This window comes from Aptenodytes patagonicus, chromosome 10 (genome assembly GCF_965638725.1).
Source record: "Aptenodytes patagonicus chromosome 10, bAptPat1.pri.cur, whole genome shotgun sequence".
In the NCBI taxonomy this organism is placed as follows: Eukaryota; Metazoa; Chordata; class Aves; order Sphenisciformes; family Spheniscidae; genus Aptenodytes; species Aptenodytes patagonicus.
In genome coordinates, this window is record NC_134958.1 from 13,366,574 (window position 1) to 13,510,752 (window position 144,179).

Here is a 144,179-nt window from a genome sequence, read left to right on the forward strand (position 1 = left end):
AGACAACCCGAAGAGATAATCATCACATGCTGACAATCACTTGCCATCAATTATCCACACGCCACTGCTGTCAATGAATCACAGCCCCTACCTGGTGGGAGAGTCACTGCTGGTGCCACTGAGGCATTTCGCCAATAATGTATAACGGGGGAGGATATTAGACGCTATTTTCAGACAGGCTCAGAGATTGATATGCAAGCCAAAGGGAAATGCATTAAACTATTTAACTGCCTGGAAATTCAGCATAATGAACATCCAAAGGTATCTTATTACTAGTTCACTGTAGCTTGCCTTTATTTATTTGTTAGCATTTAAATTTTGTTCAAATTAGTTCTTGTGTTGGAAACACTCTTGCTGCCAGTGTAGGTCCTGCTCTTGCTCTGCTGAAGGCCATGGCTGAAGACCCTCAAATCTGTATTTGCTCAAGTCACTGCAACACGGGATGGAAAGGGAGTGGGATGTGGGGTGGCAGACCCTGGGCACAGGCAGGTCAAGGATCGTGACAGCACTTGCGTGGACCCAGGGTCATGGCATTTGGGTGGGCATGGGTGAGCATGTCCATCCTTCTGAGTGTGGTTGCCCCTTGAAGTCATGCTGCCCAAGATGCTGCACTTTGCTGCTGGGGCAGTGTCCGCTGTGCTGCAGGTCAGGGCATAGAGCAGAGACTTGCTAGGCACCGTGATCCTCATGCCCAGGTAATATTTCTTATTGCTGCTCGGGGATGGGGGAGGAAAGCAAGTGTCCTGTTTCCCCATGCCATCATATCCCCACCAAAGGCCCTATGAGCTGGGCTAGGGCTCATCACCACCTTCACTCCCCTTTCCCAAGTCAATGCTGAATTTGTTTTGCTGGTGCTGCTTGTTGTCACCTCCAGCATCGTGCCTGTTAGATGTTTTTTAGAAAGAAAACCAAAAACTTCCTCCCACAGCCAGCCAGGGCTGTGCATCAGCTCAGCCAGGCGAGCGGACGCTGGAGATGTGTGGTGGCCTCCTGCTCTCCCCGAACTTCCCACAGCTGGGAAGAGTGAGGCACCGGCGAGCAAAGTTTTTGTGAAACCGGACCAATGTGCTCAGCAATGTCTGAGCTTCTTAAACATGCCAGAAGGACGTTAAATTGAATGTATTCAGTGCTAAGAATTATGGTATCTTTAGAACCAAAAGTGTATAATTAAATTATAGCATCTGAAATTGGAATTGCTTTTTCACTTGTAGGGGGAAAAAAATAAGACATTTTAATAACATGTCATAAGTTTTACAGTTATTGGATTTTCAAATTGTTTACAAAAGCAATATTGTTAAATTGCATAGTTGGTTTTTTTTCTTAAGTCTTTTGATAAAAAGAATAAACTAACAATAATGTTCCCAGGAGGTAAAACGAAATTGCATTTCACTTTTGTTATTTGTTTAATTATCCATTCAGCCAGTCAGTATATAAAACTCATTTTCAGCAGATTCGTTCTGAAAGTCTCCAGCTCCAGCTGTAACTGCAAAGAGCATTCAACTTTTATTTAACATTAATAAGCCAAGGAAAAGCTTGGAGGTTAAGGTACTACCAGCACCTTGTCTGCAATTCCAGCAGCCTTTAAAAGGGACGTGGGTAGGAGGGGACATCAGGCTGGTAATTCCCAATTTTTAGGACTGGGGAGGAACTCTGGGTCATAGTGTACCATTTATTTTCAATAGGGAACCACTGGGGACCCCTTCCTAAAAATCAACAGTCCCCAATGGCCTAATATCAGCACGGTTTTGCAAAACGTAATGTCAATTAAACTGGGTAAATCTTGAGCAGTTTGAGAGGGTTTGTGAACTCTTCAGCTATTGTTGTTTGTTGGGATTTTTTCCTGGCTGTTTCTCCCCATGATTGGTAGGAGAAGGGAGCCTGTGCTGCAGGAGGCGGATTCCCTGTGCCATAAACTGGACGAGGTCCACGTTTGAAAGGTGGCTTGGCTCAATATAGAGACAGAAGCTGTTCCCACGGCTGGTTTGGTTGGTTGTGTCTTGGTTTTGAGGAGATTTAATCAATGGATTTAATCAATAGATTTTTGCCTCCATCAAAATTCTGGTATTTTTATGCAACCATCCCTAGTTAAGCGTGTATTTTTAGCAAAGGTGGTTTCAATAGCCTTTAAAACCATGATTTTTTTGACAAGTTTTGCATAGCTGGAAACCTACGGAAGCACTCAGTAATCGCTCTCTGTATAGATGCTACAGGATTAGTACACACTGCATGATACTTCTGTAGATGTTTTCCCTCTTCTTTCAGCATCTTATCCCAGAGGCTGATTTCCGCCATGCTTGAAGCACAGATGCTGATACACAATATCATCTTCCAACCTCATACAATACCAGAGAGCTGTTTTCAGGCAGCAGCAGGAGCCTACCTGTTCCTGGCAGTTTTGCAGGACACCCCATTGAAATGAGCTTGATCTTTTGGACTTACTGCCACATAACCCCGCAGAGCAGCACCTGAGCTGGGGCCGTGGGGGAAACAAGCAGAAACAAGTTATAAAGAGGCATAAAACCGAGCCACCTTCTTTCACTGCCTACAGTCTAGTAGGCAAAAGAAGTGAAAGAAGTATTTCATCCTTCTGGATGACCAGCCTGCCCCTCATGACAAAGTGTATCAGCTGTTAAATGCTTACCCAACAGTGGGAGGGAGGTTATTAAAAACAGTGAATTCCTTCGATAAGCTCTCAAGTCATAAAGATGTTTGTCTCCTCATTTGCACATTTCTCTTGGAATCAATCAAAGCAGAAAAGCTTGAGGATAAAAATCGATAAGGGAAAACAAGCCTGTGCAAGGCATGGTAAGACATATAGATACACATGCGTAGGTGTGGCGCAATCATTTAGTGTGCTAATAGATGGGAAGATGATAATTCAGAATTGACCAGATGCTGCCTAAGCCGATGCGATTCAGCAGCTCCAGAAGTCCTGGTCTGGAAGATCTCAAAAAGGGATGCTTGGATTAGCTACACAGTTCCCAACCCGCTTAGCTGCAGGTATTGGCAGGTATATTTATAGCACAGGGGAAAAGCAAAATGAGACTTGCTCTGGGTTAAATACCTAATAAAGCAGGACTTTGCTAATGAGTGCTCTCACTACTCCAGTAGATATTCATTGCCTGCTCCATCTTGCACAGTATGGATTCAGAGGCTGTCACTGCACCCGCATGTGACCCACAGCTGCTCCTCCTCTAAAAACTGCACTATCAGCTTTTAGCAAGTTTTGCCTTCCACCAAAGCATCACAGGACATTGGGGGGATTAATTAATCCTCCCAACACCCTTGTGGGCTGGAATTGGCTCTGTCCAAAAGTCCCAGTAGGGAAACTGAGGCACAGGGGAAAATGAAGCATCTCAGTCTCATTTAGAGGATGGAGAAGACCTGTTTGCTCTTGAGACCCACCATGGGAGGAGATCAGAAATGTGCACCATAGCTGTTCTCTGTAGGTTGCACATTTTTTGCAGGGCGGTGCCGGGCACGAAGCACTGCTGTTGTAGGATGAGACAGGAGTCTTCCTGCCTGAGGCTGCCCTTGAGGGCACAGATTTGACATTCCGAATAAGTATTTCTGGACAAAACTTAGCTTGAACACATGAGGGAAGCCTATGGACCCTTTTTTTTGGAAGGCATGCAATAAGATAAACCAGACACATACTACCTGCGTGTACCCTCCAGGGAGGGGAATTTCATGGCAAGGCTGTGGGCCAAACTGTGCCCTGATTCCCTTCCAGGTAACTCTGCTGTTGGATGGCACCATCCATACAGTTCATTGAAACAAATTACGCTTTGGGGATAATTTCTGGAAGATCTGCCCTTAACCTGAATGGGAAATGGTTTTAGCACCCAGAAGCCCATGGAAACCCACTTCTGCTGCATGGCTCCAGCAGTGACCCCACAACTAGAGCATTGGTGCCAGACATCTTCCATCGCTGGAAATTTTGAAGACCAGGTCAGGAAAACATGTCCAGGAGAGTTTAGACGGAGCTGAGTCCCAGGGCAAGGAGGTGGTAGGTGACCAGACAAGGTCCTCTCGTGCCTGTGCCCCTTCCTTGTCTGCAGGGTGCTGCCCAGAAAGGGGCTTTGCAGGTGCCCAGGTACCTTGGGCTTTTTCTCTGCCCTGCAGCCAAAAAAAGGAAAGGAAAAACAAATTTCTTGGTAACAGCTGTGTTTCCTTAACAAACAAATGTTCCCTTAAAACATCCAGGATGATGAGTTGACAGGAATGAAGTAACATCTGTCCAATCGGTGCACTTTTTGGCAGCTCTGGAGCCTCCAAGTGAACGTTCCCTAATGTTCACCAGACACTCGCAGCACCTGCTCTTCACCCCCAGCCTCTTACCGCTGCCTCCAAATGCAGAACAGATGTGAGGGCTGAGATAAAAAGCTTCCCCAAACAATCTATCAGTTTAATAGCATTGATCAAACAAAACAATCTTGGAACATCACTTGTTTTCCTCCGGGCACCTTCTGCCTTGCTGGGGCATGAACCGTGTCATTAACCCTTGCAGGGATGCCAGAAGGGAGGACTGGGGTTCTCGGGACCTGGCAGGGTGCTTGAACGGTGCCTATTATGGACTATCAATAGTGCTGGGACTGCAGCACTTACTTAGGGACATATAATAATTGCTGCAAGCGCCTGCTGGGAGTAATAGGGAGACAGAAAGACCATCCATGTAGGCATCAGCTCCAGGGTGGCTCTGAGCCTGCCTATGGCTGAGAAAATGCAAAGCAAGGACACACCAAGAGAGGTATTTTCCATGGAGGCAGGGGAATGTTGTTGGCATTGCACATGACGCTGGGGAGACCTGGCATATCCAGTGCAATTCTGGTTGCTCGTGCCCAAGACCAATGAAACCAGCCTGGAAGGGCAGCTTGGACACTTGGGCAGCTGAGAAGTTCATCTCCTGAGAGGCAGTTTGTCCTGTCTGGCCCAGTGCAGGTAAGAGCAGCGCTTTGCAGATCTGGAGGGAGGGAGCTACTTACAGTATGAGACTGGTACTGTCTTGCTGTCTGCATCACCCCCAGCTCCCTGGCACTGCGTGAGGTGCTGTACGGGCAGAGCAAAGCGATCGCCCTGTCTGTGTTAAGCTTCTTGGCTCATGCCTGCTCTACTTAACTCTGCAACAACAGTGTTTAACACCCAAATTCAATCAATGAGCATACACCGAGAGCGTACGAGCCATGAAGCTGCAGCCCAGGGGGTTATCCTCCCTGTGGTCAGCCATGCATGGCATCGGCACCGACCCTGTGTCTCCTGATGTCTGGTCCCATTTCCTGGCACATGAGGCAGCGTGGGCCATTCTCTGCGAGGGTAGCCAGCCTGCCGCGGGCAAGTGGCACTTCAGGACTGTTTATCTTCTATTTCATTAGTTCATCTCCAGTCTGCAGCTCAGGGGTCAGCAGGTCCCAGCCCTGAGAGGTGCTGCCATTGCTGGTTTGTTGCTATTCATTTCTCAACAGCCTCTTTCATCCCCTTGGCTCAGCACACTAACACCCCCTCCCCAAGAGGGGTCCCTCCGGGCTGTCCTCATCCCTAATGGGAGCATGTTTATAGGCCTGCAGAGTGACAAAAAGAACAGCTAGTCTCCTTGCTTCTTCCTCTGTTCTTGTCTTGAAAGGAAAGATCAAACCTCTGCACCCCTTCTGAACAGGGACGTGTGAAAAAGCCTCGAGCGTGCTGCTGAGAAGGTCCCAGGGACACCCCATGGGACACCCCATCCCTGGAATGGATGCTGCTCCCACATGCCCAAACCCCACGGCATGGCACAGCACCACCACTGTGGAGCATCAGGGAGGGGGACTGAGCAGGACATGGTCAGTGCTGGTATGAAAACTTGTCCCACGCTGATTGCAGCGCAGGTTAAGTAAATGGAAGCCTTATTAGTCATAAAAGATGTGATATGGAAACACTTAAGGCAACCACTCAGATAGAAAGAGCCAATTTAGAAATCTATTAGGTGCAAAACGCACAGCATATGTGGTGCAATAAGGGAGAGCGATGCAATCACCAAAGCATATGGACACCTTCCCGTGCCTAAACATATCTATTAGCTTGGCGTATCAGTTCCTGCAAGCACTGTCACTCAGGATTATTAATGTGCTGTCTGAGCACTTGCAGGGAACGGCCACCGGGTCTCAGCCACAGCTTGCATCTGTAACCAGCCTGGCCCCAAAATCCAGACGGGTGGCTGAACTCAGAGTAGTCTTGGGCGCTGCTTGCTGCTGGCTGGCACAGGGTGATTTCCCCACCACGCATGCAGAGAGTGACCCAGCCACATGTACATACTAAACAGCGTCTGCTTGCTTCGGGAGCCATGCCCTAGGCAGCTGCAGGTGGGGAAGGCTGAGTTGCTCTGCGTGGTTTTCCATAGATTTGCCTGCAAAATGGTAACGGCAGCTGTAGACAGTAGGTCGTTGTACCCACCAGCCACTCACACTGTGTTATTAGGCCTCTTTTATTTGCTGGGCTGTGAGAAGTAGAGATTGACACAGATACCTGGAGATACCAGCTGTGTTTGGCAATTAGATGGGATCCTTTCCTGCCATCCTGGTGCCAGGAGGCAGCAGGATGGCGCTGTCTTTGGGGGGGCCGTGTGCTCCAAAGTCTTTCCAATACCATAATCTCCTGCCTGTGGTCGGACTTGGCAGCGCAGCAGAACACAAAAACATCCAAGACAATGAAAATAGCAAGGACCACAGCCACAGCACATCAGTCCATGACACCATTTTGTGCAGTTAATGGCCCCGGCTGCCTAGAAGGGCACTAATCTGGAAAGAAACTGCCGCTGCCCACTGCAGCAGACACTGGGAAGTGCTGTAAGCAAGAATTCATCCGCACTAGGGCCAGAAGCCCCACACCTCTGCCCTGCCCGAGGGCTGCATCCACAGCGGCATCTCAGCCCCTCTTGCTTTCCGGGCAGGTGGGGCTGTGGGTGCAGCCCAGGAGGTACCCAGCTGCGGGGGCCCCCTCTGCCCACTCCTCCCCAGGCCACCAAGCAACGCTCCTGATAGTCCTGCCCTGCAGGTCTGTGCGGGATCAGTGAGCAGCATCAGCTGTGGGTGCTGGAGAAGCACCCAACTTGACTCACAGCCAGGAGGGACAGGAGCCCCTGTTAAAGCGGGGAGCAAGAGAGGCTGCCTTTCATCTTACAGGGGCTCGTGCTGAGGCAGCTGCAGGGGGAAAATATCAAAACACAAGGTACTGAAGCATGCACAGACCTGCCAGAGACCCAACATCATGGCCTTGGGGTCAGGGACATGCCCAGCAGGGCTGTGCACCGTGCGCTGTGCACCGTGCACCATGTGCTGTACACTGTGCAGCGTGCACCGAGCACTGTGCACCGTGTGCTGCGTGCAGACAGCCACAAGAGAGAGCCCGTACACCGAGAACGGTACCGGCGCGGGCAGTGCAAGGGCAGAAACCATCCCGGCTGCTGCAGGCTCTGAAGCACTGCCAGCTGCATTTACTTTGCTGGTTTTGTTGTGTTTGGGGGCTCGGGGATTTTTTGGCTGTTACCATAAGGGTGATCTGAGTATATGGAGTGATGCAGTGACTTGAAAGCATTTGGGTGTGAGTCTGTGTTGTGAATTCACAAAGTTCACAGAGTTTCTGACCTCCCATTCTCTGGTGCAGAGGCTGGTTTTAGAGCCGAAGTTGTCCTGTTTTGTTGGCTCCTCTCTAACCATCATCTTCCTGCTCACATTTCCTTGTAACATAACAAGTTATCTAAACCTGGGCCACTCGTAAAAGCGAAATACATGAATTAGTAAGAATTAATGAATACAACTGTCCTTTAAAAGTCATTGGAGCCACACTGATTTATTCCAGCTAAAGTTCTGGCTCAGAGCACATGTGTGGACAGACTATGGTATCTTTTGAGCTGGAAGGAAATTTAATATCAAAGTAAAATATCCTGCCAAAACTTGCTGAGCTTTTGGGATAGAGATTGCCCTCCCGGGCTGACCGTAGAGCATGGCAGGGTGCCGTGCCTCTCCCATGCCTGCAATGATTAGATCTATTCTTGAGACCCAAAGCTGAATTTGTTGTCCCATTAACACAAAGTGAAGATGAATTAGCGAAGGTGGAAGGTGAAAGGTCTGTCTGCAGGCTCGCCCAGAGTCAAATAGAGGGGTCTCAGCTCATTTTGCATGAAGCGCAGCGAAGTAAAGCCTCAGCCTTGGGGCTTATGGCCACTGAGTTTATGTATATTGATTTCACACTTTCATTCATTTGGCTCAGCTTTCTGTAGTGCTTTCATGCGGACAAATTTAAGGCCCAGCAGAGAAGGAACATCCTTAGCTGGAAAAATCAACTGTGGCAAATTCGTGATAAAAGTCAATCTTCCATGCACTTTTGTTTTACTATGTGTTGTAAGAGGTTAGACATTTATTTTATCCAGCTGGATTTTCACCCTGAGCATGCTGAGCTTTCCTTGCTATGGATCAAACGGGAGGGAGGTTGCTGTGCTTCACTCTCCTGAGAGCCCAGCCCAGCTGGCAGCCTCCCGAGAGCACTCCAGTTACCTGAAAATACAGACCCTTATAAGAGGATGCTGGGAGGGTTATTGCTTTTTAGGCAAATTCCAAGCGACTGTGATTTCTGATTGACTTTAGTTTTAGGAAAATCTAATTAGCTGTGTAGGCACATTTTGCTGAAGTGGGTGATATCAGTCCAATGTTGCAGCAATGAAGGGGTGACCTCCCCCCTCCCCATTTCTGGTGCTTTTTTCGGAGCTGTGGCCCCTTTCCTTTCTGGTTCAGTTTGATCTGAGCGTCCCTGGGGCTCTCCACTGCAAACACTGGCTTACAGCTAGTTTATTCTTTCTTCCTGCCTTATGCTGCAACCTGAAACAAGTTGTTGCTCTTAACACAGGACAAAATAAAGTCTGTATTGTTTCCTGCATCCTCTTCAGTCTCCATCCTCTTTCTCCACTCCAAAGCAGCTAAATCCAGCTTATAAATTTGGCAAATGCAACTTCAAGGCACTTCTAACCTCAAAACCAACATGGTTTTATTGGCACCAGTGCGATCCTGGGTATGTTTTACAAGAAGCATCTCTCAGCACTGAAAGCTGAGGGTCCAAAGGTAGGTGCTGCCGGTGCGAGCTGGGTCCTATCCTTGGGTAAAAGCTTTACCTGTCCTTGCAGAGGGACCCGCCCCTTCTTCAGGAGAGTTATGGGCCACCCTTGGATTTGCTGAGTATTTATCCCACTGAATGAGTGCAGCTCCAGCTTGCAAGCCATGAAGCTCGAGCTGGCTGAGGCATCTCCATCCAGCACTGTTTTGTTTGGATTAAGCAGCACCGCTCCCAGCTGCAGTGTGTTTGATCTTTTCCCAGGACTCGAGGAGATAAGAGCAAGATCATCACTGAGTTAGGAAATCCTCCCTGCTCGCCGGAGCTGGGGGTGAGGCAAGCACTGTGTGCAGGGCTGTGACCCTCTGAAGGACAGGTTTGTTTTCTCACAGTCCTGTAAATCAGGACTACAGCCTGCTCTGTCACTGGTGCAAAGTAGGGGAGCATCAGCAGAGCAGGTTTTAATCCCGGATCTCTTCCAAGAGACAGGAGTGTGCACTGGAGAGGCAGAGCTCAGTCCAGGTCTGGGGCTGTGTGTGCCAGCATGGGAGCTGGGCCGCTCTGCCGTGTGCTTTCATTTATAATTGGCAATTAAGAACAGAGAAGGTCAAGGAAAAATGCCTACAAAGTCATCATGCCTTCGTCCAGAAGAAATACAACTGGGTAGAAAGGGAGAAGAAAGAGGAGGAAGAGGTGACTAAGGAGAGGGAAGGAGGTTGGTTAATCTGGATTAAGGAATGACCAGGTTGGCACTGCTGTTGAGCCCTGTAGGGGACGCAGTGGAGCATCCTCCTCATTCACAAGCATCAGCACTGGGGACAGCTATAGGAAAAGAGTGACCAAAACTCCTTCTCCAGACATTACATGGGCTTCATTACATGTATCCCACAAAAATGTGCTTTAATCCTGGAGTAATGGGGGAGAAAGTCTGTGGTTTCGTCCCTAGCATCTAAGCAAGGGATAAAAACCCCCCTATCTCCACATACCCTTAAATGGCTAATTTCATTAGGCAGGGCTGTGAAAGCAGGGTGACCTGGTTAGGGGTGATTCATGTGTGCCGGGGCAGTAGGCATTCCTTGCTAAAGGTGTCTTTCCCTCAATCTGCTTTGTTGCTGTGTGAGTAACAGGGAACCTCGGCTCTCTGTTATTAATATGCCATCGGACCATATGTTCTCAGCCTCAGCCCATATGTATTTTTGAAAAGAACCACCTGTGAGTAATTCTGCCTCCTCAGAGTAGTGAGTAAAATCTGCTTCGGTGTATGTGTGTGCCGCGAAGGGAAGGAGGGCTTCAGGCTTTTACTGAATTTGTAGGAATGTCGCTGTCTTTGGGTCCCCCCTGTTGTGGCTCAGGGGTTATCCGGGTCCCTGTGCCATCAGTTGTGCCACCTCAGCCACGTCACTTCTGCAGGAAACCAGCCCCGAAGAAGAGGCTATTGTTTTTCAGGCAATTGATGGGTCTGTTCATCTCAGGTTATTTTAACAGCTGTCATGAGCAGTTCAGTTAGGAGCTGGTATTTCAGCCGGTACTGAGGCACTGCCGGTGAGTCACCTCCGCTGCCAAGGACAAAACACAGACCTGCTCGGGGATGCCAAGGATGAAAGGCTGACCTGCTCAGGGATGCTGGCAGTGCTCAGTTACCCCAAATAGGTAGAGGTGTGTGCCTGACCCTGGCCATAGGCTCCCTTTTATTTTCCTCTACTTCATTTTTAAAGGATCTCGGAGGGACCAAGGCCCTTTTCAGAGCTCTCAGAGCCTCTCATCCACTGCAGCCCTGGGATGCGCTGCCAAAGGATGTCCCAAAGACAGTTGTGACTTTCCCATTTTCTGAGGGCATCAAGACAGAGGGTTAAATCTCAGCCTCTCCAAGATGGTGGGGATGGCCACACTCCCAGCCAGGAAGCAGGAGAAAGGCAGAGCCATTTGGAGGGGTGGCTGTCACTCAGAAAGAAACTTCACCTTTTTGGTTTTGGGGAGGCTAACGCATTTAACAGCAGCAATCATGGGCCAGTGAAAGTCTGGAAGTAGCTATTGTTTGCAGATGCAGGAGAAAATGTTTGCTAAACACGTTATGAATCAGTGTTTTAATGGATTGAAACCACATGCTTGTGTGGCTGGTGTGTATATTTTTTCACAGTAAAATGTTAATGAAAAACTTTTGGGCAAGCCAGTTCCAGTAAGCCATATAGCCCATGTCTGTGCAATGCTGGGAATGCATGAGAAAGAGGGGCAGATTTACTGCTCCATCACAGTGAAAAAAAATGTGCTGTATAGGAAAGGGTGAATATAACAGAGGAGTTGTTTCGCATCCCCTCCGTGCCCTGCCCATGCTATCCTCACTCGCCCGGCACACACGTGGCAGAGGGCAGCTCCAGCACCTGGGATTATTAATGTTGCTTCCAGGGTATTGCGGAGGGAAGTCTGCACACGTGGAAACCTGGCACCTTGGATCACTCCCCTCTGTCTGAGCAGGCTGGCTGGAACTCACAGAGACTTTTTTTCCCTTGCAGACGGAAAATATTCCTCAGTAGAGCCCCAGTATTTGACTGACAAAACAATAATATTTCCTTTAAGCATGTCAGGCAGTCAGGTAAACAGAGGCTTTGCTGGCATCACCAGGGATGCGCTGACACCGACTTCTGGCCCTTACTAAGGGCTTCAAAGCACAGCACAATGCTTTCCAACGCAAGCCCTTAGCAAGCAGGGTGGTACCTGAAGATTTACACCTTGCCCAGACTGGAAGGAGCGAGCAGGATGACAGTGCCTTGCTGAAACTGCGCTGCAGCCAGTGCCCAGGTATTTTTCCATCACAGTGTGCCTGTGGGGGGGTTAAAACCACCTGAACTTTACACCCCAGCTTTTACCAGTGCCGGAAAGTTGGGTCTAGGAATAAACCCATGCTTTTGAGCAAGTTGTTAGATTTCAATGCTCACTGCAGCTGGTCAATGGAGCCATTCAGAAACACTCGCAGCAAAGCCCCGTGCCTTGGGAGAGAGGGGGCTCAGATCTGCTTCTCTCCCCCCAGCTCCCAGCACATAGTCCCGGTGCAACGGAGAAGCGCGTTCCCAAGGAGGTCACCTTCGGCGTATGGACAGCAGCATCACCAGCAGGCAGCGAGCTCCCAGGCACCAACCAAATGCCATTTTGGACAGGAATAAGGCCAATTGCTGCTTCTCTGTGTCATCCAGGGCACTGAGTCAGCAAAGGCCTTCAGTGTATGCTTAACATCAAACCCATTCAAGATTCAGTTAAGCACATTTACTTTAGTGCCTAGATGTGGCTCAGATACCAGATACGTTTGCTGTATGTGCTTATTCCCTTTCCGGACTGCTTTTCTTTCTGTATCGTTTGAGCAGCAAGTGCTTGCTCATCCCCGGTCTGCTCTGACTGCAAAGTTTCACTCTTACTTTGAAGAAAAATTAGGAAGTTGTAAATTCTGCGAATGGAGTGTGCATGTGTGGTCTGAGAGGTTCGTTCATTTAAAAGAAAGAAATAAAAAGCAAAAGAGCCCAGCGCAACTCAGAAAACAGAAGGGGGAAATAGAGTGAAAATGCATTTCAGGCCCACCAGTGCTGTGGGCATGTGACAGATGACATCATCATATGTCAGGGTCTGGAAGGGGAATGGGTTTAACAGCTCCTTCACCTTGCTCTTATCTCCCTGCATCACAGTGGCGTGTGTTCACAAGGGAACTCACTTCACCAGTTAGTAGCACCTTTTTCCACTCCTGGTATTATACTTCTGGTCTCAAACAAAGCTTCAAACTGACTGAGGTCTTGTCCTCCATAGCAGTGGCTTCCAGTGTGTAGTACCAACAAACTGTCTTGTTATGGAAAGTTTGTACTGGTGAAGGAAATGTTTCCTTATATGAGAATACCATAAGGTATGGCAGCAAAAGTCTTTCTTGGCCTGGTGGCAAGAGTACGTGTCCAGAAATGTGCTGAAAACCCATACTCCTAAACAGGGAAGCTGTGCAAGGGAAAGTTTCCAGAGCAGACCTGGCCTTTGTTTATGAATCATTTGAATCATCCCTTTAATGTCATGCAGAACGTTTAACCCACTACAGATTTTTGAAAGGAAGCTTTAGGAAGATCACTCTCGTACATTGTAGGGTTTTTTTTAGAGCAATGACTCAATTTAATCTTTCTGGAAGCTATTGTTTAAGCCTGTTAAATTCCATAGGATTTCTCATGGGATTGAGGATGAGCGAGAGGTAGACAGACAGGTGATGACCAACACTGACTATTCCAGCTGCTGTTTTCTGTTCAAGGACTCTCTTTAGTGGGGGCAATCTTAAATGTCATGCCTTGAACAAGAAACAGAGATATTTCAAGGTCCCTTTTCCTGGTGATCTCATGTCTTCGCCAGGGAAACCTTAATTATAAATCATAGTAACACCAACGAGGATGTATCATACCCATCCCTGCAGCCCCTCCTTGCAGCAGGACCTCCATTCCCAGCTCATCCTCCCTATCTGCTCCCTCCTCAGACACTATTTACAGCAGCCTCCCAGCACTGGCGGTCAGAGCAAAGGGAGGAGCGGGGTTTTGGCTTTAGGGATTAGGACCAAAAATAAAACCCTCTGCTGAAAGTCACGCAGCACTGGGAATCTTGAGAAACGCTCCCGCCCAAACACACAGACGGGCTTCCTTGGGTGGAAAATTAGAGATGGGTATTGGAGCAGGCGTGGGCGGCAGGTCACTTATATAGAAATTGCAGAAACCAATGCTGCCTTGACATAGATGTCTCCAGGGCTCAGATCACCAGTGGCTTACACTGGTGTAAGCAAGAACAGATCCTGATGGGCTGTCCAAGGCCAGGTAGTTCAGGAGGAAGCCCTGAAGTCACCAGGGATAACCACATGGGTGAGGAAGCTGGGCCAGTGCTGCCCAGTTTAAGATTCCTACCAGCATTTGATTTTCAAACTAAGTTAGCTCAGATGTCTTAAAAATATAATGTTTGATTCTGCTCTTTCTTGAAGTGGTCTAAGAAAAGAAAGAGTCCCCTGAAGTTAATGATTAGCTGGTGCAGATCATGCCTCCTTTGTGGTACTACTTGGTGCACTCACCACATCCAAGATAAGACCCAAGCCACAACCCCCACCTCAGCAGAGGTCCAATTTTGTGAAAAGGCTTAAAATGCCGGATCGCTGCCAAGCACAGATGTCACTACCAGGTTGGTTAGTCACAACTTCGTCCTGGCACCATCACAACAAAGCATGTGACACAACAGCCCTTCAGCAGTACCACTTCTTACCACCCCAGAGCACATGTGTTTAACGGGTCTGGTCTAAGTCAGAGGAGGTTCAGCTGATGGTAACTGTGGCTTGGTAAAAGCAAGGAAGGAATCAATTCTGGGCAGTTATCTGTTTATTCCCTCTCACAGTGTGACTTAAAACATCCTGTCTGGATAGTTTTGCATAAAATTAATCCAATTTCATTCCATACTGCTGAATACATTGAATTAATTCTTTAACCTTAATTATTAATCCTAGTTCATTGACCTGTTCCTATACAAAATGCAGCTGGAGTTTTAGAAGATTGAGTGGGAGATCAAGGAGCAAACTAGAGGTGTGTTTGTACAGATTAAGATTGAAACGGTGGAAGAAAGGCTTCTCAGCTAGGACCAGCAGGCAGGCAGCTGTCTGCCGGTGCAGGAACCCTTATGCCAGAAACTCTAAGCCCCACAGATCTAAAAATCTCCTGATTTTGCAAAACTACTCTAAAATTAGTGAATTACTTGCATTCACCATGCATGAGCAGCATGGCCATTCCCCTCATCGGGGCAGCTCCAGCACAGCCAGACAGTGGTTTTTCCACCCGTGATTCGGTTACACACCTGTGACAAGGATGGGTGTACCATGTGCTGAACAACTACTGTATCTCCAGGCAGGTACTGATCCCAAGGCCACCACCACTGTGTTGGCTGATCTGCTTTTTAATATTTTGAGGTCTTTCCTAGAGACAATCTTCCGGCAACTGCAAAGCCCCGTTCTGCCTGCTGCACCAAACATCTCCCATAGCCTCAGGTAGGCACGTGCAGTGTGTAGCCCAACTAGGGCCAACCTCTTTTCCTCAAAGATAGTTTCCACATTACTGATATTGATACATATTGTTTTGGCTTTGGCTTCTGGCCTTTGTCACCTATTGTTGTGGTTTAACCTCAGTCGGCAACTGAGCACCACACAGCTGCTCGCTCACTCCCCCCACCCGGTGGGATGGGGGAGAGAATTGGAAGAGCACAAGTGAGAAAAACTTGTGGGTTGAGATAAAAACAGTTTAATAATTGAAATAAAATGATAATAATAATAATAATATGATAATGATAATAATAATAATACACAAAGCAAGTGATGCACAGTACAATTGCTCACCACCTGCTGACTGATGCCCAGCCAGTCTCCGAGCAGCGGCCCCCCCGGCCAGCTTTCCCCAGTTTATGTACTGAGCATGACGTCACATGGTATGGAATGTCCCTTTGGCCAGTTTGGCTGTGCCCCCTCCCAGCTTCTTGTGCACCTCCAGCCTTCTCAGTCGGTAGAGCATGGAAAACTAAAAAGTCCTTGGCTAGTGTAAGCATTACCTAGCAACAACTAAAACATCGGTGCGTTATCAACTTTGTTCTCATCCTAAATCCAAAACACAGCACTGTACCAGCTACTAGGAAGGAAATTAACTCTATCCCTGCCGAAACCAGGATGCCTATGCTTGAAAATGTCTGGTGCTACAAGACCATTTTGTGTCACCAGCTTGATAGGTAACACCAGGCTCTGGTGTGTCTCTCTGTCCAGATGTGTCCCCAAGACTTTGTCCCTCCATCTGCCTCTTCTGATGCACCAAAAAATACCTACAGCTTTTGAAAGCCCATAGAGTCAATCTCCAAATTCATATTTGCAGAAAAACATTAATGTTTGCATGTGGTGTCAGAACAAGATAAGTGTCTATGCAATTAAGAAACAGCTGTTCCTGGCAGTCTGCCCTGACCAGTCTCAACAAGGAGCAAGACAGGTAGCCTGCTTTCATCAGACCCTGGAATCCCTTTCAAACCACCCCAGCATATTCACACCAAGAAAATAAAATAAGCATTTCTATTAGCCTGTAGGAATAGCACGTTGGTTTGGGTCCAAAACACAAGATTAAGTTGTTCTAAGACATAATGCGCTGTGGCGAGGACAGCATGTTTCCACAAACAACACCTGGCAGAAGGAATTAAAAACAATGCTGAAATCGCGCCAATCTAAAGATTTTCTGAAGTTGATAGCGATGCAAAACGAGGACAGGTGTGGCCATATTTTCAAAATCGCCCAGGGCCAGTGTTTCAGGAACTTGGCAGCAACTGGAAGGGCCAGATTTTCTAAGGAGGTCAGCATCCAAGATGCAGAGCTTGCTTGAAAACCTGTCCCATAATATCTAGCAGAGAAATACATACCTTGAGGGTGTCACAAATGTTTCCCCATTGCACCAAATGCAAGGAGACCTAAGACCCTTCTCCAGACCCCTGGACACAGCCTGGCAGTGCTAACTACCTCCCCTACTGCCATTCAGAGGCGAATGAGGAATCCCTTTGGGTTATCTGGCAGCTTGTGGCTTGAAAGCAACTACTGTCGTTTCTCAAATAAAACCTGTGCAATTCTGTTCCTTTTGCTTTCTCTCCTTACCTCTTTTCTTTCGCTCTTGATTTTTTCTGTAGTTGGCTTGAATTTCCAAAGCATTATGATTTGCAATTGTGATTCGTTAATTGTATTATAGCGGGAGGGTTCCCAGCGTGATGCTGGGAGCTGTACAGACACCTCCGTCTGTCCTGCTTTCCCTACCCAGGGCTCGGGCAGGGTGGAAGCAAGCCAGCTCCTCTGAGCCAGAGTGGGATGCTCGGCCCGCCTGCCAGGGCTGACGCTCTATATGAAGAGGTGCCTCCAAACCATCTCTGTCCAGCCTCAAGAGAGGTGGGAGTTGGATCTCGGCACTTGGCATGCTTCCTACTGGGCTGAACCAAACCCAGACAGGGACACCCATAAATTCTGGGAAAGTCTGGTTCTGAACTCTGTGGCTTGGACTCCTCTTTAATTACAGGTCACTGGTAAAGCTGGTTGGAAAATGTTATATATATTCTCTGCAAAAATGGTTGTTCAGTTAAAAAATTTTCACAGATTTCATTCCTTGGTTATTGTATCTTTTTACTGAGGCCTCACATATATTTAGTTGTCCATTTTTTTCACTTAGCTTCTGTTTTTCCAATGGAGGAGCAGATTAAGTGACAGAAAATCAAAGCCCTCGTGTGCATTTTTGTCCAAAAACTTGGAAAATTCCAACCAAAACAAAGAAGTATCTTAGCCAAGAGCCATTTTTGTCAATGGAGTGCTCTGTGCAAAAGAAAATTGAAACCAGCCCTGGTCACAAAGCTAAACTGACTGCCACCGCATCTACAAAGTGCTGTGGGAAGAAGTTACCCCAGCACCCGCCCACCCGCTGCTCCCTAACCCTCTACCCAGGGCTGTTGTCCTCTGCCGAGAAACCCTACCACACAGCTGGAGGTGGTGCAGGCTCTGCCGACCTCCTGCCAGCTTGTGCCCCTGGGTGGTATCTCCACTTCTTCCTTGTCTTCAGAGCTGGAGAAAGTCATAGCCGCTGCAAATACAGTGTCTGTGCACAGTGTGCAAGTGGTGCCGTGCGCGGGAGGATGATCCAAGCAGGCAGATGTTCCCGGGAAGTGAAGGGTGTAGAAAGAGAATTTCTGCAGTACGTCAGTGGAAAAAAAAAAGGCGGCCAAGTGTCTTAAGCAATGGTGCTTCCTGCAGAGCCAAACAACAGTGAGGACAACCACCTTTGGGAATTGATGATGTAGAAGTGCTCTTCTACCGGAGGAGGAAGCAAGGAAGTGGGAGGAAGCAAGTCAGCAAGAAAGGCCAACGTTTCTGAGCAGCTTGACCCACACCCCATTGAAGTCTGCATTTTATTATTAGAATCATTATTATTTGTATTGTGGTAGCATCAAGTGGCCCCAACTGGAAGAAAGCCTCATTGTACTAGGCACTAAACAAACACAGAATAAGAGACACTCCCTTCTCCATGGGATTTGCTGGCAGAGGAGACACAGAGAGGGCTGCAGAGGACAGGAAATTATCATTTACTGACATTCATTATAAGAATAACGACACTTCTGTGCTAATGAGACTGTCTCCCACTACCCTCATTCCCATCTAGGGCCTGATCCAAAACCTGGTGGAGTCAGTGGAAATGTGGACTTGAGCACAGCACAAACCAACACATTTATTATGCTCCCTTCCTGCGTGTCTGTCCACACAGCTCCTAAATATGCAAGAATTCTGGTTTCCAGTCACCACTGGCTGTATAAAGATGCAGCCTCAAGACAGAGGAGAGACAGGGAGATATGCTCACACTCCTCCCAGAGCTGGTAAATCTAATTTTAGGTTTATCAGCCTTGATTAAGTCCTTTTAAAGACTGACCCAGGAGGGAAAAGCTAATTATGCAGCTGTGCAAGGGCCACGCACAAGGATCACAAGTCTCTCTGATTCCCCCAGCCTTCAGCTTTATAAGCTGGAGATTACTACAGCAGCCTCAGAAGGGAAACTTGAGATAGATCCAAGGTTGACAGGTCTCCCTGGATTAAGGTCACTTGTTTTAAAAATTATTTATGTCCACATTCAACGTTTTATATCTAAGTGGCTGGGAGTCACTCTATACATCTCCAGGGAAAGTGGGTCAGGAAAGCATATTCTCCAGGGACCTGAATCCCAAAAGACAGCCCTTGTGCTGCCAGATATGTGACAAATAATAGTTCCAATTTACGTCATTTTTCATCCTTCTATTTTATTCAACTGACTAGTACCAGAAGTCCAAGTCTGGCAGGTGACAAGCACTTTGAAATCCATTCAAAATTATGGGAGCTGCAGAAGAAAATTAGCGTCACAGAGTTGCAGTGGACAGTGCTCTAAGGGAGGCATCACTCTGCTTCAAAGGCAAGGTCCAAAACCTTACAGTGGGTCATAGTAGGAGATTCCTTGCATAACCATATGCAGTGTGCTCGTAGACTGACAGATAAGACTATATATTCCCAATGCTCTTGCTGAGCCTGACAAAAAGTCTCTACACAACCCAGCTGAAAAAAAAGCTAGTGCTCCAACACTGTTCCCTCTGCAATGTGTGGGAGTTCTGCCATTTGCCATGGGCATGATCAAGGCTGTTGTTGATGGAGGTGGAACAGAGCTACTCAAATCTCAAGCAGAAAAAATCAAATGTGCTGCTAGTGAACTCCAACCTGTATTGCTGCATTGCTGATAAAGAAGCCGTGGGTCTTTTCTCTCATTCATATGTCTGGCAAACGTTCAGTGGGCAATGTTGTGCTACTTGGGGCTGGCTGACATGGTAGAGCAAGGGCTCCAGCCTTAGCCTGCGGCCAAAGGCCATCCTAGGGTTATGCTGAGTGCGGATGCACATTCCCACTGTCCATGCAAGGCCGCTATTCATCTTCTGCTTGTGAACCCTGTGCCAGCCACAACCAACCCACCACCTGCTCTCCCCGGCATACAGGAGCATGGCACAGCAGGAAAACCCCAGCACCACACTGCAAAGCCTGAGCCACAGCCATGTGGTCTGTGATGGAAGAGATCAGTGAACGGTATTTAGCAGGTTGCTGGGAGAGCTGCATCATCTGGCAGACGCTCTCCTAAGACTTACAGGCATGTTCTAGCAAGGGCTGAGACCGAGCAGCTCCCCGCAGCCTTCCCCAAAGCACTGCGGGGGTCTACCTGCTGGTGTCCCAGGAAAGGTGACATGAGCGCAGACAAACACAACAGCTTCTGCCCAGGTCTGTGGCAGCTCTGAGAACAGGAAACTCTCTAGACAATTGTTCGGAGAGGTGTGGGCAGGGAACCATTTGTGGGCAGAGACCGAAAAGAAAGAAATCTTTTCCAGCCCAAAGTGACCTCTAACCCTTTTCATTGCGCACAAGGTATCTACCTTCCCTCTGACTTGAACTATGCTTCTTTTTCACAGGAAGACTTATTTTGGTACTCAAGTGTCAAAATCAAGTACTCAAATGGTGACGAAGTCAAGTATTCAAAAGGTAGGAATTGCCACTAAGAAAGAAGGATGCTCACTGAGTCTATTTGAATGTATACGTGCCCTTGTGTTACGATGTTATCTTCTATGATATGACTATGCACAATTTTCCTCGTAGGGCTCCTGTCTCTTTCCATGTACAGACTTGCTTAGTGAACCATTATTCAACCTCTTGTTCTTCTTTGTTGTGCAATGTGTGGCCCCATGCCTTATTTACTGCACACTATTCAAAACCTGCTATGAAGACAGAATTATTCATTTCCTTATGAGCTCTCTTAGGGCACTGATGACAAGCATTAGTGAATTTATTTTTCATCATTCCCCTGTGAGATGTGGGGGTGGTATTATGCCTGGTTTATAGATGACATTTGAGGCAGAGAGAAATCAAGTTCAAAAGTATTCACCAATTCTGGGTTTGGACGCGATGCGTTTGCTATCATAGTCCCATGCAGTGCTGCAGCTTCTCAAAGCCCAGCTGCCTTCAGATCCAGTCGGGAATCACGAACTCAGCGAATGAAGAATGTATATTTAGTGACCATCTGGGAATATTTTAAGTGACTTCCCTAATTCTGCTCAACAATTCTGTGGCAGAGGCAAGGATTTTACAGACATTTTTCCAGGTTGGTTTTCAGCTGCATTAACTGGTTCTCTTACTAATTTCCTCCTTAATTCACTACATTCTTCCCACCTTCTGCAACAAATGGAGTAGAGGCCCATCAGGCTATAGCCTCCATCACCTTGCAGTCCTAATTCACCCCTTAATAGGCTCTTGCCTACACGCTGATAGAAACTGAGGGGAAAACAAGGACGTAGTTATATAATTTGTGATAAATGGGTTTGTGGGGGCCACAGTAGGATGACACAGACAGGTCATCAGGTCTGTGTCTTCTCTGGTTCCTTCCACAACTCCTACTCATTTCCAGTTCTAGTCTTTCTCCCCACTCCCCTTCTGCACATATCTTCTGTTCCATCCTCTAACGCATATCCAAGATTTCTGCCCTCTCTTCTCTCCTGCACTGGCATCCATTTCCAGTTTCGTTGCCCAAACTTTATTCTACAAGATTGCCACAGCTTCCAGCTCCTCTCCATGTGTAGTACATGAGGCCATCGGACCCACACTGCCTGGAGCACCCATGAGCTGCAGTGACAAAGCCAGCTCTGCTCAGCCTCCCTGGGTGCTGGGCTGATGCCTGCTCTGCCAGACCAGGCCATCCATGGAGGACAAGTGAGCATCCAGCAGGTTCCCTCTGAGCACTTCCAAACTGCAGTTCTTCATAGGTTTGTAACTTGGACAAACTTGAGTGTTTTTTTTTTTTCCAAAAATACTCTGCTTCCCTTGCCAAATTTCACGTTGCTCTTCTGGAGAGTAAGGATGTTTCTCAGAGGAAAAGTCAACAGAGGTATTGTAAAAAAGGCAAAATAACCTATTTTACTCTGTCCTCATTTCAGAAATGGCTGAATGGTTTCACTTGATTTAATTTAAATCAAAAGAGCAAATAAAACCTCAAGGCAAACCAGACCGTGGCAGGCCTTTGACATGAAAAGTTTCGACCCAAGTGGTGAAAGTTTGCCAAAGTTTTCAGCAAGATTTAGCATCGAGGCGAGCTATAGCATCAACTGTAATAGTTGTGTTTTACTCAAGAAGAGTATAGTGACCTCATACTGTTTTGCAACTAAAGAAAGTGAGACGAGACAGTGATATTAAAGGTATTAAATCATTAAAGATTGCAGAGGTGGTAATCTTTGGTTCAAAGAGTTTGCACACTCTTGTGCTGCCAGGTAGAGATGGCTGAGGATAGGGCTGAGCGCTGCATCCATCAGCAGGAACACCACCACGCCTGGAGCTCTGTCCCGTACAGTGGCTGTGCCGAGATTCCCAGAGAGAAAGTTAGACTAAGTCTTTGTAGCTCTTCCTTTTATTTCTGGATTTCTGGGTGTGGAAGTAGTTTATAACAAAACTGAATCACTCCCATGTATCTTTTAAAACTAAACAGGCTTTAAAGGGGAAAGCTCTTCTTTTGCAAAAGCAGGGCTGACTTGAGTCAGGGACCCATGTGATGTGATCACCGAAGTGAGAGGTTAGCAAAGGAAATGTAGAACAAGTTCTGTCTTGAAAAGGCAACAGAAGTCAGGGAAGAGGGTACATTTTATCTAAAGTTTTAACCTGGTGGATGGAGCCATGGCAAGGAGAACATTCCAATAAAGTAGGATCTATCTAGCTTATCCAGGAGACCCTTTCTGAAACCAGTCTCAGACGTCAGAAGGGGAGGGGTGCTTGCCTTCCTTAAAACTCTCATAGTGACCTACTTACTGTTTAACAGATGGCTGGCGATACACTTTGGCTGTGTGAACCTACAAAAACCAGAGATCAATTGGGACACAAAATTCAGACGTGATAAGCAGGCAAACGGTCTCTAGCTTCAGGATTTATCAGCGTGGGTCTAAATTCATTACCAAGGCCCAAAGCAATGGAACCTTGATCCTGCAGGTCCAAAAAAATGGAATAAAGCCTTCAAGGCTATTCTGTACTCTCCTCTTGATGTTAATACATGCTGCTTAGTTCAGTTTTGCATCAGCACACCTCTTCCCCATGTACGTGCTTTGGGACAGGTAGCATTAGCGCCCAGCAATTGTTTTTAATTGCTGTGCGGTTAAGGAAATTTTCACAAGAGGATATATATTGCTCATAAACTTTTCCTCTAAAAAGTCTTCTGTTTAGAGAACAGAGTAACAACCATCCCTTAATATAATATATTTAAACATCATGATAAAAATCCTCTCTGGAGAATCTGACAACACACTATTCCACCAACATTATAATGGATGGTTTTCTTCTTTTAAATGCCTTGCCATTAAAGTTTAATGAGCAATACTTACTTTCATTCTAAACTTATTTTTCTCCTTGACAGATTGGATACTTAGTTTGGATTTGTTAACATAGCTAGTCATAAAAATGTCTGCTTCAAAGAAACTGATAGATACTGTCTTTAGGAAATTGGGCTTTGATGTCTTATTTGATTTCCATGGTAAAATAAGTTTATATTTTCTTATTTGGAAGAAAGGAACATGAAGTGCTATACAGAGCAAGCTAATAAGCTCGTGCTCCTTTTTATTTGCCTGGAATTTAAGTTTATATCAAGCATAACAGATTGTGTAGCTCAGAAATGTCCTAACTTAGGACTGTACTTTTTAACGACAAAGGGGTTAATTTGTGGAATTTCTGATCTACCTTTAGATGTTTGCAGGACTTTCCACCTTCTAATCCTTTACTTTAAAAATATGTAGTGGTACAAGGAGTAACCAGAAATGAAATTGCAGCTAAGGCTCACATGTTTATGTAGAGGTTATTTATGTCATCACACATCTTAACCAAGTGTCTGGTGAATGTCCTTTGCAGTGTTTCCAGTTCTCACAGTTTTACTTTGAATCTCACAATATTAATATTTCTCTTAACCTTTCAATTTCCTTCCAAAAATTATTTCTATCCTTAAATTTGGAAAGGAAAGACTGAACTTGTGAATTCTTATGCTTTAAGACAAGTATACATTTTTTTGAACCATAAATAAAAAGAAGCTGCAAGGAAGGAGGGATGAGCCTGACTCATGATTTTCCTTACATTTAATTTGTCCTTCCTCTGATATACTCAGACTCCCTTAGAATAGTCTCCGTGATCTTGCCAAGCTTTGTGCTTCAAGAACAAACATTTGAGGAAAATCTCCTTGACCCACTTAGTGCTGTGGTGCCTAATGGGTTAGTATGTTGTTAAGAGTTACAGTGGAGAAACAAAGCGAGCGATTCAAAGATTTGCTAGAAATATTCACAGGAAAAAAATGCTGAGCAAGGACATTCAGAATTTCTTTAGCATCATTTCCTTACAACAGCTGCCATCGTTACCCTCCTCCTCAAAGCTGAGCTACAGTACCTACTGATGAGCCTTTTCCTAGCTCAGACGAGGGCAACAGGCAACCGCTTGATATTTGAAGACACTAAAATCCACTGGAAAAGAAAAAAGCAGACCACAAATAGACGGTAGAAACCCATAAAACATCGCAGCAAACATTTCCTAATTTACTGCAATGCCAGAAGATGATTCACCCCAGTGTTCCTGTTGCATAATCTTCCCCACAGCTCAGGAGAGTGAAACTAGAAAACCAAAGGTCTCGCTGGGCTTTCAGTGACATTTATGTTTAGACTGAACTTTCAGTTAGGAAAGTGTGAGTTTTTCTCTGATGACAAAGGAGGGGGAACTGATATAGTAAGGTGTTGTTTCAGAAATGAAACAACTGAGTATACCAGATTGTCATCTCCCTTGGCCCAGCGTAAACCCCGAGCCAGACCACAAGCTTCATTTGCCCTTCCTGACTTTCACACAGGTCCCGTCACAATGACAATCCAGCCCATTCAGCCTGCCTGGTCCCTGGGACATCACAGCTGGAGCCTGAGAGCCGTAAAGCCCCTCCAGCTAAACCATGCCAGGGTCCCCCCAAGGCCTGATGATCAGGGTGGAGGGTACTGTGGGGGCTGGCCCCCCACAGACCTTTCAGCAGCAGCAGAAGGTCTGGAAACTCCAAGCACATGTCTGCTCTGCCTGAGCATTGTGCACATGGTAGGTCCAATGCTTTCCAAAAGCACCAGGTTTGCTGCATGCCTGCAGGATCTCCCAGGCTTTCAGGGAGCCCCGGGCGTAAGCACAGCTGCCAAACTGCCTGTGTAGTCACCCGGGAAATTCCACCTAGGCAGCCACTTGCTGGAGAGAGCAGGGAGAAGGGAGCAAGAAAGCAGCAGGCAGCAAGGAACACTACTTCAGAGCCTCTGAGAGGTGTCATATATATACAGCTACATGTTTTAGGGGCCCAATCTACTATTTTATTCCTTGAAATCAAGTCAAGTGAATTAGTGAATGCTGCACATCTTCAAAGGAATGCCAGAGTGAAGACTCTACATTCTTGTTAGGCTAAGTTATCTTGGGTTAGTGACTGGGTGCCAGGCATTTTTCTGTGCTGATTTGGTGAATACTGTTTCAGAAGAGCCAGTGTGAGCAGCACATGAGTCCTCCACACCTCAGCAACGTTCTGTTCTCTGTTACACCAGAGTGAACCAGGTTAGTTCCTCCTTCAGGGCAGCATTACTACAGGCAAAGTAATTTCTCCCCCTATCTGTTGAGAGTAGAAAAAATTTCCTTTATTCAGAGAAGAAAAAAAAATAAGCTAAGTATTCTGAGGGTGGCTTTGTTTTTCTCAGTGTCTCTGTTTCTGTGGGATTTCCAGTGTTGCTGTATTCCACGTTCCCTCCTTCCAGCTGATATGCGGCATGGTCTAAATGAGCTGCCACTTAGCAATTTGCGGGGCAGATAAGACATTTGCTGAGCACTTGTCTTGAACAAATGCCCTTTTCGGTAGGGATGGGTGCTCTTCAGCACAGCCTTGGCTCTGCAGGTGCATGGCCCTGACTCAGGAGGCAGAGCTGTCTCTTTCCTGCAGCAGGGAAATTCTCCTGCTGGCTCTCTGCCCCATGCTCTGCCCTCTCGCCAGGTCTGGACATGCTGTCTGCATCTGAGGCTGAATATAAAGCATCCATGAGCCCGACCTCAAGGAGGAAAGTGGGTGATTCCCAGGTGATCAGCAACAGCTGCTGTCAAAAGTGATGGGGAATCCCAAAACTAAAAAAGCTTTAGGGTTTGAAAACAAAAGGACGGACTGAGGGCAACCTCAGTCAAATGGAGAACACTGTAAGCCTTGTGTTAAGGTTAGTGAAATGAAGGTTCCTCGCATTTTGCTGGCGGAGACCACAAACCCAACAGGCAGCTGCCTGTGGGTGAGAAAGGGCTGCCTGACTCACCGCTTCTGAACACTTCTTCATGCCACCATGGCATGAGAGCAGAGAGCTGAAGTAGAGCTTTATCCCTACGAGCTAGGGTGAAGCTGAAGTAGGAGCATTTGCCAAAAAGGGAACAAAAACTCATCAACTCAACCACAGCTGTGGCTAGAGAAGGGAAGATGGGGTTTCACAACCTCTCTCCTCTCACATCAGGACTGCATGCCATAGGGAAGGAGGGGTAACCCGCATTGCTCCAACCCAGGCATCGCCTCTCTGTTGTTGGGAGATAGTGCGCTGCAGCACGATTCCCCCATCCTGCTACAATCACTGCCCTCGGCAGCAATGTAGCCAAACAGTTGTGTCATTTGGGTGAGAGTTGGGATGAAGAGCCCTGGCAGCAAGGTGTAGGTGCCTCCTGCATCCCTAAAACCATTACATTAAATGGAAATCATCCATGAGTGGTAAGCAGAAAAAGAACAAACTTGGTGCATTGGTGGAAATGTCTTAGCAGATAGCCTGAACAGAGAGACAAAAAGCTAGGCCTATGTTGCTAAAGATGGGGCTAAGAGAGCACACAGGGCTTACAGATCACTCTGAGGTCCTCAGCTGCATGATATACAAATACACCTGTAATTAGAAGCTACCTGAGAGGCCGTAATTCATACCATAAATGATTTGTATGTCATGTTCTGTACACTGAAGATTTCAACTAAAGAATGCAGCTTTCCCTTGCTCTGATGAGCAAGATGGTGTCACAGTTCCCTCAGAGAGATGAAGTAGTTTTGAAATGATGGAAATACCTACCCGAAAACAAACTTTATAAATCATAGATAATCTGCATTAAAATACTTGTGGAACATTCAAGACTTGGGAGGAGGGAAATGTCTTCAGAATTGCTGAAGGACTGATAATTTTTGATGCCAAGTCTCAGTTTGAAGCAAGTATTTATGGCCAAGTTATTAAATGGTGTCTATAATGTTTCTAATGGGAAGGCTGGCACCACCTTAACTGTAGTAACTCTGGCAGGGGCTGCTATGACTCCGATACTAACATCAGCCGGGGCTGCAGAAATAGGAAACAGCCTCTTGTTTGTTCCTCATTCTGAAGCAGGGAGGGCATATGTGCCTCCCGTGGAGAACCCCTTTTCTTTCTCTTGTATCCTCTAATTTGTAATCTTTAATATCCTGTTTTAACTGGAAGTTAAGATTTTAGCTTCATAATGCTGCCCACATATTAGGAGTATGAAACTGAAGCACAGCATTGACTGCACATTAAGTTCAAAGTCCTGCAAAACAAATACATGTTTAAGTAATCACTCAAATGCATTCTAACTCAGGAAAAAAATATAAGGATGTTTCAGTGTTTTGATGAACAAAGGCAGATTTAAGCATACACTTAATTTATTTGCAAAATTTGGGCCCAGGGCCTGCTCCAGAAGTGTTACAAAATGTTCCCTTTTATGGAAGATCTTTTAGAGAATTCTCTTTCCAGAGTCTAATGTTATTATTCTATCTTAATTCGTTACAAGCTAGACTTTGCCATTTCCATTAATGCAAAACCATCCCTTCACGTTGAGATGAAAATAGCTAAAAGTAAATATCTAATTTAACTCTTAAAATGAAAAGACTGTTTGGAAGCTTATGTTACCAGAGAGTGTAGGTTCTGCAGTGTTTGTTTTCTATTTTATCTGTGTTAACTGCTGTAGCATTCAGGCCTTTGACATGCATTGTTCACTGGAAATGAAATTGCACAGTCATAACAGGCTATTAACAGCACTGAATTTCTGCAGAACTTTACCTCTTTTCTAGAAGATAACATCTCTCTTTCCTTCCAAGGATAAAATAGCTTCCTTTCTTGCAGCAGTACATATAATGGTGCTATTGCTTGATGAAGATGTCAAGTTCCCTTGACTATTAAGGAGAGGGGAAATGCCTTTGTTACACATTTCTGTTCTCCTTTTATCCTCTTCAGAGAGGCCCCCAGCTCAATCTAAACAAAATAAAGCCAGGGTATCATTTAAAAACAAAACCATTTTGAAAACTCTTTGATCTCCCTGACTTCCTGTTAAATATACAATCGACTGTTTCTCTACATCCTCAATCACTACAGATCTGATTTTCTCTACCGTTTATATTGTCTTTGGCACTACACAAAATTAACATAGCATCGGCTATAAAATCTCTTAAGGACAAAGACACTCAACCCCTCCTCAGCTTCACCTTTGACTTTCTGTGTCCTTTTCAGCCCTGCAACCTTTCTTTTTGTGTCAGAGAATTGTGAGGTTGGTCTGTCTGTTTTGTTGAACTCCTGTTTTCCAACTCTTCTGTCATTCCATCCTCCCCTTTCCCCAGTCCAGTGAAGATCCCTTATACATGTTAGCCCTGGAAAAACCTCAAGGCCTCTTCACTCAGCAACTCTTTTCCTTTTGTATCTACACACTGTTCTGTTTTGTTTTGTTTTTTTCCCTGAGAAGCTTCTCCTGCCCTTCTCCACCAGCACTGCTACCAGGTCACTCAGTTGACTTTGGTCTTCTCCTCCACCATGGTGACTTTCTCCTCCACTCCTGCCCGAGGCTTGCACCATCCTCTGGGTGGGGAAGAGCATCGTTTACCCCTCCCCATGCCTCACCACCGGCCCTGCATGGTCGGGCCTTGACTTCCCTTGTCCTTGTCCTTCCCTTTCTCTTCATCTCTGACTCTTCACATAGCTCAGCACTCAGCTGCATCTCAGCCCTGCCATTCTCCCTTTTCAGAATGTAAAGTTTTCCACTCTATTCGTAATGCCATTTCTTCTCTCTCAAATGGCTTTATGCCTTCATCCTCACTCCATTGTAATTTGAACAATTGCCTTTTTTCTTTTTTTTTTCCTTTTTTTGTTTTTTGAGGGAGTGAGAATGGGTGAATAAGAATGAGACAGTTCGCTGTCAACTTTCTACTCCTTAAGCTTATCTCTTAGCTGTCCAGTGTTCATCAGTTCTGGTGCGTTAATGACTCAGGCAATATATATTAATTATTTAGGGTGAGAAGGGAGTTATATCTGATATAGATGAATAGATGGTAAGGTATTTAGGTCTTACTGTATTTGTGCAAAGCACTGCACATAATCTATTGAGCTATACAAGTAGCAACAGGAAGTCTAATCCTCTATACTGGCAAACTGTTGACTCTTCCAGATTTAATGACATTGAAGAAAAACAAAACATTGTAGCTTTAAGGACTAACTGCTCCATTAAGTGTAACATTTTAAGCAAGAGAAATGTTCGCACACAATGGAAAGACACATAATGTTGCTCCATGCACAAATCAGATAAATTGTTCTCTAGCTTTAGTGACAGCAGAGACAAAAGGCTCTGTCTCCCACATTGCGGCAGCAACATCTGGGTGGCTGCCTTCAAACTTCTCCCCCTACTTGAGGCCTCTCTGTGTTCAAATAGCAGGAGAAAGAACATTGTTTCACATACCTCAGGTAGTACAAAAATCGGCCAAGGCCTGAAGCAGGCTGTGAGAGCGTGATGGATGCAAGTTTTGACATGACAGTGCAAAAGTGGGAATTGAGTTTGCATGCATCATGGAGAGATTTGCTGTCAGAATAATAGATCTCATGGGGCTTGAAGAGGCTGATCAGAGAATTATTTTGCAACTTGCCTGGTTTCCCTTCTTGCCTCGGAGGTATTTTATAAAATGAAGCCAATATTTCATAAAATAAAGGACCCAGAATATCAAAACAAATTGCTACGTAGCACAGTCACTCAGGTTACCAAGTACTAACCAAATGCAGAGCAAAGGCCAAATTCTCAGCTTACCTAAATCCATTCAAATGCTGCCTTGCACTGCGGCAGCTTTGTGTTCATCCTGCCTTGCACAGCTCTCATAACCCCAGTAGCAATGGCCCTTTTCAGGATTCTCCTCCCATAGAAGCAAAAACCGATGATGAAGAAATGACATTGATATTGGATCACCTTCTTCCCTGCTCACAGCCTCCTCCCCTTTGCTCCCCAGCCCCCATTTTAATAGCCAGTGGGAACTATTTACAACTGGGCAGTGTGTAAAAGCCACCCTCCACATGATGCCAGGCTCCAGACCCAAGAGATCCTCAGGTTACAACTCAATAATCTTTGAGGAAAGCTTGTAACTCTCAGAATTGTCAGAAGAAATAAAAAATGAGCTGACTAATTTCACGTGCCTCAATCTCCACCTCAGCAAGCTTCACTGAGTTTTTAAAAAACAAGCCAGAAAACACAAGCAAAACCAAAACCAGAAATCAGAGTAGAAAAAGACCATCTTTGTACCCTTTCATTGCAAATTTAGTTTCTAGCCTGGATTCCTTTCTTTTAGGAATAGTGCATCTCTTTGGAAACGATCAGTTGTGTGAACCTTTGTACCTCTGGTTTGTCATTACCGCATCTGGTCAGAAAGAGTGATGGTACAGGAGACGAGCTAACCATTTCTCATTTACTGAGTCAGCTTCACTAAAAGAAAGGTCAGCCAGGAGGTCAGCCCCTATAGACCAGAGCAGATATATGGGCCCATTTACTAAATGTATGCTTTATCTAGCAGCATATTCAATATCCTGTAAGTATATAGCATAGTGAAATTTCTGCCTAAAGTGATTGTTACTAATATTTTCAGTACCGTCTTGTTATAAAAATACTCTTACTTTCAGCAGTTTGTCTACATGACTAACGGTCAAGTGTTCTGGGCTTAGGCCATAACAATTTATGCAGTATTACAAGTGATGCTGAAATATATGTATTTTATGTGAATGTATATGAGAAAGCAAGGAATCAATGGATATTTAATAACTGAGTTATAGCATTATGTGTTTTTTAACCCAGGGATCTTCAAACTCTTTACAAACCCTGATTTGTTGCCTGTAATGGGTTTTGGATCAGGCCCCCCAAGATACAGAAGCCAGTTCTCTTTTAGCCAGCTCCTTCTTTGCACTGTAGGCGTAAATTACATTTTACTTTCTCTAAGTGGGGAGCTGCAAACAACTCTGGTGCCTTTGGGGTAGGCGGGGAAAAGAAGTATGGCTGATTCTAAATAAAAGTTACTTGTCAGATCAACCTTGATAGCAGAGATAATGAGGGTGATCACATGGGAATATAGATTCAGGGTTTAGTTTAATCATCATTCCATATCAGCTGCACTGATCCAGTTCTGTGTGACTAAGTCAAATAAATGTTAGGTAACTGAAATTATCTCTAGCCTCCTTACTTTTCACTCCCCCCTCCAGTACCCACAGCATTTGTTTCAGTGACTTTAAAATAGGTAAATCTATAAAGGACATCTATAAGTGCTAATAAGTAAACAGAGGACAGAGTTCTCCTGAAGAGGTATCTGAAGTTAAGCTATGAAAGAGATTTCTAAAGGCCAAAAATCGTGTGTCTTTGAAAATTTCTATCAAGACTGTACCCAGGTGCCTAAATTGGCTTCCATTAACTTCACAGGGACTCTCTGAGTGCTGAAGCACATGATTTTCAATTCTACTCCCAACTCCATGGGGGGGGGAAAGACCACCAATACTGAAAAAATTGCTCTTTGATACATTACAAAAAGCCTTATAACCAATGACGTGGCATTATCATTAAAAAAATTCCCAAAACCTCATATCAAAACCAACAACAAGCCTTAGTAGGCAGCTTTGAGCTTTGGTTTGAAATCTTGATACAGGTCCAAATTTTGCTGGTTAGTTCATCCTAAAAGAAAGAATAAACAGTGTAGGATCCCAACATGTTACAATAAAGCAGTGTTTGAGGTTTCCTTAATTTATTCAGTATCTCCGGTAAATTTATAATTAATTGCATTTTCTCCACAGCTCTGGTTTCTTTTGCGCTGTTTCCACCTCTCACAAGTTTACTGCCAGCCTCACACAGGTGATGTTTCTTAAAGCCCTTAGCTCCCGGAAACATATAATTGCATCAGAACCTCAGCCTTCATTTCATTTCACCTCATCTCTTATGTGGGCCAAGACAAGGTAGGAAACATGAACTCTTTGAGATGCAAAAAGAGCAGGAAAAAAAGGAAACAGCATTATTATTTGAATTTAATTGCTACAATTTTAAGCCCATTTGATGATATGCTGGGGTCTTGACTCAGGAGTTTTTAATGCTTGGGTTGGTAATTCTGCTTTTAGCCTCCATATCAAGTATTACGCTATGTGCTTGAATTGAATTTGATTTGAGTTTAGTTTTAATTTAGGGCAGTCTGCCCAGATTGCTGTCCCCTCTCCTGCCAGACTTAGCAATGCTTTAGCAGGGCCCTGAGAGTGTTTCAGCCTCACTAGCAAAAAGCCCTCACACAAAGCACTTTATTTCCCCCCAGAACAAATAAACAAGGAGTAAACATCCCTCCTCTCACACACACAGAGCAGGAGCATTTCTTTGTGATTCTCTTCCCCTTCTGTGCTATTCCTATAGCCCAAGTAGGACTTGAGTTTTATGAAAATTTTACGGAAAAGCAAAGCTGCATTTTTGCAATATTATAGCACCCAGAAGAAGACTAAAGAAAAAAGTAAATCCAAGGCTTTTGTATATGTACAGGCACAGCTTGTGGACTCTCTCCAGTTCAGCTGTGTTTGAGGATCCCCATATTAATGTGACTGTGCTTTCTTCAAAATGTAGTGAAATCCCCAGCAGAAAAGAAGAGCAGGCAGATTGTAGTGGTTTGATTTTTCCTTTTTTACACTTTTTTTTTTTTTATTCTGAAAAATGCACTTTCTTGGGTTACACATTAAACTGTAAGGAGGCAAAATCAACACTTGGGATTCTACATGGAGCTTGAAAAGTTGCTTCACAAAGCATGGCCATGCAGAGCTTCTCCCATAAATCTTCAAGTTGTTCTTCTTATCTAAGCAAGCTATGTATAAATATTAACATATTATTCATGGGCAAATAATTCCGCGCCACTCCTTACTGCTGCTGCCTTAAAGATGATTCTTGGTTCAGATGAGAATGACAGTCCCCTTGTGGGGCCTCAACTGCATTTCAGGTTAAAAGAATTAAAACAAAAAAGAGGGTAATGGCACTTCTTAATTAAGTAAACCTCAAAAATGAAAAAGTAAGCAGCCTTTAACTGTTGGTTTTAATGTAGAGGAGCCACCACATAAAAACTACTGGCTAAATTCTACAGTAATTGAAATTAGTAAACTCCCACTTGACTTTGGTGAGGCAGGGCTGAGATCCAAAGCATTTGTTCTCTGGTGTGCGTGTGCATGGATGTATGTTACAAGCAGCCTCAAGCTCTGCCCAGGTTCAGCACAAATGCTATAGCAAGCAGACCGTGTCTGAGCCACACACTTCGAATCTGGATCAGGTGGCCAGGGTGGTTTCTGCTACCCAAGACTGCAGCACAATAGTGGGATTTTCCCCTGCAGCACGGGTGAATTTTTTCATTAAAATGTTCTTTGAGAATCTCCCTTGTGCACCACAAGGAAAAGTGTATTCCTCCAGAAGTGTATTCTTCCCATAGAGGGTTTGACATGCCAGCAGTTGTGGACAAGAGGCCATTGCAAGTGGAACATGTGAAAACAGGGGCCTATTCATAAAAATAATATATTTATATTTACTTGTTAAAGGCCTTTGCTCAGGATCTTTTTTAAAGTTCAGCTGGATTTAAAATGCCTACTTCAAAAGCCAAAATGAAGACTTTAACAGATGTGTCCTGGCAAAGAAAAGGGTGTAGACACAGCAAGGAATTCAGAAGGGACAGTCACATATGGACATAGGAAAAGAATCTCAAATAAAATGCTTGTGGCTGGGAGCTGGAGTTTTTGTGTTACCTGTAACGACCCTCTGTGTTTGGGGCCTGGCCTATTCCTTTCTTTTTTCTGGTTGCAGCTTTTTTACTGGTGCTTTTTGTACCACAAGAGACTATCTGTGTAATTTTACATGGACCCTGGTCACTCCAGCAACGAGAGGGGGGAAATGTCTTATAAGGAGAAACTTTGCTATAACTCAGAATTTGGATCTTATTTGAACCACATGGCATACTTCTAAAAAAATACAAAATTTCAAGTTGCAAGACTTTGACCAGGCAAGTGTTTGTGTGTGTGTATGCAATCACACTGAGGAACAGCCTGACAGCAGCGACTTGTATGCAAAGTCTCAGCAGTGCTGAGCATTTGCAGGTGCTGCCACCTCGCAGAGCCGGGTGTTGAAAATACTCCACTCCATGCCGTCAAGATATCTGCACAGCCTAGTGGATGTCTATACTAGTAGACAGTTTTATCTCCAGGTTAATTGGAAGCATATTAATTTCAGGCTGTTAACACATTTGTAAAGATTAGATCAGGCCTTATCCAAGTGATTGTGGTTCAACCGAGGGCTCAGCCTCAGGAGGCTTTTGTGTCCCTGCATGTACCTCTCCTGTCCTCCGAGAGCTGTGCAGGGGAAGATGCCGCGGTGTCCCCAGCAAGATGCTTTACTGTCCTCCATGAAACAAACAAACAAACAAAAAAATCAAAGAACTATCCTCCATGCTATTGACTGTCATCTCCTGTCACTTACTGGACACATGTAAACCATGTTAAGAGTTACCATATAAGGTATATTAAGATTTCAAACCCAAGCCTTCAATGACCAGGGAAACCCAGAATTAGGATTGCCATTTTCAAAACTCTGCTACATCTGTGTTTTTAAGGAGGTCCTTAAGGACCCTGACCACCAGGACGTCCCGCTTTACTGAAGCAGAGCTCTCAGCAGCTTCCCGTGCAGCTGTGTGTGCCCTGCTGCAGACCTGACCCCAGGGGAGCAGCCAGACCTCCTGAGAGTGAGGTGCACACAATAAACACGCACCATTTTGGCTGGAGTTGCCTCGTATCACTTGGGAGCAGTGACAGAGAGGGGAGAACTCCAGTTTCCCAGGAGAGCACTCACCTGCCCTAACACAACACTGCCCTTTCTCTTCCTGTATGGTCACCAAGTACTGTCCAGTTTGTAAAATAAGTAATGAGGGAATCTTACAGGCAATGTATTTTCATTGGACAACTTCAGTTCATCTTTAGAGTAGCTCTATTCTGTGTCCCAGATGGGACACGGGGGTCTAGTGGAGGCCACTCGTACACGTAAGTCAGAAACAGAAAGGTCTTGGTAGGAATGGCCTATCTGTGGCTCTCTGGGGAGATCAACTCCAGTTCAGGAGTGCCTACACAAATAATTACCAAAAATTGGGAGAGCATATTAGAAGAAGGATCACCTGGACATGCTGCTGCCTTGTATTTTTTCCTTAGGCAAGAGGTACTGCCATGGTCCCAGACAGGATTCTGGCTTAAGTAGACCTTTGGTCATAGGTGGCTGTGTTCCAAGGAGCCTCTTGGAACATCCAGGTGAATTAGCTTGTGTGTATTAAGTATTATAAATTTTCAACAAAGCAACTTTTTATTGTATACGTTTTCTCATATGTGGAGAAAAGAAAAATTGCTGTACCCTGAAAGGATTTGTCTGAGCTGTGTGTTTCACAGCATTGAAGTTTTAACTCTGAAGACATTCACTTAGAATGACCTTGCTTTTTTCATGACTCACCCCAAAAGTTATTTTCCTGTAGGTTTGTTCTGAGTGATTAAGATAGGTTTGCTTGCATATAAATGCTGTTCTACATATATATATATTACCTTAACCAAGGAAAGCTCCCACACTTTCCCTTGTTTATGCATATTATATGTGACATAGATTCAAAGTTAAATGTCATAGCCCTTATTTACAAGTTAACATATGAATACAACCCATTTTAAAACTATCTCCTCATTTTCACTGCTGCCTATCTCACCCTTCAGTGTGGCTGCTACTTACGTAACATGGAGCAAATGGAGTTGAGGAGATCACAGCCCTCTTAGCTGCTCTAGTAAATCCCTCTCTGCTGTGAACTTCACAGGTTGTTCACCTGCTTCTCAGCTGTCTTGGTCAGTGCCACTGTAAAATTCCCTTCTGCATATGGGTAATGCCCACACAGGAAATTATACTTAATATTTCGGTGAGTGAAAGAGAGATGGGGGCAGTACATTAGAAGCTGGTTCTCAACCACTCCCTGATTTTCAAACTAGCCACAATTGCATGTTAAGACACCCTGGGAGCTGTTTCAGCAGGCACCAGGCTCCCCTAAGAACCGTCTGTTGGCTGAGCGTAGCCAGAGAACAGTGTGCTCTGGCCACGCTTCCTCCAGCCTGCCCATTCCCGTATGCCCCTGCACAAGGGGTGTCGGGGAGAGTGGTGGGAGCTGATGGAGCCAGCTTCGTGTCTGCCTGAAAATTCCTTGCTCCCTTCTCACTGCTTGAAGGATACAAAGGCAACATAGAGCAAAGCACAGAAGCTATTCTTCAGTCTCAAAAGCTGTTAAAAATATTTCTAATAAAGGTACATATGCGCATGTGTGAGCTTCAGAGGACACCTTCTTGTTTCTCATGCTAATTTTATATTGTTCCTGAATCAAAGCCCGATTTTTCTCTTTGTGAAAGTAGTTTAAATTCTGTTCCTGTTCATTGATTGATCCTTTTAATAAACAAGGTATGTAGAGATTATTTTTTAGTAATTGTTAAGGTGCTAGTGTATTAGTAAAAAGTTAAGAAATGCAAGATAGCCATAAAGGGTATTGTTTTTTTCTTCAAGTATATGAACCAAGTATATGGTTTTCTCACATTATTACAGACTATATATATCTTTATTTTTCAGTAAGCAAACTGCAATAAGTGAAGTCCCTGAACCTGTACTATGCCACAAACATACAAAGATAATGATTTTTAAAATACAAAGAAAAAATATATCACAAATAAATGCATAAACTTATCCTGCCTCGTGGTGGCTTCCAAGATGTCAGACATCTTGTAAACCAGCGAACAGATCCAGACCATGCAAAATTGGGACAGTCCTGTCTTTTCCTGTCTGTTAATTTTTCCACTATGAGAGTGTCCAAAACTCTCTGAAATAAAGGATTACTGTCTAGGGGTTCAGAAAGTCATATTTTCATAGAACAGTTCATTCTGACAGGTAACCCCAGCAGGCACATGAGCTGTTCCATAAAATGTAATGTCCCTAATCTTAAAAATTAATTCTACATCCCAAAACCAAATGTTTATTTGTTTTTGGTAGTATTCACAGTGCTGCTGCGGCCCAGAGTTTAGATCAGTGATTTAGCTGCCTACACCTCATTTACGATACTGTAAGCAAGTGAGACCCAGTTTGGTTTAGCATTTAGCAAATTCTGTTCACCCTTTTGCCACCAAATCACTGTACAAGTGTGAGCAAACCACTCAGCTCTTCCTCTCCTTCCCCTTATTCAAATTTACCCGGTTGATCACTTGCGATATGACTGTAACGGAGTGAAGATTAGCCCATGAATATGCACAGAAAATTCTGGAAGCCCTGCTGAACTGAGGTCACAGCGTGAATTCCGAGTGTAGAGGTGAGGTATAACTATTATTGCAAACTTTCTGGATGAAAAAAGTATGGAATGGTCCCCATGATTTCCTAGCCAGAACAGCTAGAAAGAAACAGATATGGTCCCCAGCAGAAATCTGCACTGAAATCACCCTGATGTAGCGTTGACTTGCCAGGTCTGAGACAGGTCCTTCACACTCAGTCTTCTTCTGGGCTTCTTTTAGTTGCAAAATGTGCTGGGCCAAGAACTAGGAAAATAGAAAAAGATTACTTTAAACTTCACCACGTTTAAAATTGTAATAAGTACTTACTTCTACATAAAAATTGTATTTAACTTCACCATCTGTGTTTCACTTGGTTCACATATTCAGGTTATTCTCTAAAGTTGGGAAATTTTTTTTTTAAAATGAAAGTTCAGATTCTTAACTAATCACCAGCTATCAGGAACTAGGCCTTTTCAGAAAAACACAAATATGCAGCAAGTCAATGGCACTAGCGACAGTTAGTAATTTAGGCATCCTGCTTTTAGTGTAATTAGTGTCAAAATTTTTTTGCATTGTTTTAGAGGTATTGAGGAACTATTTCCTCAAATGATGTTGGGATCATCTACAGGGGTTCCACATCTCTGTACTTCAGGCATCTCAACTGAGGCAGCCAAAAACTGGGTCAGGGCAACGTTCCAAAATTTTAGTGGTGAGTCTCCAAAATTCAAGACACTCAGGGAATGCATGTTGGGGAATAATATGAGAATGCTGGTGAAAAAAAAAAAAACAGAGAGAAGGGAGAATTTAATTTGTACCCAATATTGCTATTTCAAAATTTGGTACTGTCAATTTGGAACAGAACACGCTGTTTGTTTTAAACCCCTGTGAAAGCCAAGCCAGTTGCCTCTGAGCCTCAGACGCTGTCTGAACCCATAGGTTCCTAACTTGCCACAAAGCAATCTGTACGGCTGGCCGCTTCAAATCTGCAGGCACGGGAAGTTTTTGGATGCTGGCTTTCGAGGAGTCTCCCCACTGGGTTGCACTGGAACCTGGAATATGAGAATGTGGGTTGGCAAGAACCTGCAATGTCTGAGAGCTGCCGAGCAGCCCCGGAGGCTTCCCAAATTCAGGCTCACCATCATCCCTTCTGATAGGATGGAGAAAACGGGGAAGCATACCTCAGCTCGCAACCTCAGAATTTGGGAGCCAGGTCCCCTGAAACTTTTACCCCTTTGTTCCTGGGCAGCTGTTGCAAGGAGCTGTGAAGCAGCTGGAGTTCAGAAACATGAACCAGCCTCAGCGGAAGCACCTGGTGACTCTTGCAGGTGGCCCCCAGCCTCCTTGCTGCTTGCCAGGCTACCATGCATGCCGCTTGGCACCATTTCGGGGTGGTTTATCAGAGAACTGGAGCCCTGAGGAGCTATGGTTTGTATTCACGTGGTTTTTAGGGCCTGGGCTCCCTTTTGGCATGGAGGGGGCGATGCTAGAGACTGGGGAGTGTAACAGCCCAGTCTGTCCAGCAATGGAAAGTGAGAAACTGGAAATTTACCTGGATGGCACCCTGAGTCAGCCAAAACCGAAGCATCTCTACAAAATACCTAGATCTGAACGAACTGCTGTCCTCTGACAAAAATATTCCGTCTGAGAATTTCTGACCAGGTCTGGTAGTAAACATCTCCAGGGTGTCATTTGTGCCTGATACAGGGCAAAAATTATTTGGGTACCTGGTGCTTGGGGTGGAAAGATGAGGGAATGGAATAGTAAATTAAAGGGGTTGAAACAAAAAGTGCTGATTGTCTGGGCACGACTGACCAAGTTGTGTTCAGCTATCTCTGTGTGGAAACACACCTTTCCACAGAGGAAACAGCTGTGGTGGGGGCCGCATCCATCCCACCCTGCCCGAGGACCTTCTGTCCCTTCCCCTCACCGAAGGGGACTTTGTCGCCTCTGTTTATTTTTGCTGCCTCGCCCTCGATGGGATTTGTCCCTGGCACTGCTCCTTAGCTCGCTTCTGGGCTTTTACGGCCGCGCTGACCCTGCCTGTGAGCCCACGGCCCTGGCGGCCCTGAGGAGGGCGAACCCGCACCGCGGGCCTCCCTCGGGGGAGCCGCCGCCTCGGCGGGTCTCCGCGCTGTGGGGAGGCCGAAGGGACGCGGCTCGCGCGGGCAGAGCCCCCGCGGGTGTCCCAGCGCAGGGTGAGGACACTCCTTCCCGCCGCGGCGGCCCTGAGGGGAGCTTCCCGCCCTGCGCTCTGAGGGGGATCGCGGCGGGAAGGCCGCGGGTGCGCGACGCCGCTCAGGGTGCGCCGTGCTGGAGCGGGGCTGAGGGAGGGAGAGCCCCGTCCCGCCGGGGAAGCGGGGGCCTCTGCCGGGAGCGCGGGGGCTGCCGCCGGCGGCGGGGAGGGGGGGAGCGGAGTTCCCGGCGGGCCGGCCGCCTCCCCGCCCTCCCTCGGCGGCGTGAGTGAGCGTGTTTGGGAGGGAAGGAGGGGGTGGAAGCCGGGCCGGGGCGGCCAGCAGGCAATTTGCATGAGAGACAGACTGGGAATGAGCTGGAGTGGGCGCCTCTCCGCGCACACAGAGTGGGGCAGGAGGGGGAGGAGGGAGCTGCCGCCGCCGCCGGGGAGAGGCGGCGAACTCCGGGCAAAGTTTGGTGTCGCGGGCCCGAGGCGCTGAGGCACCGGCGGGGCGGGCAAGCGGAGCGGCGCCGGGCCAGGCCAGGCCAGGCCACCGCCGCCCGGGGCCGGGCTTTGTGCTGCCCGCGGCGCGGCGGGGCCTGCGCGGAGCGGAGCGGAGCGGCGCGGGGGGCGGCGGGGCGAGCGTGGAGCGAGCGGCGGGGCGCTGCCGGCCCTGCCGGGCGAGCCAGCATGTCCTCCATCCTGCCTTTCACTCCTCCCATCGTCAAGCGGCTCCTGGGCTGGAAGAAAGGGGAGCAGAACGGGCAGGAGGAGAAATGGTGCGAGAAGGCGGTGAAGAGCCTGGTGAAGAAGCTGAAGAAGACGGGGCAGCTGGACGAGCTGGAGAAGGCGATCACCACGCAGAACATCAACACCAAGTGCATCACCATCCCCAGGTAGGGGGGGGTGCGCGGCGGCGGCGGTGGTGAGCACATAAAACGAGGGTCACCCCCGCCCGGGCATAGCAGCCCCCCGCACGGTTACCCCTGCCGGAGGGGCCGGCGGGGCGGGCGCAGCCGCGGGTCCCCCCGAGGCGGGCACGGTGGTGCTCGGAGGCCCTTCGGTAGCAGCTTTTTCCCGAGGGACTCGGCATGCTCTGGCATAGCCTGGTAGAGGGCTTGTTTTGCTTTCCAGCCCCGCTGCGTTTCGGTGCGGTGTTAGTCCTCTCCTGCATGCTCTATCCCGGCTCTATATATAGTTTAAAAAAAAAAAAAAACTGGCTACAGAATTGGATTACTGTCTAGTAACGAGAGAGGCAGAAAGTAAGAGGGGAATGTAGGGGAGAAAATATGTCTCCAGCCGAGATTTAAAAAAAAAAAAAGTTGGAAGCGCTCTGGATTAGTTATACTTATTGTGGATACTCTCATTGTCAAAAGTTTCAGCGTATTCTCTAGTACTGTTACATTAAGATTTTCTTTTGATTAATGTATCAGGAAAATGGTTTTGTTTGGGTTGCTTGGTTTCTTCCATATTAGCTAGACAGATATTACTCCGAAGAGGTGATTTAGAACCCTGCTGTGCATATGTTTTCAAATTACTTTTTAAATCGGGAATGCAAATGACATAGCTGAAGGGGATTGTTTGGAGTGCAAAGAAAAAAGCACGTGAGGGTGAATATAACTGGGTTTTTTTCCCATTTTTTGAATTAACATAGATTTTATTTTTAGCCTCCATTCTGAGATCAATCCATAAGATCATTATAAATCATAAAGGACATGTGTATAAGTACCCCATCTAAGAAAAATTTTCCAAGTAACTTTCAAATAGCTGGCCACAAGTTGTGTTTTATTGCTGAAGATTTGTTGATTTCTGTAAGCTCAGCCAGACGACTGCTGATTCTGTTACTGATTGTTGTTTGAGGGTACTTTTTTTTTTTAAACAAAGGCCAAAGTTCATCCCAAATATTTGAATGCTGCATAATTGTATGCTTCTGCGTGAGAAGATATCTCTCTGTGTGTGTATTCATGCTTCTCTCTCTCGCAAACAAATGTATGCTTTCTTGGTTGTCAGAATGATTTAATATGCAGTAGCTAATACAAAGCAGCATCTGTTGCATGAGAAAGTGAAGCAAGTAGCTTAGACATGTGGATATTTGGAACTCCTAAAATTTTCTTCCAACAACTATAGTGTTTTTTAAAGGAAACATAAAGTGTCCTTATCTTTTTGGTGGTGAATGACTGTGGCTAAGATTTTGGCCAGTAATGCAAACAGACCTCTCAGCCTTTGTTAGAGTTACCCTGGCTTCGCCTAGCTGAAGCAGAAATCAAAACCGGTAGAGCTACCACCCAATACAAATGCCTTAAAACCTATATTTTCTTAATTCTTGGTAAGCGATGTGCTTTCCATATAGATAATAACCTATTTAAACCACTTCCCTGAAATACTTAGCATTTCAAAAGAAGACAATGACTTGAGCAGCCTTGCTGATGTGACCTGGGTATTGTGTCTAGCTGATGCTGACCTGTTAGGGAGCAGAGTGTGAAGCCTCCTGGTACTTCTTTTACTAGTAGCAAGGTGGTTTAGATAAGGGAGGAAGGTTTTGATATTTTATGATTCAAGGAAGCAGAGAGAAGGGTGGAGTATGATGCTTTAATTCAGAAAAATAATTTTAAAGCTTGAAAATAAGTAACAACACAAGTCATAAATATTATCACCTCCAGAGATTGTCCTGCCTGTTCCTACTGTGCAGAAGTGAATGTCTGTTTCTCCTAGACCTTGCTCTGTTAAAGGAAATCTGTACAGAAATTAAAACATTTCATGTTCACTTATGACACAGAGCCTGGATCCTGCAGATCTTAAACGTTGGTATGGGGGAAGTGTCAGCATATTTTGATGGTAGCTCCTTATGCCTTGGCACTAGTTTTTAAACACAACATTTCATATGTACTCTTATTATTGTTTAGTATGTATATTACAGAGATCCAAATGAGTGTGGTTAGGTTAGTCTGTGCTGGACCCTCTGCAGCAGCATACTGAGAGGTTAGTATCTATATATCAGAGATTGGGGAATGGTGTGGAAATGTAAAACAGCTTGTCTAGAAGTCAGTGGCAAAGTTGGAACTATAACCAGGCCTTGTGACTTTAAGAGCTGTGTCTTCTCCTCTGGACTGCGCTGTTTGTCCTAATGTATCTGTGAATCAGATTATCATGTCACTTGAAATTAGCATTTACAAGACAATTTTAGTGTGGTTTTAGTTTGTTTTTTTGTTTTTTTTTTTTTAAATAATTCTACATATGTCCTTTTACTATGGAGTCAAATAAGTATGTTGGGGGGAAAAAGGGGGAAAAAGACATCATTAACGATTAGATCATGTTGTGCATTGTCTGTAATGCATCAGTAGACTGAATTACAGTGGAGCTATGCCAGTGATGACTTTGGCCCAGCAGGAGTAGGGTAAGTCCAAAATTAGCTATTGTATCCATGAGACGAAGCAAGTTTCAGATGTAAAAGTGCTTGAGCTTTGCAGAAACATTGCTCACGGGAATAAGGGCTACACAGCAAATTCCTGTAGTGATCAGGTGGGATTGGTTTAAGAAAGAACAAGAAAAAAATTAATTTTTGTTGTAGGGCTAAGGAGTTAGAATACCAAATTTATTCCTGCTGTCATTTTTATCTACTTGGAACTGGAAATATACATACTACATTCTATCTCCTGTGGGATTATTAGACAATGAATAGTTTATTTGCTTGTGTATTTGTTCAGCATGTATTACTTTTCCAAGTGCTCCATTTGTAAGATGATGTGACGGACACCTCAGGTCCCAGGTTTTTCTCTTGGAAGGACCTGTGGCAGACAGCAAAAGGCTGGAGAGACCTTCAAGGATTTCAGTGTAATACTCTGCTGGCAGGATTTTTCTTTCTTGTTTTTTCTGCTGGAGCAGGAAGTAATTTCCACCTGAAAAACCTACCAGTCTCAGACCATTTGATTGTTTCTTGTGCTGCAGTTACTGGTGCTCGACAGAATGGCTGGTTTAGAGGACCTTCCTCCCTCCGTTCTCTGGCGCACTGCTGCCAAAGCCCATCCTTCTCCAGAAGGGAGCTGCCTTTAAACCTCTATGCACTAAGCTGATGGGCTTTGGTGTCAGGAGCTGACCTAGTGAATTGTAGCAAGCTGGGTCTGCATAGCAGTAAGACATTTTTTCATTCTGTATTGGGTGATAAAGTTGAAAACACACATTCTTTTGCCCATTAAAATATGTCCTCTGTAGAAGTTGCGTTAATCTTGAAAGCTCGGCTTTCAGGATGGACATTTTTATCACTTTTCAGACAAGTTTGAGGATAGTGTGCCATTAGCACATACCCCAGCAACAGCCAGGTGTTTGAGTTTGCGGCCTCTCTAATTTGCTCTGTGAGCAAGCTTAGGTCTATTCCAGCTGCTATCAGATTTTTTGAATTTTTGATGGCTCTATTTGCTTCCGAGACCAAAGAGTACGGTAAGCATGGAATCTGATGGCGGCAAAGTCTACAGCTGACATTACTACGTACTGGCAGAACCCTATGGACTTCATCCTTGGGAGAAGAGCAATGAGTTTCTATTTCTATAATACTATTAGTGATCTGAAGAGAGGCCATGCAGTGCACCTGGCAAATTGTCAGCATTTTGCCCTAGAAATAAACTGCGTTAGGCTGAGCTGTGATGAGTGTTTAACTCTTAACCTATATAGGGGTCCGAATTGCAGAAGCCAGGAACATGTGATGAGCACTTAGTAATTTCTAAAAGCCGTGCAGTATATATAGTCTTGCTGATATGGGATGAGATAGTAAACTCTTTGTTTCAAAAGCTTTAGTGGTACTACATGTATTAAGACGTAAATCTCATGACATTTTGTGATATATTTTCATATGCATATTTTTCTTTTGAACCTGTTACTGTATTTATTTTTTGTATATCACCAGTGGTTTTAGGGGAGCCAGGATTCTTGCATGTAAGGAACACCTTCTTTTAAGTGGTGGTTTTTTTTAATTTAGAAAATAGTTTTGAAGAGAGGTGGGTGTTATTTCTTGTGGAACTCATCTGATAAGGATAGAATGTACCAACTGAAATGGAAACATGACATGCTTTTAAAAGCAGCTGAACAAGGTGTTCCTTAAATGATTTACATTTTGGTGGGGAAAACCAGGGATAATACATGAGTGATTTTAGGAACATCTTGGGTGTGAGCATACCTTCTGTTGTGTTGGTAGTTGACCGCACAATATTTACAAGAATTGACCATGTTCTTAGGATTGTCTTGATACCAGGAAAATATGAAAACTGTAGATATAGTAAGTGGCAGAGGCTGTCTGCAAGACCGTGAAGTATGTTCTTCTTTTGAGTCTGGTGCCCATCTGGTTTCAGTACTAAGCAAAGGGCCAGTCATAGTTTTGTGTGTCCACGTGCAAATTTGTATTTTTTTTAATGCCAATTTTAAACTACCTTGTTTTCAATTTGGCCTGTCCCTGTATGTAAGGAGCTTTAACATTGCATAGAGTTTTTTAAGAGTGTCTGCACTTAAGATTAGATTGTCTTAACGGTGGTGCACTGGAGATCATTACAGTACAGTCCCTGTGTGCAAACACAGTCTAGCTGCCATTATACTTGTTAGCTTTTTGTTGCCGGTAATTTTACTGCTACAAAACTGTGTGCACTAACCTATGTACTGCCCTGGCTTTATGGGCAGGTTTTTACAGCCCTGTCCTAACCTTTGTGCTACTACAACTGTGCTGCTAGCAGTACCCACACGAGCTAGTTTAGCTGTGGCACAGATAGCTGTAGGGAAGACACTGCTTTACGAATCTGTTTGTAACTAGCTTTTGTGGCATTAGTGTGACTTTGCAGATCAGGTCTAAAGGTGAAAATACGGCACACAAGCGGACACAGGCCTTTAGTCAGGTGTGCTTTCTGCCTGCAGTCCCGTTTGTCCATCAGTACCTTTCTTTTCTGCCTCCTTGTCATGTCCCCAGAGGTCAAACCGCCCTCTGGGCACAGAGGTTTCTGCTCCCTGCAGCCCCTCCAACTTCTTCTCCCCACCCTTGCATCAGAGTTACTGCCTCTTCTATTAGCCTGGATAATAGTGTGTGTAGTTGACTTCTAGTCCACACTATGCCATTTAAAAAAAAAAAATGCTACCGTAAAGCTAAAGCAGTAATGTTGATACAGCCAGTTAGGGAGCAGCTACGCATTCAGTTATGTTGGCAGAGACGAAGGAACTGAGGAAAGGAGGGAGGTCAGGGGACAAAGCATTGTCCGGTGTTGCAGCCCCTTCCTCAAAGTAGTTGCATGTCAGACCCAGCCCTTAGTAAGATGTCTTAAATTTGTAATCTCTCTGTCAGCAGCCAATACAATTCAAAACCTTTTGTCAATATTTTTTTTTTTTTCTTGAGATGTGCAGGCCAGCTAACATTTTGCATTAAAACTGGTGGTAAAACTCCTCTTGACTTGAAAGACAACACAGCAATGTTTATATAGATCACTGATAGGCTAAGGGGAAAAAATGTATTTTACTATTTGTTGAGATGTTTTCAAATATTCATATCTCTACCTTTTTTTTCTTCCCCCCTTTCTCAAGAGACTAAATATTTAAAATAGCTTCTGAAAGGACTCATAAGATTCTCATTATATTGTATAGTAAGTGTTGAATCTTTGTGAAATAAAATGCTTAAAATGGTTGCTTAACTTTTATAGTATTAGGAAAAGACCCTGAATATTGCAGTCATTTAAATATAATGAGAAATAAATGCAAAAAATGGATGAAATCAAGAAATACACACTGTACGGGATTATCACATCAGGGATCCAATTAAAATGAGCTCTTCTAATAAATATTGGTTTAATAATGTAAACTTGTGATCGCTATATTATTGCAACAAAAATAAAATTAACAAGATTTAATGGACTGAGCAGCCATTAATTTTCACTTGTTAATTTATTAGGAGCTTCTAATGCTGTTAGATGCACAATAATGCCATTATCCTGCATGAACTACTTTATGAAATAAATAGGACCAAACAGTGCTTGAATTAAATTGAAATCAGATTTTATTCCCGAATTATCTTTTTCTGTTTTTTATTTTTTTATTATTATTATTTTTTCTAGCTTTCCTCTATTGAGTGCAATTAAATTTTCAGGGATGGGAAGCAGCACTCTCTTCCAGTAAGGCTTATGAATAGTCCTAATTAACTTTTGTCCTTGTCTGCCTTGATGGGCTGTGTAAAAAGCTTTTTCCAGTCCAAAGCTGATTGTGTTGATTGGCAGTGAAGAGAGCAGACAGGAGCGAGGGGAATAAAGACAGGGCAGAGGTTCTTGTCCAGACACTCTAGTTCTAGTAGGCTGACTCCACCAAGCTTAGCAAATGTTTGCTAATTACATTTTGTTACATGCGACTTGAGTCCCAACATAAAGACAAGGAAGTTGTTAATAATTGGGCACTTGTACTTGTCACTGGTAGCACAACTTTCTGTGTAACTGAAGAGACAATAATGTGTCAATTGTTTCAGTTAATACTGCTTTTAAAGATGTTTTGAAGCCTTTTAGACCTGATCCTCATTTGCTCACGCATCTCTCCACCATCACCGTCAGAATGGTGGGACTTGCCCTTAAGCAAGCAGGGAAGTTTGATTGCTACTGGTACTGTGGCTCTGTAGAAACAGAATAAAAAGCCAGAGCTTGCTCTTTCTGTATTAAAGGCTTGATCCTTCAGAAGCATAGGTCACAAATGTGAGCAGGAATAAACTACTTGTGCATAGTAGTAGGAGCCTTACAAAAAAAAAAGGTAACCCTTATCTTCTGAAGACCCCAGCCAGGTAAGAAATAATAACGCCTTGCTTTTTAGAGGCTCACCCAGGAATTGTGTGAGCTCCAGAATAGGAAATCTTCATTGTCAACTAAGAAGCCTGTTAAACCTAAGCTGCTGCAGCTACACCATTTCGGGTATCCAAATTTGCTCATTTAGCAACAAGGTAGGTTTCTCTATCCTACATGGCTGTGGTACAGACAGACTTTAGGCTATTGAAAATGAGTAGGTCAGGAAATCTGTGGGATTGTGTGCCCCAGCAATTGCTCCAAGTATTGAACCATCATTCCTTTCTCTACAGTGGAGAATCTCCACGTGAGCAGGCATTACTCAGTGTGAGCAATGATTGCTGATACCGACCTTGCTTACATCAGGAGTGCACTTCTGAAGTAGCAGATGTCAGAGGATAGGAGCAGCACTGGGGAAAGGGCACCGGGAAACATGGGGAGAAAATGGTATTTGTTCCTTGTGAGTTTGATTCTTCAGCCTGCTTGCGTTCAGAATCGTGCTATTCCACGAGGAGTCAATTTGATTGCATTTTTAAAGTATTAGGAGCTGCTGTTGATGTGGAAGACGTGATGAAATTATAAATCTCATTGGTGAGCCCCATGAAAGAACATGCTTAAAAAATCCAGTAAAACCTACCTGTTAGAAGTGTAACCTGTGTAAGTCTAGGAAAGGTGAATAGGTGATCTTGATAACTTTTATTTGTCCCTAGAAATACCTTTACAGCTCACTTGCTGTTAGCACTGAGGTTATGAGGGCAAAGAAGTTGCACGTTTCAGGTAGTCGTGTGACTGGGTCTGTGCGTGCTTACCTTGTCCTAGGGTACCTGCACACTCACCACAGATTTGCAGTGTGCCTGACCCCATGAATGGGAGCATCTGCTTTTCGATCTCTGGAGGAATATGCATCAGTTTACAAAACGTGAGGTCTGTGAAGCATGGAGAGAAGATTGCAGGGGACAAGATGTCAGGAGAGTCGGTCTATCTGCCTGGGACCCTTGCTTCCTTCAGGCTTCGGGGTCCTCAGGAAGGAGAGTCTCAGGGTCGAGGTATTAGGTGGACTATCCTTAGCTCACTTCATAATTTGTAGTTATCTAATCTGAAAATTTCATTCAACTTTTGCTTACAAATTGTGTCATAGGAAAAGTTGGAGAGTATCTTTGAATTGGTGACGTTCATTAACCGTAACACAATCTTTTTAAAAAAGGAAGTCAAAACAGAAATTTCTTCCTTTGTGGTGAAGTTGCAGCCAGCAATGGTTGCATGATGGATGCTGATACTGACTCTCCTTTTTCACGATAAAAGAGGAAAAACTTTGTCCTTCCTGTTCTTGTTGCTTGAACATGAAAAGAGAAATTCATTTACTCTTCACAGGTGTAGAACAGTTAAAGTTCACAAAAATACTGAGCTTAGTAGGAGACATCTGTGGAACATGAGCGTGCCTCTATTTTTGTGTTGAATGTGCAACTGTTGTTGCTTTGTCTACTTAACAGCCAGAGAACACTTTTTCCCCCAAATTTTCTTTCCCTCCATAACTGGATTTTAAGTGTTGCTGTGTGGGAAGACCCAACTACAAGAACCTTTAATTTTGTTATACTCGGAGAGACCAGTGGTGTGGTTTTTTTCATAGAGATACAAAGTCTGTGGTTTCCATACATGTGGAACTGTGCAGAAAGGTCCCTTTCTTCTTATTATTTGTTGAACAAATTGTTGTTCCCCTTGAGTCAGATGCATAGCTAATTTGTAGCACACATGTAATAGTATCTGAAAAATTATATCAGTGTTTAAAAAGCACTCTTTGCCTAAAAGAAAGGCTAATAAGGGGCTTTCCCCAGTGCTGCTCCTATCCTCTGACATCTGCTACTTCAGAAGTGCACTCCTGATGTAAGCAAGGTCGGTATCAGCAATCATTGCTCACACTGAGTAATGCCTGCTCACGTGGAGATTCTCCACTGTAGAGAAAGGAATGATGGTTCAATACTTGGAGCAATTGCTGGGGCACACAATCCCACAGATTTCCTGACCTACTCATTTTCAATAGCCTAAAGTCTGTCTGTACCACAGCCATGTAGGATAGAGAAACCTACCTTGTCTGAGTCTTTTCCTACTCTTTTTGTGTTTGTGTAATTACATGGATTTCAGTAAATTTACTTCTGATTTACACGCAAGTGAAAGGAGAGTCAGGCCAGTACAAGAAAGCAGTGAACTGAAAACAGAGGATAGAGATGTTTGTAGGTTGAATATTATCCAGTTTTCTCTTTTAAATTCAGGGCTTTTGGGGCTTCTGTGGGTTCTTTGCAGGACTTGAAGCCTGTCCAGCAGAGCCTGTGAGACCTGAGGGCTCGGTGCTGGGCAACCTGCGTGGCTGCAGCACATAGCAGTCCCATGAAGACTGGACTTGTCAGCCCTGGGCTGGAAATCTGGCAGGAAGCCAGGCAGGATTTAGCTGGAAGTTTGTTGAAAATGATACTTCTCTGCAAAGCACTTCATTTTCAGAGGAGTTCTCGCTCATGTTTCATTGAGGGTTTTCTGATGGGCACTAGTGTGGCTTGGCAGAGACCCTCCGCATTTTGTAGCTGAGATACCACTGGCAGTGGGTTTGGCATTGGCAGTGGCTCCTGAATCCTGTGCCTGTGCAGAAGGCGGCATTTGGCTGTTCTCACTGTAGGTTTTTTTTTTTTCTTTTTTTTTAAAACCATTTTTAACTAGCTTGCATACCAATGGTGAAGCCCTTGTAATGTGCTTCTCCCTGAGCCCCATTCCCACCTCCCCTGCTACACAGCTATACAAATACAGGAAAGAGTAAGGGTTTCCTCTTCCATGGCCTAGATAAAGCCCACCCACAATTATAGGCCTTGAACTCAGAAGAGCACGAGGTCTGCTAGTTACATCTATTCTTTCTTTCTTCTCCCATGGTCAGCAGCCTGTTGGAGGAAAGGTCTAGAATAGTTACTGATGTTGGCCTGGAACCTTCAAGCGAAACTTGAAGGAGACCCTGGATTAATTACCTTGTAAGAGTTTCACGAGCCTGGAATGATGAAACTTGCATATGATTTGCCTAATCTTTCTCCGTATCTGCTTCTTGGGCCTAAATTTACCTGACTTACTGAACATAGTCAAAACTATCTTTTTGACCTGTTTAATGTTATTGTTTTCTCTTCAAAATTTTGTGGCCTTTTTTTTTTTTTTATGGCCAGTGGAGTTTTTGCAGAAGATGACTGTTAGAATGGTGGAAAGTAAAAACCAGCTGATTTGAAACCACTCCGTTAGAAACAAGCTTTACAAAATAACTAAATGTAATTTTTTTAAAAAGTAGATAATCATTGTCTGATTATCAAAGCTAATACTACTTCATAGCTGATTTCTGTTTCCACTAAAAGTCTGCTGGCAGTCAGCAAACTTGTTTTGAGCTTTGCTCTGAATTAGATGCCATAAATAACTTGTGTGTAGGTAGACAGCTGATCATTGAAGCTTTTTCCCAAATCTGGTTTTGCTTGTTTGGTAGAACTACAGGCTGAAAGTTCATGTATAGAGTTGCAATTGCATATTTGTTTTTCCCAGTCATAACTGAATTAAGATAGGTTTTCAGTTGTGGATTACTGTGTAATGAATGTACATTGTGGTTAGGGAAGACCAAAAACATCAGGTTTTGTTCCATACCACTGTGTAACATTGAGCAAAAAGTTTAACCTGCTTGTACCTTACTCTTAACTACCTAGCAAATACAGTACTTGCCTCACAAGGATGTCAGAGAATTTAATAACAGTTGTGAAAAGCTCTTAAAATCTCAAGAGGTAGACTCTGTTGCGAAACCCAATACCTTGCTACTTTAAAAAGCTTTCTGTTGCTGTTCAGCATTTCATTTGTACTAAGAAAGCAGTTTTAATTTTTGCTGGAAACTCTTTGAAAATATGTAGATGCTATGTCAGTGAGAATATTAGAATTCCGTAGATGTTTAGTGGTAAACCTTAACTGAGTTTGCATAATATTTATCTATTCATCTCTGTGCTGGTGCCTCCTGTACACAGGGAATATTTTGACTGGTTGATACACATCATACCACAGTGGTCTGCTACTGAGCTTAAGTTTGAAGTCTGTTAGCACAAGTCCAGGGGAAACACTATACATGTAGCTTCATGTTTTCATTTAAGTAATATTATATAACCATATGTGAATTTAACGCCATCCAAATACAAAAAGTTAAATGAAATAAATGTGTGTCTGTCAAGTGATTGTGCTGTTGTTGGTGGACTTTTACGACCATGACCCACAGCAACATGAGTTGGAAAAACTAAACATTTCTATACCTATAGCTGTGTCTTTTACTGAACGTTTTGGCAGCCACTGAGAGTGCTGGGCAGTCACATCTATTGGCTTTATAACGCCTTTGCATCTGAAGACTTCTGGTGAATAGTTCTGAAAGAGGTGCTTGAAAACTAATAGCTGGCCATCTGGCTAGAAACAACATTATTAATTAAGCTTTCTCTTTCAAATCATTTACAAGTCTGAAATAAATGCTCTTTTCGAAGGTATTGAAGCAAGTTGAATTTGAATTCTTGGTGTGGGAAACAGTGTGTTTAATGTATCTCTTCACTAAAATTAAGGATCGAGAAGTAAAGCTTGACATCATGGTTACTTAGATTTCCTAAGAGCAAAACAACCTCTGGATTAGTCCTTGTGTGTTTTAAATGGTTATTTTCTACAAAAGACAACAATTGAGCTCAGATGCTGTCAGCTACTCCCATTTAAAAATAAAAAAATCTTTACTACGCAATATTCATTAAGTCCTTTTAAAGACCTTTTCATTATGGTCATTCCACAACCTGTTGAAGTGTGTGTGTTTGTGACTTCTCATTTTATACCATAGATGTTAAAGTCCTTTATAGCAAAAGGATTTTTACCTCTTGCTGATGGGGAGAGTGAAGTCCTGAAAACTTGGTTCACTTACCTGAGGTTCATGGGGGGGCAAAGGCAAAGAAACATTTAGGGTGCAGACATCCTAAGGCCTGCTACAGTGTTCGATATACAAGATAGAAGTGACATTACTCTTGAGAGTGCATCTTCCCATGCTCAGGATGGAAAACAGGTCAGTTTGAAAGCTGTTCTTTCTGTGTTATACCGATAATTCATAACATTCATAATGTAGCATTGATAATTATATTCATAAAACTGATTTTCAGTTAAATACAGGAAGAGGTCTCTAGCATTTTAGAACTGTGGAATCACAGAATGGTTTGGATTGGAAGGGACCTTCAGAGATCATCTAGTCCAGCCCCCTGCCATGGCCAGGGACATCTTTTACTAGACCAGGTTACTCAAAGCTCCGTCCAACCTGACTTTGAACACTTCCAATGATGGGGCATTCACAACTTCTCTGGGCAGCCTGCACACAAAGAAAGTATGAAAGTGCTGAGGATACACCTCCTTGGATACTTGAGAGATGGTATTTTGTTATGCGTGCATGTTTTCCAGAGTTAAGATGGGTACAGCTCCCTCTTGTCTTGATTTTTCAGTACCTTAAGCGTACCTAGCAATTCTTATTGATATGTTTGAGGGCCAGAAGAACAAGCTTTAATTAAATCTATTTGTAAGTATTGCAGTTCCTGATGATTGCACTTGGAGAATATATATCTTAGGATATCGGAAGAACTATATAGCTGTTTAGATACGTGGAATGGTGTACGGGCATGAAGGGAGAACCCTTAAATAGTGTTCTGGGTTAAAAGAATAGTTTCATGTAAACATCCCCTCATTTTCCTCCCTTTAGTTCTCCATTTTTTGCTAACAGTGTCTGTGCTGTAAAATATTGGTGTGCCAGACACAAATTAACCCATACAAGCAAGTGAAGGCCTTGGAAATTATGGCTTGAAATTGAGTTTTGTAAGTCACTGCTTTGCATGCCAGGCTCTACTGGTTTGAAAGCCCTGTTGAGATAGCTGCTTCTAAACAGGAATAAAAATAGACATTTGAGTGTTCTGATTTTAGAGAAAAAAAAAAAGGCATTTATTGGATTATGATTGGCTGATGACTTTGAAGCTGGAGACAGTTTTATATTACAGAGCTTCTCACTCTGCTTATTCTCTCAGTTCCTGTTCTCCCCCCATCTTTTTTTTTTTTTTTTCTCTCTTTTCTTGCTTTCTATTTTTAGGATGGCATTTCAGAGTTTCTGCTGTACTGGCAGGCCAGCTATTCCATAAGAAAAAGAAAGAGGGAAGGTGGGAGGTAGAGCTAATGAGCACTAATAGTCTGTTATTAATTTGGCTTTTGAGTGCTTACATTCAAAGTTTATATGTTTCCAATTTATCTGATAGTTGATGAAAGATCTGCTTGCACTTGAAGCCATTGATTACATGCATTTTGACAGTCTTTGTGCACTTCAATAGAAGAGAGGAAAAGTAGGAAATTTAGGACTGGAGAGAGGCCATTAGAAGTTTTAGGACAATTCTTTGTGCATTTTATTTTTTTTTATATGTGTGTATATATATTATTTTTTAAATATGTGTATATAAATAAATAAAAACTTGTGTCCAGTGGAATTAGCTTCAAGTGAAAATTAGTATTTTAATTAACCATTCTATGGAGAAAAAAAAAGAAAGTATTGTAACTTCGTTAAAAACAATATTAATGCTCTATTAATATTTGAACGAAATATGAATAGCCCTTGTTTAGTATGTACATGTGCCTATACAAATGAAATAATGGGATAATGGTTTTCCAGTCAGCTCGAATGCTGATGAGAGATTTGAGTTGCTTCAAGGGCATAAAAGCAGGGAGAGGGAATTCCACAGGGATGGAGTAGTTAGTGCATATGGATGTGAAATTCCTCCATCCCTCCTAGTGAAGGGGCCTGATGCTGTGTGGCCCTGCTAAAACTGTTTGGTGAGATGCAGCTGACCATAGTCTCTTTGCGAATTTGTGCTTTTGTGACTTGCATTCTCCTCTGTGTGTGTATGTGTTTTTCTTTGTTTAGGGATTGGGGTGGGTTTTTGTGTTTAAATATTATTTTCCTTCCTTGTGCTGTGTCTGAGAACCTTAAACAACAGGGAAAGATGGTTACTTGGAGGGCAAGGAAATGAACAAAAATGTTCTTTGTTATGAAAGCAAAAGGCATTACTTAGTGTGACAATGCCTAAAACAATCCAGGCATAGGTGTTCTTGTTTTTGAAGCCTGAGTGGGATTTGATTTTTGTTAGTAGTTCAGTAAGTCACATATTTTTTCATGTGTGACTTCAGGGCTGTCATTTTTGCACATGCAGAGCAGCTCTGAATTTACATCACTATGAGAGAATAACTGGGGAAGCGTAAAAGACTTTGTTGCACTTTTGCTTTAGAATCACATCTTGATTTTACAAATCATACCGTATTCCATCCTTAATTTTGTTTTGCAGTCACTGTGCTACTTGGAGCTATGAAGAATATTTTTCTAGGTTCATTTGAGGGTTAAGTGTTGTTAAAAGCTGGCTGAAAGTTGGTGCAGTGTAACTGCATATGTAATGTATTGCTATAAGTTAAATCACTGAAGAATTATTTTTAGAAGACAAGGATATTTCAAAACACAGGCCGTAACTTTTCTAACAGTGATTCAGTAACTTACTCCTGTCAGTTAAAAATTGCACCTCACGCTGAGTTGAATCCATGCTAGCTTGCAGGATTTTTTTTAATTCTTATTTTATTACAGCAGGTGAGGTGGTTACTGCAAGGTACTTAGCCTCTTTAGAATAAATGTGTCTTTAGAATAAACAGGAGACAAACACGTCTTTTGGTTCACAAAAACTGCTATGCGTAGTTTGTTTTGTAGCTGTCATGGGGACCGAGGTCTGCTTCTTAATCTGAAGTTGGCAATCCTTTGGGAATGCAGTGTACAGGTTTGCTCATAGGATAACCTTTCTCCGGTTTTGTTTTCTGGCGTTACCTCCTGGCACAAAAGACTGGAGGAGGAGTAAGCAAGTGAAGTGTTTAAAATTTGTATATGTTTATATCTACTGCAGTAGTTTTCAGGGACTGAAGAAGAGGTGACTAAGGAAACTATGTTTGTGTGTGTTGTGCAGCAGTCTACCTGAATGAAACTGCTCATGTGGTCTTTTCTTTTGGGAAATTTAAAAAAAGTTTTCCACAGGCTGAAGAAGTTGAAAGCCACTGTGAATGCATGCAGTTGGCTGGCAGATGCATCCAAGCCAGCTTGTCATAGCAAGTGGCATTATGTTAGTGGAAGTTGTGATAGCAATAACCCCCGCTTTTATTTGTCAATAATTTTTTGTCTTGTACTTTAACCCCAAATACTTCGATATGCCAATAAATGGCAGAGTGGATTTGGACAGAGTAGGCATCTTGGGCTGCACTTCTGGGAGTTGAACTCAATGATCCTTATGGGTCCCTTCCAGCTTGAGATGCTCTATGATTCTGTGTCTCATTAATGTTGTTTGGAAGCCAAGTTCATTTTAACAGAAATGACAACTCCGAATTATCTTATTTCCATGTACTTTTATGCTGTCATATCTCTACATACTATGATAATGATACATCAGTAACATAATGTTATTTATGGTTTCCACTTCTACAAGCATAGTTCTTGTTACCTGCAAACCACTGCAGGAATATTACTCGCTGAGCAAACCGCTTGACTTTGAAGAATGTAACTATGATGAAGTGTTTTGTTTTCTCACATCCTACACCAGTGACTGGTAGTTTCTTGTCAGTGTTGCTACCAGGGGCTGTTCAAGACAAGTTTGTGGCTTTACTAGCAAATAGGTATGTCGTGATTCCTTGGTGAACAGACATCTAACCACATGCAAAGCCATTACAGTTGGCCATTTGGTAACTGTCCTTACAAGGTGCCTCTGAAGTGACTAGCACTGAAGATGCAGACTCCCTTATGCCTTTTGATGTCCCCTTCAAAGAAAAGACTAAATGATGTCTCATTGTGTAAGGTAAGTAGCCTGTTAGTGGTCATGTCCTCTAATGAAGGACTTGAGCTCTTGAGATATCCTTAGTCTAGCACTTTTCATGAGGGTTGAAAGCATTTTGCATGCTGGAGCAGGGTGTTACAACAAAGCAAAATGTGGGTGCAAAACTGTCTGGGCGTTGCTGGACTCTGCAGGGATTTGGTGTTCCTCGTGTGGAAGGTAAGTAGCCGTGTGATCCTTGAGCAACAAGTAAATGAGCAGCCTTTGAAATATTCCTCCATCTTCTTAACCAAGTCTGGCTCTCTGCAATTCGAGCATTTGTTAGCACACAGATAAGCGAATTGTACAAGAGGCAACATTACCTAGCAATTGCCTAATCTTCCCATGTGCAATAATCTGCTACCCAGATATGTTGGATAATGCAGATGTGAAGTGTTATAACTTTATGGGACTCTTTTCTTCATTGAAAATTAGCTAGATCACCATAGTGCATTTTGTCAGAGATGAGAGTATTTCAGAACATGGATGTGTAACTGTCACTGACAGGAATTGTGCCTGGAGCGTACTGAATGAAAATATGCTTCTTAAAATCTTTTTCCTTTAATTTACATCAAAAGAATCTTGTATAATTTAAACATACTGTTACCATCAGGTGGTGATGTTCATATGCATCTCTAATCAATGTAGCATTACTTTCCTCGTCTTTTTGCGTTAGTTGAAGCCCTTCATGAGATTATTTCAGCTAAAACCTCTCATTCTCTGGCATTTGGTCTCTTTCTCTGCAGTGCACTAGCAATACTTAAAGTGATGGATCAGCACCTAATAAAAGGGGGATTATCTCTAAGCTGAAAATAAGTAGAAAGAGCCTCCTGTGGAAATTACAGGGTTTGGTTGTCATTACTGATTCATTTTGTGATACTTGTAGTAACTTTCAGTGCAATAATCAGCAAGGTGAGGGTCTTCGGAGGACTTTGTCACTAACTGTTTTTTACTACTTGCAAACTATTTAGACTTTGGCTGTTCAAACTGTTCAGATGATCTCTCCCCAGTCATGCAAATATCACAAGCTGTTCCACTTGTTCATTTATTCTGTTGGAAAGGCAGAGGGGAAAAACAGCCTTGACTTGCACCCTGGAGGGATGCTATGCAAAACCAGTCTAAGGTTCCTGGGGGGGGGGGAGCTGTGGAGTTTTCTATTCTTTTGTTTATTATACTTTGCTTTCTGTCATCTCTTAGCAAATAATGAATAACAGCAATAGTATGCTGCGAGACATGAAATCTGGAAGTGTTTATTACAATATGTGTGTGAACTATAGTCATCACCAGAACTTATTTTCTCACAGACTGGTTAGTAACTGCCTGGGGGAAGAAGCTTACAGTTATCTTTGTAATAAGGTCTCAGGGACTCTGGTATTTCTGCTTCCCAGGTTCCCTGTGCATAGCAATTACTGTCCATTCTGCAGTCAACACCTGTCTCTAATTTCCATTAGTAACAAAGGACTCTGCCTGCTGTATAAACCCTTTGCTGTGTGTGTATAGAGTACTTTGCTTTTACAGTCGAGGGCTAGGAAACACCACAAAAGCAGATAAAAGCTAAGTAAAGCAGTTGCTGCAGTAGGCCTAAAACAAACATAAAATTTGGTGAGGTTTTTCCTTCCTTCCCTTCGTGGTTTATTTTTGTCTTTATTTTTGATATGGGGAGGGGTGTGAGTGGGGAAGATTTATCTCTAAGCGTGAACACTGAAATTTTGATGGGGTTTGTGCACACTGTTTGTTGGGGTTGTTTTTATCACCTTCCCCTCCTTTAAGAACTGCTTTCTTTAAATTAAGATTTCCATGATCTCAGTCCTACGGTGAGCTTCCTATGGCCAGGCCTGTGTCCATGCAGAGCTGTAGGAAACCCTTTTGCCCTGTGAACGCTTAGGATGAGTAATAGCGGTCCCACCAAATTCACACGCGCTTGAAGTCAGACATGTTCTGAAGAGTCTTGCCAGACTGAGTCTCATGTAGGTCAGTGGGACTAATCACGTGTCTAAGTCTAACCATATGATTCCCTTCCTAAAATCTGCAGCTGCTCGTGCATGGCTATGGTATTGCCTGAGGTGTTATCAGATGCATGTGTTTCTGAGGGAGCTGCTTTGCCTGCAGTAATATTTCTTTAATTTTATTTTTTACTTTTCATAGCAGATCTGTTTAACAGTGGGGTTGCTGCTACTTTGGACTCTAAAAGCATTTTGGAGAGGATTGCTTGTAAAGTGATTTTTCAGCTTGCAATGACTGTAGTCTGCTTACTAAATATATATTTAATATTATTCTTTGGGTTTTTAAAGAAAATGGAACATCAGATAATTAGTTTAGCTCCTTGTTTCTAGAAATTGCATCTCTACTGGCAAGCAAATGTAAAACAAAAGGAAGCATTCTGGGACTGAGTAAGGCTGCAGCTTCATGTTAGACCTCTGATTTAGTCTAATAGTAGATTGCCATTAAAGGCATAATCCCATTTCTGTCTCTCTCTGTGTGAGTCTGCTGCCCGTGCAGAGTTTACTGTAGTTCTCAGAGTGTCTTTTTATCTTTATGGCAACAAGATCACCCAGCCTGATATCTTGCAAATCGTGCACTTTTAAATCAGACTTGTGGGTAGAGTTTTAACCTCTGTATTGAAATTAGTAACCTGTACAAGTGTGTCTTCTAGAAATGCATCCTGTCTTCATTTAAAGATACCAAGACAGAGATTCCATTATGTTCTCCATTTTTTTCAACAGCTAATAATCTCCTCACATTTTAAAAAAAAAAAAAAAAAAGTACCATATTTCAGCTGCAATTGGCCTGGTGTCAGCTTACAGCATTGCTTCATTATACCTCTCTTGGCTAGACTGAAGAGTCCTTCAGTATTCACTTTTTCCCCTCCAATAAGCATACTCTTACACTGCTGTGATTCAGTTGTCGTTCAGTCATTGTCTTAAAAAACCCAATGGATTGAAATTCTTATATCTCTTGTTTTAATACATTTTCTGCAGTCCTAAACTGTTTTTGTGGGTATATTTTTACCAAGCTGTACACAGCCAATTACCTTACAAAAGTCTAAACATACTATGTCTAGAAAATTACCTTTTATCAACCAAATTTCTCCTCTAATAACAGAATGAAACTAAATTTGAGAAGACCTTAAAACCAGATTGCCCAGAGTTGTGGTGGTCTTTAATTCTGCTGTGGTCTTCTAATTTTTTTCACTGGAAATAAAATTTACCCCGTACCTGCCTCTAGAAGTCCCCCACCCCTCAGATGATGTTAAATTTTGTCCCATGATGGGGGTGTTTTATGTTTTGTTTTGTGTGCCCTTGTAGCTTGTGCAGTCCTTCAAAGGAACTTTCTAAAGAGCAGTTGTCCCCAGAAGGTCCGCTGGCTTCAAGAGGGTAAAGGCACTTAAGCAGTGTAATATATTGCTAAGTCTGTGTTTGCCTCATGATTTGAGAGGGATGGGAGAGAGCACGTTGGAACATGGGTGTCTCCATGGCCTGACACTGACTCTGTGGAAACAAAACTTCAGAAATTCCTCTGTAGAGGCAGTGGGAGGTGAGGCAGCTTGCCACGGACCTGACATCTGACTTGAGGCTTGATTCTTTCCACCTGGAGAAGTCCTGTGATTATTTTTAGTACTTCTGATTCTGCTTAGAAGTAGTTTTGAATAGTATGGGCTATTGCAGAAAAGTGGGCAAATTGTCCAGGAAGGTGTCTGAAAAGTTTTCATTAAAAAAAAAAAAAAAATTCCACTGTATACATCACCTGTGTTGGAGTAGAACAATGCCAGGTCATGAACAAACTCACATGTGCTCTGCATACAAGCACCGATGAGGCAAGTCAGAGTTTAGATTTGAGTGATTTCCATAATCTTATGAAAAATGGAAATTTAGGATCTCCTATATTCTTTCCAATTTATATTTTTTTTCGTTTAAGATGCTAGTACGATTTTTACAGTTTCAAAGGGGTTATGGGAATATATTAACAATACTTCAAGTATTTCTTTTATGGGTAAACTCAGGACAAATCAGTGTCTTTTAAGCGTAATGCTACACTTAGCATTTCTGCCCTGAGGAGAAGAATATGATTACGCAGCATATAAGACTTGCTTGGACAAGTTGTAATGAATGTTAAATAACTGTTTGGTAGCAGCACGCGTGCTTTTAACTTAATAAATGTACATTGTGGTAATGGTAGAGAAGACCTCAAGATTACAATTATTTGAAGTATGCTTTACAAGTGCTTAGCAAAGCAAACTAGTTTGTAGTCTCAGTCAGGAGCACACGCTCTAAGGAGATGCAAGGAATTTTCATTCACCCCATGTGGTTTAAACCAGCAGAAGACATCTGCCTCTCTTTTGGCAGTCAGCTACTTTGCAAGGGCTGTGTAATGCTCATTGCAGTAAGACTGAAAGTTAAATACTTGCCTGAACTGGGACTTGTGATGGCAGACTGATCTTCAGGTGGCTTAGGAATCCAAAGTTGCTGAAGACCAGTTGAGCATTACGTCACCAGAATGGTGCTGCACTGTGACTGGTGCCCTGAGCTTCCTACGCCTGAAAAACTGCAATTCCAGGGAATAATCAGGAAGATGCATTTTGACTGTTTGATTGCTCTTGCTCTTGCAAAGCTTAGAGACCTGGTGGGGTGATGGGGGGCTGTTTGACTGTGAGCAAAAGGATGAGTAATTTAGCATTCACCTGAGCGGTTCTGAGATCCAAAAGAAGCTTCCTGTGCCTGTTATTTCTTTAGCTTTTATAAAAGCTAAAGGGTCCCTCTCCAGTGTTATCAGTTTGTTTAGAGAACGAGGGCTCTTACTACTGAGCTGTGCGATGAAGGATGATTGCCATTTTGTGGAATTTTTTCTTTGCTTCATTCTTGGTTTTACTCCAGTGCAGAATGAACTTTGACACTTCTGGGGAATTAAAGTAGATAGGATTATAAAATGTTGTGGTGGAAATTGTCAAAAGGTGATTAATACTAGAAGCTCTTTTTTTTTTTTTTTTTTTTTTTTTTTAGTTGCGTAGACAGTCTCCAATGTAGAACTGCGTTGTTAATTGTTGTGATGCAAACTCTGTAGGCAAAGCTTAAGGCTGTTGTATTTCTATTCAGGATTTCTCGGACAGAAAGGTGGTGCATCTGTAGTATTACACACACCCAGTAAGTTTGCAGTTTTGGCAAGGTGTTAGACCCATTGTATTGGGCTGCCCGGATGGTCTCACAGTGTGTCAATTGACTCTACAAAATGTGTGGTAGCCAAGATGCCTCTTCAAAGTGTCAGACTTGCTGCACACATTTGCAGTTTGTTTGTGCACCTGCAATGCACATATCTGGACTTTCTGGACCTACTGCAACCTGTAGCTTTGACCAGGCTTCAGTAGGTCTGGAAAGCATGAAGAAATGTAGAAAACCTTCAAGCTCTGCCTGAACACCTTTTTTTTTTTTTTTTAATGAAAAAGAGCTGATGGGCCTGGGGAAACCTGGAAACATGTTAGCTGGAGGAAAGCTGTTTAAAATGGCAATGTGATTAATTTCCACTTCATTTCTTCAGCTAGAGTCAATACTTGGACAGGAGTTGCACCCTGGGAACCAAGCATTCAAATGCAAGCTGAGAAGAAAGGAGATTGCTTGCATACCTTTTGGCTTGTTTCTGCTCAAAATAGCACATACAAATGGAAATTGGTGCCCAACTTCTGCTAACTGGGCCCTAAGTGGGGCCTGTTCTTTCTCTCAGCAGTGGGGGGACTGTTAAGGCCTGTTCCTAGGTAAACCTGTAGCATGATGTGCATTTAGTCGTCTTTCGTTTCTCTGGGGAAATTTTAGGGTTGTCTTGTTTCTGTTCAGGGTCCCACAGACAGAAATGAGAGCACATGCAGGGTATAATACATGGACAGCGAGGAAGCGCTCAAGCATTTTCTGAAGCTCTGAATTTCCTGAGTATACGCATGCAGTAGCTTGTGGTAGCTCGAGTGCTTTGTGGGAGCATATTCCTTACTATTAATTCTCTGTACAGCACATGAGCCTGTTTCCTGTCGGCAGCCTGTTCCCCGCAGGGAAAAGATGTGGTTTAAAAGCAGCCTGCCATTGCATTCCAGGGCAATATTCAGCTAGCTCCCAGCTGCCCTCTTTCCCAGACACTCTTCAGATCTAAGCAGGGGATAGGATGCAAAATGGATGAATTGCCTTTGTGGTAGCAATAGGCCGTTTCCAGTCACCATCTTTCCTAGAGAAAGTTTGCCCTTCGCCGCATGAAAGGGAAGGCGGGTGGTGAGGATCGGGCCAGTTGGCTCTTGGTTGAGCAGCCCGGGGTGGGCAGCACAATGTGCGTGTTAACTTCCTCCTTGAGAAAATGTCCAGACTTATCATGTGCTGTAGCAAAATTTATGGGTTACTCAGATGTACAGGTTTTTTGGTTTTTGAAAGAAGGATCAGCTTGCAAAACATTAGATGTTGATGCCAGATGTATTTGGATGTGGTTTGCTTTGTTCTTAAACAATAGACAGTTTTAAAGAAAGAGGACTATTACATGTGCCTGTATGTCCCATTGTTTCCAACATGGGTATAATCCTGCCTACAGAGTTCAGCATTATCACGCTGATTCTGTTTGTAGCGACTCATACAGTTGAACATTTGTCATCCAGTTTCTTGAATCTTTGATCTCTTCGCTTCTTTTTGATCAAATCTGGAATTGGCATCCTGTGCTGTAGTAACTGCATGGTTTTGTGAAGCAGTTCTGAAGGAGTAAATTCCATCACTGCACACCTACTAGGTGCTTGAACTGTTAAGTGTAAGCATTTAGTTAGTTCTGTGTATTTCTGTCATAGTTTTTCATGGCCCTGTATTTTACCAGCAGTGATTTCAAAGGGAAATAATATGCAGGTTTTTAATAAATAAATAAATAAATAAATTTCTAATGGCAGACCAACAGCATGCATTTAAAAATAATATTCTGAGTACACTGTTAAAAAAGAATCAAGAAATCCTCCAGAGTGGCACTTGCTTTTAATGTAAGCTAGGCATCTTTTTCTTTCATGAGGCTAGAAAAAATGTACTTTGAAAATGATAGGAAGCATTCAGGAGACCATGCTGATGAGGATCATTTAGCTTTTTTTTATTTGGAATTCTCAGGTCTTAATTAACCTAAGATATCAATGAGTGTCTTTCATTTCTCTCTGAAATGCAGGGTTGATCACTGAATTTAAATAAACAGATACTGTAACACACTTTCCTGGCTGTGTGAACAAAACTTGAAAAACTAAGAGTCATGAAACCATAATTGGATTAAATGTATTCCTTTACCCATTGGGAATATGGATAAAATTTCTGTCTTTCAATAGTTTTGTTTTGACCATGCTAGTTAAAGATCCTAGGCTGATGGCTTGTGTTACAATGGGTTGAACAGCAGATGGCAACTATGGAAGTGTAAATTAGCTAGCAGCTGACATTACTTGGAGAGCTATTGATTGTGTTGATACCATTATATGAGGATAAGTGCTAGATACTCAGTCAATCAATAAGGGGAGAATAGAACTTACTTGGAATCATTTCATTAAGTTAACCCATCAGGAGTTCTTGCTTCTATCCAGTTACACAATGAAACATTTTTCTGTTTTTTTTTTTCCCCAAAAATAATTTGTTGCTTTGAAACCTGGACTCTTAATTGTTTACGGACAAAAATTCCTAGGCTTTGCAGTAGCAAAGATTTTTATTTTTAAATATTTTATCCTTATTTCCTGGACTGTTCACATTCAGGCACACAAAAGTGAGAGGAGGAAGGAGAGTGGGCAAAACATGCCCGTCGGAAGAGCCTGGGGGAATCTTTGTTTCTCTCGAGCAATTTCTCGCTGACTTGGGAGTGGTGGTGACAGGTTTTGCAGAAAGTAACATCCGGTTTCCTTGGCCAACAGAGTACTGAATGTGACTCAAGGTTTTTCAGGGAAACAATGGATTTAGCAATACAGTATTATCATATTGGCTCACTAACTTGGGTACCTGCCTTGGATCATAGCTTGTGTGTGATGCATCATAGGAGTTTCCAGTCCTTCCTGTAAAGATCTTGGCAAAGCTAGCAGCAAAAGAAAATAAAGTCTCTGTGCCCTGATACAGCACACGGCACAGGATGATTGACTACCTTTTACAGCAAAAAAAAACACCTCATTTTTTACTCAGTTTTACTCAATTACTCAAAATGGCAATCCCATTTGCAAATCTGTCTTTAGTATTTGATTTGTTGGCTTTTTTTTTCGCCTCAAAGAATTATAAAAGTCCAATCAAGGTAAGGCATAACATGAATGAAGTGAGTAGAGCAGCAAACCCAAAGCATTGGAGTCTTTCCCCAGCCTAATAAATAAATAGACGTGTGGCTTGTGGTACAACGGTGTTTGGATGGTGATGCTTTACTCCATGACTGTTCCATAGCATGGAAATGTTACATTAACACTGGACAAAAGGAGAATACAGGACTTAAGTTCAAGAGAGAGATCTGGCTTCCTGTTAAAGATCTTCAAATCCAGCTGCTGCTTGATAGGTGACCAATCTGGGAATTATTGTTCTGTGGTGCAAAACTTTGCTACCAGGTGCTCCCTCTTCAACCCTGGGAAGTGTGGAGGGTAAGCATTGTGCAGAATATCAACATTTACAAGACACTGAGGTGAGGCTTTTGTTACCATCCCCGTCCCATGTCATGGGTTCGACTGTTGCTTGGCTGGCTTGCAGCCAAATGGAGCAAATGGAAGTTGAGAACTGACTCTGAACTTCATGTTAGGTAAAGAAGTGTTTTTAAACATAAGCAACTTATCTGCATATTGTTGAGAATTTATTTGTGGCTTGATTTCATCATTTGGAAATATTTCTGGTTTTACTCCGAGGGGACTTGTTCCTGGGGGGGCCTTTGCTTTCTGTGGTTCCACTGTCCAAAATTGCTTCTGCAGCTGCTGGGGGCTGTGTGAGCCTTCCACGCTCTCCAGCCAGAGACGCTATTCCTTTCTCAGGATATTTCTCCAGTTTTAGCCTGGAGCAGCTGTGTGTGCTGCCCCCATTCCCTAAAGCCATATTATATCCAGCTGTGCAAGGAGGCCTCACTGGGGTAGATGGGCAAAGCAGACAGAAATGGGATCAGTACTGCCAGAAAAACCTGCTGTGGACCTGGAGGGCAGGTCCCATTCCCTCCTGCACAAGCAGGGGACCCAAGCCTGGCACGGCAGACTGAGGTTTCTCCCGGTATGGCAGCCCAAAACCGGCCTGTCTGGGGTTTGCATACCCTCTAGTATAAGGTGCCTTTTTCCTCCTGAGTGAAGAAATGAGTTCTGGGTAGGTCTCTCGCTCTTTGACCAGACTGGTTTCATGTTTGGCTTTCATGCCTGAATCAGTGAGGATGCGTATGGCATCATCTTTGGCATCATTTTGGAACGGAATCACCCAGGAGTTGCATCTCAGACCTCTTCTTACTTTCAGTGATTCTGAGACAGAGCTGGGACACAGCTGAGGGACTTGTTCTTTTATACTTCATTTCTTCCTTTTTTTTTTTTTTTTTAAACCTGACACTTTTCTTTTTTGGTTTTTTTTAAAGTAAGAAAAGGAAGTTGGGGCGTCTTGTTTTTAAACTACACTTAAGGAGTTAAACTGAATGCGTGAGGTGTGACACAAGCTGCCACTCCAGCATTGATTCTGCAATAGAGGAAGGTCTCTCTTAAGGCTTTGAGGAGCGGTAAGAAAGCGCAGCATGGACTCAAAGAGACTCCTGTTATTCAGCGCTCAGGAATGCAGAGGCATGCTCCAGCCGGGGTGTGGGCGGCTGTTTGGTTTGCGGTTCTTGCTAGGGGGCGGGTGATTTTTAAAAGCACTTGCTGAATTCGCATTTGGTTGAATAATGGCTACTTTATATACAAATGATAAATGTTAGTCACAGCGGAGCAAAAGAAGTTTCTTGTGTTGGTCATGGATTTGGCATATCAAAAAAGGGGGGGGGGAGAGAGCAAGCCTAGGGTTTCACTGCTTCAGAAACTGCAAAGTTAAACAGGGCTTCATTTATGTTATGTGACATCTTTAAGCCTTTGGCGCTCTCAACTTAATGCCAGATATCTAATTTGGAAATATTTATTGTAACTGGCATATCTTTTAGAAGCCTGTCATCGTGGAAAAACTGTCATCAAACGGTTCTTGCTAACTTGTTTCTGTTAAGTGAATTTTTTTCAGTGCTTCAGAGTTAGATGAATCATTTCTGCTTTCCTATGGCAAGTAGCGGCTGCTACAGAAAAGCTTATAGGATCTTAACTGGATTTATGTGGTGGTTGGTTTTTGGTTTTTTTGTTTGGTTTTTTTTTTTTCATTCTAGAATCAAAGATTCTGCAAAATTAAATGCCTGAAGCTGTATTTTTAGATTTTTAAAAATATCTCTGACTGAGCACCTTGATATTTTTTTTTCTTTTTCCCCCAAGCGCTGGAGACTCACCAGCCCCTCTTTGAGTCACGCTTTGCTGACCTGATTTTTCAGGTTACTTTAGTGCGTTAATGTGGAATGAGGACAGAGTTCTACATGAAAAAAGAACAGGTTAGGCATAAAACTCACTTAAGAATGGAATTTTATTTTCCAGCTGACTTTGGTTTTTCAACACTTCAGTTGCTTGTTGCTTATTTGCTATTATTGCTTATTTTGAAAAAGCAAAGCTCAGTGCTCCACACTTGGCTGAGGTTTATCTCAGTAGATGGTCCGCTGTGATACTTCCTGGGAAATGGCCTTCTGGATCCCATATTTTTGCACTCCTCTATATTGGCCCTGTTCTCAGCCAGGCACCCAGATTTTCCAGCTGTAGTGCCTGTCTTAACTTGGTGTCAGATCCCCAAAAGAGATACCACACAGCAGATCCTAGGATGTAGAATCCAATAACGGACCTTGCCTTTAGGAAAAAAGTAGGCTCAAAACAAACTACATCATTATAGCAGCTCCCAGAAGGTTATGAAGTGGTTTAGGTGGGTACAGATGATGTTGATTTAAAGCAAAATGTTGCAAAGCTTTGCCAGTCTGGTTTGTCACTGCTCTGCTCCTGGGGTTAACATTGCGACTTGTTTAAAACTCTTCTTCGCTTTTGCTTATTTTAAATTACCGTGTGTCAAGCACTGAGACTTGGACCCAAAAGGAACCAATTCAAAACACTCTTGATGAAGCTGAATGCTGGCTTCTTGCTCTGCTAAACTGCAAAGCCCTTCCTGGGAAGAGTGGATTATAGAAATCTGGTTCCACTGAAGGAAAAAGGATTTCTCCTATTGACTTCTGTGCAGCAAAGGCCTTGTGTAGCAACTAAAGAGGGTTGCTGAGGCAAGTTTTTAATTAATGGAGGGGGGAGGAATTCACAAATATTTCCATGCTTTCTGAAAGATGAAAAGGGGACTGTGTATCACTTTTAATGTCAATAATGTTAATAATGCAAAGCCACAAAAAGGAAATTAAACTTTAAAAACCATGTTAAAATAACACTGAGGATTTGACTATAGCCCACAGAGGCAAGAAAGTTCAAAGGGAAGACTGAACTTTATCTGACCCTGATGTGCCTAGGAATTGCAACACAGTTTCTCTGTAATATTATCCAATTTTTAGAGTCTTTCCCAGAGCAGGAAGAGGAAGGTCAGTGGCACCCTATTTAAACTTGAAGTTGTTCCCTGTGTAGTTCGTACAACGCTAAAAAGAAAGACTTAAAAATTGCAGCTTAATACATTCAAGCTATCAAATGATTATATGTGTGTCTATTTATGTGATACCGATCAGAAAAGTAGAAATCTCCTTAAACATACCAGTTTTCTGTTTTGTTTTTTCCCAGAGAAGGTATATAAGCAAAATGTCTTCCCCTTGGGATTAATACTCTGTTGTTCCTCTAAACTTTTAGACTTTTAAGTTGTAAATCACTTCACTTGATATATGCTTCTTATTAAAAACCATTAAACTTTTCTGCTATATCTCCCTGGCTGATGCGTTGTTGTTTTTTTTTTTCTTGTTGTGCTACAGATATCTTGGTTTTGGTATGCATGTGTGTGTGGGGAGCTTTTTTAGTGGTTTTTTTTGCTAGTTTGGAGTTTTGTTACAGATGTTGGTATTTTTTGGCCCTGCACTTGAAATACTGTCAAGAAATGTAACACTTACAAGCTGGGAAATTCTTGAGTTAATTAGTGCTGCCTTTCTCACAGGTGTTACAACTGTTTCACTTTTGGCTTTGAGAGGAGTTTTTAATCAGAGGTTTGAGTGTTTGCTTGTGCTGTGGCAACCTACAGAAGAGATGTATGCCAGCTACCGTCTTCACAACATACTGGTATAAACTGTTATTGCAAAGGAGAGATTAACTTCATGCCGTAACTTCAATTTTATACCAGTCTAATGAGATGGGGCTGTTTTGAACTAACGATAGGAGCTTGCTCTCCGTTCTTTGTTGTATTCACCCTTGAGCTCTGAGTAGAGATAGTGCGTCCCCACCAGAGCCCATTCTCTGTGCCAGCAGCTCGACACTGTGGGGCTCTGTGTATCCTTTGTTTTGCCCATCAGGCCAAAAGCCTCATGTCACCTTCCCTACTGTAATGGTTTCCACTCCATCTACCTCTGGAGCTCTCTGCAATTCTCTGTCACTTTTCCATTTCCCCTGGATGCTCATGTCCATCATTTTTTCTCTCTTGGCTAGTTTTGTCCCTCACCAGTGAGTCCATCTTTGATTTCCGTTTCTTACTGCAATGTGCCAGATACTCAGTGTGACATTTCTCCCTTGCCCATGACAGGGACAGTCTGTATGTTTCTATTTCCCTCTGCCTCATTATCTTACACTTTTTCCTTTCCACTTCACTTTGATGGTACCATGTATTGGACCCGCAGACAGAGTCAACATGTGTAGATGTATCACTGTAATGTGGTGGCATGCTGTTAGCTTGCGCTGTGATCTGCAGATTGTTACAGATCTTGTTTAAGCTATTGGCAAGATGCCTTCTGCTTTTGGTATCTCCTGCCACTTACAGTAGGTATTTTGGTTTTCACCAGAATTGATAGGGGGGTTTCTCGCTAATGCTCTTGAAAGTTACTGCATTACAGCAAATGCTTGTTTAGAGAAAGGCCAGCAAGTTGTGCATACAGCCTCGTGTGCTTGGCTGACCAGAAAAAACCCTGAAATCCAGAGTAGCCCAAAAGACGTAGAGGTGTTTGTGGCCTAGGCTGGAATTTGCAAATGAGTAATATGGTGTACAGAAGTAGCATGAAGCTGCTTTTATGGACCCCTGACGTTGTAGTTGGGTAGTTTAGAGTAACTGAATCTGAGAGGAGGGAAGTCCCCAGAAGATCCCCGCTTTCACTGGGGAAGCCGTGGTGAGAGAAAGCGCAGTGCAGAGCTTCACTGTCTGCCAGCTGCGTGCCTGCCGTGGGTGCATTCGAAGACTTTGTGTAAGGGACTCTGCTCAGGTGGGGTGAAAAGGTTGGTGAGTAGAGGTTTTTCCCTAGTCTCTCTGCTTTAACGTTGGCTGTGCAGATCTATGAACTCCTCAGTTTCAGTAATGCCGTTTGGAGTGGGTTGTCAAACCCCTGTGGTTTTACTGTGTGTTGACTTCACATGTGTATTTTATTGATTCCTTAGAGGGTAAATTTTGCTGTTTGTCAGTGTGAGGGGGAGGGTTTTTGGTGGTGTGAAGTCTGCAACGTGGGTACTTGAATTTGGTTTTGTATTTACTTTTTTGGAGAAGCTCCAGTGAAGCTCTTCTCCTCTGAGTAACTCTAGAGGCCTCCTGCACAGACTGAGCAAATGGAATTCCCACAAGAGACACTCCAAAAAAACTTTTTTTAAATAACAGCCAATTAATAAAAGACTGCCGTTGTATATACTCACTCCATACTCATTCAAAACGTATTTGATTATACCAAGCCACATAGTGTATTTGGGACAAAGACATTATAATTTGCAAGGGGTGTGTATCGGTATTTCATTTTTACAGTGACCTGTGAGAGACCCAGAGAGGCTGACTGGTAAAGGGCAATCCACGGAATTCACTGCTGAAGCAACGTGGGAATGACACGTAAGCCCTGGACTGTGAGAAGATTTTTTTTTTTTTTTTTTTTTTTTTTTGAGTTATACTAAGCAAATATATACACAGACATGACTGGCCTGATCCAAAGCCCATGTGCGTTTCACAAACTCTTCCTGACTTTTGGATTAAGTCCTAAGTCTCCGAAGAGGAACAAGGGAGTTGCTTATTGGGATTGCATGCGCCTGTCTTTCCTGGGCTCTGCCTGATACAGCAGGGGTGACTGTTCTGTAAAGAAGAAGATAGCAAGGAGGGCATGCATGATAGTGAGGAGGATAGCACAATCACTTCCCTCCTCTACACACACATGCTTTTAGAAGTTTTTAGGCAGGACAACTGTAACAAGCAGGGAAGCTATTAGAAACGTCTATATTAGAATAGCATATATATATAGTAAATGTTACTCTTTACTGTTGTAAATTATTATAAAGAATTTCCTGTCTTGCCACTGTGAGATATAAGGTAAAGTTTATTATTTCTTGTTGCAGTTACTTTCTGCAAAGAATGTTTACACACATACGTGATATGGAAACAGTGTTAAACGTTAGGCATAACAGAGAACTGGTGGACTTGCACTCCTGTTCTCATCATAACTTCAGATCGGTTAGTCTCCCTTTGCCTCAGCTTGCTTTCTTTGAAATGGAGCAAATAATTCTTTTGGGGACTGAGACAAGTATGCAAAAGTGTATCAGGCACTTGGATGCTATGGTAATGGGGACCATATAATTGCATAATTACATATAAAATGCAGTTTTCTGTTTCAGGTTATCATAAACACTTTATTGTGTAATGTTGTAAGGAGGGAAAACATCATTCAGCATCATGAGCAATGTTTCTACTTGGGGATAGAGTATGGTGTAAAGGCTACATTGCAGCATCCTTTTATTGATGAGTAAAGATAATCTGTGCAGCCCCCAGGTTTTGCCCCAGTGCTGCAAGGGAAGACAGATGCCATGGTAGCAGGCAAGCAACAAAGTGTGACTCTTTGTAACCCTTGCCCGCTATGTGACCACAGCCAGGAAGGGAAATCAAGTTGGCTACCAACACTGCTGTGCGTGAAATGCAGCTGACATAGCACTCAAATACCCTTTCTGGAGACCTCTGAGCTCTGCAGGGTAGTAGGCACTGTCTTCATCTCCGCTTGCCCTTTCTCATAGCTTTGCTTTCTTTAGGGTAAGAGAGGACGTAGTCATGGGCATGCCTAACTTCTTACTCAACAGTAGTTCTGCTTGAACTGGATTTCTGTGACGAGGTAAGGCACTCTTGAAAGTTGCCTCATATATCCCCCCTCTCCTTTCCTGCCTTCTCTTGGGGAATAACAAAATGGATCCCTGCCCCAGTTAGGCACAGGGGGGAGCAGACTGCATAGTTCATAGAGAAAGCTGACATAAAACCTAAACTGGTTCCTAAAGTGGCTAGGTTAGGATTGTTCTGGTGCAAAATATCTCCTGATGCCATACGGAGTCATAATGGGCCAGTGTGTGCCAGGAGGGATGTTAGCAGTCGGAAAAGCAGTAGATACCTTGCAGGTCGCATGAGGACAATGAAGCAGAATTTTCAACTTGAGCTTCTAAATTACTTAGATTATTTTAAAAAAAGAAACTAATGCCAGTTTTCAGGAGAAATGGGATCAAAACTTGACTTGCCAAGAGTCATGAGCAGATTAGTAGGAGAAAAAGAGCAGTGAGTAAACATGTTCATTGGGTAAGGTATTTTTAAGGCAAATAAGTACAGCCAATGAGTTATATTTTGGAATCGTGAATATTTTTTAAATTTTATTGGTGAAACATTTGGTCCCTCAATGACTTCACTCAGTTAATTTTGGTCAATTATTTTGTATAACTGTCTCATGGGAGGGTGCCCTCACAGTACAGAGGATCTTGTATCAGTATGTATCCTGACTCGCCATTAAATTTTCTGAGAGTATCAACAGAGGCATGTGCAGCAAAGACATTTTGACTGTACATCTCCTGCTAGTGAAGATCCAGCATTTCAGATTTTTTTTTCTCTTACACATATGGATAGGACCACATTGTGACAGCAAAAGGTGATGGAAGATGGTAGCACTTAAAAAGAAGGACCCTGCTAAATTTGAGCATTTTGCAGCCCCTCCTGGAGTGTTTTCTTCCTTGAGTTGACAGCGACTGTGACAGAGACTCACCACGTCTCTGCCAGCTGGTTACCACTAAGACCATATGCAGCTATACTCGGTGCTGTGGGCTGGTGAAGGAACCAGGGAGAGTGCTCACCCCTTGCAGAGCCAGAGGCTCCAGCAGAAGCCTTGCTCTTGATCCCTTTTCCCTCTATCAGAAAGGTGAAGGAGAGAAGAAAGATTCTTAAGGGTCAGCTGAGAGGAGGGGAATGGCTCTTGCGCAGCAAGCTGGGAGAGAGAAGCTGGGTATCTGGCCTTGATTGCATTGCTGTTAGCTCTAGGTCTCAGTCCTTACTGAAAAGGAGATTAATGGAAGCAAGGAATTTCCCTACAAAGCTGGTACTTATGTCCTGTATTACTCTTGCTTCTGGGCAATGGAGCAATCCAACCAGCCTTAAGAATTTAACCAAGGTTGGAAATCATGCATTTCACAAAAAAAGCTGTTTTACTGTGGAGTATTGTGCCTTAGTAATATTCTCCAAGGTAGCTAAACAGTCTGCCGGTAGAATTTTATATCAGTTATAAATGTTAAATAATTTATAAAGGTTAAAAAAAAAAGACATCTCTTACTGATACCACTGCATCAACAGTAGGGCTTTTGGTGAAAAAATTATTACAAGAATTACACTTTAATTCACATTGCTGTCCCAATGAAGATTTCAGGCCTGGCTTGGTGAAAACAGAAGATAAAGGAGCTGACGTTTCCCATTCTGAGTTTTCATCCAAGAGTTAGAGCTGTGCAAAACCAGACCAGAGCAAAACAGAACTGCGCAACGATGAGATGTGCTATCACATGCAGGGCTGAAATATGTCTGTGTGCCTTGTCAGCAGAAATACCTTACTGGGGGAAGACGAAAGTCACAAAGTTCTGTATGGGATTACTGTGAATTTGAAATACGGTCTTGTGCTTGCTTGCCTACCAGCATATAACATGAAGCCCTTATGTTGGTTAGAACTGTAGTTAGATCATGGTTAAGAGTGAAAGGACTTGATTGCATAAACAGAAACAAAATGTGAGTAACAATTGGTGGTAGAAAGAACAAGGAGAATAAAAAATGTCTTCCTAAATTGTTTTAACCAGTAACACCCCACATGAAGGAGGGCTTGTTCTTTGGGAATGCAGTCCCACAAGGAGTGGTGAATACATGCAGCCCGCAAGTTTGACGAGGTCAAAGCATCCATTTTTAGCAAGGCTTATTCTTTTTTTGTTGCTTTGGGGGCTTGGGGTTTTGGGGTGGGTTTTTTTGGGTTTTTTGGCAATGCAAGTTGCTTTTACTTTGTGATCTTTGGGGTGACCTTTGGGCATCATTACTGGGAAGTATGTGTTTTTCATCAATGAAGAACATACACTTGGATATTTTTGGTATTGTGCCACCTATTAGTACCAGTTCAGCTAATGGTGATACTGACCTTCATTTATCATCCTTCATACTCAATCATTAAGATTTCATTGTCTGGCAGTCTATCCTGAAATGCCATCAAAAAGCATTTCATAATGTAAATGAAACAAACAAAGCCTAGCAATGATTATTTAAAAGGTGTGCTATATTTCTGCATAGTGTGTGGAAGATCTTCCCATGAAAGAATGAAATTAAAGAGAACCTACAGACAGAAAATGTGGAGTGGAATGACGGCAAAGTCGAGTCGGACCGAGCTGCCTCCTGCATTTGCAGACCAGTCCTTTCATACAGTCAGTGCCAAGGTAGCTTTCCCTGTGCCTAGTATGTGGCTACCACTGGTAGCTGTACCTTCTCCGATTAGTCTCTCTCAAGTTAATGGAGCTATTTGTGGATACAGGGTTATAAAGTCAGAATTTAGCCTGTGGGTTTTAATTCTGCTTTTCTTAAAGTGAGTGAAAAATTTGTTATGACCCCGCAGCTGCGTAGTTAATTTCATGTTTAGTGACAGAATTGATAATCTGTTTAGAAACCTAAAGAGTAAAGAAGGAAGAGCTCGTATGTAATGCCAACATAGATTCTCTATAGCATACCCATTAGTGCTTTTGGCTTTGTGCTGTGGTTGTTCATACTATAGTAGATGGGTATGTGCCTCAGCAAACCAGCTTTTCATTAAGGGGACTATGTTCAGGGGGGCCCTGGGTCAGGGAGAGTGTCCGTTTGCTGCAGAAATAAAGAATATGAAGTATTAAGGTATCTCCTGAAGTGGTACAGACAGATGGAGGCTAATTTCCCATTAGGCACTTCGGTCGCTGTGCCAAGAAGGCTCTGTTCTGCAGCCTCAGTTTTCTGAAGCCCACATCCACTATGTTATTAAGGCACCTACGTAAAGCTGACAGTCAACACTTGTAATACAGGCCTATGACGTAGGTGCCAGTTGTTTATTACCGGCTTTAAAAGTACCTCACTAAACATGGCTTAGAGTTTTTGTTTTTAAGGATTAATTATTCCAAAATAGTTGAGGTTCAAGCTATAAATAACACAAGTGAGAAGGGTGCCAAGCAGTGGTTCGAAGATAAAATTAATTTCCCTCACAGCCTGTGTACACACACGATGCCAGCAGCAAGGTAGCTGAGCCCTCCTTCCCATCATGCAGCAGGGGTGAGCAGCTAGGCCAGAGCTCCTTGCTGGGCAGCTTGCTCTCAAGGTATCTCTGATTTGATCATCTCTAAAACTTATATCTTCGCTAGAACCTGCTTCCCCAGCGCTGATAGATGGGTTCATTCCTCCTCACTCCTTTTGTGCCGGTGCAAGTGCTTTATCACCGCCTTTAAAAAGAGCCCATTGTGCCTCTTGCCTTCCTGTCTCTGTTTCTTTGTGCCTTTTTCCGTTTCTAGATTCATATTAGAGGGCTCATCTGGTTCATTTCAGGGAACTGTGTACTCCCTTGGGGTTTAGTTTCTTTTTCTGTGGACAAATTGTGACGTGCTGCCATTTTTTCTCAAGCCACTGCCACCGGTGGCATCAAAAAGCTGCAGCCTCCCTCCCTCCAACGCCTCTGGGGTGCCCTGTGCCGCCGCACCCTTGCTCTCTCAGTTGCCCACACAGCTCCTCAGTATGGGTTAGTTTCACCTGTTACCGCTCTGTATTGAAGAACAGGAGCATACTAGAGACAGGAATCTGTGGCTGGACAACAGAGTATTTTGGGTTTTAACTTTGCTTCTGCCATATCGTGCCACTCTTGGCCTAATCTACTAAGAGGCAAAAATGGTTGTTATCAGCTTCTTGAGAAATATTTCCTTCTTTGTAAGTGGAGACTTCCAGGTCTGATCAGAGCCTGTTACCTTTTGTGCTCTTGATAAAAGCCAAAACACTGATTCAATGGGGATTTTTTTCAGTATAGCAGTGAACATAGCTATTTGTTTTATGAAGCCTGATTATTGCTATGTTCTGGAAGGTGGATTCTGGACAACCATACTGCTAAAATAAACACACTGCTGAAGGAAATCAGCTTGTGGTTAATTAGCAGCACAGAGAATGAATATGTATCAGTGTTCAGATGTTTGAATTGGAAGTTCTTTATATGACTTTATAGGCTTGGATGCACAAGTGTTTTTTTAAATGCTAAAGAGCCACTGAAAATGTATTTTTAAAAGCTTCTTTGAAGGCAGCTTTCTGTATTAAGCTGATTGAACTGAGGGCTGGTGATGTCATTTCCCTCAAACTTGCTGTAAAACTCTCCTATAAAAGCATAATGTTAGGAAAACCACAGCAAAATGAGAGAAGCAAAGGCATGTGCCCAAGGAATAATGCCATCAAAGGCGGAGTAACAGCACCACTCTTGCACCACCGACTGGAAAGGGCCCAGGCAGCATTTCACTAAGGAGATGTTTGAAAATCTCCCTTCCTTCTTGAAGCCCATTTATGCAATGCTGACACTTTTCAGGAAGGGCGTCTTGAGGATTCCTGTGATCCTGACAAGAAGAAAACAGCCTTGTTGTAAAACAGCCTTTTAAAACAAAATGTTCCATCAAGAGCAAGTTGGCAGCACCATTGTGTGCTCTTTGAAATGTCTACTGACTTAAAGTAAGGCACTTCCGATTTGCCTTGTCTGTGAGCTCCTTCAGTATATTTTCTTTCGTGGCTTCCCTTGGTGTTTTTTTCAGGTGTGTGTTCTCTTCAGATAGGACTTGAAGCAATGCTGGGAGCTTAATGTAATCACTTCAGATGCATTAAGACCCACCAGGAATGCTGTTCTTAAGCAGTAATGCATATAGAAAGTCCTGGCATTTTTACTGTGAAAGGAACCTTATGTATAGAGTAACTCAGACTCTGTGTGTGTGTGGGAGAGTAATCAAGTTTAAAAAACATATATCGCTAAATTTGCCCACACATCTTGTAAACATTCTGTGTAAAATGTAAGTCAAAGTGGTTTAATGTTGCAACAAATACAAAGTAGAACAGAATAATCTTAAAGAAGAAATGTAATGAATCCTTCTATGTAGCAGTCTCCATTCCTCTGTTCCCTCCCCAAAATATCAGGCAGACCATTTTTACAATGATATGATAGAAATAACCTTGTGCATTTCCTGCAGTCTGCTGTGCTGAATTTTGGGCAGCATACGCTTTGGGATTTCACTAGTGAAACTGAAGTACGAATCCAGATGGGTTTGGGAAGCTTGGGCCAGAATTGCTTAAATAGGTGTACAATCAAATTAAGTCTGTTGAAGCATGAGAATAAGTGGCCTCATGGGGGTTTGTTGAGCACCCAGCAACTCCCAGCACAGAGCACAACAAGCCTCATTTTCTCTTACCATAGACCTTTTGTAATGATTTCCACTACCAAGGCAGAAATCTGCACTAACCCAGCAGCAGTGTTTCACACCCACTCTTGCACTCACTGGCCCAGATCCTCAGCTGTGGAGGAAACATCAAGAAGCCGTAGTCCTCAGAGCAGTGCTGCAATCCCTACACGGCCTGGAGCTGACTGCCGAGAGCTTTCCAGAGCTGCTCCGGCCTGGGGACAGGCCTTTTCCAGCTGCCTACACACTCAAGTGCATCCCTTGCACTGTTGGGAGGGGATTGGCATAGGGCTGTCTGTCCTTCCTTGGGAAGTGCCAGGCAGAGGAATCGTTAGCTATGCCTTCCTAAGCTTGCTTTACATCTTCTGTTGGCTGAACCATGCAAAAGTGCAGGATGGGGCTGAGCATCTCGTCTGCTTTGCATGGTGGCTGCACATGGTGCTGGGCAGTACAAAGCTAAGTGAGCTCTCACTTAAGGTTGTTGGATTTGTCCCAAAGAGAATGAGCCTTTTGGATGAAGGAAAAAACAGGAGACCTACTGGCTAAGAAATCCTTTATAGAGCACAGTAGACTGGAGTGATGTTAACCCTGTATCACTACAAGTAGCAGAACTGGTCCTTCACATAGGCTGGTGTAACTTCAAAAGTCTTTCCCCTAAAAATAAATGATGAAGTTACCTTTTCCATTCAATGAAGTTTGGCTTTAAGCTTTTCAACTGTTCCAAGAAAGAAAATGAAATGTTGACTTTAAGTGCCTCAGTTAAATACTCCGAAACTGTGAAAGTGCGTATTTCATAGGGGAAAGTTCTGTTTTTAATGCAGTAGTTTGCATTTATAGGAAAGATAAACTTGTTCTGAAGTAACATTTCTTTAAGCCTTTTTTGGTAGAATTTGATCAGTGGTTTAAGCAACTGTAACTGATTCCAGGAACACTTCAAAGCAGGCACTTCTCATTGGCCATTTGCAAAATCACCTTCTGAGACTGAGGCTCTGGAAATGCATTTATTCATAGAATATGTCTTGCATTAGTCCTCAGTTGGCCAACAAAATTATCTAAGGCATGTCTGAGGCAGCTACTAAAAAGAAACTTAAAAGGTATTACCGTTCTAGTGAAGATGATGCAATACACTTGCGCTATTGTCAGTCTCAAAATTAAATACATTCAAATGAACTTGTTCTGAAGGGATTTGATTAATATAGAGCTTTAAAGAGAAGTTGCTTTGAGTGAAGGCCCACCCTTCTTAATTTATTGTGCATGAAAGCTTAGGTAAAAGGAGAGCACCTTTACCCGCCCCCGTTCCTTATCCCAGGTTTGCATGCAATGAAAAGGAAGTAACACATGATATTCCATGTTGTTTTTCCTCATCTTACAGACAAGGCCTACAATTGTTGAATCTTTACAGCAGGAAGCAAAATGCTAAATATGTTGGCGTTTATTCAGATAGGAGTTTAGAACAGAGTAGGGTTGAATATTGTCTTTAAATAAACATGTATAGTTGTTGCCTTGAGGTGCATTAGACAGTATTGCCTGCCGGGGTTGAAATAATAGGTGCTCGCAAAAGAAAAAAAAAAATTGAAGGCCTTTATTTTTATTTTTTTTAAAACACTTCATTATCTAAGATAAGAGCAGTGTTTTAAGATTTTGAAGTCTCTTTTATCCTAACTGAGCAAAGTATTTAAGTGCTTCCTCAATCCATCTCCTTTCTGCAGGGCCCTCTAAGTGTGTGCTTAGATTTAAGCAGTTAAATTAATGGAGCTGATGCACAAGGTCTAGCAAATGCTTAAATGTAACATCGACGGGGTGTTTCTGGAGTGCCAACTTGGGTAATGAGGAATTGTTCGCTGGAGACCACACTTAGAGCTTTCTAAACACATCAGCAGGTGAGAATGGCAGAGACGCAGACGGGAAGCAGGTGGTTGGTTTGCTCTACGCCCGCTTGTGACAAATGGCACACTGTCTTCCAAATTTCTGGCTTCACAGCCCTCTGGAGAATGTGTCATGGCTGTCAGAAAACAATTAAGAAGCCATTATGAGGGAATGCTTTTGCCAATCCGGCACCTGACACAGCCACCGGATGCACCTTAGCTTATGAGTCAGGAATGCACCAGCCACAGCCCTGGTCACGTAAGGACTCCCCTGCTGCTGGTATGCACCCTGGGCCTTCTTCAGCCCTTTTCTTGTCTTCGATTTTTTTTTTTTTTTTTTTAAACGTCTGAAGGATTTGGCTCAAGAAAATCCAAAGCCACCTTTTTGCACGGTTTCCATATTATTGCTGTTTGTTGAGAAATAAATGCCTTAAAACTATACAATTATTCATGCACAAACTGTGTTTATTTGCAGTGCTGCTGAGTCTCAGGTGCTGGTCCTGTCCGCACAGCCACATGCAGCTCTCCCGCTCCTCCCACCCGTGGCAGTTACAGAGGTTTTGTATAAGCAAATGTGTGCTGTGTGGTATGCAGGCATACCGCTCAGCCCTCAGCGGCTTCTGGGGGCAAGTCATTTGTAAGTTATGTTTTTGTCTTCTCTGCAGTGTGCATCCAGGAACATTACAGGGTCTTAGTGCCTCTTGTAGCGGTCCGTGCTGCCTTTTTATTGTACCAGAGCTACTAAGTAGTAGCTGGCTGAGCAGCCAGAGCTTTTACAGCAGTGAAATTCTTCTGTGTGGGAGTGTGTGGCCCTTGTTGAAGTTTCAAAACTGGAGACAACCTTATCCTCCTTAAAAATAGGAGTAATAATAAAAAAACAGATTTAAAAAATCCTTAAGAGAGTCATGATAATTTATCAAGGGTGATCTGCAGAGGAAAGCAAAAAGAGCTGCTGCTCTTTGCTTTCTGATACACATATTTCCCCACAGCCTCCTCTTCCTGATGCCACACTCTGATTTTCAGAAAATTGTATATTTTTAGTTTTGTGCATGTCTTTTCCCCTCTTTCCTTCCCCTGCATGTAAAAAGAAACAAAATGCTTCCCAGATTTTCCCACCTGGACTTTAGCACACATGTTTTGAAAGTAAAATCTGATTAATTGCTGGAAGAAAAATGTGGTGGTGATGGTTTTAATTTCTTTTCCCCATGAAGCCACTTCACACTTCTGGTATATAATAACTGCTCCTGTGATAACTGCTCCTTCCTGTTCGTCCGTTTCATTTACCTGTTGCATCCTGTTGTAAATGGAAATCACGTTCTCTTTGGGTCAGGGACTTTCTCTTTTATGGTGGTTGTGTGTGTATTAGCCTTGATATTTGATCGGGGTTTAGTGGGGATTAGTGGGTACTACCATAAAACAATTAGCATCCTCAAAAGTCAGTGATCTAGAGGTCTGGAATGGAATATACTGAATTCACTGCATGTGCAAATGAGTTCAGCTGGAGGGCTCTGCTCATTCCCTTCTTGGAAGGTAACTAACCTTGCAGGTTTTGGGAACCTGTTTTTGTTTGCCTTTCTGAATACCCTTTTACGCCTTAGAACTTTACTTTCATAGCTCTGGGCACATTGGAGGTTCTGAGAAAAGATTAGACTGTCTGAATGATCATGTGTATTATTATACCCAAGGATTGTTTATGGCTTTTTGTTTTAGGGACTGTTAGGCATAACTGCATTGAATGCTTTTAAAGTTTGACATCCATTCTTGTGGTATCGAAACTCTGAAGTGTTTCCAGTCTCCTTACATGCTTCCCCAAGAGGGACCTATCACATGTATTTTATAGAAAAGCATTGGGACCAATGGGGACGATTTTTATAAGAATAAAAGACCTAAAAAGAATCTGAAGGTTTTGAGAACTTGGGTCTAATTCACCAAAATCTAGCTAAACTACATCTACTAGAACAAGAAATGAATCTTACTTTCCTCTGGTGGAGAACTGTGCCCTCAGTGCTTCACTTTTTTTCAGTCTGGTATGGCTTTTACCATTCTCTCATTTATGCTAAACAAAATATTTTCCCCTTCAAGCCCAAATTTTGCAAATGGGAACAAGGAATGCAGAATATAATGTCTTCTAGTTAGCCGGGGCACTTCTGTTTTTTCTTTGATTTCTGGGTAGAGAAAGGAGATAGCAACGGCCCTTTGCTTGCAGGGAAGAAGACTGAAAAACCACTGCCAGCTACAAGGAACCATGCTGCAGTGAGTCAGCACATCTCAAGGCTGGGTTTCCTGCTGCGGGCAGGGCATAGTGCTCCTACAGGTGCTGGCCTTATCAGAAAATGGATGGTAACACCATTTCCTCCTTCCACACCTCCTCCCTGTGCCCCCCAGCAGGCATGTGCGCTGGGCTGCCGGAGGGACGGGCAGCCTGCCCATGGCTGAGGCAGCCCAGCCGTGCTCCCACCAGCTTTCTTGTTCTTCTAATACAGAGCAAGATATCTGGGACGAGGAGCATAGCGGCTCTGGGATGAAGGCTGCAGTTTATTACAAACTACTGTCCTACTTTTTGTATGGGTGGCCTGATTTGTACAATAGTGCCAATTCGCATTGTGGTGTTTACAGAGTAAAGACAGGATGTGTGCCGGCCTGTCTCAGTGCATTATCTGTGCGTGTTATATTTTTAGGCTCTTGCTTCCATGACAAAATATTCGGTGACAGTATATTTGCCTACAAGCCTTTGAAGGTCTGTTTTTGCCTCATGTAAGAGTTCCCATTGTTTGGGATTCAGCCAGCATTTAAGCAGCCATGCTACGTCTTACTTGTCATCTCCATAACGTTTCTAGAAACAAACTTTGTGTTGCTTTCAATAAAGCCACAGGTCCCGCCTTAAAAAGGTTCAGTTTGTGGCAAGCTGACTGCTGATCGGTTCTTCATGCCAAACAAATTGTGGCGAGTGTTATGAAAGCAATAGGATGTGTGTGATGCTGTTAATTATAATAAACGTAACAGCCTGTGGAGTAGCTGCTCTCAGGGACCACTCCTCAAGCTTGTCTTACAAGTAAGCCTATATTCATAGCAGGGGGAAGACCTACCCAGTGATCCTCAGTTCATTCAGCAAAGCAGGAGCAAAGACTGTTGTTGCAAGTATTGGAGCTGAAATGTGAGAAAGTAGTGCTCAGAGGAGGAGAACAGATACTTCTGGTGTGAAGAGCTGGGCCAGAACTGTGGAACTTTCCACCAGCAAAGAGAGCGCTAATTTCCCAAGCTCAGCATGTTTAAAGCCTGAATGCAAAACTCATCTTTTCCTTGAGGTTTTTTGGGGGGGTTTGTTTGTTTTTTGTTTTTTTGTTTTTTTGTTTTTTTTTTTCACAAGCTCACAATGGATAAAAATAAAATCTTAAGAGCTAATCCAGTTAAGCTTTTTCTTGCCGGCTGAGAAGAAAGAGAGACAGAAAGAACAATAAACACTTTGTTTCTCTTTTGCAATATCTGGTTGGTGGTCAGATACACCAGAGGTAAAGAAGTCATGTAAACACAGATAATTTGGAGCTGGATATGCTGCGTTACTGGTCTGGGTGGGAGACTGAGATTTTGGTGAGGATGGAACCAGGACAAGGCCATGTGGGCATGATGACTTAGATGACTGAAGAAGACAAATCCTCTCTTTTGGGCTCATCTATAAATCAATTACCATTTGTTCCTTATTAATAATTTAGCTGCCAAGAATGTGGTTATTGCTTTAGAAGGGGGGGGGGGAAGTACAGACTCTCAGTAGTATACAGTACTGAATAGCTGGCAGTCTAAAAGATGCTAGACAGTACTCATGGGAATATCCAGAGAAAACTGTAACTGTGTGCTATATTAATTACTTTAATGTTTTTGCACCATCTCCTCTCTGTAAACCTTTTTGTCTGCTTGCATCATGTTGATAGTGTATGGCGCACTCAGTTTAACTGGCCTTTCCAAAGAAATGAGACAGTGAAGGATCATCCTTCCATCTCATCAGGGCTGGAAGGTTTTTCTGTGCCCCAGTGTAATGCTGAAAGCTGCACAAGGCAGGGAGAGGGGCCGATGTGGGGAGGGAAGGGGAAGCATGTGGTGGATGTCCAGTCTGGGCAAGGAATTTGGGAGGAGGAGGGAGAAGCTGCAGTTGGGATCAGCTCTCAAATGTGATATAAAGAGGGTTGGAGTGCCTTGAGGACAAGGCTCTAGGCTGTTTGAACTTAATACCTCGTAGAAGATACCGGGCAGATTAAGAGGGGAGTGTGATTGATGGGTCAGAATGATAATTTTAGCAGCTGTGTTTTTTGATGGGTTGGAGGAACAAGATATTTATCTGATGTGCCAGAGAGGACGAAGAGATTAGCTGGGATGACATAAGGACAGGCAAGTTGTTTTGGTTGCTAAAGGGAAAAATGAAGGGGTAGATCTTAATTTGCTTTGAGGGTTTGGGGTTTTTTTTGTTTTTTCTTAAATTTTGTGCAGGAAAATGTATCAAGGTACAAGTAGTGAACAAAATAGAAAATGGCTGGGAAGGCTACTAGAGGTGGCGTGGAGCAGTGGTTCCAGATGGTGGGTAGATTCCTAGAGTAAGGTTTAACATCATTGTTATGCAGCCGGTCTGTGCCAGGATGGGGATGAAATCTGGGTTTTCTGCCTCCAGTTGCAGGCAGTGTCCTTGCCATTACACCAGCAGTGCTTAGCCAGCGTGGCAGCGGCGCATTAAAGGTAAGGCACAGCACAAAGCCTAAGTTAATAAGCTCAGCGGGATGTTGGGAAGCAGTGAGGCGTGGAGTGCTGCCAGTGCTCTCCCTCACTGAAAGGCAGGAACCTCTGTGGCACAGCCCACCACTCTTGCTTCCCTACCATACTTTTGAGCGCTGTTTTGAGGTCAATTCTGGTCCATAGCACACTCGGCACTGCAGTGTCCTTTCCCTGGAAGCAGCTAGGAGTGATTTCAGAAAGTTTATCTGGGCGAACGATGTTGTCTGCAGACTCAGAGGTTTGGGAATGGGATAAGGAAAATGGAGAGGAGTTGGACTTGTTAGTGTTTAATTTCTCGATGAGAGGGAGTTGGATCCTGTTACATACAAAGCAGACAGTTGGTGCAGACTCTTAGTAAATAGACTTAGTGCTCTGAGGAGGAGGTGTGATTGGTCATTGCCTGTGTGTATTTTAGAGCAATCAAATTTGTTTCATGGAGTTGTTTTTTGAGGATGGAGTGGGTGTGTGGACCAAAGGCTTAGTCATGAGGGGAGGGGAAAGAAAACTGTCTTGACTTGTGAAATCAAATATTTGTGACTTATCCCATTGTTTCCCTATCTTCGTGTAGCTTATGCCCATATTCACAGGCTGTAGGAGTGAGCAGTGCTGCTAGATCTGTGTGTGGCTTGTATTCCTTTTCATAGCATTCAGGTATTCAGAGAGGATTGCCTGCTCTTTTGCACCCTTGATCGCATGCTCTGTCTCACTCTCACTCATGCCTTGGACAGCCCAGTAAGTATTTTGGTAAGGTGTAGGTAGTGAGACATCTCCCAATCAACAAAACCTGGAGGGTGCTTAAAAATGTGTGGATGATTCACTGGAAGGCCCTCTGTTCTCTGAGTCACTGCTGACCCAGAGACCTAGCAAGTCCATTATGCTGCTAAAGAGGAGACGTAAAAAGAAGGCCATAATTGGCTGTTACCTCTATATGCCTCATCATGTTGTTTTAGAGAAGCTGGGTGGTGTTCCTGGGTCTCCTGTCTGCATTTCATCTTGAGTAGTTATTACGGTTTGCTTCTAAAGTTTCCCTCAAGCTTTGATTTGAAGTGAGTGGTGGTGGTCTTCATGTTGACCATGAAAGTGCTGTAGTGTTGCTGTGAGCTATTAAGCAGCGTTTTAGTATTACTCTCATCTTGGCTATACCACAAAGATGGACAGATCTATTTGTACACTCGTATAGTTTTGAAAACACTTTAGGATTTGAAGAACTGAAAACTGTTTTGTCTTCTGTGGATTCCCCTTTCAGGTCACAGCAGAGGGGTGCTGGTCTACTGCTGCAGGCCAGGAGGGATCTTTCCTGTGGCTTTAAAGAGCTTCCAGTCTTTACCTAGCATTATTGCTCAGGCCAGTACTCATGAAGGTTGCCAGATGGCAAGGTGATATGAGGCCTGGCAAAGAGAGGCCTGTGTGGTTACAGGATGGGAGCAGAGAGGAAAAGAGTTATGCTCCCAAACAGCATTCCTTACCCCTTTTGTGAGTGCCAAAACCACACACAACAGTCCAGCCAGACTCCTGTGTGGATGGCATTAAAGGCACTGGCCAAGAGAGCCCAAAAAGAAAATGAGAAAGAAAAACATCCCTTGTTTCTGGAATTCTGCTGATCATTTTCCATAATTTGGCTGATAATGGCTGGTAGTGTCACTGTCACCCTGGACCAGCTGCCAAAGATACCAGGCACTCGTTCCCCCTGCGTCACCCTGCCCTACCAACGTTTGATGGAGGACGATGTGAAGTTGGCATGAAAATCAAAAGCAGCTTTAAAATGTGCTCTGGCTTTTTCAAGTACAAACTAATATTTACCTGTGAGTCTGCTTCCCTCCTTGTTCCCCTCTCCTTGGCAAGCTCTACATCTGCTTCTAGTTTAAGCTTAATGTTTAAGCATTTATGCAGTGAGGTTCCCAGGATGTGAATATAAAATATTCTTTTTAGTTTGGAGAGAGGGAAGGGGGAGATGACAACAGGAAAGCTACTTGAAATGTCTCTCTGTTACTTAAATGTGAGGTTTGATGCAGTTGGTATTTTCAGTTGTCCGTTATGGACACCTCATGGAAAACTTTTGAAAAACATCTCATTTGGGAACAGTTCTGTCTCCTGTGGTGGTTGAAGGGTGACTTGTTTTCATGTTTTTTTTTCTGGACTGTTCTTTAATCACTTCTTGCCTCAAGTTTTTATTACTACTGACATTTACATGAAAATAAGGTATTTGTTTATGTTGATTTCGGCTACTTGCTTTTTCCTGCTCCTTTTTATGTCATACCAGCTGGATTTCCATGCAAGCAATAGTAATGATAAAACCTTTACAGGAAAGGTACTGTGCACGCACACGCTTGAGATCCTGTTTGGATGATAAGAATGACTTAGCGTGATACTGATACGTGCTTTATAGAGCTGTTATTCATGCCGCTGTGCTGCTCTCCCACACATCCTGCATTAGTCAGAGTTAAGCATTGAAATTATACATCCTTGCTCCCAGCCATATCACCAGTGCAGAGCTGGTGCAGTTCAGGGCAGAGGGGAGTGAAGGATAGAGGGAAAACATCTGTGCTTGTGTTAGTGCTGCTTTCCTGCAAATAGATAGTGAGTGCTGCAGATCTTGATGGGAAAACGGTGCATCCTGATAGAGGGAGCAACAACAAGTAAAAGTCAGATTTTTGGTGAGCAAGGGAATTCCTCGTGCCTTGCAGCGTGGGGAAAATACTCTTCCCCCCTCCTTTTCTCAAAGTTTTTCAGTGTGTTTTTTTTAACATAATATGTAATTTAGGAAAGCAGAATTGGGCTTCCATGAATAAGGTAATTATCTTGGCCAGAGGGGATGACTGAGGGAGTGACTTTCTCTTGCTGCATGGCACATCTGCTATGCCATTCGGCTGCGAGTGGTAGCCTGAAAAAAAACCTTTCAACTGATCTGTAGATTTACTAGAAGAAAGGAAGCTTTCAGGTAGGCCACGTACACAGCTTCCTTTTTTGCTGTTAAGAGGTTTTTGGTGGGGAAAAAAAAATATTTCAGCTGAAGCATTTTCCACCTCTCTGGTACAAATAACCCTCTTCTCTTACTGTATAGGAACAGTCCCCCAAAATAAAACTAACAAACCAAAATCCTGTAACGCCACCTCTCTTCCCTCACCCTCCTCACATGGGTTGTAAAACCTGATTATGAGACAGAGAAGTTTACAAAGTTGTTCCTCCAAATACACATGAACTCTTGCAGAGTCTGATTTCACTAGTAATTACAGACATAAGAGACTGTAAAATATTAACTTCTGTGGGCTTTTAATGAGGCATTTCATCTTAAACCTGCAGCATTCCCCTAAGACATCACACTCTCTTAGGTTTACTTTTTAAGCTGGATTTCTCCTGCATTGCTGGTGACTCATAATTAAGGAAGTTGGAGTTGTAAAATTAACACAGCCTTCTTCCACTACTCATTTCACCTTTCTCACACAGCACAAACCTTCTGTTAACCCCTCGTGGAAACTTCAAGGATTGTTTTGGTAGCGGAGGTAGTTCTTTGTCATCGGAGCCAAGGAGGAATGTCTGTGAGAATCTACTCTGTGATGAAATACGCAGTCTGCACATGGGAAATGATTCATGCAGAACTGATTCATTAACAACTCGCAGGATGCAGAGTGGGTCGGAGGCTGGGAAAGCTCGATTGGAAAAGAGAGGTGGTTAATTGTTTGGGAGAATGGGAGAGACTGAAGGCTAAGGAACCCAGACTAAAGTTTTTGTAAGCAAGCTGCATTTCATTTAAAGTTGATCAGCCTTAATGAAGAACAGGTCCTTACCACGGAGCTATCTGAGCACATGTGTAGTTCTGCTGCTGAATGGATCCCAAAGGACATCCCTGTGGAGGGGCTCGGGGTGGGGGAGGATGTTGGACGGAAGTGTGAGCGTTTGTGGGACCGGGTCCCCTTGTTTGTGGTATACTGTTAATTAGTACTGGTTGTGCAAATAATTATATATCTGAGTTGCTGTTAAACGAGCTTGAAAAGCAATATAATGTAGAGCCAGTGGAATTAATGGAAGACCTAAAAGGCCTATGTAATTCAAGGAGAGTATCGATCTATGTCTTAAGTACCTGAGTTGCTTTTGAAAATGGGAGATGGGCACTCTGGAAAATTTCACCCTGGATCTTGTTATCCATGCGGGGGAGGTACAAACACAGATGTCAAATCTTGAAATAGCTGCTTTTCAAATTACAGGAAAAGCAGCAACATTTTCACTATATAATAAAGAAAATAACAGCAATGAACCTCGAGTAGCCTCAAACTATTCCAAACAAGATAATTGGAGGCTGTAGCACAGTGTATTTTTAGTTGTATCTGCTGTAAAGTAAACATGCTCTTTGCCCGGGACCACCAAAAATGTTTCCATAGGAAATGTTGGCTTTGTCCCAACTTGATAGAATGCACAAACATTTGTCTGAGAAGTCAGTTCCGACTCCTGGTATTTATATGAAGTTTCTGTTGAAGGCACTGGCAATTGTATATGTTGTGAAGGAGAGTCCAAGGTCTTAAAACTGTCATTTTTTAACACTCACTATGATAATCACTTTTGCTTTTGTTAGCAGCCATATATATTTGGGGCAACAGTTCTTGGTGTGAGACTTCTATTTAAACATTGTGCAGTACGTTACTTTCTTTTCTCTTTCAGCAATTAAGAAGTATATTCTTTTCTTGGTTCTTTTGCTCTGGTTTTGTTTGGGCTATATTGACAGCTGATGTTAATTTGCAAAGCTCTCCTGACTTCAGTTGAACTATGAAGATTTTTTCCCTACAGTATCAAGAAGATACATGTTGAAGCTAGATATTAAATGTAAATCAGAATAAGTACCATGGAAGCTAACAGAACAGCAGCTTTTTCTTTTTCTTTTTTGATTGCTAGCAGGACCATGTGCTCCAGTTATTCAGTCTTTCTTGAAATACTTTTGTTTTGAATGCACTGTGTGTTATGGAAGATTATCTTAATCTCTTTGGCATTTCCATCCATCCATTTTCTCTTTATGAAACTCCTCTGAACACACAAATACAGACCCATCAGTATGCCTGGAATCTCCTTGGAGAGAGGAAGCTGTTAGTTTGGTTGGATGAAAGTGTGTTGGGTTTTGGATTTCATGATTGGAGTTAAACGTGGGATTCTGGGAAGAAATGACGAGCTCATATGATAAATGACTTTTCAAAAAGGCACGCTCCTTTTGAGAGGCTGAGCTTCTTACTGCATCTGTTTCCTCTAACCCAGTCCCCTTAAGGCTCAAGCACAGATAAATTTAGGTAAGTCTGACACAGATTTGGGCAAATAAACTTTGCTGAAATAAATAAAAGGACCAGAACTGCATAGAAAAACTAGATTTAAAATTTAGATGAGTTAATAAAAATCATACAAAAAGTCACAATTGCTCCACAAAAGGTAACTGGGAAAGGGCTTGGATGCAATACCTTCAGAAACGCTTCTGGCCTCACATTCCACTTACATCCCTTATTCTCTACCGATTTCTATTCATGGTAAATTAGTAGTAGTGAATTACCACATTCTTACCAAAATAAAGCTTGCCCTATCTGCCTCTGGCAGCAATAACCAGGATAGTTAGGGGTTTTTTTACCTTGCTTTGCTGACAGCTGTGGGCTTCCCCAGGGTAGAGGGGTACCATTGGAGACGTTTTAACTGCATAATTTATGCTGCAGTTATTAGAAACGGTCTGTCTTCAGTTTTGTGCCTTGCTGGGGAATTCATTGCTTTCCTTTGAAATGTCAGTAGTGTACCTTTTCTGAGAACTGCCATCCACCTTGCAGGTCCAAGTACAATTGGCAGAAGTGTAGATGGCAGAAAGATTGGGATGTTCATTAGGAAATTTAGAACTAGGTTCATGATTAAGCCTTAATTAAGCATTAGGATATGTTATGTCCTTTCTGAGGTAGGGAGGTGAAGGACATGCGTGGTTGGGCCTCTGAAATACCTATTTTCTGTGCTACTGGCTATCAGAAAAGGGAGGAGGTAAAAGAGAATGTAGGAGCGTATAATTACAAAATGGCCAAAAATAGAGGAAAGGGAGCTGGGTTTGATAGCCAGTAGCCGATATCCTGTAGCTGTGGCATAAGCAGAAGTGGTGTAAATAACAGACATTAGTAAAAAGGAAGGAAAAAGAGGAAAAAATAGTTAGATCATGATCCTACATGACAAAACAAGATCTATCTGTAGCTTTAAAGAAATCTAAATTAAACTAAACTGTTACTTGCATGCCAGCAGGGAGTAGAAGTGGACACAGCTCAGAGAAGAGAGCTGTGGAATACAGGACAAGCAGAAGGCGGCTTTAGAGAAGCAACAATGGACAGACAGTTTATGGTAAACCAATAAAATGTACTTATGTCTGAATCTGAAATTAGACTCTGAAAAATATGGTCTCAAGGCACCTGCTAAAGAGCTTAGCATTACTGGAATCTTAATAAATGACTCATGCTGTCATAATCTGATCCTGACATCAACTCTCTGTGCTGTATTTCTTCAGCTTTCGAGTGGGGGAAGGGGAAGTCTGCAAAGCCTTAGTAAAGACTGAGAGATGTAAATAGGCAGTAAGAAGCCCACACAAGACATATTGGTAATTTCTGTATTGTCAGCTACTTTTCAAACCCAGAACAAATGAGACTTGAGTAGAATAATTATGCAGCATCAGAAGAAATGGGAATTGTTCTTCACCTTTAAAATCTTTACCTGATACTGTAGGCTGTAGATTGTAGCAGTCTCTGTTCAAGACTTCATGGCCAGCAGATACGTGGAGCTGTGCCACCCACTGGCTGTGATCCTGTGCTTACCTGTAAGTACACACGCAGCGGTCTGCCCAAAGGGTGTGATAACCTTTGCACGGGTTCCCATGCTTTGCCCATTGCTTCCTCTTCGTGCCTTTGCCACAGTGCTTCTGCTCCCATTAGCAACTCCTTGCGAAGGTCAGAAGCATCTGAAGTCAGCTACCACCTGCAAAGATAGAGATGTGTTTTTCTTCTAAATCCAAAGGAGGGCTTTAGTGGGAAGAATAAGCAGTCCAAATGAGGAAGTTACCAGTACAAAATAGCTGTGATCTTTGATAGCATTGAGGGGGGTGATGAACTCCTTATTCCTGGTATTGGCTCTGACACAAACTTTTGTTTTGCTTTGGGAGAATCATTTAACTTCTTTGCTTTGGGTGTAGTAAAAACTTACCCTCTCCATAGAGATGTGTTGCAAATTAGATGTTTGTTAGTTCTTTTAATCTTCTATAAATTTAAGTGCTAAGTAGAAGTATTAATTATTAGTTTCCTCTATGGCAGTGTGATGATGTGCATTGCAAACCTGAGTTCAATGCAGTTGCTTCTATTTCTAGAACGTGAATGACAGTACTGTTAAAACTGCACCAGAAATTGGAAAATTTAGTGATGCTGAGCAAATTGAGGGGAAAGAGATGGCAAGGGATCAGCTTGTGAATTACAAATGTGCTGTATGGGTCATTTTTTTATTCAGTGTTATTCATTCGGCCAGTATTCAGGGAAAGCTGAGATTTTATCCAACTTTTCAGTGAAGCCCTGTGGATATTGCAGTGCTCTGCACACAAAAGCCAGATTCTGCTACAAGAATAAATGCTTACTTTCCTGGTGTAGACCAGATGCAGGGCCAGTAAGGAACTACTTACCATGTTTTGTGCTTATCTGAAAATCACAGCCTGTGGCCCTAGTTCTTGGTGCATTTTAGAGCATAGTGGCAAATTATTTGTCATGGTTTTAAAAACCAGCTTCTGCTTGTGATTTTTAATAAGAACCCCTTGGAAATACATAACTTAAGCTTTTTCTTCCTGATTGTTTTTCTCTTTTCCTTAGCCCTTTTTGCACGTGCTGGTGTTACTGGATACTTGAGCTTTCAGGCATTTTGCTCTCTTGGAAGATTAATGACAGGGATGTAAAACTGATGGGTTTTGCAAACAGGAGTGTATGTGTGTGAATGGTAAGGGGAGGGAATGGATCTCTGATAGAGTAAATCTGAACCTTGACAAAACCCCCCTGTAATATCTTATTGCTTATATCACTTGGCTTAATTTGCACTACTGCATTTCAACTTTACTAAAGAAGGAGAGTGGGTGCAAGGAAGAGTTTCATTACCCATCTAGGGGAAAGATAGCTGCAAAATGCTCAGAGAGGAAAACAAGAAATAACAAGCACATCTTTTAAAGTGTGGGGTTTGGTTTTTTCTTTCCTGATTCAGGATCTTACAAATTAAATCAGTTTAATAAAAAAAACAACACCCCCCCACCACCACCACCACCACCAAAAACAACAAAGAACCCAACCCCAAAACAACAAAAAAACCCCACAATCAGGCCTGGAAATCAAATTCCTGTTATGCAATGTAATGTTCTCCTATTTACTCCTCACTTTTTCGGACAGTTACAGAGGATTGGGGCGGGGGGGGGAAGCTTCAGGGTTTCTGTCATTCTTTTTTCCTCCCTTCTCTGTTTTTGCTATTAAGAGTCACTGTTGCCCTTTGTTCTTTGAGCAGCAGTAGTCTGGACAGTTTGGAGTAGCAGTTTCATGTGTTAAACTTTCCTGGTAAATGGCTTGTAACAACATATACCGATGGATCAATCCTAAAGGTGTTCAGCCTGAGGGTTTTTTTGTTTGTTTCTTATGGACACGGTAATGTTGTCCTGACCATGCCTTATGCTGTTGTGCAAGCAATTAAATTACCTGACTGCATTCCTGGAGTCTTGGTCTCTCTTTCTTCGTTCAGTGTTTTTTAATCTCTGGTTATAGCTGCCCTAGGTGTGGAGTAACCTCTCCGCTGGATACCTCTTGATCATGTTTGAACGCACCATATTGTAACGCTCAAGCCTTTGGCTAACTTCTCCTTGGGCATCTTTTACCAAGCACTGAGTCTTCTGAGCTGTATCCTACATGCAGGATATGGGTGCACAGTCATTATCTTTATTGCTAACACCCACAACACCAGCTGGGACAGACATGCTGTGAGGCATCATAAGCTCTCCCACCCAGCACAGCCACCCAGTGGGTCTCCTGGCCACATAGTTGTCATTCAGGTGGGGAAGTGCTGGTCTCTGCCGTTCTTCTCAATGGGCTGATCCTTAACATCGCTGAGCCACTGTCTTCCTCCTCTCTGCTTCTTCTTTGTCTTGTCATATCAGGACTTTGTTTTTCTGAATCATTGTTGAATTCATTTCTTTGTTCTAAACCACTGCTAACTGGTATCAGCTTAGCTATCTTGCTGTGTTCTGGCTTTTGTTTTTACTTTATCTTGCAGGCTCTCATAGCCTACATGCTCTCACACTCGCAGGCGGTGATAACTACAGCTCATCGTATTTCCCTTAGTAAAACAGGCTTGTGGATCACAATATTTTCTCGTTCTTATCTTGCAAGTTCAGGATACGTGCTAGTTATGAAAGATGCACTAGAACACCTTCTGACAGTGAGAGTCTGCATCACCCACTCATTGACACCATGAAAAGAAGAGCTCTTTACAACTTTTGCTATTTAATCCCACCATGCAGTATAGAGACACTTTGAAGACATAGTGTCCCACCAAAATAAATGGTGCTGCTTTTGGAGAGAACCATCCAATACTGAATTTTTGGCCAAAGAAGCTTTGGTATTTTTAAAAGAAATCCTGTTAGGTAGTATGGAATAATAAATGTATCAAGTCAGTTGTACAGGGAGATCTGCTCAACACAGGCTGGTTAAAAGAAAGGTAAGAGGGAGGAACAATTCAGTAACCTAATGGAAATTTTGGTGCTTAGATGCTGCTAATTCTAATGAAGCCTGGATGTGCTGAGCTCTCAGGTGGTTTGGGGAATACTTCAGCCTTCAATATCAGACTGTGCTACAGAACAGGACCAAGAAAGGGTAGAAGTCATGTGTGCTATGGAGTTTATCATCAGATTACTCTGCACATGGGTGTGAGACGCACATGGGTGTGAGACACACGCGTGCTTGGGTCATCCTGAGGGCTGTGGACTCCAGAGAAGGTGAGCCAGTCAAATGCATCCTCAGCTGTGGTGCATGCTAACAAAAGTATTTACTAACTTATCTCGCACTAGCTTTTGGCTTTCATGAGGTTCCTCCAAGAAACGTTACAGCCTGCTAACCCATGAAAAAGTGGGTAGTCTTCTGCCAAGTTAGAGACCTGAGGCAGCTTGTGGTATGATGCTAAGGGGACTGGAACCAATGAAAGAAGGGAGGAGATGAGATAGGGCAGGACTGTGAGAAGGGGAATGTGTTGGACAAGAGGAAGACCATCTCACCAAGGCAGTGCTAGTCCCATAGCTTGGCACAGCTACCCTTAAGACTGCAGCCTAGATAATTTATAAGTGGGATGACTGGGTGCTCAAGGCAGTTCTCGTGCTCGATCAAGTGTTTGCATCTACAAATGAGCATTCAGTTAGCTAATAAAGACGTGGCAATTGACTGTGGTAATTGGAGTGCTGTATCTATACAAAAAGCTGCCTTTAGTAGAGCACACTGTTTGCTCATCTAATCCTGTGTCCCATTTCAGCCATACCAGTTATTTGTTGCTTTGGAGAAAATACTCCTTGAGGGTTGAGGCAGGACAGCAGAAAGAAATAAAGCTGCCCTGTTGCTTAGCCATGTTCTTCCCAAGAACATGCAGACAATGTTGTTTTGTCCCAAGTCCCTTAACAGAGAGAGCCTGAGGAGAGATTTCACAATCATAAAAATGTAATTAGCCCCCAAGGCTTTGGGGAAATACAATTCTTTTACCTTATCTTCTTATTGGGGGGAGGGGGGAGAAGGGGAGGTTGTTATATTTGAAAATAAAACATATGTCTCTGTCATTTTAAAAAGTCTTTTTAGATTAGATTGTAGAGAAGTCAGTCTCTTCTGCCTTACAGACAGCATTCATGCCATGAGCAGTGGTAGATCGCAAGCACAACAGGTTTTCCGCAGTGTGCGGTCTCTGCTAACAAAAATGAGTAGCTGTGATGCTAGTGGTTGAGAGCTGTGTTATGCTTTTAGGCTGTTTTTGTTTTAGATAACCACTGAAGCTGTTCAAGATTTGGGGACTGCTCAGACAACAGTGGCTTGGTGTCTGTCTCCACTGTCTCCTGCGAGAACTTTCAGTGGAAGGGCTCCATTAACCTGGGTGGCGAGGGCCACTGCATCCAGAGAGTGAGTCAGGCATGCGGATGTACTGGCTCATCTTTTGTAAAGACTTCGTAGCTTTTACCAAGAACCCTGGGGTGATGGGAAGAAGTGCGCTTTACCCTCCAGCTGACTGGGAAGTTTGTTGTAGGTATAAAGAGCTGCTTCTATCCTGGGAAATGTAGGGAGAGGCCCATCCTTGCAAGTAATCCCAAAGTCATACACACTTTGTGTTAGTCCCCCCATCTCAGCTGCTGACCTCAACCCAAATCTGTTGGTGCTGCTGTGATGTCGATCTGGTGATGGTGACTGGGAATGGTAAGAACACTTGCTACAGTTGTGTCTCCTGCAGGATACTTGGAATAATCTCTCTGAGCCTTCTTTTTTTCTCCTTTACCCTCACTTAGATGCAAGATACCCTTCCAAGCGGACAAAGATATTTGAAAGGGGAACAGAAAAGCAGTCCTGTTTTGTTCCTTGTTTCAGCCTACTCTCTTTTTGTTAAATTTAGTGAATATTTGCACACTTTTGGTATATATTTTTTAAAAATTTTTCCAAACTGACAAGTTTTGGGGTCACATAAGTCAAGTCTTGGCCCCATTGAAATCAATACCAAGATTCCCACCTTCCACAGAAGATCAGTTCTAGACACTGGCACCCTCTTTGTGAGCCTTCCACCTGGGAAGACCGATTTCTGCTTTCCTGTCCTCAGAAGGAGCTTAGCATAAGAACACACTTGGAAAATGTGCCAGATACTCAGCTGGTTGGTCACTCTGTCAATAGAGCAGTCTGAAGAGTGAAGTCTGAAGAGAATGTGACCCATAAATAACAGGCACAATATGAAGAAAGACATACTATAAATAAGTACTATAAATAGTAACTGTGGGTGTTGTGCATTTTTCAGGGCTGTAATGTACTTGCAGGTTTTAGATGTTTTGTAACCTGTACCAGCAAGTCCCTCAGTGATGGCATAGACTCCTTACATACTTCATACGTAACAGTTATATGACATGTTTTCCTGCTCCCCTAAATCAAGTGCTTGTCAGTAACAGCTTGAATTGGTTGCATTTTGCCTTCCTCATGGTTGTAGCAGTGTTTACAAGAGGTGCGTGTGTTACCAAACTCTGCCAGAGAAGCTTTTGGGAAAACTCTCTTAGGGCAGCCAAGACTAGCGCAACCACTGTTTGAATAATTGTTTGTGTGTTTTGGTTTGGGTTTGTTTTGATTTTCTAGATTGGCTGCCAACACAAAGAACCAAGGGAAATAATTCCGAGTAAAATTTCAATTTTTTTTTTCTTTCCTTGACAAATTAAAAAATAGAAATATTTCATTTCACCAAACCCCTGAAGTGTTTCATTTCAGTCACTAAGAAAAGCAAGGGAAATGAAGGGTTAGACTTCAAAGAAAGTGCCTGGGGGCAGTTCCCGTTTAGTGGCTCAGGGAGTGGAGCCCTCATTCAGGATGGAGGAGACCCTGCTCCAACTCTTTCCTCTGCTGGAGAGGATTTGAACACACTTGTCTTGCTTCCCAGGAAGGTTTGCTAGGAACAGGCTATTCTGGGGTGAGGGTAGGATTAGGTGAAAAATGAGTTGGAAGAGACACACGCTAGATGTAAAAACAAAAGTAAGCAATGCTGAAAAAAACCTATTTTTTGCTTTCAAGCTGCAATTTGGAAAATGAAACTGGAAGCTTGTTGGTAATGTTCGTGAACACTGTTTAAAGAAAAGGTATTATAGCAATTTTGGATGATTTTGTCACAATGGAAATTCATGTCTCTTTGTATTTTAAACGTCCAGTTTTATTAGCACATATTTTAAGATGTAATACCTTTACATGCACAGCATAAATTGTTGAGAGCTATGCAAATGGCCTGTTTGTTAGGACACACGTAAATGCTTAAGAAGTACCACTAAATTGATGTATTCTTACTTGCTGTAGCCCTTGCCTCCGCCTCCAAATTAACCTCTTTTCAGAAAATTAATAAATCCAGAGCAGGGCTGTTAAAGAAAAGAAACGTTTTACACTTTTCAGAGATAACTTCTTGGCCTGAGGCCTGGGACTGGAATGCCTCCTTGCAGCACTGTCTCAGCGGATTTTGGTGACTGGCACCTTTTGGGATTGTGTCAGGATACTGAGTTGGCTGGGCAGCCTATGCTTTGAGCCTCCCGCTGAAGTCTGCAATCTTCACGTTAGGTTCCCCTGTGTAGTGTTTGATGGGATGTGGTCAGTACTATACATGTACAATGCCAGTCTAATTTGCTATCATCTTTATTTTCTGACTGCAGATCATTAGATGGCCGGCTGCAAGTATCTCACCGGAAAGGTCTTCCCCATGTGATCTACTGCCGGCTGTGGCGGTGGCCAGACCTTCATAGCCACCATGAGTTGCGTGCCATGGAGATGTGCGAGTATGCCTTTAACATGAAGAAGGATGAAGTCTGTGTGAATCCTTATCATTACCAAAGAGTGGAAACGCCAGGTACTGCTGACCCTCTGTGTGGATACCTCAGCTTCTCAGTACCAGCATAAGGGATTTATAAGTGCATTTCAAAATTGAATAAAGCAGCTGGCATAGGGTTTTAAAACCAAAGTATATCTATTATTGATGATAATCTCTTACTGTACACAGTAGAATAATTTATGAATCTGTACTCAGGGGGGAAATATCATTTTAAGTCAATAAAATCCAAGTCGAGCAGGTTGCGTTGTTGCCAGGTTCCTAATGTGGCATTGTGTGCACGTAAACAACTCACACACATAGTAGATACAAGTATGAACTACGGCAGTGTTGTATGCGTCCCTGATTGTTGGTATTAAATTAAGGATAAACTTACTTTTAAGTTGAAGTAGATCTAAGAATAGCTCCCAACACAACTGAACTTCCTGTTCTGAAGTCTCCTCCTGCCTCCGAAAGAGACTTTCATCTGGAACTGCAGATAGTTCTGCTGCGTGTCAGTACAAATCTGCAGAACCAGTCTGGATGTTTATGCTACTCCTACCTTGCTGTTCCATTTTATGTGAAATTTATTCCTTTTGAATCATGTGGTATAACTTCTCTCAAATGGTTTTTCAAGAAGACCTGTTTCTTTGCCCTTTTGTTGAAGGGGCAACAGACTACGTGTGTTCAGATAAGCACGTATCCCGTCCCCAGCTGAGATATGTTAAGAATAGCATCTTTAACTGCTGCTGTTATTTCAGAAGCAAGTATCAAATTGTGTCCCTTAATTAGCGACTTTGGTGTTGCATGTATTTAAGGGTGTTACTCCAAACTGGTTCCTCTTCATTTTCTAGGGTTTCAGTCATTTTATTTTAAAGCTATTAACGTTGCTGTTCTGTTTTTTTTTTTTTTTTTTTTCCCTTTCCATTTGTGCAGTGTTACCTCCAGTGCTGGTGCCTCGGCACACAGAGATCCCAGCTGAGTTCCCGCCGTTAGACGATTATAGTCATTCTATTCCAGAGAACACTAACTTCCCAGCAGGTATCGAGCCACAGAGCAACTACATTCCAGGTACTGTATGTCTTCCATACAGTGAGCAGAGGGAAAAGGGTCATATTGCACAGTGAATCGTGTCTATGTATGCCAAGCTGGATGACTGGAAAGTCTTTCTTTCCATCGTTACTATGAAGCTAAGGAGTGGGAACCTATACAAAAATAGATGAAAGCTGTAAATGTAGACACACAACAGTGCTGTTTATAGTTTTGTTTTCTTTTCTTTAAACTCACCTCTTCCCTTCAGTAGTATGTACTCAGTTTGTTGTGAAATCTGAAGCTGAATGTTCCCTTAGCAAGTTTAGATTTGAATGAAATTCAGCCATTTTAATTTGAGTAAAACTCTCTAAATTTCTGATGGAATTGAGCTCTTCTATTTATGTATCTCTTTTACAAGCAATTTACACCTTATTTGCATGGACAAGCTATGCAGCTGTATACCAGGAGAGGAAAAATATGTGGACAGAAAACTGTCTACATGGCTTAAAGTTTTATGGGACTGAAAATCCGGATTTTTTTGTTTCCCCCTCCTCTGTTATTCACAAATATGCTATGACTATCACCCTGGTTGTGCCAGCTCCTCCTTTCAGCAGCTTGAGGAAGAAAAGTAATAAAAAAGAAATTTAGCTCCTTGTGAATAACAAAGTAAATGTTTTTGGTGTCTGAAATCCAGACTTTGCATCCAGTTGCAATGACAGTATGATCATTTTATGCTTCTAGAGACACCTCCTCCAGGCTATTTGAGTGAGGATGGAGAAACTAGTGACCACCAGATGAACCCCAGCATGGATGCAGGTAAGTCATCTTTTGCCATTTGCTACAGCTTTCTATGTCATATCAGAGACTCTTTTAAAGTTTTCCTTTGGGGCACTGAAGATCAGATGGTGGTTTGAGGTATTTTATCCCTGTAGGAGTGCAAATGTAGCCTGACATCTCATGTAAAGCACAGGGCTGTATGTTTTAGAGCTGCTGGTGAAAGGTACAGCATGTTCCTGTTCTCCCCAACGTCCATCATTAGACAGTACTAAGCAGGAACCTGAAACAGTGGAGACACATCTAAGGGTGATAGTTTGTGTTGTATTTGCGTCCATGCAACTGTATGCAAGTGAAAATTTTGAACGTAGCTGGCACTTTTCTGCAGAGGCATTTTTCTGATCGTTTGGTTGTTTACATACTGAAATGTCCAGTTTAACTATATTTGAAATGACCGCTAGGAGATTTGTGTTTAAATGGGTTTATTGTTTAGTGGATATATCCCAAAGAAAGTTGAAAGTCTAGGTTCTCTTTCTCATTGCCAAGAAAACAAGTAACCACGTGTAGAATGAGCAGCCTTAGTGTTCATGCTAACCTGTATCAACACTTTAAAATTAAACATGCAGGTCTCATCTTTCCAGGAGTAACTGTTTAAGACATCTTGTTGATCGGAGTGGTGTCACTGCTTGTGAGTAAGAACCACTGAATCAGACTCCGAATTCATAAAGCTTTTGCTTGAAAAGCAAAAACACATCCTTGGTTAGAAGGGCTGATGCTTTGCAAGAGGGATATGCAAATACATGGCACTTACATAAAGATAGACATGCAGAACCTAATTAATGCAAATACTGCACACAAATATCTTGGTTTCTGTGCATGTCTTCAGCCGTAGACAATACGTGGGATTCTAAAAGAGGGATGACTGATTTGCAGTCTTTCACCGCAGTTATACAGATGGAGGAAGGCAGTGTGGGTTTGTTTGTCTACATCAAACATAAGCCTATTGACACAAACCATTTTAGTGCACACAGTTATTGGTGATGTGGTTGATGTGGAATGTATGTATGGCTTTTTGGGAAAGTAGACTGGAATAGGATTGGTCTGGAAGATGCTATAAATACCCAATTTATGTTCAAATGCTATATCCCTTCTTCCTTCAGATGTCATGGACTTCCCTCTTTATAGAAAAAAACCCACATTTTAAAGAAATCAGCCGAATTCAGTGTGAGAGGAAAAGAAAAAATGGGCTGTACCACCTGTCTGCATCCATGTGGCATCCAGAGACTGTGGAAATTGCTCTGGACATCCAAGTGCAGATATTTGAAATATATGCACAGAATTTTTGGACCAAATTGAAATGATTGGGGATAAAATTCTGACAGTTGTTTGGTCAGATCTGTATAGCTTGATCCAATGCTCCATTGTCCCAAAACCAGTAAGATTTGTTGATATGAAGTGGTACGTTTTCGACTCTTATGAGTGAGTATGTTTTGTGCCTAGCAATGTAAAATCAAGCTCTCAAATGCCCAGCTAACTCGGTTTGACTGTAGCTGTCATGATGGTACCTGGAGTTTCGATAACTGCAAGTGAAAGTAAAACAGACAGCTGCATGCTCAGTTTTGAAAATTAATGGGTTAAGCTTAAGTGAATGCATTATGAAGATGCTTAGCAGTATCGCAGATGTAGCAAGTTGATATAATAAGTAATAGCATTTGGAAGCGCATGTGAAGAGTAATCAACATCAGAGAAGCTGCTGGTGTCGCAAAGCGAGACTTAAGTGAGAAGTGGGTTATCCCTCCAACAAGCCTGGGCAGCACTGACGATTTTGTGCAAGTGTTTTTCCTTGTGTGGATGCTAATAATAATAATGTCTTGATTTTCAGGTTCTCCAAACTTATCACCAAACCCCATGTCTCCAGCACACAATAATCTGGGTAAGCATGTGATATTGAGAACTGTGTTTAATTACAGTCAAGATAGTGACATTTTAATGATGATGTTAGTTCTTGAGGTTGTGCACTTTTGATGAGGTTGCGAGCACTGTTGATGTTCCTTTCCGCTAATCCTCTTTACTGTGATAAGTGGTTCATAGTAACTCTATATGAAATAAAGAAATCTGAACTTACATCAGTGTTAAATAAAAAAACAAAAAATGTTGGCAGACAAATACCAGAAAGAATGAGTGAAGGACTGCAGCAAAAATACACTTTTTTGATTACATGAGTTTGCAAGGAATATGTCTATCTGTTTTGCTGGTGGTTTTGTGTTCTTATATTTTTAAAGGCCACGGATTGAGGTTAAATTTTGTCTCCTGGAAAATTACTTTGTAAATTTGTAGTGCTTACTGGTCTCTTTTACAGTGTACCAGAGTGCCTTGCAATTTTTTAATGTTTATTAACTTGGTGTTACAGCCATTATAGGGCGAATGCTGCTATCCACATATTGTGGACAGGGGGCTGAGGTTCAGACCAACAGATTTGCCTGTACTGCTTCATCAGCTCAAGCAATCATCTGCTTGATTGAAGGGCAGCAAATGCATTACATCCTCACGTAAACCCAGCTCGGGAGCAAACTCACGTTCCCAGCAGAGCAAGTGTGCAGTTACACAGCACAGATAGGCACGGCCTTGAGGGTTTGGGTGGCAGTGGCTGGGGACTCCTAACAAAACCACGAGTGCTGGGATGGTGTCAGACCACAGGGTAAGTCTACCTGAGGGGCATCCCTAGACCACATAGGGATAAAACAGCCCAGAGCCCTCATGTCCCAATGCCCTAAACCACTCAAACAACTGATGGCCCAGGTGTGTAAGTTATTATAGGATGAAATTGAGCATGGTCTGAGCAGAGCAAACTGGAGGAGGCTAGTGGGTTGGCGTGCAGCTGGAAAGTCCAAATAAATGGAGAGAGGGCAGGAATGCTAGCGTATGGAGAGGTGCAGATGTCACGAACAACCTTACTTGAGCATCAGAGGTGTTTGTGGGGTCTTATGCTCAAATGAGCCTGGAGGAATGTTGTAGGTGAGATGCGCAAACCACAGATGCACTGTGGGATTTTTCTGACTGACCAGCCAGTTGGTTTTCTTCAAGCAAACTCAAGTTATGCTGCAGTCTTGAGTTATCTTTCCCCCACATAACTCCATCCTAGGCACCAGGAAGATAGTCCAGCCCTAAGTGCTATACTAGACCACTGATGTCACCAATTCACTCCATAACCTGTAGACAGTAAATAGGAGGAAAGCTGAAGAAGAAGGAATAGCAGTTGAACAGGGCCTTTACCTTTGAGATACTATTAGAGGTTTTGTGGCTATCTCTGAACCTCTATTATCTTCTCAAATGTCTCTGCCCTTTATTTTCATACCTATAGACGTAAAAGGTCTGATCTTCATCAGTTTGAGCTCTTACCCTATTTGAAAATGCTCTCAACAGACTGTCATAAAAAGCACTCATGGCTCTGGCTAGCTGCAGGATCAGTTCTCTAAATGTTCATTAAGCCAGCAGACAGAGGCCACTTGAGATTACTCTTGAATAACCATAGCTGTAAAGTTTACATATGCTGTTAATCCTGGCGCAGGGTACTTTGACACTGCTCCAAAATTTGTTAGTCATTGGCTGACTTGTGGATATCTTGGGGCTGTTGAAGGGGGGATTTCTTTTCTCTTTTTTTTTTTTTTTTTTGCCTTCCTCCCCCCCCCCCAACATGGAATATATTGCCATGGTGTCACTAAACTTTTATTTGCTTTAACTGTTAAAGCCTAAGAAGAGAATACATGGATGACTTACTTTTATTTCCTTTTTTCTTTTTTTGTTTGAAACCATTATGCTCCAGTGTGCTGCCTAGGAGTTGATGAGAATTTCTAGCATTTTTTTTCAACCTAAAAATAAAAAGCCAATTACATGTAACAAAACCAACCTGGCAAGTTGACTATGGCATCTGCCTTACATAAGGAAGAAAGGAGTTTCTAGGAAAGAGGCCCCAACATATCTCCTTTCTAACAAGGACCCTGGTTGTTGACACATGCTGCTCAGCTGACGGGCCCATCAGATGTCTAATGTGCTGTCTGGTGACAAATACTAAGTAGGAGCAGGTGAAGCTGGTTAACCACAAGGAATCCCTTTGTAGTCTAAGGAGCAGACATCAGAAAAGCATTTTAACTTACCAACGCTAAAAGATACCTTTAAGTTTTGCAAACCAAATATTTATTGCTCTTGGGCAAGAGCTGCCACAAATTTAGAACTTCTTGTCTCTCTCAAAAATTTTACTGTAAATTTTTGCACGTGAGGAAGCTACAAAATAACAAATGAAATGGCATGTAGCTGAGCGACTCTTAAAACTGTCCAATGACAAAATTGTCATCATCTGTACCTTGTAGATGACATATCTAAAGTAAGGAGCTGCTTATAGCAGTGCAGGTGAACATACCAGCAGCCCATCAGACCTTCAGCCTGATGGTCCCTGCAGCCCAGAAAGGGGTTGCACAGGCTGTGAGAGCAGAACTTTTTCTCAGCTTTGCAGGTTCTCTCTCCAGTTAGACAGAAGTTAGTTGGTGGCTGGTGACCTGCAGTGCTCCTGCTTTTGCTGTGCTATACAATTCTGTGGATGAGTAGAACACTCCAGTGTCTAGGGCTGTACTTTGATCTGCAGAAGTTTAATCAGGCTTTCTCTGTGTGTTTGTTAAGAAAATTTAATAGAAATTTAAAAAACACAATAGTGTGCAATGAGGAAAATTATCAGCAAGCTCTGAGCCGCAGAGTGCGGTGGGTTTTTGCAGTTTTGCCATTAAGAAAATAATGTCACAGTGTTGATGTCCGTTTATTTGACCAGAACTACCCAAAGCTTTTAAGAGAGTTTAATTTGTCTAAGCTAAACTTTGGACTTAAATCCCATGGCCATATTCCAGAGAATTACAAAGGCAATAAACTAGCATGAGGTAAACCAACTAGGACAATAGAAGCTAGGTTTGTTTGAGGTGCAATGTATATATTTCAGTGTAAAGCTGTAAGACTAATACAGGGTTGAAGGAACGTAGGGAGTTTCATCTTTCCATTCACAGGCACAGAAGTGTTGCAAGGTAACATATTGGGATTTTTTTTTTTTCTCCTTTCAGCTTGTGCATTTGACGTGGTAGCATTCTAGTTTTGGTCCAAATTTTCAGTTGTCAAATTTTCAGTTGTCAAATTTTCAGTTGTCAGACATAAGCTTGAAATTGGAAGTTAGATATATCCAATGATCTCTTCTGTATTACTGAAATATGAACTGGAGAAAATACAGAAAACAACCAAAATGAAAGGAGAGTTGCCAGCATTATGTGGACATTCAGAATGAAGTCAGGGAGTTTACGCTGGCCAAGGGCCAGGCCTGAGGTTGCATGCGTATTGTTATTTTGGAGTGAGGCAGTCCCTTGGTGTACAGGAAATCCATTGTCAGTGTTTGCTCCGCAAAAGACGTGACGCAAAAGCTGTAAGTGAAATAAGCACATACCCTATGGTCAAATCCATCAGTAACATGAGCCTCTGTTACTCTCTGCATTGAAACACTATTTCCCAAAGCAGTGAAAAGACAGCCCTTCTCCAAGTACAGAGGAGAAGGGAGCGTGCACACCTACTTATCTTTTCGTTTCTGAGGAGGGAGTTACAATTAATGTGGCTGCAACTAATGCAGTTGGATAACATATATCAGTAACTTCTAATATACATTGGGTATCAAACGCATTAACTGAAACTAGGATAACAACCACTCTTATGCTTAGAGCACGCACTGTAGAGTCTGCAAAGCAGCCAGCAGATTTTTTTCCTCTGCAGCTGAACAGATAGTACTTTCATCTTGTAGGGAAGATGCAATATGGGTAGCATCCCGATACTCAGTGGACACTTGTGAAAGCAAAGCCGTAGTGAGTCGAGGTTGAAATTGTATGGGGACGATTCAGGCAGGATTTGCTTGGTTTTAATGCATCATGTTTTAGTTGATTGCGTACCCCTCAGGAGCCTTTGGCTTTAGCAGAGCTACATTCTCTTGCTTTTCCCCAAACAGTAAATCATAAATTGAAAATGAATATTCAGGACAGCTCTAACACAAGAGGAAACTTGCCCATCCCACGACGGCTTAAGCTGAAGCCTAAGACCACAAATCATAGGAGAAAGCAGCATCATTAAAAGCTTGGCTGCATTTTTTAGAGACAGGTTTTTCTTCAAAATAGGATTTGTTGGTTTGTGTCTTTCCTCAAGTTGCAAATAAGCTGGAAATAAAATATCCGTACATCCTTCAGTGGGGAATCCACAGTTCCCTTGAGTCGTAACCAAGCGGAGATGGTTTCTGAAGGAAAGGACCATGAAACCATAGAGAGCAACACAGGCTTCAGTGTTTTTATAACTTGAATAGTACCAATCTGAGGATATTACTTAAGAATCAACAAAAGTTGATTTGATTTTTCTGGAGCTGAGCAGCCTTTCAATTAGAAAGGCACTTGCTGTGGAATAAGAGCACAGTCCTGTGGAACACTGTCTGTTTTCTTAAGTGGGTGGACACACCTTAAGAGACTTTGATTAGTGCTGGTATTTGCTGTAGCTCTATACAAATTGCACTGGAGTCATGTGAAGCCCGGCGTCAGTTACGGTGTGTACAGATTACTGCTGCAGGCCACGACTGTTAATTGATGAACTGAGGCTGGTACTGGAGAAATATGCCTGTGTGCCTGATGTGGCAGTTTCCAGTGGGACAAGCAAATATGTCATACAAGAGAAAAAGGCAGAGACAGTGAACTTGTGTGACTCCTGGATGTGTTCAATATCATCTGTGCATGCCAGGAGAGGGGCTTGCTTTAAGTTATAAAATTGTTTAAAATGTGAAGAAACAGCAGGTGTGCCCTTAAATTGATGTAGCGAACCCTGTTCTATTGAGCTGCCTTCTGTTAGCTTTCGCTTTGAGCATTATGTCCTTTTCCGTAAGAGGAAGATACACTTTTCCTTTTGTGGGTGTAAATGTGTGGAGGAGAGCAGGAACATTGGGCTTTGCTTATGATAGAGCATTTTTCTTTCGGATTATATAATTAAGGAAAGAGAGAGACCGTGGAAGAAGCTGGGAATGGATATAAGCTCCAGAATTCACGAACTTTGAAGATCTGCTAAGGATTAGAGATCCCCAGATGCACTTTTATTCAGTGCCTTATTTGCTGTCAGCAAAGCTTGTAACAAAGCAGAAACCAAGTTTTTTTCTGATTATTAGCTACTTTGGGAATTCATACACCCCACTAATGGAGAGGAAACCAGCATGTCTTTTGGCTGAAGCCAGGCTGCTTCAACCTGTTTCTAAAAGTTACGGAGTAACAGCAGGTACCAGAAGAGAAGTGGCTCTCAAACCTCTGTAGAGACACTCTCTTCAGTGTGAGCGGAGGCTGCGATGGTAAAAACCTGTCTTTGATTTTTTGGAGCTGATCTCTTAAGCCCCAGATTCGCCTAAGCCTTGCAGGAACAACAGATGGGAAAGCCTATGGAAAAAGCTGGGTTTTGCTGCTTGATGTTAACTCTTTGACCATATGGGAAGTTGCTCTGTTCTGCTTGTAAGTGCCATTTGAATGGGGATGAAGTGATAAATTGAGGGGAGAACTGGAGGGAATTCTTCTCTTGCTTTTATTTCTTGCACTGAATGTGGATAATAGAGCACTTATCAATTAGCTTAGTCTGTTTTCCACTTCCTCTGCTCAGCAGATTCTTGGCTTACAGCAGGACTGGGCATCATCTAGTGCAGTATTTCCAAAAATATTTGACTTGAGCCTTGCTCTGGTGAAATCTCATTGGCTTCAGTGGGAGCAGTTAAATCATTCGATGCCATTTGAATGTCCCACCTTTCATGCGTATGAAGTATTGTCTTCCTGAGACTGCCTCAGCCTCAGTCTGCTCATGAACTTCAGTCCTTTCGCTTCGGTCCACAAGCTGAGTCAAACCATAACCCCAATAAAAGAGATGTGTCATCATCTATTGGGGATTTGCTTTTGAAAATTTGAGATCAAATGGACTGGAAGAAAGGATCTAATTTTTAAATTACTTTGATGCCAGTATTACATACAATTTGGTGCGTATTGCAGACAACTCTACTGGTTTCATCAGTGCCAGAGAGATCGTAACAGTCGGTAAGAACGAAAGTTGGACTTGCTGGCTACTTGGTGTAAGTGCACAGCATTAGGGTTCTGGAGACCTGTGTTACTGAAAGCAGGTTTGTGGTCTGCTTTTTCTAAGGTTTTCTGTTTCTTCCTTTTCTCTCCTTTTCTTTTCTCTTTTTAGGGTACTGGCTACCTAAAAGTGATCCCACGTTTCATAGTAAAGCTAAGTTTATTTCTTAAATTTTCTCCAAGTGTGAAGATGGTTAAGTGACACCCCACTTGCTAAGTGACAACTATCTTTGACTATTTGTGATTGTTCCATGTGCCAAAAGCTTCAGGGATGATGTAACTTTCTAGCTGCGGTCCATTAAAATCTGTCAAGTAATTAAAGTTTGATGGTTAAAGTGAGCCCAAGGAATGAAGCAGAACAGTATTTCAAAACGGTCGCTTTTTTTCACCCCCCCCCCATCCCTCCTGAGGGCCTGTGATTCATTTTGCTTTTTATTTTGTGCAGATCTGCAGCCTGTTACCTACTGCGAGCCAGCTTTCTGGTGCTCGATATCCTACTATGAACTCAACCAGCGAGTGGGAGAGACTTTCCATGCCTCTCAGCCCTCTATGACCGTGGATGGTTTCACTGACCCATCTAATTCTGAACGCTTCTGCCTTGGTTTATTGTCTAACGTGAACAGAAATACGTCAGTGGAACTCACAAGACGACACATTGGTAACTTCTATTTCCTTGTTTTAGTCAGTGTCTTTCAAGGTGGAAGGTGGAGACCTGCATGTAAAGCTTTTTATTCACCTAATCGGCATGCAGCTTAGTCAGTTTTAGAACACTGCGATGTTTGATTATCCATGGTGTTTTAGCAGGCTAATCTTCCATAAAGGAACACTAATTGCATTTTTTCATAAAAGTATAAAAAAAAAATGCACTGAGGAACACTAAAATTGCTGCATGTAATAGAGAGAAACAGAATTTAAACTTTTACATGCACCCTTCTGAACTCTATTTGGATGGATGTTAGTGATAATCTTGTGTATTCCTGTTCCCTCCTGCACTATTTCATTTTCTGACTGTTCTTTTATAAATGGAAACTTAGTTCCTTGATTTTCATCTCAATTTCCACTTTTCCTGCTTATACTGCAAGGTAACATTCAATTTTTTTTTAGTTAAACTTGCGCTAAATAGAATATCCCAGATTTATGCAATTTTAATAAAAGGCAAAATTGCTTCTGCTTTGCTGTGTTTTCTGCTGACTTCCATCAAAAATGAACCTGCTTTTTTGTCCTGATTTTGCTCCCCTTTATACCCTTTCCTGAGCAGTAAACTTCATACAGGACGATCCTTCCTTACTATGATTTCTAGCACCAAAAAAACCCCCAACCCCAAAAAACCCACCAAGATTCAGAAATCAGTCTTTAAATTCAGCAGGCTCCTTATGCTCTGTGGAAGAATGAAAGCAAGATATTCAAATAGGAATGTAAGACCACAGCAAATGTTTATTTGAGCAACAAAGATGTATTCCTGAAATTTGTTTCTTTATTAACTGAGATTTTTATAATTTGTGTAAACCCCTATGGGAAATGTATGTTTGTCCTTGTATACAATGTAATCTCAAACAAAAGGCAATGATTTGAAAACATTGTATAATTTAATTCTAAATCACTAAGTAAATAAACAAACAGTTGTATCCAGCTGCGATGACTTTCAGAAAAGGTTGAAAACCATATGTTAGCTGATAGAACATTCATATGGAAAATATCAGAGACATGTATGTTTGGAGTAAGCAGGCTGTGAGGTGGTAAATTTATGCGGTCCAGGCTGTGATTGACAGTGGGGCCGGAGAGTGCAATTCTGACTTTATAAATTGGTCCTCCTGCCTTCCTCAGCTTAACTCGCTCACCGAGCAAATTTATTGCTCCCTAATGGGATTACCCAGCGGGCCAAAAGAGGTGGTTTTCATTTTCCATCATTCATCGTTTAGCTGCTTTTTGAGAGCTGTCTCATGCAGAGGTTGTCTACGTCTCTACGAGCTCTCCTTGCAGATTTTGCAGATGATTGTTCTAAGCTAAACCAAAACTGTGCCATGTGTTTCCTAGGACGAGGAGTAAGACTCTACTACATTGGTGGTGAGGTGTTTGCCGAGTGCCTTAGTGACAGTGCCATTTTTGTCCAGTCTCCCAACTGCAACCAACGCTACGGCTGGCACCCAGCAACAGTTTGCAAGATTCCACCAGGTAAAGAAATATGCCTTATCTGTGATCCTACGCAGGCTTCACCTTTTGCAGACGGGGACTTGCTGTGGAAAGCGAGCTCTCTGTCAAGGTAGGCATGGATTTGCTGACCTCCATTCTTGACAACTATCAGAAACTTGAACCCTATTATAAGCAACTTGACAACTTGAGCAGGGCATTTTTTGTAGTGTATAGGAGGAAGGTACTGATAAAGGAGGCTACTATGTATGCTCCAACAATTGTTTGCACTACATTCATACAAGTAAGAAGAAACAGTACTTCAGTATCTAAGCAGAACTAAGAGCAGAATCTGCCACTTGTTCCGTGCAGTGTTTTATCAGTCCATTATTGTATTGTAATTATCTGATAGTCATGTTTATAATTTTGTTTGTACCTTTAAGTAAAAGAATATAACGTAAGAAATTTTTCTTAATTTAGATTCACCCATAATAGATTTAAATTGTTACTTTTTTCTGTTCTGTAATAAGACTTCCCCCCCACTTTGTGAATTAGTTTTATTCTAGAGAAATCGCATTTGCAGGCACCTTGTTGTTCTGGTTACAGCAAACGTATGTCTAAAGTATGGTGAAAGATTACAAAAGAATTTATTGCATCTGTCTAGGAAGAAAATAGTTTTTTGTTAGATACATGCAAAAGAGCTAGGATGAGAGGATGCCATTCGAAAGGGAATTTAGATATTTAGCTAGGTTTACAAAAGCTAATTTTTTTACAGTTAAAAGTATGTATGTATTTAAAAAATGATCTTTTTATTAGAAATATTTGAATAAAGATTGTCTTTCATTTGAGAAGAGATCCATACACTGCAAGCTTTGGCCCATCTTAACGGGTTTCCTTTCTCAGATGCTTAGGAAGCAGCTGCCAGTGTTGCAAACATGACTTAATTCTCCAGCCACATCACAAGAGTCCACCCCGGCTGGAGTCAACATCTGAAGACATAAACAACCCACATTTCCGCTGTAGATTCATCTAAGGCACATTTTTTGGACTCCAGCTCTCCCCACTTTTGCCACAGTCTTTGGCCGCCTTCTCAGACTCATCTTCAAATCTTTGCTGGGTTTGAAGCAGTTTCTTCATTCCCGTGTTGACAAGATCAAGTCGTACCCACTCCTCCCAGGCACAGTCGTGGAGAGACCTGTTCCCATCCAGTCGCGAAGTCTGAACAGCTTGGCAGTCTGATCCTGATCAAGTTTTTTTGCTTTCTTTGCCATAGCTCTTTCTCTGTGCTCAGCCTGGCCCTGATGCTCTCACCCTTCTTATTTTCCCCCCTTAGACTGCAATATGCCTGACACAGCTTCCCTTCAAACTGTCTGTAAGATACATGGCTCTTGGGCTGTGCTCTTTTATGGTCACAAAAATGGGTAGTTGTTTCTGCAGCTGCTGAGCTGTTGCATGCGGTTACGCTTTGCTATATGCAGTTCGGCCCAAAACAGATGACAGTATGAGTCCAGCCCAAGAGAGCAGGCTCAGAAGTGATTTTAGAAAAATACAATTCATCACAGTCCAAATGGTTGTTTTTCAGACTTGGCTCATATGTAATCCCAAATGAGCATTAGTTGCGTGCCAGGTTTCAGAGTTTAACTTGTTTCTGGTTATCTGGGAGAAAGCAAGCATAGCGACACTTTTTTTAAGAGTTGTCTATTTATTTATTTATTTATTTATTTAAACTATGAAGGATGTTGTTATATTTCACCGTTATCACCTAAAAACAGTTGAATAAGTTATTCCCAGTCTTTTAGTTGGGACTAAACACTGGGGGAAACCTCCAGTTTTAAAGGAAAATTCTTTGGCGCGTGATAGTTACATTTAAGAAGCAGCTTTGCTACCAGCCTTTTTAACCCTGATAACTGGTTTCTGGCTTGCCGGAGCGATTTCACTTCAGAACTTCTCCATTACTTCTGCCGACGGACACCATGTAAATCCAACACCAGTGAGTTCCTATTTTTAGCCTGTGCATTCCTTTCTTTCAGGCCCTGTAGTGATTGCCATGGTTAAGTGTTACGGTCATAGTTAGGCTTTTAAATTACAATATGAGGGAAATGATTGTAAAGGAGATAGGAGGAGGTTCCACATGAGGATCCCACGTCTGGTCTTGTAGATCGCAATACGCTGTGTGGGCACTAGCATCCATCGTTCTCTGTCCTGTAACATGGTTCTTCCTTCTTAGCATATGAGTTGTGGAAATGTGGCAACCTTGATTCCTTTTCTGAAATGCTGTGTTTAAACAATCTGTATATAGTATCACATGGTCTGAGGACATGGGAAAGCAGCATTGAGTTTCTTTCCATCCTCAGAAAGAAATGGATTTCTTAGTCTAGTTAAGCTAATGCCTTGTTCTTGTCATGTTCTTTTTTCACAGGATGTAACTTGAAGATTTTTAACAACCAGGAATTCGCCGCTCTCTTGGCTCAGTCTGTAAATCAGGGCTTCGAAGCTGTGTATCAGCTGACCAGAATGTGCACAATTCGAATGAGCTTTGTCAAGGGATGGGGAGCAGAATACAGGTCAGGCCTTTTGAATGAAACTTTGTGGTATGCTTGTGCTTGCCATTGCCACTCCTGTATTTCACAGCCCAGGACAGTGTTCTGCAAAGCTTCTTTACTCAGCGTTTAAGATGGGGGGAATTAGCAGAGTGTCTCTTTAGTAATGCAGATAGGTTGTAGTTGTTGAGAATGTGTTGATCTCATCTCTTGTTTTTCCCATCCTATCTGTGTAAAATATACCTCGTGATATATGTGGAAGACCACGTGCAGTTGGTCACAGCGTTGTACAAACCAAGAGCTTTACCTGAAGCACAGTAGACAAATCCAGATGGCCTGTGTAGGAACTATTTTTTTTTTTTTTTAATTAGATGTATATTTGATAGTTTGAGTGTCTTACGACTACACTGTTATCGGTGTGAATGCTTCCTAATAGATAGGGGTTGGGTTTGATGCTTCTTTTATCAGGGACTAATGGGATTAAAATAAAAGCACATCGGCTTGAAAATTTACATTTGGAAGAACTGTTAAAGTTGCTGTAAAATTATAGTTAAATCTCCTCATCCTTTCCTTAGTGCTTGTCATAGGGCAGTTGCTTAAATGTGACGGGAGGCAGTGAGAGAAACAGGGTTATTATTTTTCCCAGTGAATATTGAAGATAAAAAAGGAGGTGCAGTAGGATCTGGCATTTGGAATTGATGATATCGTTATTCTGACAACACAGGGACAGTGGAGGCAGTGTGAGGGACGTAGTACTCCATAGCTTGTGTTGCTGTCACTCCGCTGCATTACCAAGCAAACGTCCGAAGTAGCAAAGGGAGTGAAATCAGTGTTTAATAGTACAAGTAGGGGAGACGAAATTCGTCGGAAAATGAATGTCGTTTTATGAGAGAAAGCTGGCAAGGATTTAAGCCAAATGTGATTTTGAAATACTTACTTGACTGTTTACCCTTTAAATCTGTGGCCTTATTTGAAAATCTGGGGGCAGTCCCTGCCTCCCGGAGCAGCAAGGCTGTCTGCCGATGCTCCCCTTGCACAGCTGCCTGCAGCAGACGGGGGAGATGCCATAGTATCAGCTGGAGCCTGGGCCCTGCACATTACTCTCCCACTTTCTTCATTTCTCCAGATGTTTGGAGTCCATTTTGTTTTGAAATGGTCCTGCACCCAGGCCAGAGCATTTCAGCCCTGGCTCGCAGCCATGGCTCGTAATGAAATCCAGATGAGCATGACTTACGGAAAGTCAACTATCTCATTAGAGTTTTGTAGTCAGTGAAACCCTACGCTCACGCTGACTGCACCGAAGCTGCTCTTTTGCTCCTTCATTTCCTTGCCACAAAATACTACATCTGATTGCCTTTGTCAGAGCACGTTTATTTGTCGAACTGATTCATATATGAGAATGTTATTGTGGAAGCTGCACCCAGAGCACTGTTCCAGTGATTTCTGGTTCAGCTGCTTAGCCTTTTGAGCAGTCTAATTGGTGGGGTGTTTAGTGTTCTTGTGTGCCAGGAATTTGGTGGAGGGAAGGGGGGAGAAGCCAATTGCATAAGCAGCCTGTGATACAGAGGTTCTCTTCTGTCCAGCGACAGCCTGGTGGACTAAGCTGAAGGCATGGAGAGCTTTGATGGTTTGCCTTTCTGAAAGGCTGGAGCCAATGTGTTGGTCATCTAGGTGGGAAGGCAGAATGAAGTTTGCCGTGATAGATTTGCAGAGGGCAGAAGTGTGGCAGCCCCACGGGTGGCGGGTTTCTGTACAGTGTTGCTGGGACAGTTGTTGGACTGCTCAGTGTTAGGCTGGTTTCAGGCAGCAAAGGGGAATGCTCTGTGTTAAGTTCAGGGAGACTAGTTTTTCCTGGGACCTGAGAGGTTTGTATGCTTCACTGAAGCTGACAGAGCAAGGGGTGCTCTGCTCTCCCTGTCCTGCAGTCCTGCTGCCCAAACAGCTCACGAGACACCCTTTAACGCAAAACACATCGCTGTATAGGACAAGCCCTGCCCATACACCCACTCTTGGGGCATCCCCTGGCCTGCCAGCTCCGGTCAGCTGCACCTGAGCTGGGAATGGGTAGGGTGCCTTCAAGGAGCTGCTTCCATTTTCAGTTCAAAGGATGAGAGATACAGATTCATCAACAGAACGGGTTACAGCCCTTGGGCAAAGCCTTGCAGAGCCATACCCTGGAGTCCTGCTCCTCTACCCTGTCCTGAAGGGGCAGGGATGGCAGTGGGAGTGCAGGGCAGCCCCACGGAGCAGAGGGTCCCCTTTTCAGCAGCGGTTTCTCTCTGGGCCCCGCAGACTTTGGCTTCTCCCTCCCACAGATGAGATTCCAAGGACAGCTTCTGTGGGAAATGAGGGCGTAAAACAAGGCTGTTTCCAGGCTATTTCTCTCTTTTTGTAATGCTCATCCTCCACAGCAGCTGTCCCTGCCTCTCTGCCTGGAACAAGACTTAGGCCATCCCTCAGCAGAGGAGGGAGAGCCCCTTGCCCTGTGCCTTGCCCTCCCTTCCCTTCCTTTCCTCCCCATCTCTTCCTGCTTTACCATCTGGAGGCACTCCGTGGGGTCTGGCCTCAGGGAGAATAACAGAGGCAGATAGGAGAGGGGGAAGGTGCTTTGTGGCGGGGGAAAGTAAAAGCATGGTGTGTGCTGACCCAGCAAGGCATCCCTTTCTACTCTCAGGCCACAGCCACCAACTCTTGAGGAATTTTAAAACACATGGCTTAATACCATGTTTCTGCTTTTCTGATAGGTTTTGCAACTTCTTACGCTCTGTAGCATTTCTGCTTCTTTTGAGGCAGCTGATCAAATGCAAATCTGTTGGAGCGCCCCATACACAGCACGTGTAGTGTAGGGTTCAAACCTCCAGCGCATCCTCCCAAGCTGTGCAAAAAGGATGCTCAGCGGCAGCTCTGGCTGCAGAAGGGAGAGGGCTCCGTGGGGCTGCAGGAGGGAGTCTGAATGCCTGAGTGGTGATCTCTCTCCATCACTTCCACATTCTGCTAAAACCTAAAGAAATTGTAAAAAGAGAATACCCTTGTCTTATACATAGAGAAATTTAACATATTTGGTAAACTGCTTACATTGCTATCTAATTAGGAGAGGCAAGGTCTGCAAAATAAAACTGAAGAATTTTGCTTAGATAAACATCTTCCTTTCTCTTCAGGGAATCAGATGCTGCCTGTTTTCAGGAATTTGAGTAGTAAATAGGTTATATGGTGAGTTGCTCCTTTGGGATCATAAGAAATGTAAAGAGAAAAGGTAGGGTTTTTAAAAGAAGTTGGCAGCATAGGCCAAAAGCGTGTTATAGAGGAGAGACACATTCCTTTGGCCCCACATGCAAGACTATTGTCTAAGCAGGAAAGAATGCTTCAGTAGCTGTAAAACCTTTTCACGTTTGTAAAGTTTTGTAAGTCACATTTATGTTCTTTTTTTTTCCTTCCCTTCGCCCCCAACCCCTTCTTTCTTGTAGGCGGCAGACTGTGACCAGTACTCCCTGCTGGATTGAACTGCATCTTAATGGTCCTTTGCAGTGGCTAGACAAGGTCCTTACACAAATGGGCTCCCCGAGTATTCGTTGTTCCAGTGTCTCCTAAGGAAACACCTCCTGGGGGTGGGTGGGGGGAACAAAGACTCTGGAAAAAGGAATTGGCTTAACCCTTAGCAAAATGCATAGTGCATAGTAAACAAATTCCCAGTTATTGAAGTGACAAGAAAAGAATCTGCTTTAAAAAAAAAAGGTGGGTTTTCTTTGTTTTGTTTTTTAAACTAAATACCCATTTAAGCCACTTCCACTGAAACTGTTAGCACTTTGGTTACAATGCTATGGGCCATTGCAGTTAGAATTTGAAGCTGAAGTTTATCATGATAAAAAACTGGACTTTGTTTCAGCGGAGAGAAGCCAGTGCTCTGCCTCCAGCCATATCGTGCCTGTCTGGCTGCTCGCTCCGCACTGTTGTGAGCACGCAGGAGCCACTGACGGCTCGGAGGAAACTTTCCGTTTGCCTCACACAACTCTGGGCTCGTGTCATGCAGCATCTCTGAAAAGCCAGATACCGTGGGACTTCGGGATGACTCTTGCTCGTGCATTCCTGTCACCACCTACCTGATCCACACCTGTCCTCCCTGGGATTGCAGCAGTAGGGGGAAAAGGAAGCATTTAAAGCACACACAAGAACTAATTCCCCCAGTAATGTTCCCAAAAGGAATGAATTTCCCACGCCGGACTACTAGCAAGGAGGCAGAGACTTGCTTCATGCCTGAGGGATGCAGCTGATACCCTGATGGTCTCAGACTGGATTGACATGAAGCAAAAGGCCAAACTTAAGGCTCCTTCTGATATTGCTGCAGTGACTTTTGACTTGAGCTGCTCACAGACAGACATTTGTCATGTGGGGAGCTCTGGCTGGCTAAGTTAAGCCTTCGTTATTGTGCAGTCTATTTGCATTAACTACAGAAAGTTTGTATTCTATTTTCTCAGTATGTTGATTGGTATCTGCCACTTCTGAAGTCTTAGGGGCTTAGTGAATTCAGTGTCCAGGTCTGCTCTAGTGATGGAAGTGAACGGGCTCTTGCTGCCATTTTCAGAATATGCAATTTAATAGGTTATCCCTTGCCGTCACATGTGACTGCGCATGAACCAGGACATCTCAGACACAAAACCCCTCTGTTTAAAACTTATTTCAGCTGATTAAAATGCTCTGAGATGTGTTTTTGCCTGGAGAAATTGGGATAGTGTGTATTTACTTGTATTATAAAATGTTCATTTTAAACATACATGCTCCAGACTGTTTAATATTTTTTTTCCCTGCAGCAACTGTCATGGCAAACAACTTCCACAACTGGAAAAAAAACCTTAGCACTTGTTTTTATGGTTCAAATTTGCCAAATACGTCCCATAACTTTGTCAGTGCTATCCAATTATCTGTTTCTTTATATCTGCATTGAATATCATATGCATTTGTGCCAAAATATTAGAAGGGGGAGGGGAGAAAGTGATAATCAGTTTCCTATGGAAATCTTTTTTTCTTTTTTTTTTTTTTTCATATACGAAAGACAAACACACAAGCTAGATCTGGCTCTGGGAAGGACAGACTCAGATGGACTTTACAATGGTTTGTCTTAAGGCTTTAGTCCTGCAAACTTTTGTGCTCCCAGATGCGAACGTGAGTGGCCCCACTGAGTTCAGAGGAAGTTTCCCTGCGTGCCGGGTTGAGGTTTGCAGCTTCAGGGCGCCCGGGTCCCATAATGGGGTACTGACTTGTAATGGCATTTCAAACGCTTACCAGGAATTTCCATGTACCTGCCTATCTGTAGAGAGAGGCTTTGCTGATGCGCTTGTTCCTTTGAGACCACTGTTTATCAACCCCACCACCTGGTTTGCATAAAAACAACACTTTTGGACCTGAGGCATCGGCAAGACAGGGTACGAGGCGCCCCTTGTTCGGTGGACACAGGAACAGACGATCCGAGAGGCTCGTTGCTGGTGTTTGTTTTACCAGGCAAAGGAAAGGATGCTTTAGAGGAGAGTTTTCTTCCAGAAACAAGAAATGACATTTTGCATATGAAATTTAAATTCTGAGGAAGGCTTTCAGTGGTGGTTGTGCTCCTGAACGATACAGGCACTTTTGAATACCCTCTTGCAGCATTTTGACTGGAGCTTTCACTGTGCAACACGGCTTGTATCATAGCGCTGGAGGTTTTCTAGGATTTTTAGGGGGGGGGGTTAGTTTTTGCAATGTGTCTAATTTTAGTTAAATCTCTGATTGCATGGACTTGTGCAATAAGAGCATCTGTATAAAATAGTATTTTCTAGCCACTTTAAAAGTAGGTCTGTCTGTCATTGTGGGTTGATTTGGCATATACTTTCAGATACAGGTTTCTAACATAGTTGCAAACAAAAATTTATCCTGACTTTTGTGGAAGTGTTTGACTTGCTGTTTTAGTGAGAGAGGGAAAAAAAATCTGCAATGTAAAATGGCCCCAGGTTTCCTCCCTGAGTGTCTTTAAGTCGTATTTGCTTATTTTAGTGAACAAACTGTTTTCATTGCCCACATAATCGTGGAGGAAGTTGGACTCTGTGGTACCTTATGCATTAGCAACAAAAATGACATCTTAAATTCCAGTGTCAGAGAGTTCATTACATGTGACGGTGTGTGCAGGAACCCAGCCTGACCCAGAGGCTACAAGCTGGAATAAACCCTAACTTTAATATGAAGTTTGCACACAGAATCGCCTCCTCAGCCAAACTAAGAATTGGACCTGGATTTCCGCTAGGAACCAGACTTCTGTCTTCTTCTTGATAAAGGGTAATGAATTGCTAACCGTTATTAATAGATGCCTTTTGAAAAACAGGATTCAGATGATGCATAAAAACGTTGGTTCATCTCATCTCATCATCCCTTAAGTAAAATGACTTCAAATGGAAAACGTAAGCTGGTCTAGCAGTATAGTTAGATAAAATTGAGAAGATTATCTCCACTAAAGTATTAATTTCCTCTCCTCCCCTTTGTTTGCGTTCTCACTAATTCATGAAAGCTTCATGGTTTCTAAAGTTACCTTATAAAGTCAAATGGAAAGTCCTGTACCATGCAACAAATGAAAAGATAAAGGTTGGGGAAGGGGTGTGATCCAAGGGACGTTACGGCCGAGTTTCCTTTTATGTTGCACAGTTGACGTGGATTGTACAGATGAAAGGTAATTCCCCTGTCAGATCTGAAACGTGCTTAATCATGCCATTCATGTGGACACTAACGAAAGGGAAGAGGTAGCGTTCGGCTGTAGATTTTTGTAGGCAGCGGTGCCCCAGAGGTGCATGTGCCGCCTTCTTGGTTTTACTTTTTTCTAAAACTTTATTAAAGTAGCTTTGATATGTAGCACAAATGTATGCAATCAACTATGCCCTAGCTTAGATTACATATCTGTACTGGAATATCTTCTCGTTTAATGGTAGTCTTGGCTAGTTTTACCAGGATTTCATACATTTTTGTTACTAGTAGAGAGTCACTAGCAGGAACTTTGACTCTTTAATTGGTGTAGCCATACACAAGGGCCTGGCTGCTGGCAGATGATATTGATGGCCTTGTGGTTTTAAATGACTGTGGTGATTTTTTTTTTTTATTATTATTAATGTATTGAACTGAATTGCAGTTTGTATTTTGTGTTAAGCTTGTCTTAGAAGTAATCCAGTGCTGTCCATTTGATTTAATCGCCAGGAATCGGCATGCGTATGTACAAAGATGGAGAAATCTAATCATAATAAATTTCCGCAAAGCTCTGGCTACCTGTATGTGCCATGAAAAGGCTGGGGGTAACCTTTGAGAAAGAGTTAAATAAATTAGTTTCCTCTCCCCTTAAGAATCAGCATAGTTTGAACCATGCAGAGGACTCCTTTGCAGGGTGAAGAATATTCAGGACTCCATCTCAAGCAGCAAGTATTGACATCCGTGCCTTGTGCTACCTACTAATTGGAAAAAGCACAAGGAGCAAGAAGAACACAGCTCAGTGAAGGACTTCAGCCATATCACAAAACACCTGTGAGCCTTCCTAGTTCTCTAAGGTACTGGATAGGTAGGAGGAATGGAATTTCACAAATAAGCTGGTAAGCTAGAATGAGAAATAATTAGTCACTATATAGTAGTTGGTTGAGCGGTATGGTTAAGAAATTCAGTATATGTTTTTTATTATGTACATGCTTTTGTATTTATGTTGTCTTTCTTGAATATTCAGAAGAATCAAATATTTAATTTTTAACAGAAAGGGCAATTAAGGACTCAGAGTATTAAATCTTTTATATGTTCCTTTCTGACGATTGCTAGAAATTAGGCAGTTACTGATGTGAGAACGAGAGACTCGCCTCAGAACTGAGCAACAAACCCTGGTGAATAGAACAGAACAAGAACTTCTCCAGCAGGAGACTTTGCCCGAGTTGCTGTTTTATCTTTTAGCAACAAGTCAGGTTCCCAGATGGGCCCTTGAATTGTGCTCTTCAGGTCTTTTCAGATTTATGAGGCTTTAAAAAGACAATAACGTATTACTCCATAAAGGTTTTGGTTCATCTTACGTTTCCTCCAGTACGTGGATACTCGAGGAGTCTGCACCAGTCTCTGCTGCTGAGATGCATCTAGTTCACTCTCCCAATGGAGGCAGCCTACTTTCCTCACGCTTGATTGAACTATTCCCCCTTCGATAGATATGTACGAGCATGTTTGCATTAGTGTTTAGATTTTCTTAACCTGAGATTGTATGTTAATGACCGGTGGTGTCACCTACCTGCTTTAGCTTGTTAAGCATCATTCACCTATTTTGTTACTAAAGGCCTGTACTATGTATGCCCTCTTATTTCGTATGTGAAACTGTAAGTTCTATTTTTGACATTTTAATAAACTTTGATTTTAAAACTGAGGCTCGTGAGAAAATAAGGATACTGTAAAAAATACATTTAAGGACACAAACTGGAAGCATTTGGAGTTTTGAAACCACAGGTAATTCAGAGACAGCAGCATCTTTAGGTATGTATAATGAAGGTTGTTCCCAGTAATTCGTACGAGATCTCAGTTACAGGTAAGATCTTCATTCTTTTTACAGTTTGGGCAGGTTTGTTCAAGAATTTAAAGCCAGATATAAAAAATAATTTAAAAATTGCAACTAGTTCTTTTAACTAACAGGATACAAAGGTGAGTAGAAGTGGAGCACTGTGGCTCAAAGGATTTATTGTCAAACTGCTGGAAAAGTCAGACGTAGCTAAACTTTCACTCTTTGCCCAGTATAGTGTAGCTGTATTTTCACCTTATGGCTGTGAATTAGGAAACTCCATTATCAGAAGTGTAGGAGTGGCAGCGGGGGATTTACTGCTTTGTCCTCAGTGTCTTGCCATGAGGCAGACCCTAAAATACATCTGATGTCTCTGTGTTGAGGAATTGAAGTCCCCTGCTGAAGACATGTGTTAAGCCTCTCAGTTGTTCGCTCCTGCAGAACAGAGGAAGGCAGGTGAATGGGCGTAAATGTGGTCTCCAGTCCGTAGTGCATTGGTGATAAGGTGTTAAGTTAATGCTCTTGGAACGGCGCATGTTCTGGTCCAGCTCAGTACATTCATCCAATCAGTGTGTTACCTTACTGAAAAACATGACTTTTCTCAGACCCGGTTTAAAATTGCCCCACTGTTTCATCAAATCAGAGAAATGATGGTTGGAAGAGACTACTGCAGGTCTCTAGTCCAACCTCGTGCTTGATCCAAGACTGTTGCCAACACTAGATCAGGTCAGCTGGGCTTTTGTCCAGATAAATCTTGAAGAAAAATCTTAAAGAACAGAGATTCTACCCACCTCCTCCCCAGATAAGCTGTTCCAAGGCTGCATTATGTTCCTAGTGGAAAAGTTTTCCCGTCTTAATCTCCCAGGCTGTATTTTTGGCTATTACTCCTTGTTATAATAGGTTTCTTGAGTCTATGGTCTCTCTTTGCAGCGATGGCACTGCTCCTCCCTGCCACTCAAGGAGGCAATCGCTATAGTCAGAAATTAAACAGCAGCCGAGCTTGAAAGGTGGTGGCTGCAGGGTGGTGGAGTCTTTCACACCCACCCTGGTCAGCTGCAGAGAACTGGATGCCATGGATGTGTCCCTGCTGCTGTTGTCCTTACTGGGACTGCGCCTAGAGGTCACTTTGGGCCATGAAATGTCCAGCGAAGCAGCTGTTTCAACAGAAGGCAGGTACTGGGGTCAGGTGCCATATTGGGGGGAAAAAAAATACATATACGCTGGCATTCAGCTGGCCTCAGAGAGGGCATTCTCCAAATAGCATTACTAAGCCAAGGCACACTGTGATCTAATTCTGTGAACTCCTAACGTTCCTCCTAGGGTTTTACTGAAATTCAGATTTTTTGTTTTGTTTTGTTTTGTTTTTCCTGACAGAGGATTTACGAGAATACTTTTTCCACTCAGTTTTCCAACAATGTGGTAATAAAAGGGTCTCGTCCAGGTTTTGTACTGGGGTTGCCAAAACTCAAGTGTGATGTAGTATATCAGCTCTGAGCTGCGAGTTCTGCTAGTTGTCACCTGAATAGATCACGGATTTCAGTTTGACAGTCGTCTCATCTGCACTGAAGATGGGAAGCTGAAGCAAGATATAGGTTCGATAATAAACGAAAAATCTCAAAGCCATAGCCAAAAACAAAAAAAAAAAAAGGTGAATCGACATTCCACAGAGGTTTCGGTTCGGGCAAAAGTTGGGTAACAAGCAGTTGATCTGTACTGGCAGGAAAGTCCTCTCGCAAGTGTCACCCTAGACCTTCACCAGGACTGCAGCCTGGCTTGTACAGTAACGCCTATGCGCCAGACCAGAATTGGGAATGCCCTGCCAGTGACTGGTTATTCTGAAATGAGGGGAGCGGGGGCGTCTCTAGTTTTACGCTTGGGATGGGTGGTTCCGTACTGAGGTTTCATCCCCATCTCTGCGCTTTCTCCTGGCTCAAGGGAGGGGCTTCTCCTCCCCAAATTCTGCAGGAAGCGCCCTTGCGTTAGGCAGTTGCATTAGGCCGGCTGTAGGGCAGGGAGGGAAGAAGGTGAAAGCAGTGACAGTGAGCCTCACCAAGGCTGGGAACCAGAGTCTAACACCACAGCACCCACCTTATAAAGGATATAAACCTTTTTTTTTTTTTTTTTTTTTTTTTGTAATAATCTAATTGTGGGTGTTTAGGACAAAGTTTTCACGAGTCCAAAACACTATCAGAGTAATCAATTTTTGTTTGAGATACACATTACTGTTATTGTACACAACTAACATTTCCTCTTTTTAATAATTAATTGAACACAACATTTCTGTAGCCTTTAGTCAGAGTTGGCAGTTCACTAGCAAACAGTGGCATACTTGGAGTTTGTCAGTTTAATTCTATACTCAATTTATTTATAATGACCTAGCAACTAGTTTAATCGCAAAAAGAAATGCAAACTGAACTGGCTACAGAGAAAGACAGGACTTGGCCTCAGAAGCCTTACGGACTGTTTCATAGAGGTAACAAAATCAGTACCAGGCAGCGTAACAAAAGTGTCTCTTCTCAAGTCAGAAGAGCAGCGGTATTGCAATGAAAAGGTTTCTAAGCCCAGGAAAACTATAGCATGTTTTGGCTGTATTTAAGGGTGGATTAGTAAAACTACCAAACCTGAATGCAAAAGACGACTGAGCCATGTATGTAATAGATAGAGTCATAGCTGACTAGTGAATGTGTTTCTCGAAGGCCCCCAAACTCTTAACTCACTTCTGCAAATGCTCCTTTGGATTAGAAAGTGCCACCATCAAAGCAAATGCTGGTGGAGAGATACCGAGGATTCAACTTCTCCTCTCTGCATGTGGAGAACAGACTTTCCAACAGACCAGCTAGTCTGCTGATTTTGGAGGAGGGAGGTTACTTTTAGAGCAAAGAGATAAAATCTGTCTGAAATGCACTAAACCAGATGTAAGGCCACTGGGTTAAACCAACAGCAGTGGACTGCAAACAACAGCGCAGGGAGAGATGGGCGTTCTGCAAACCTTCCCTGGAGCACAGCCCGTGCCTCTGAGTGCAGCCTGCCCCTCACCGTGTTGCTCCTCTGAGGCTCTTCGTTGATGACGGTGCGTGTGCTCGTAAGGTCAACAGCTGCCTCCAGTGTGGAGCAATAGGAAGACGCCGTTTCAGTACTGTTTGATTTCTTCACTGCCTTTCACACACTCCGTTTCTGTTCTTCATTACATCCCCCGCTCGGTTCCTCTCTTGCCACCAGCCGCTCTTGTGGCCGCTGTGGACCCCCAGGGAAAACTAACGACCGGCAGTCAAACAGGAAACACGTAGACTGATGGAGCCTTGAAAGTTTAACTCGCTGTAGTGCGTTTTCATGAGATTCAGCGATCGTTGTGCCACAGCTAACACTAGAATTGCAATTTCTTTAGTTCTGTTTAGTTTAAAGGTCTTCCGCAGCCTGGAAGTTCCAGTTCTGCTGGAACCCTTTTTGATGCTCTTTGCTAACACAGATGCAATCACTTTCCTTTGAGCTTTCTTGCAAAGACCACAGCCAGAAACTGATGCTTCCATTTTCACTGAAGCATCGTCATGTTTTCCTTCAGAATTGTGTCTTAAAATTAATTTACTGTGTCATCTAGATGCCCTTGTGACCATCTTTACCTAGGAAAAGCCGCTACATCTAGCCACAGTGCATTAACTTAACTGCAGAGCTGTTCCAGAGTGGTTCCAGTTCAGCACTGGAGTACCAATAGCAGGGAAAGCTAACAACTTCAAAGCCGTTATAACGATTTAAAACCAAGATGGGAATTCTTTCGTTGTTGCTAAACAATGCTGTGGCATACAAAGAGAAACTAAGTAAAAGACACAACAAGATTCAGGTTTGCTTTTCCACTAATGCCCCTTTTAGTCATTTCTACAACATCTATTTTGTAAAGAAATTCTGTAGCCAAAACCAAAGCCTCTCTTCAGAAAAAGAAACAACCCACAAAACAAAAAACAAGCTGCCAGCAAAGTAAACTTTGATTTAAAAATACAATACAATACTCTTTAAGGATCATTAAAACTGTTTCCTAGTATCTCCTAGCCACGCTTCTTACCTTGATGAATTGTGCTTTTTTAAAGCACAGACTGCATCTACAAACAAGACACACATTTACAACAAAAACATGTTTGAAAGAGTTCTTAGTATGTTAGTAAGGTCTGCACCAAAATATTACCTGTGCAAATGTTTTGCCAATCTTGGGCAGAAGCAATATGGATGCCCTCCCTGCGGAACAGTGCTATCAGGCCTACCTCCTACTGTACCAGACTCCTTGTTCTTCTGATCAAATCACGCTTGCTTGTCCTGTCAATACTTGCCCTGCGCTTTCAAAGACTTGTTCTCGTCACTGTCTACACCAAGAGCTGGGACTCCTTCCGGGATGTATTTCCAATAATACAAATCTCCTCCTCCTATTTGTAGCAGGCTGAAGAAGCGTGTTCCCCAACTGGTAATTCTGATTCCTGGGATAAGGCATAATTTACAGGAATTTAGCTGCTGCTAACTTGTAAAAAGGCAGCAACGAACTTGATTTTAATTTGGATAATTTTATTAAATTTAAATAAACTGTCACATGTATAGCACGTGCCTAAAGATATCACATGTATAAAGAACTGGTTTTATAAAGTATTCAAGTGCATTATGTTCTTCACTGTGTTCAATTAATTTAGTCTGCACTTTTGCCATTTATCGCTATTGCACAACAAATATTTAGAAAGGAAAAAAAAAGTCTTCAGCTACCAAGAAGCAAACACGTAAAACTGTTCCCTACTTGGAAGGAACCACCTTCAGTTCTTTATTACAGCTCTCTGTGCTGGGGAAAAAGGAGGAGATGGCAAAGTCACGGCAACGCTCGGCAGCTGTTTTGTATCGTTCAGTTTGGAAGAGGTGGCCCTGGTAGGTGTGGTTCCTTGAATGTATCACTGTAAAAGGAACATTTCTTCTTAAAAATAGGTATTTTACTATGGTGGAGCTACTGCTCGGTCTTTGTATGAGAAATGGTTTTCAAACTACAAACAAAGCTTCAGTTCTATTAAGAGTTGAAAATGCTGCAGTTTTTACCCACAAAATGATTTACAGCATTCCAAGAAGCCTATTATTTTAGCTTTGCTTAATCTTAAAAGAAGAGGCAATGAATGTCAAGAACCACTGTGAAAGTGCTTTCAAAATTTAAAGCTGTCAAATAATTTATGGAAAGCCACTTTCCCAAGACTCACGAAATTTATTGACACGAGAAAACAGACATTGGAAAAGTTAATTTCAAAATTTCTAAGTAAGATTGCTTAATACGGCGTATTTTCAGATTGATAAGGAAATGCTCTTGGGGAAAATACATACCATTTCATAGGGTATGTCAGACAAGCACTAGAGAAGGCCTGATTCTTCAGCAGGGCATCTGTTGGCTACCTCTTGCCATTGACCCGCTGACTATCTCACAATCGATGGTAGTAGAAAAGGAGATAGGATGGCATTTACCTTTTCTCCTCTCTCTCCCTCACCAGCTTATGCCTTCCTTCTTGTCTTCCTAGTGCCTTGCATGTTTATACTCTCCAGTGAGTCTGACTGTGTGATTGCGCAGAAGATGACAATATACTAGATCTAAGGACAAAGGAATTTTTTTTAACCCTTGATACCATGAAGCAGGAATTTGAGACTGTAACTCCAGTACCTTCTAATGAACATACAGGAGCTTAAGTCTGTAATAAATGCACCAGGTGACAATGTGGGGTTTTTGAAATCATAGCTTTTCTCTTTAGGAATTTAGGACAGAATTCACCAGCAGAAGATCTGTGCATTCTGCTAGGCCTTGGAGGCTAAGCATTGCAGAAGGCTTGGGCAGGGAACTCCACCCCTGGAACAGCAGCAAAAATCTGTCTCGCATTTAATCCCAAATTTAGTTTCTAATGGAAACCCAGGGAGTGTGGCACAACACCTGAATTTCTAGGGAAGGACCACATACTTACACACGCAAACAGAATTCAAAGCCTGTGGGCCATTTTTAATAGCTTTGGCACTCAGCAGGATTAACCTTGCAGCCTTGGCATAGCATCCCACAATAGGGTACAATTCAGCAGCTTTCTCTTCATGGCTCATATAAATCTGGTTTGTTTTAACTAGCAAGTCAGCTATCAAGCTACATAAAAACATCAAACAGGCCTACATCTAAAATGTTGAGTTTAGAATTAAGTAGTCACTTAACAACCACCAGCTATATGTAGAAAGATAACTGGTAGTAAATTTGTTTATTTAAACTCAAAAGAGGAAACAATAAAAATGTTAATTTGAAAAATGTAAACTAATGATTTCCTCTAAGTGCATGCATCGCCTTCCAAAATTCTCTGAGAGAGAATAAATGAACAGTCAGACAAAACCACTCTAACCATTAGGTGTTGTGGAATGTGTTACTTACTACAATGATACAGAGAATCCTGTAACCAAAGAAAGCAACTAAAGCTAAATGGGGCTTTTCGCAATAAACACTCACTGCAGGAAAAGTTCACTCTTTTAGGATTGCTCTGTTGCTTACAGCTACAGAAGAACTTAGTTTTCTTCATCCGAGGAGAGACCTTCAATTTCATCTCTGTCTCCTCCAATTGCCATCCAGAACGCTTTGGCCACCTAACAATGGAAAAAAAGATGGGAAAGGGAGAAAAATTCCCCTCAAATGACTGAAGATTTTGCATTTACCATCCAAAAAACAGAAACTGAGCAGCAGCTAATTCTAGCAACCATGTTTCTAGGTACAATGTTAATTCTCTCTGAAGTTAAGAAATATCAGCAACACAGAGGCAATAATTTACAATTCCTGGGAGGCATATGTGATACAAAGCTTGCGCTAATTAAGGCATGATTAAATTTTCCTTAAGATCAAGGCTTTCCCATTGACTTCAGTGGAAGCTAGCTTACACCCGCAGTGACTGCAGGGCCTTCATTTCAGAAATTTTGAGAGGGGAAAGCTTTTTCTGGCATTTCAAAATTCCGGGTTTGTTATTCAGTTCTTGGGAGATACCAGACAGTCCTCCCTAGGACTGTGCAGTTTGTTCTTACTGCTGTTAACATAGTAACTCTATAAGAGAAGTAACTATGGCTTAGAAAGGAAAACCCTGTTTTTAATAACTTCAGTGCCAATTTCAAAACCTCACCTTTTCCGCGTGTAGTTTTCTTTGTTCATGAGGCAACGTTGCAGCTTTATCTGTGAAAAAGAACATGACTTAGGTTGTCAACCTCAGGAGTGAGCAGGGAGAGAAATGCCTATTGCAGCTGTTTTTAGGGGACTACAAGAAACTAAGTTTAAGATCATAAAAAAGGAATCTTATTTAGTAAGAGCAATTGCAGTTCCCAAAGACCAGAAAGCTGACGCTTCTGAGCACACTGGATTTCATCTCAAACATCTGTAGCTTTAAACTGCAAGATTTGCATGCAGTTGTAGAGCTAAAAAAAAAGGTTCGTTTATAGAAAACTGTAGCATTAGTTCACAGTGGACAAAATCAGTGTGATAGCAGTCAGCTGAGCAATATCTGCTTCCTTCAAAAGCACTATCAAGATGAAGGGCAAATTAATGAAAAGATCAGCTACTTATAAAAGACTTCAGACAGGAGAATAGGAATTTCTACAATCTTCCCAATTCACACATTGGCTTTCATGCCTTCGAGTGATAAGAATAGGGGATATAGCTCGGTACGTCTCTCCGTGGTTCATTACCTTTCATTTCTTTCAGCTTTGAAAACAGCCTTTCAAAGTTCTCCAGGTCACCGTCTCTTGTGGTTAGGCTGGCTAACTCTTGAATATCCATATCTAACATGGGATCTGAAATAAACGCATATAGGTTGGTTTAAGGTAAATTATTTTGTTTTGTCAGCAGGTATGAAAGCCTTTCTGATAAAAACAGTATTTTAACATCTGCAAGTCCCGTTTGCAAATTCCAACCCCACAGGAGGGAAAGAAACATTTCATTTACTGATTGTTCATACAGACAACTCATGGCATCATTACAGTGGTAATTAATTTTGATACGTTACATTGCAAGAGTGTTTTTGTGTTCATCCAATATGATATGATCTGTCTAGGAACAGCCACGGAGTAAATTACAGAGTAATGAGACTATGCTTAGACCACAACTAACAACACCCAACCTTTGGAAGATCTCCACTTGTAAGAAAGTCCCAGCTCCTGGAATGGTGCAATTATTTAAGGACCTGTAGCTTAAAACACCTGAACCTCTTAGGACTGACCCAAGTAGAGTGTGCTTCATTCACCTCCTGCTGGGTCAAACTGTAATGATTTTTCTCTGCAACCATAAAGCTTGAAACTTTATTCTTATAAAGATGTTTCTAGATATACACAATATACACAACACACGCATCAGGAAATTTCACAAATTCAGATCTGAATGTTTCCAGTTGGTAGTACTGCCAGGGCTCTGTCCTATCCAAACTTGGGCCCATTTTTTCAAGGAGAACACCTAAAGACTAAACAATTAGCCTCCACTGGCTCTGGCAAGCGCATTTATGCCATGCTTTCCATTAGGAAAAAGCCAGTGGCTTTCTGGGACCATCCCAGCCAGGGGTGCCTGCTCCAACATATCTGCCAAGCAGAGAACGGCAGAGCTTACCTACAATGTTGTCAATCTGTAGGTTGTTTGTGCTAGCTCCATCTTCTCTGTTGTCTAAATGGGATTCTTCTCTGTCTGCTGATGATGGATTGGACTGTCAGGAAACAAATAGATATTAGAGTATCCAATAATGAACCTAAAAAGCATCGTCAGCAAATCAGGTGCTTCCTGTTTTGATTTCAAAAACGTACTCTTTATCCTAAACTGTTACTTACTGCAAAACCTGTACCATGTGTATTATGAAAAACCACTTTTGCAACACTGTACATAGGTACTACACGGAGCTTTTCTCCGACAGGTTTGTTGTTGTTTTTTAAATAACACTATCAAGTGACAGTTTTTGTTTTGCACAAAATACTGCTCTTGGATATTAATGAAAAATAACATCTTGAATGGAGCTTTTAATAATCTTTCCTTGGCTCCAGTGGTTTGTATGGGGTAAAGCATTTACACAGCGCTGAAGTCAGCGTGATCAACACCCAACAGCTTTCCACACTGAGCACACAATCAGACATCTCCAGGTAAAATGGTGAGTTCTGAGGCAATGTCCTGAAAAACAGCAAGCTCACAGCCATGAGGTGACAGCTCCTAGGAACAACTGTCTCAGAAGGACTTGTAAGAAAAATGCAAATAGTTTGTCAGTTTTCAGAAATTTTTCCTTTAAAATACATTCCAATAGGCTGTGAAGCATCCCTTGAGAAAGGAGCAAAAAAAAGAAAGCCGCTGCCACCACCACACCAAGTGTGACAATAGGAAAGAGCAACGCAAGAAACAGCATGAGCAAAGAACAAGAAATAGGAATTACTGTTTACTTCCGTATCTTGGTTCTCTTCTGACCCAATGCTACAGTTCGCACCTGCTAATGTACTGAGAAGACCAAAGCCCTGGGTCCTGTCTAAAAACAAAACAGCTGTTAGTTTGACAGAAAATGCAATATTATTACAAATAGTTGTAACTGACCAGATGGAATAGAGAATGTTTCAGGGAGGACACACACAGAGCACCCTGTAAAACTGTATCAGTGCACTATTTTAAGCAGAAACTTTCCATATTCTCTAAGCTTTCTTTGAAGTATACTATCAATATTTACTGCTAAGTATTACCAACTGGGAATAGATCTGTAAGCCACAAGAGATGTGAGCTCTTTTTTCTTCATATTTGAAGTCACTGCTCTGTTAGGATTTGGTCTGCCAAATGTCTTCTGATTCCAAACAAGGCAGTTTTCAAAATACAGAAGCAGCATTTGCTATTACTGGCATTCAGTGGCCCAGGTTTCACCATCCATGGGATGCAGCACTGAGTTTGTGGTTAAATACAGGAAATGCAACAAGTGACTTCACTTATACACATTTTGTCTAAATAGGTTGAGCACTACAGTAACGGCAAAGGCAATTTTTAAATATGTAATTCAGAATTCATGAAAGGACCCAGCCATCAAATCCAATGTTTCTTCACACTGCAAGGTGCTTTGGGCTTTCCACATCTGCTAACCTACTGTGTATTTCAATGGTATTTTAAAATCCAACCTTAAAAAAAATGTGAATTCAAACCTAAAACTAAACAATCATCTTTTTCATCGAAGATAATAGATGCAGTGCAGTATTTTTAAATTAAACTAACTGTATTTTAAAAACTTTATTTTTTAAAATAAAAATGTATGCATAATAGGTGATATTATGGGTTGGATTTTTTTCTAAGCTGTTTTCTGCTGGCCTTGCATTGAGTAGTAAATATTTGCAGTTACACAAGGGACTCAGGAGATTTTTCTGAAAATCTTAGCATTTAGTCAACTAAAAAATAAATAATATTAAGTTATTGTACTACAAATAGCCAGGAAACAATGACTTGTACCAGAAGAAAGATTAAGATTGCTTTTTTAAAAAATGTGTTTTAAATTAATATTACACTAATGACTAAGATCTAGACTCAAATGTTGAGATGATTTCATTTTTATGCACTGTCCAAATTTACTTGCCATTTATACAAAATTTCATTTCAAAGAGTTGAATGTGTAACTAAAACTATCAGCTATCTAGAAAACATGTAAACATGTCTCCATTAGAGAATTACTAAGACCTCATTTCCTGTTTAATAATCTTCACTGTGTACTTAGGCTAATGTGTGTCCTGTCCTGTCCTGTCCTCTTCGCCCCTCGTCCTCTCTCCTGCCCCCCAGCAGGTATTTGTTTCAACTGGCTCTGTTTTATACAGTTTTACTGCTTTAACAGATCACTCGCCAAAGGTTTGGGAAGAAGTGATTCAGCCGAGCCGAATGAATCGCCTTAAAAATGTACAGCTGCAAGACATGTGAAAGCCCGTGAAGTCCGCCAGTCCGGCAATTAAGTGATAAAAGAATGGGACTTGCAACCCAAAACAAAGTAGCTTCCCCAAGTTTCAGCAGGCTGAGCAAAGAGCTGTCTTTAGAGAAACTGTAAAGATCAACATTTAGCCAATTTCTGAGTCATCCGAAGCTAGACTGGACATTGCAGTCCAGAATGTACTTGAGAGAGAACATTCCCACATTGGCAGAGGTGTGGATGAAGTGACCTAATTATGTACCTCTTTCATATCTATTAGAGTTCATCCTGTACAGAAAAATGACAGTAGCTCCATCCCCACCACCACCACATACACATAACATCAGCCAGTGTAATTACAAAATGTTGTCCTAGTTAGAAAGAACTGGAATCTACGGCAGGGATCTCTGAAAAGCAGCTATTTGTTTCTGGATCCGTGGTTAGGGAGGTGGCAGACATAACACTTGGTTGCAGGCACACCCTTGAAAAAGCCTTCCTATAAACTCTTTTTATTGGATGTAAAAGTTATTTCAACTTCTGGGTGCAATTCAGGAAGTGGGTGATGCCTTACACAGTGTTCTTACAGCATCAAAGCCAAAAATTATCTCACTCAACTTATTGTAATAGTAGGTGGCTCCATCATGATGGAGTCTATATAGTTTCACAGGTGTCACTCATCAATAGCTGCAGAGCTCTAGTACACTGTCAAGATTCATATATGCTCATTTCATAGCAAAATGTTTTCCACTGTCTTTATCTACTACTCTTCCATAGTCTGTCTCTAGCTGACATGTGGTGATCCTGACTTCCATACAAAATTGTAATTAAAAAGTAAAAATTCATAATTTGTTTAAATAACTAAGTGTAAATAGTTCCCCTAAATCGGGCTCATTCTTTGTAAAGAGAGCCAGGCTAATTACTGGCCCCACCCTAAGTAACCAGCTTCAGCTGGGATCACTGAACACGTATTTAAGCAGGAAAGTAGCCAAGTAGCCTCTTTCAGAGAGCAGTAAATTGTTTCTCTTCTTACTATCTAGGTCAACTAGCTTTGCTCTTGAAGGGACACCTAAAGACAACAGCAGTGCACTGTCTTGGGGGGGGGGGGGGGAAGATGTTAGCTGAAGAACTCCTCGTGCCCTTCTGCACAAGGGAAAGAAAACCACCCGATTTTCAGATTGAAGAGAGCTCTGAGTCCTGGAGGACCAACAACTTTATACCAACTACAAAAGGGAATTGCCCTCTGGAGACTCTCAGGTAAGACTGCTTGTTTTTCTTTTAGTAGAGACAATACTGCTTTATTTACTCACAAAATGTGGTATTACTTGATGTAAAAATGTTTATAATTCAACTATGCTATATTTAATACCTATTTTTATCAATTAGTGTGAGAATGAATGTATTTAATAGAGAAAAAATCAAAAGGTCAATTTTCTTAATAGGTGTGTGAAAAAACTACTTCACAACTTAAGAAGAACTGTGTTCGGGTTTAAGATAGAACACCTTAAAATAATATGGGTTTAATGCTTGTACTTGAAAAAAGTCATTCCTGTTCTGTCTGTAAACTTAAATTCTCATACAAACAGATAGCTGAAGTAAGGCAGCACTGTAACATTGGCTTTTTGGATGGCTGCACTTAACAATGCTGTCAGCCTTTACTGCTACACAAATTTCTTATACTCTATGAAAAATCTTCACATGAAGTATAACTGCATAGTTTCTAAATGGCCAACAGTTATAGGTAATTCAGTAGAAAAGCTAAAGTTTGATTTACATGGTGGCCAGTTTCCAGGATCAGGAGGAAGCTGAAAACAAAAGATACGTTACAGGTTGTAAAAAGTTTTATTTTAAGCAAAATGAGCTCAACAATTTCCCTTTGAAGGCATAGTCAGGCTGCGAGAACTTCCAAATATAGTTCACTTCCTGAGGGGTCTGTAGTAATGTGCATCAATGCTGTGTGGTTTCTGTACTGCGGAGATAGAAAAACCTGGATTTTCAAGGAGTCTGACCTTTACAGAACACACTAATGATGCACAGGAATTTCCCCCACGAAGAACTGAACATGTGACTAAGTTCTGTTCTTCTGTAATGTGGCATCTGTCAAATGCAGGAAATACACTGTTAAGAAAACCATTTTAGCACTAGTGAAATAACTTTACACCATCTCAAATAGCTACCTATTTCTCTACAATGGTTACATTAAGTTAGAACCAATCTTAACCTCATTCTGATGTGGTATGAGAAATACTCAAAAGGCTACCTTAAAAAAAATAAAAAAAATTATCGGTTTAGTAGTTCTCATCCTAGTTCTACTGAGTCCCAATAATCATCTTGCAGTTACAGGAACTAGCAGAAGCCTCCCAGCACTTGAAATCATTACACAGTTAAAAGGGCTAGGAAGGAAGAAACCACAACAGTGGAAAATTGTACATCAGGGAGCAGGCAGACATTGGAAGGTTGCTAGTGGGATGAGACTCTGTGAAATAAGAAATGTAAGGCCAAGCACTCCACAAGAGTTTAATCTTCCTACACTTCCTGCAACAGCTTGTGTTGTTAGAAAGGTAATTAAAGGTTTTCAAGTAAATGGAAGTATCTACACTTGCAATAACTCTGGGCTAGCCACAGCATTTCCTTTTGTAATGAGTCTAATTCTAAAGTGATTTTTTCCAAAATTCTAACTCTACCTGATAATCAATTATCTGCAGGAAATTATCTGGGGTTGCCTGGTTTTTTTGCACTGTTTTTGAAAAATTCTGTGGTTTTCATGTACTCGAGTAGGGTTTTCTGTAGGGAAGACAGTCCTTCTTGCATGTCCTTCAGTCCCACTTAGCATGTCCTTCAACAGACATTTGAAATCACTTCTTTGCCAAGTCTCATCTCCGCACTTGCTATTCTCATCCCTGTTTCAAATATTTTTTTCAAAAAACTGCAACAAATTTGGAATTTAACACTTACTACTTCTACACTAAACCATGTATCAGTTTTTAGACCAAGCTGATAATGACAAGCTATTTGCTGCTAGAGTTTGGTGGAACAAGCTTTCATTTTTCATTGAAATTTGAAGAGTTAGTGGAATATTTAACTCAAGTTATTGGTAGAGAGCAAGTCAAAGTACTGGGGAAACAGGAACAGATGCTGAAACAGGAATAAATCTCACCCATTGCCTGCAAGTTTCTCTGTGCATCAAGGGACAATGAAAGCAATACCTGAAACCCTACTATTCCATGTAAAAGGTTGAAGAGTGCTCTAGTTCTCTTTATACTGATGCAGTGGCAGTAGCACTGTAGCTGCTCAGTTTAAACTTTTGCTAAAAATACTAAGCCCTCTAGGCCTTGCATTCTCCAGAATTTGTATAAGAGGAACCTGTGTTACATACCACTCTTCATGACTACGTTGGACCACACATTGGCATTCAAAGCTTGTACAATTCGTTTCACTCCAGTGGACTCTGGAAAGTCATCTAAACCAAAAGAGAAAGACATTGCACTCCTAATAATGAGACCAAAAACCATTACGTGCCTGAAAGGAAGAAAGCGTGTGTCCAAATGCCTGTCCTATCTTATTGCAATCAATATAAATTACTACTTTTGTTAGGAAACACAGATTTCTTGCCTTTGCTTCGTGAGAGGCCAAACAAATCTAAATTAATGCCTCAGTTCTTGGTCTAGGCTTCCAGGTATTATGAACTGTGAGCTCTCAGCCTTTTGTAGAGATCTAAATTCTGCGTGGAGTTTTGTTAAATATTTAGCATGAGGCCTACATTGTTAAATAACATATAAGTAAATTTAATAGTAATAGATGATTTTTGCTGTTAAAAGCAAGGCATCTTTTACCCCAAGATCTTTTAGAATGCTGTATGGCATAAAAATAGATGCTAGAATTACTTTTCCTTCCTTTAGAAAGTAAAGAACTTCAGGCAACCATTTAAAAAAGGTGCGACGCTTGTTAAAAATGAAAATGATCATTGTAAAGCTATCTCCGCAACACCTAACTCCATGTGTTCCAGTAATTCTGTGAATTACAGTAACTTGAAAAGACTGGGGAAAGCATTATTTGGACTTCAACTTATTTACTGAATAGATCTGACACCACTTTGTATAAAGTCAGTTTTCCCATTTCCTCAGTTTAGTCAGCTTCCCATGTTTGTGCAGGTCTCACAAAGCAATAGGAAAAAAAAAACCAAAAACCCAAACCCTTTGGATACAAAAATGTGATTGCTTAAAAATCAAACTCTTCTAGGATGACTCAGGGACAGGTGTAGTAATTGAAACTGCCTTTAAAAATTAATTTAAAGCTGTCTATGATCCCTTAGATCAAATATTTTGCCCTCTACGACACTGCTGTTTGGTTTTGTATCAGAGTCATTATCAAGAGTCTCAGTTTAGAGTTCTTGTCCTTACTGCACAACTGACTGACAGTGTAGTCATAGCAAGAGCTCCAGTTCATCTGTGATGAGCTGCCAGAAATGTCATAATTTTTAAACAGATATTGGCCCAGTATGTTTACTCCATCCATTTTGTCTCTTGTAAGTAATTCATACAGCATGTTTATGGGGTAAATATGATAGTCAGTAGAATACGTTTCCTCCTATGCATGAGTCACAGTGAATCAACTACCGTATTAAAAATCCAGGAAAGAACATATATCTTAATACTCCAAAGATTAACATCCTGAGTTGTTGTTACTCCCATTACTTATATTATTTAAATCGTAAATAGCTCGTTCTTTACAACAATTATTCAATAGAAAAAAACCTTGACTTAATGTTACTAGTGTTTCCTTTTAAAGCACTTCATAAGAAAACTTTAGTCTAAAGGGTATCCACTTCTGATTTTTCTGCTTTCTATAAATCAGAAGTATGTGTATCCCTCCCTCCCCTCCCTAAGTGCCAAAAAGAAATATATCTTTAAAGACATGGCGGGGGGAGAAGGGGCAATCTTAGCTACTCAAGATATGATTTTTATTTAGGCCTTTAAAGGGGGGAAAGGGTGGGACTTGAGTTCTAGCTTAGACCTGTAGACTAAATCATTTTTTGGTCACAGCTATGTACTTGGTGAACCTGAAATAGAGCAAATGCTAGTGACTAATTCCACTCAAGCCTGGAAATGGAGTCAGTTATCTCATTTTGGCTCTATAGAGGTAAGATGTAAACACTTTTTTTGTATCACTGAAATGAGGAGGTAAGGCTGATGCTGATAAGGCTGTCAGGAAGTGCACAGTCACTTTTCAAGAGTGGAACATCACACATCACACTTTTGACTTTGCTTGATGGGTTTTTTCAAGTTATAAACATATGGTCAGCCAGTGATTTTGAAACTGGTTTATTTCCTGTGCAACAGTGCATGCTATTCTGAAATGTTTTTAACAAGCTCCCCTTTTCAGCCTATCATGTCACTGTTTGAATAATGTCTATCTTCTCTTGGTATGTACAATAGTTTTAAAAGTCTTTTTTAAAAAGACAAAGGATTTTCCTGCTGTTGTGCATCTCTCTGGTTCTTGTTTTTTTAGATTTATTTCCAAAGTGGAATGTAAATGCTTCTAATCTATCAATACAGTCCTAGGATTAGTGCCAGAAAAAGGAGCAGATATTTTTATGTAGGTGCTACATAAACAGCAGCTGTATTTGGGAGGAGACAAATGGAATTTCTTGGAGGAAATAATCTCCTCCTCCTGACCTTTTATAGCTGAGACTAAGCCTCACCAACTGGGAGCATTCCATGCTGTAATCATGTAGCACGTAAATAAAGTTATGCCCCTTGCAATTGTTTAGAAGATATTTTGGTGTGCTTTTTCATGCTAAAAATTAAAACAGAAGTAGCAGTCCTACCATCTTCATCAGGCAGTTCCTCAGGGCTAAGTTCTACCAGTTCAAAGCCGTGCTTGATGCACCATTCTTGAGCTTTCTGTCTGTTAACACCTAAAGTTGGGAAACAAAAATGCATGCTAAACATACACATTTGAGACTAATATCAGCAGTTGAATCTTTAGCTACATTTTATTCCCTCAAAGTTGTTTGCTTATTCTAGATTGTATGGGGAAGAAGTATATAGTAGCTGGTGTGGGTCCTCCATTCACTTTGAATTTGATTCCAAAAACTCCAGAGTTAAACTCCTCCTTTGAACTGTTTTTTTCAAATACCATAAAATCAAATGGCTTTGCAATGGGTACTCAAAGGGAAATGTAAGTGAAGTGCCACAGTGAATGAAGACTTCTATTAACTCTAGGTTTAAATCTGAATTAAGTTACAGGGACATATCTGCACCTTACAGCTTGCTGTTGTATTGCATATACTAATCTAGAACCAAAGCAAACGTGTGTATTTAATGTCCAAATGGTCAAAAAGATGAATGTACTTTCCACTGTAGTTAAGCAACCAACAGTCATCCTCATTCTTCACCAGAGAGGATCATGCACATCCAGTAATATGAATGCCTTTTTAGTTACCTTGCAGTGCATGCTGGTATACTAGGAATGGGATACACAGAGCTCATTTCAAGCAAGCTTGTAAAATTCTGACTCAGTTTTAACTACAACTAGCTTAAGACTCTTCTGTTCCTGGCCGTGAGAGTAACCTGGCTCTTCTCAATTAAATCTCAAGCCCAGTCTCACACAGATATTTTAAGAAACAATTGTGTTGATTTAATTAGAAAATAAATTATTAGGCAAGGTTAATAACTAATCGGTTCAGAACGTCTTTGGGCTTCATACCATTTTCAGATACTCTGTTACAAACCAGGATCATGACTTCTGGTAACCACTCTTCTGTCAGGGGAAGCCATTCAGAGACACTATCAAGTCCAGATTTCTAAAGGGAAGAAAAATAACAGTTCTTTGGAATACATCCTCAAATACTTTAGTTTTTAAGCTAGTTTTAAATCATTAATAGTATTAGAATAAAAGCAATGAAGTAAGGAAATATGCAAGGCTGCATATCAAGTATGTTTAAGGCACTTGTGTTCTAATCAGAGAAGTTGACTTATACACAACTTCCTTCTGATTCTTGACTTACTTTACAGATGAGTTAATCCTACTGCCTTGAACCTCCCTTTTCCTGTTTAATATTAATTATGCAATCCTAGTGTAGATCAGGAAAGATTTCTACTTAAGGCTAATCATGAGTATTTCATTTTAAGCATATCTCAGGTTTAACATGCAGCTACTCAATCTTCCACACTAAAGTGGATGTTACGGGGGCTGGTGAACTACTCCCATTGCTCTAGTTCATTCTGAGACAGCCCTGAGATGTCTGGTTAAAGGTATCTTTTCAGAATGTGTGGTATGCACCCTTTCCCATCTGTGGTGAAAAACAGTTCTTTATTTAGAATATTTTTTGTCTCAGAATCTTTCTGGCTTTTGCTAAAGCACTGTTTTCATTGCTGCCAGCTTAGTAGAAACAATTTCAGGTAAAATGATAGCACTGAATCTTACATTTAGTTCCCTCATTCTTGGCTATCCTAAAGCAGCCTTTCTGAACTACCACCAGCTAGGAGTAAAGTTGGAGGTGGTGGGCTGGAGGAAGATTTGCCTAACTTAGTGGCATATTTGCATCCTGAAAACCTCTCTTCCAGCTGGAGTATAATAGTAAAAGGGAAGGAAACCGCTTCCATTGTTAGCGGGCATAATTTAACATTGATCTACTGACAATTAATAGAACAGCCTAAAAGGAATGGATGGCACAATGGATGGGAAGAGAATATAATTTGTGGTTATCACTGTGATAAGGCAATTATATCATACAGATAAAGCAATATAATGAAGCAGAAGTCTTACTATTGTGCTGTCGAAGTACACAACAAATGCTTGCACAGATTCAGCAATATCTCCAGTAACAAGAAATGTGTTTGGTACTACACAGAGGTGAATATCTGCAGAATAATATTTATTATCTATTGTCCAGGGGTAAAAATTCACTTTTCCACTTGTAGTTGCACCCACAGTAAGGTCATCTTTTCCTGTGATACCTGTATAAAAGAAAATGAATGAGACGGATGATAAAACCAGCATCAAGAAAATAGTTTGCCTAGAGAAGCTTGGTACAATGCCAATACAGAGCCATCTTTACTTACTATAATAAAACAGTATATATTTAAGATCTTTAAAAATTCAAACTCAATTTGTTACTGTGTCCTGGAGTTTATTATTTAGCTTTCAAAAGAGTTTTTTCAAAAGTTTAGTTTCAAAAGAGTTTGTTATCTAGCTTTCAAAATAAAATATCGTACAGAAGCTCTTCAGAAAGCAAGCCTCTTCTCCTGGAAATGCATTTTAAAGTGTTAGCCTCAAACTCACTACCTGTGAACAGGATGTATGGAGAGAATACCTAGACTTTATTACAGCAGAAACAAACCTTGCATGTTCGTTCAGATGTAAAGAACTGTTTGACTGTGACCAAAGCCTGAAGGTAACTAATGAGAAAATAAACCAAGTTACTACAGTTCAGTTGTAATTCCCATTAAATTCCATGTAGGAGTTCGATAATTAAAATCCAAGGCAGTGCTTTGATAATGTAATGTTAAACACCGCCCTTCATGTGCTGGTAGAAACCTTCACAGCACACACTCTCATAGTGTGACAGCCACCTGGTGGAGCTGAGTTATAGTTATAGCAGAGCACCCCATCTATACCTCGCTGGAAAGGGCAGTATATCTTGTTCAAGCTGGACAAACCTATGGAAACTTTAAAACACAGGTCAATTATATATTAATTGACTGAGTCATCTACAATTTCCTTGGGCATCAGAAGAGTTAAAAAAAAAGAAATAAAGTATATGGGTTTTCAAAGATCTTAAGGGTCATATTTTAAAGGTACTGAGACAGTTCCTGGAGATGCTAGAACAGGCTGTTCCCCAAATAGTCTGGACATGAATTTGAAATTCTCTGTATCTTTATCAATACAAAGGCAGGAAAAACTCATTGCCAAGGTTGCCATAGAAAGGTTCAATGATTTTTGCAACTAACTGCAAAATCTGAGAAATCTAACTGGCAAATAAGCATGGTGCACAGAGTAGCACAAAGGAGAGCTCTAAACCAGAAGGATTATTTGCAGCAGTGAGGAGGACGACACAGGGAATCTGAGGGCAAAATTTGACCTTGGAAACAGAAACCTGGGAGGGTTTCTTAAAAAAAAAAAAAAGCCACATCTACATCTATATTACCTTTTTTCCAGTTGAAGAAAGTTTGACTTTTTTATTTGGATGACATTAGTTTTCAGAGTAATTGGTCTTCAATCAGAAGCTATTCTGTGATAAGACTATCCATGTCACCTTGGGGCCGGGGGATGATGACACTGAGTTAATACCAAACAAACCTTGGCTCTGAACTTAGTATTATTACAGCACTACCTTGTTCATATAAATATGGAAGAGACTACCAATACATTTAACCAAAATCAGTAATCTTGAAAGTTTTTCATTCTTTCACAACTTTTTTTAATCACTCTTAAGCAGTACACACCAGTTCTAGTGGCACATAAAAGCTGTTTTCTCATGCTTACCTCAAAAACTTGTATACATGGATCTCTGCTTGCCCTGCAACACTTCATAGTAATACTGCAGTCACTTTGCAGCAGGTATCTCTATCCTGTTTGCATTAGCTGATATGCCCTACTGACATGAAGCAAACACATATGCGCTCATCTTCCAGGGAAATGCAAGAATAGCATTCAGTTACTTTAACTCAAGCTTTTCAATTTAGGCTACATCAAGTCTACTCTTCTTCAAAAAACCAAAACAAACACTGAGTAATTAGTAAAACATCATCAAATGACAGCATGTCACTTTACAAAATCTATAGCTTTAATGTACATTATAATAAAGGCATTTTGGCAGATGACAGGTTTTTTTTCTGCTATAAAACATTCATTTAAGAATGACTAGATGTTAAGTGCTATACTTGGTATAATTTAGTTTGGTAAACAGGACTCTATTTAATATGTGCCAGTTGCTACTAGACTAGGAGTTTCTTTTAAATGGGTATTAGGGCCAATGGAGGTAGCTTTCACTCTGCTTAGATATAACGTGACAAAATTGTAGCAACTGGGAGAGGAAACAAGTTAGGTGGACGATGTCACTGTGCATGTCCAAAACACAGGGAAGCCTTTTCTTTCTGGAATTATCCGTTCCCTAGCTTTTCAAATGCAGGCATAATCATAATTTTCTGCCCTGGAAACCAGATGTTTTGTTTGGAGGTTTTGAATGCTACATAAAATATGCTATAAATTTCCCTTCACTAGTGTTTTGACAGTTAAAAATAAATAACTAAATAAAAATCAGTTCTAAGCTAACAATTGCAAGTCAATGCCACAAGAAGCTAAGAATAAAGGAGCCCATAGAAATTATTGAAACACAGAAAATCAGCAATAAGACTCAAAGCCAAAGGGAGGAAAACAGGGTGAGGAAATGAAGTCAGTTCAAAAGTCACTCAGTGAAGTTAGCCACCCTAGCAAGAATACAAAAGGAAATAACTTCTTATAAAAGATTTTTCAAAAGGTGATACAAAAGAACTTTCACATTTGCTTTGTAATTTTTTTTTTTCTTACAAAAGAGTTCATGGACAAATTTAGGCCTCAAAGTACTGCTAGAAGAATGAGGACATATCCCATTTCATTTACATGCTACTTGTTCCTGTATTTTAAGCAGTCGTCTTTTATCCCATTGTGTTTCTGATTACCCATCATTCATCCAAAGAGATTTTGCCAATCCCCTGTGAAATTTCTCTCCCAGTAAAAATGGATGTTGCACACTAAACTCAAAGGACTGCAGGAACTTTCTGAAAGGATTCAGACTTGTATGTCTCAGCCTGCATGTAGGGTTGTAACAAATTACTGCAAAACAGCCTGATTACTCATGGCAGGAAACTAAATGCAGTTTGGGTATCTTGTGAATAGTTCTCTTCCACAAAAGTCACTTAGACCAATTAGGTTTTGGCCTTTAGAGTAAACAAGCAGAGACTACAAAAGAAATATACACTGCAACTCAAACTGAGTTGTCAAGGATATATTCCATGTTGGAACTAGTTTTAAGGATTACATTACCACCTCTGTATTCCAGGAATTTCTTTCCAAGACAGCCTATATTTTAATGAAAAAAGTAAATTTGGCCAGAATAGCTTCATACCTAATTTTAGAGAATATTCACCAGAATAAACCCCATTAAGTTTTATTTGGATACAGAATAAACTTCTAGAAAATTAATATGGCAAAAAGAGGTGGCTTGTCAAACTTATCTCTAGTGAGTTACTCATTTTTAATTTTAAACTCCCCAGCCATTGAAAGTGTCAGTGGTTTGCCATCCAAAGAGCCTGGAAAACCAACTGAGTCAGTCTTTGACCACAACAGTAGGCAGGCCTACTGGGCTGACTTAATTAGCTTGCCTTTTCATAGAGCAGAAGTGGCTTGTTTGGATGACAGGAATGCAAACGGACTCCAAATGCATCACCATTAAAGAGTACTAAAAACTCACACGGAAAAGTTCATGCCACAAAAGAACATTGCTTAGCGTATTCAAAAACATGATTTAGAGTTCAAGGTCCTCTAAGAAATACTGCAACTGCTAACGCTGGACACTTCTTTTATTGGTAAGAGTGTAAAAGTTATTTCAGTAACTGCTGAATACTAATTAAGACATAATGTATTTCAGTGTCCCACACTTCTGTATAAAAGCACTTTGGAGCAATAGAAGCTGCTTCATCTACAGTGAATTATTTGAGGCTAGGGACCAAACAGACCATTTCTAAACCAGCCCCAGTATCATCCTCGGGTCATTACCTCTGGCATACATTGGCACTATTCACCTATGCAACCTCCAAAGCCCCTGTACTAATGCCGACCTACGCTAAGATCACCACATTTGTTGGACACGGGCAATTATCTTCCTCCAGTTTATCCCAGTTCATGACTCATTTTGCCTGTTTTCTATGAGAAAACCATTTAAGAACACAACAGCAACTGACACATGAGATCAGTTCATGGCTCAATCCAGTAACTGCTAGTGACTGGTATCATATAGCTCAGTGAACTCCCAAACTTCTGTGGAATCTGTCCAGAGGAAAAGGTGTGTTTTTTTTTTTTTACTTCCAGGCAGTCAGTCAGTAGCTTATGTTTTTCAGCAAATTCATTAGTTGTGTCCTGTCTTTACTCACATGTATCTATAATTTTTAATAAATCGGACAAAATTCTAACCAATACTTTTGGAAATTAATTTTGCTATCTAATTACATAAATATTTGCTCATTTTACTGATTTAAACTTGCTGACTTTTAATTTCATGAGCCTACATATAGACAAGGTAAATTAAACAATGGTTCAGAAGACAAGGAAGAGGACATTGCAAAATTGTAAAACCTAACATCCATTCCCTTTTTGTAATACAGAGGCTTAGTAAGTATTCTGTAAGTGCAAGGCAGCAAATACTTTTTCAAAAGGAGAACTGGAGACCAGAAATAACTTTTCAGAAAAGAGCTGAAAAATAATCAAAGAACCAGATGTAGATCTCTTGCCACTTACAGCATTCCCTGTCCTCCAATATCCAACTGATATATAAGCACTTCTACCATATTGTGTTTAACAGTAATATTTTTTCAGAATCATTACAACTCCTCTTTGTGGGTTTTTTTTTCCCCGAAGGGATTGAGGTATTGGTCACTTTTCCTAGTGTTTTTCAGATTGAATACATGCTATAAGAATATAATTGTTTTCTACAATGCCCTACATAATCCCAAATCCCCTTAGTTGCTACATGCACCAAGTAGTTCTCACATTCTGGGCCTTGAGAGCCACCTGGTGGAATACACCATAAAAAAAAAACCTCCTGCAAATTACACAAGGAGTAAAGAGAACTCAGAAATACGCAT

General features: G+C 42.2%; 2 protein-coding genes across 3 annotated transcripts in view; one reads left to right on the top strand and one right to left on the bottom strand.

Moving 5' to 3' along the window:
• The first annotated feature begins 40,155 nt into the window (after window positions 1–40,155).
• Window positions 40,156–120,304, top strand: SMAD3 (SMAD family member 3). 2 transcript variants are annotated; one of them, XM_076348104.1, is made up of 10 exons: window positions 40,156–40,392; window positions 97,126–97,319; window positions 98,214–98,348; window positions 99,051–99,125; window positions 100,966–101,016; window positions 107,688–107,900; window positions 109,277–109,502; window positions 111,400–111,413; window positions 111,753–111,933; window positions 115,374–120,304. In XM_076348104.1, the coding sequence occupies exons 1-10, from the start codon at window positions 40,187–40,189 to the stop codon at window positions 115,495–115,497; spliced, it is 1,419 nt and encodes a 472-aa protein (XP_076204219.1). In that variant the 5' UTR covers window positions 40,156–40,186; the 3' UTR covers window positions 115,498–120,304. The 2 variants fall into 2 exon arrangements, with proteins under 2 accessions (XP_076204219.1, XP_076204218.1); XM_076348103.1 differs by lacking the exon at window positions 111,400–111,413 and having other exon boundaries at window positions 109,277–109,414; window positions 111,789–111,933.
• A 4,657-nt stretch (window positions 120,305–124,961) lies between these two features.
• The window catches only part of AAGAB (alpha and gamma adaptin binding protein), a 22,017-nt gene continuing 2,799 nt past the window's right edge, over window positions 124,962–144,179 (bottom strand). The window contains exons 2-10 of the mRNA XM_076348105.1: window positions 139,105–139,295; window positions 138,043–138,139; window positions 137,162–137,251; window positions 134,711–134,794; window positions 129,854–129,936; window positions 129,042–129,135; window positions 128,132–128,236; window positions 127,573–127,622; window positions 124,962–127,048 (exon numbers count right to left, since the gene is read on the bottom strand). Coding sequence (XP_076204220.1) covers window positions 126,971–127,048; window positions 127,573–127,622; window positions 128,132–128,236; window positions 129,042–129,135; window positions 129,854–129,936; window positions 134,711–134,794; window positions 137,162–137,251; window positions 138,043–138,139; window positions 139,105–139,295 — 872 coding nt within the window. The 3' untranslated portion in view covers window positions 124,962–126,970. The remainder of the gene's footprint in view (window positions 127,049–127,572; window positions 127,623–128,131; window positions 128,237–129,041; window positions 129,136–129,853; window positions 129,937–134,710; window positions 134,795–137,161; window positions 137,252–138,042; window positions 138,140–139,104; window positions 139,296–144,179) is intronic.

Excerpts from the sequence above, each read along its gene's own strand:
- SMAD3 (XM_076348104.1), top strand. The coding sequence starts at position 40,187 with ATGTCCTCCATCCTGCCTTTCACTCCTCCCATCGTCAAGCGGCTCCTG. Across the intron at positions 98,349-99,050 it reads ACAGAGCAACTACATTCCAG|AGACACCTCCTCCAGGCTAT; the intron begins GTACTGTATGTC and ends TTATGCTTCTAG. Across the intron at positions 107,901-109,276 it reads ACTCACAAGACGACACATTG|GACGAGGAGTAAGACTCTAC; the intron begins GTAACTTCTATT and ends TGTGTTTCCTAG.